This window comes from Ovis canadensis, chromosome 26 (genome assembly GCF_042477335.2).
Source record: "Ovis canadensis isolate MfBH-ARS-UI-01 breed Bighorn chromosome 26, ARS-UI_OviCan_v2, whole genome shotgun sequence".
NCBI classification, from domain to species: Eukaryota; Metazoa; Chordata; class Mammalia; order Artiodactyla; family Bovidae; genus Ovis; species Ovis canadensis.
Genome location: NC_091270.1, coordinates 60,181,825 through 60,326,003, shown reverse-complemented (window position 1 = coordinate 60,326,003; position 144,179 = coordinate 60,181,825). Strand labels below are relative to the sequence as shown.

The 144,179-nt window shown below is 42.6% G+C and overlaps 1 long non-coding RNA gene across 1 annotated transcript; it reads left to right on the top strand.

Moving 5' to 3' along the window:
• The first annotated feature begins 54,926 nt into the window (after window positions 1-54,926).
• LOC138430819 (uncharacterized) lies at window positions 54,927-130,894 on the top strand. Its single transcript, XR_011253390.1, has 5 exons — window positions 54,927-55,150; window positions 56,996-57,706; window positions 64,744-64,831; window positions 120,448-120,595; window positions 128,683-130,894. It is a non-coding gene; the product is annotated as an uncharacterized lncRNA (long non-coding RNA).
• Window positions 130,895-144,179: the final 13,285 nt, after the last annotated feature.

Sequence of the window (144,179 nt, the reverse complement as noted above, 5' to 3'; positions counted from 1 at the left end):
TCAATATATTGACTTAATAATCATGAGTTTCTGGAGAAATATTTTAAACATGCATTGTAGTGAATTTATTGAAGAACTGAGATTATCAAGATTATCAATATCAACATCGATTTTTAAGGAACTGATAAACGATAATGACTTGAATTTGGCTGTTACTCTACTAACTACTTTCTTGTTTAATTTTTGAATTTCTTGCTTAATATCCAAAGAAACCCCTCAAAATCTATGTCTAATACCTTGGATAAACCTAGGCCAAGAAAATTTAAGCAGTTTGTCATGGATCACGAGAAAGAGGATTGGTCCAATGCCATTTCCCGTGACTTCAAAGTGTTCATAGGCTTTTTTGGGCATACTTTTAGAATAGAAAGATCACTTTAACAATAATACTATTTTTTCACTTCTGTATTTTAAAAAATGTGTACTAAGTATCTCTTGCTCAAGGTATAGCAAGAAATAGTAAGAAAAGCAGGAAAAAAGTCAAGTTCTTTTGCTTCAAGCCAGTAAATCCACTTCTTGTACTTAATAATTACCTTTATTAAAGTGACAGTTCTATTCAAATTACAACAAAAACTACAGACAAGAAAATGCCCAAATGTAGTAATAAAGGAATAGTTTAAAACCAGAGTGGAATATTTTTCAACAATTAAAATTGAGTGTTACAAAAACTAATAAGCTCAAAATGCTGACTCTATAACAGAGAGTAAGAAAAGCCTCTGCATATAAACACTGTAATGCCTTAAAAAAAAAAAAGCTGAATAGGAAATAAGATTGAAAAAATATAAAATTTATGCCAGGTTGTTAAGATTATGAGTGTTTTTCTTTTATGTTTCAGTAATTTCTAAAAATTTGTTATAGTAACTTTATAATAGAAGGCACCTCTAAAAGAGATCTATTCTCAATCAAATCAGATCAGCATCTTTGTTCTAAATGGTGGTCATGTAATGATAGCATGATAAGTTTAAATTAATCATATAGATTTTCTTTCTCAGATAGATAACTGACTCAGCAAAGAGAACAGGCATGATTTAGCAAGGGTATTTATGAAAGAGCTATTTTGCTATATCATTGGCTGGATTCTTTTGCATGGTACAATATATTTTCTTTGATCACACATTTCAAACTGTATGCTTACTGATAAGTTCTTTTTTAAGAGAGAAAATTCTAGGAATTTTTATTATGACTTATGCAATTCCTGATTCACACAGTTTGCTGGTGCTTTATATTTTAACTAACTCGCTGTCACCAGCATATTGAAATTGTATTTCAGTGCACTGATTGAAAAGAAAGCTGTCCATTTCTGCACTTAGCCATGCAGCTGCGAATTTCATTGTCTCCTTCATGAGATTAAAGAAGTTTCCAATTAAGAAAATGATTTTAATCTATGAAGTCATGAGGCATTTCCTGAACTTTTCTTGGTTTCTACTAAACTGTGTGATAAAACAGATTGTAATGGGAAGCCACATCATGAAGAAAACAATTCTCACCTTGTCATAGGAATGGAAACGCAATCATGCAGAAGGCTCCTCACAGTGGTGGTGCCGAGGGAGTGCTGTGAATTCTCGGGGTTCAGAGGCAGGCCCCCAAGATAGGCCCCCCGGACATTAAGAGGGCAGGCGAAGGTGGACAGGAAGGGGTTTGTGAAAAAACAGGTGTGTGTGTGTATTCTCAGTCGCTTGGTCGTGTCCGACACTGTGACCCCGTGGGCTGTGGCCCACCAGGCTCCTCTGCCCGTGAGCATCTCCAGGCCAGAACACTGCAGTGGATTTTGCCATTTCCTCCTTGAGAGGATCTTCCCAACCTGGGGACAGAAGCTGCGTCTCCTTTGCTGTGGGTGGATTCGTAACCACTAAGCCAGAAGGAGGCTGCTCAAGCTCTGTCTTTGTCATACAGACATCACTTTTTAAAGTGTTTTACCATAGTTGTGGCAACCTGTGTTATCGATTCATCTCTAAAACAGCATCTGTAATAACATTTTTAAACTAGAAGTGCTTGTTTAAATTAAGCACTTAGACTATGAAAGAACATTTTATTATTCAAATCGGAGAAATAAATACTGCTTTTGGCTTTCTATCACACATCTATTTGTATATCTGTTACTCACCTTTTGTCTATATTTATCTTTCTGTATTATCTATCTACTAATTGCTATTTTCTCCTGAGTGTTCTGTTACTCTCTCATTTACATATTGAAAATAAATATTTTCCTTCTTTAAGTATCAAAGGAATTATAGCAATTTGTGATGGGAATTATGTATCTTTTCTTCAGCCTGTAAGTTAGTATTAATAATTTCTTAAAAAATTCATTTCAAAATTGCAGTCCATTCCCCTGAAAACCCCGTGGACAGAGGAGCCTGGTGGGCTATGGTCCATAGCGTCACAAAGAGTGGGACATGACTGGGCGACTAAAAGACAACAGCAGCAGTGAGACGCCCACATTCAGTCACCTGCTTACCTGCGAATGCTGAGAGTGCCTCAATCTTTTCCAATGGCTTTCTTTCATAATCCTTGAAATATCCATAAAAAAGATACCACCTTTAAAAACTAGGTTTTGGGGAAAAATAATCTTACTTTGCTATTCTAAGGTTTAACTATTAGCATAAATATTGCTACGAAGAAATTAATAAAGGCTGGCTGCTTTACAAACATATTGGGCAGATTTATCATTCTCTTCAAACATGATAGTTTATACCATCCCAGTGCTGATTTAAAATGCAATGGTTCAGATGTAGGCAAAGACAAAATTGAGTTATATCAAGGTGCTGTGTGTCACTGTGCTAGCCAGGGTATCTAATGTAATTTGTTTCTTACAGTGTTTATGAAATGCTCCATCTGGCACGACATGGCTCTAAGACAGAAGGTGCTGGCATATTAAAGATACAAGCATCTCACACTTGATATTTACCAATTTATTATTTCAGTAGGAAAAAGACAACCTTCAGAAAACTGTGAAGATAGTAACAAACTCAGACATTTGATTCAGATATAAATTTGAGGACTACTATATTCATAACATATCAAGATATTTTAATTGGATAGGATTTTGTTTTTAAGCTAAAAGCAAATAAATCCAAGAGATATTTTTTTCTTTCTATTCAGGAAAAGGGGACGTTTAACACTGCTTTGCTGATTTTCATTTTAAGAAAAAGAGGTTTTTAAAGCAAAAATTGTAATGTCACAACATGATATGTTAACAGAGCCCATTTTCAGTCAGAGTCTAAAACAGAAAAATACTCCATTATAGACCCAACTCTCTCATGAAACAAAAATCTAGGAACTACTAGGTGGTCACTGATTGTGTTCCATAGCTGTTCAGTCACTCAGTCGTGTCTGACTCTATGCGACCCCATGGACTGCAGCACACCAGGCCTCCCTGTCCATCACCAACTCCTGGAGCTTGCTCAAACTCATGTCCATTGAGTCAGTGATGCCATCCAACCATCTCATCCTTGGTCGTCCCCTTCTCCTCCTGCCCACAATCCCTCCCAGCATCACAGTCTTATCCAATGAGTCAACTCTTCTCATGAGGTGGCCAAAGTATTGGAGTTTCAGCTTCAGCATCATTCCTTCCAAAGAAATCCCAGGATTGATCTCCTTCAGAATGGACTGGTTGGATCTCCTTGCAGTCCAAGGGACTCTCAAGAGTCTTCTCCAACACCACAGTTCAAAAGCATCAATTCTTCGGTGCTCAGCCTTCTTCACAGTCCAACTCTCACATCCATACATGACCACAGGAAAACCCATAGCTTTCACAGTATGGACTTTTGTCACCAAAGTGATGTCCCTGCTTCTTAATACACTGTCTAGGTTTGTCATAGCTTTCCTTCCAGGGAGCAAACATCTTTTAAATTCATGCCCCTAATCACCACTTGCAGTGATTTGGGAGCCCAAGAAAATAAATCTGTCGCTGTTTCCACTGTTTTCCCATCTATTTGCCATGAAGTGATGGCACCGGATGCCATGGTCTTAGGTTTTTGAATGTTGGGTTTTAAGTCGGCTTTTTCACGCGCCTCTTTCACATTCATCAAAAGCCCCTGTAGTCCCTCTTCGCTTCCTGTCATTACAGTAGCATCATCTGCGCACCTGAGGTGATCAGTATTGCTCCTGACAACCTTGACTCCAGCTTGTGATTCATCCTGGACCTGGGATCTTCCCGTGTCCCCTGTATTGGCAGGTAGATTCTTAACCCCTGGGCCACCAGGAAAGTCCCTCTATTTCTTTTCCTCAGGGAACTCCCAGACACCTTGTCACTCTAATCTATAAAGCCACTTCTTTAAACTTTAAAATAGCATTAGAGCCGGGGTGGAGGGCTCAGGGCTTCTACTAAGATGATGGGAGAGATCTCCTGATGATGGGAGGCCACCATGGGGCACTCCTGGTGACAGGCACCAGAGCGAAGGGTCAGCAGAGGCCACTATCCAGAGGTAGGGGGAGGCAGGGTGTTCAGGGAAGAGAAGAGAGATCGCTGTGGCTGTGTGTGGGGATGAGCCTGACACTCCATGCCCAGCAGGACATAGGGCCAGCTGCTGTGCATATCCGCTCAGGGACCCTAAGTGCTCAGGGCTTTTTTTTTTTTTTTTTTGCCTCACTTTGTGGCATCCCAAGTGACTCAGTGGTAAAAGAATCTGCCTTCCAATGCAGGAGACACAGGAGATATGGGTTCAGTTCCTGGAACCAGAAGATTAATTCCCTGAAGTAGGAAATGGAAGCCCACTCCAGTATCCTTGCCTCAGAATCCCATGGACAGAGGAGTCCAGTGGGCTACAGTCCATAGGGTCGCAAAGAGTCAGACAGCCTGGGCACACAAGTACAAGCTGGTGACAATATAAGCCTTGTTGTACTCTCCTCCCAGTTTTGAGCCAGTCCATTGCTCCGTGTCCAGTTCTAACTGTTGCTTCTTGACCTGCATACAGGTTTCTCAGGAGACCAATAATATGGTCTGGTATTACCATCTCTTTAAGAATTTTCCACAGTTTGTTGTGACCCACAGAGTCAAAGGTGATGAAACTCCAGCTGAGCTACTGAAAATTGTAAAAAAGATGATGTTGTTAATGGGATACTCTCAATATGTCTGCAAATTCAGAAAACTCAGCAGTGGCCACAGAACTGGAAAAGGTCAGTTTTCATTCCAATTCCTAAGAAGGGCATGCCAAAAAATGTTCAAACTACCACACAATCGTCCTTAGTTCACATGCTAGCAAGATTATGCTCAAAATCCTTCAAGCCAGGCTTCAACAGTACATGAACCAAAACTTCCGGATGTACAAGCTGGGTTTCGAAGAAGCAGAGGAAACAGAAATCAAATTGCCAACACTCGTTAGATCACGAAGAAAGCAAGAGAGTTCCAGAAAAGCATCTGCTTCACTGAAGATGCTAAGGACTTTGACCGTGGGGATCACAACAGCGTGGATAGAGAACATCTCCCCACAGCGTTGTTCCTGAAGTATTCTGTTTTAAGTACTAGAGCTACTGGGCTGCTTCCTATGGCCTCTATTCTTAAATTCTGTAGAGCTCCCTTTACTCCTCAGTAGTTAATCTCTTGTTGTTGTTTAATCATCCTTTGCTTGTAACGTTTCCTGTTGACTTTACTGTGTGATTTCCATGTCTGGACACAAAGTCCGGACAAAGATCAAGTCCTTTTCTGTAGTGAGTGCCCTACCGTGTTTCCGGAGGTACCTGACCTATCTCCGCTTCTGTATTCATCCTTACTGAGCTCCCCTGCAACCAAAACCTGTCTAGAACCTGTTTGGATAGCATTTGTTTTCCTTTGAGTGACCAGGTTTTCACCTTTCACACTATGGCTCTGATAGTTTTCTCTGACCTTTCAGGGGAAGCAAATCTCTTCTGAAATGTCCTTTCAGAGGCAGAGCATCCAGCTTCCATCGAATATGCTTGTAAGTCAGCATCGTGTTCACTTTGAATAGGGAAAATAAATAGTAAGAGATAATTTTTAAAAGCCAATATATTTCAACAAGTGATAAATTTTGTGCCACAGAGAATAAATGACTTCAATAATCATAAATGAATGCTACTGGAATCACAATTTTTTTTTTTCCAAATTAGACTTTATTCTAGGAGATACATAAGCTACTCGTCAACCACTGATTTTGCCTTCGTGTGCCACTGTTTCTGTTCATTGAAAACTAAAGACTCCCTTTCTTTTACCTAAATGATTAATTGCACATACTAATCAACTTTCACTTTCTTCTTAGTTCATTGCAGCTGTGAAAAAGATTGTCAGAAACTAAATGAACCTTTTAGAATTGACTCATTTCTCCTTTTTTTGTAAATTTTACCCAGCAACTAAATAACATTTTTTAATTAAATAAAAGAAGAAAATCCACATTCTTAAGGCAGAAGAAAATGCAATCTAAATAAGTTGTTACCAGACTTCACCTGATGGAAGTCTCTTGCTTCCTCAAGGCCTTATCAAAGGGCATTAAAAGAGCAAATTCACATGTTTATTTTGCTATTATTGCTCCATACTTAACTTCTGTCCAACCTGCTTCACTTCTAACCTTGAACCATTCCAACAGCAGAAGACGTTTACTGACAAATGTAAACTTTTAAATACGATTCATGCTGCTTGGAAACAAAGAGAGAATGAGGTGATAAAGGTGTTATTCAGTTTTATGAATGTGTCTGATTTAGAAAGTTAAAGACAGCTTTAAAAAACTCACAGAACACTTGCTTATTGATGGATAATTATGAGCATTTCATTTGTCTTATACTTACAGCACATATATAATATTTGTGTTTATGCAAAGGCATACAGAAGCACGTACAAGGTATATGTGTATTTTTATTACGAATCAAAAATGTCAAAATTAAAAAGTCAAATCCATAGAACTCACTCGTGTCAAACACTGATATCAAAACTAAATTGAAATTTCAGACCATGGTATGTTTATAGTATAATTTGTGATGAACTGTTTAGTTTTTTCTTTGCTTGTTTATTTTGCTTTGCTTTAACCAAGACAGTGATGCCTCTCACTACAATTGATTTCATGGCAGTACAGTATGTAGAAAAGCCTGTGTGGAAATGACTAAAGAGTCTGAGCTGAAATCTCATGCCTGCCTGGTGACTTTAGACTAATAAATTCAGTCCTTTGGATCTTGGTATTTTGATCTATAAAGCAGATATAATAATATTCAACTCAAAACCACTGAATGGACTATATTAAATCATGCAAATGAAGCAAAAAATTTGAATCACAATAGGGATAACTTCCCTGCTCCTCTGTACAGCCCAAGCATTTAAGGAACCATAATCTGAAAAAATTTCCAAAGCAGGATGTAAAAGCCCAGACAAGGCAATTACAGTATGTTTGCATTTCAAGTCCATCTAAGCATAGCTTACCCAAGTGAGGTTTAACAGGCCCTACTCATCTTCAATAATTAGTAATAAATTCTTGACCTCCATGTATCTATATGAGCAGACATATTCAGAATGGATTGGTGAAATAGATGAAGCCATAGTTCACTTTGGGATTGCCTGTTTCCCTGAATATTACAATGTAATATATATGTAATATAATATGTTACAATATAATAAAGTAGAAAACTATATGGGAAGTGCATATATGGTGAATTCTTACACACTGAGCCCACTCATGTAACCGGCACAAAAACCAAGGAACAAATACTGTGTGAACCCCAGGAGGCTCCATTTGCTCCCTTCCGGTGGCTACCCCGACCCCCACCCCAAGGAGATCCACTATCCTGGGGTTTCCTGGCACAGATTAGTTTTGAGAATGTACTCAGTTTTCAAGCCACTTCTCAGTTAAATTATTCAAGATCTTTTTCAACAAGTATATATTCAGTAACACTTAATGACTCAGGAATTATCAGTTGGTAAAGAGTCTGCCTGCAATGCAGGGGATCTGGGTTCGATGCCTGGGTCAGAAAGATCCCCTGGAGAAGGAAATGGCAACCCACTCCAGTATTCTTGCCTGGAGAATCCCATGGACAGAGGAGCCTGGCGGGTTGCAGTCCACAGGGTCGCAAAGAGTCGGTCACAACTGAGTGGCTAATTTTTTCACTTTCTTTTTCATAAGGTGGTCAATGAAATAAAACTTATCCCCTGCCCTCCTGGAGCATATGATCTAGTAAAAGCCAGAAAATGATGAAATTTTAAAATCTAATCTATGAATACGCACTTGGTGAGCCAAAGCCCACATTTAGTCCCTAGGATAACTATGCTTAAGGAGTTCCCTAAACAAGCTGCTGGCCATGTTTCCCATAAAAGAGTTTACATTTAGGCATCATCTCTGCAAATTCTATTCAGGATTCCATAATGAACTTAAAAATCATCATAAATAAACAAGAAATAATCTTAGCAAAATCCTAGACATATGAAGAGAAGGAAGGAAAATTAAGGACCAGGTCACTTTTCCCTAACTCATGATATCCAGTTACGTTCTCTAGAGTACTGGGTCCATCAGAAATTGATAACCTTCTTCAATCAATATTTCAAAGTCATATAACTTCAAAAAGTAATGGGTTACCCAAAAGTGTTTTATTTTTGATAAAGTGTGATATTTCTCACAGCCTTAATATATTTTAACCATATTTCTAATTGTTCAAGGGCATGGGTATCCTTTCCAAACAATTTAAATCACAAAACAACTTTTCTTCCTGAATCATGTTACTAAATAATCTGCTAGGAGGATGATGACGTAGTAATGATGGTTAACGCAGGGTTGTGGTTGACATTTCATGTGTAAGTATTTCACATAGGGCAAGAAACTGACATCTCTGACATCCCTAACCCTAAGCCTAACCCTAACCCTAAACCCTAACCCTAACCCTAACCCTAAACCCTAACCCTAACCCTAATTATCTTATCCATAAGGAATTAATTATATATACCACATAGAATGGCTATCAAAATCAAAAGAAATACCATATATAATATGTTTTATAAATTCCTTGAGAGAAAATATGTGTGTGTTTGTGTGTGTGTAAAAACAGAAAATAGATCATTATGAAAATATAGCCTCCATTATCTGCAGGGAAATATGGATCAGTCCAGAAATTGACAAATCTGCGTATACAGCATAATGCAAAAAGCACAGAACCAAACTGTAGGTGCCCTTCCCCTATTTTCTTTAGCCTTCATTCGAACTCCTCCCCCTCCCTTGGTGCTCTTATCCCCACCCAAAGATATGTCCTCCATGACCCTGCCCCCCCCCCCACTAGACAGCTACCAAAGATGCTCTGATCTTCTGTTCTTATCTGGAAACTAAGGTGCAATAAAATATTTACTGACTGGTTTCGAAGAACGGTTCTTATTCTTAGAGAGGAAAAAAAAAAAGCATGAAGATAGAAAGAATCTTAAGGATCCGGCATAATGAACCTGGTAAGTTTCACAGGATGTCATTTGGCGATTGAAAGACCTTTTTATATTCCCCATAGACTTACTGGTTAGGACTGTAAGCTCAGGTTTTCCATGTATGTCATTCTTGTTTACTATTTAGACACAGCCCTTGGCATAGTCTCTGTTTGTCTCCAAGGCAAACCATTCAATATCACAGTTATCCAAGTCTACACCCAACCAGTAACGCTGAAGAAGCTGAAGTTGAACAGTTTTATGAAGACCTACAAGACCTTTTAGAACTAACACCCAAAAAAGATGTCATTTTCATTATAGGGGACTGGAATGCAAAAGTAGGAAGTCAAGAAACACCTGGAGTAACAGGCAAATTTAGCCTTGGAAAGCAGAATTAAGCAGGGCAAAGACAAATAGAGTTTTGCCAAGAAACTTCACTGGTCATAGCAAACACCCTCTTCCAACAACACAAGAGAAGACTACACATGGACATCACCAGATGGTCAACACCGAAATCAGATTGAATATATTCTTTGCAGCCAAAGATGGAGAAGCTCTATACAGTCAACAAAAACAAGACCAGGAGCTGACTGTGGCTCAGATCATGAACTCCTTATTGCCAAATTCAGACGTAAATTGAAGAAAGTAGGGAAAACTGCTAGACCATTCAGGTATGACCTAAATCAAATCCCTTATGATTATACGGTGGAAGTGAGAAATAGATTTAAGGGCCTAGATCTGATAGACAGAGTGCCTGATGAACTATGGAATGAGGTTTGTGACATTGTACAGGAGACAGGGATCAAGACCATCCCCATGGAAAAGAAATGCAAAAAAGCAAAATGGCTGTCTGGGGAGGCCTTACAAATAGCTGTGAAAAGAAGAGAGGTGAAAAGCAAAGGAGAAAAGGAAAGATATAAGCATCTGAATGCAGAGTTCCAAAGAATAGCAAGAAGAGATAAGAAAGCCTTCTTCAGAGATCAATGCAAAGAAATAGAGGAAAACAACAGAATGGGAAAGACTAGAGATCTCTTCAAGAAAATTAGAGATACCAAGGGAACATTTCATGCAAAGATGGGCTCAATAAAGGGGAGAAATGGTATGGACCTAACAGAAGCAGAAGATATTAAGAAGAGATAGCAAGAATACATGGAAGAACTGTACAAAAATGATTTTCATGACCCAGATAATCATGATGATGTGATCACTAATCTAGAGCCAGACATCTTGGAATGTGAAGTCAAACGGTCCTTAGAAAGCATCACTACGAACAAAGCTAGTGGAGGTGATGGAATTCCAGTTGAGCTGTTTCAAATCCTGAAAGATGATGCTGTGAAAGTGCTGCACTCAATATGCCAGCAAATTTGGAAAACTCAGCAGTGGCCACAGGACTGGAAAAGGTCAGTTTTCATTCAAATTCCTAAGAAAGGCAATGCAAAGAATGCTCAAACTACAGCACAATGGCACTCATCTCACATGCTAGTAAAGTAATGCTCAAAATTCTCCAAGCCAGGCTTCAGCAATATGTGAACCATGAACTCCCTGATATTCAAACTGGTTTTAGAAAAGGCAGAGGAACCAGAGATCAAATTGCCAACATCCACTGGATCATGGAAAAAGCAAGAGAGTTCCAGAAAAACATCTATTTCTGCTTTATTGACTATGCCAAAGCCTTTGACAGTGTGGATCACAATGAACTGTGGAAAATTCTGAAAGAGATGGGAATACCAGACCACCTAACCTACCTCTTGAGAAATCTGTATGCAGGTCAGGAAGCAACAGTTAGACCTGGACAGGGAACAACAGACTGGTTCCAAATAGGAAAAGGAGTACATCAAGGCTGTATATTGTCACCCTGCTTATTTAACTTCTATGCAGATTACATCATGAGAAACGCTGGACTGGGAGAAGCACAAGCTGGAATCAAGATTGCCGGGAGAAATATCAATAACCTCAGATATGCAGATGACATCACCCTTATGGCAGAAAGTGAAGAGGAGCTAAAAAGACTCTTGATGAAAGTAAAAGAGGAGGGCAAAAAAGTTGGCTTAAAGCTCAACATTCAGAAAATGAAGATCATGGCATCTGGTCCCATCACTTCATGGGAAATAGATGGGGAAACAGTGGAAACAGTGTCAGACTTTATTTTTTTGGGCTCCAGAATCATTGCAGATGGTGACTGCAGCCATGAAATTAAAAGATGCTTACTCCTTGGAAGAAAAGTTATGACCAACCTAGATAGCATATTCAAAAGCAGAGACATTACTTTGCCGACTAAGGTCCGCCTAGTCAAGGCTATGGTTTTTCCTGTGGTCATGTATGGTTGTGAGAGTTGGACTGTGAAGAAGGCTGAGCGCAGAAGAATTGATGTGTTTGAACTGTGGTGTTGGAGAAGACTCTTGAGAGTCCCTTGGACTGCAAGGAGATCCAACCAGTCCATTCTAAAGGAGATCAGCCTTGGGATTTCTTTGGAAGGAATGATGTTAAAGCTGAAACTTCACTACTTTGGCCACCTCATGTGAAGGGTTGACTCTTTGGAAAAGACTCTGATGCTTGGAGGGACTGAGGGCAGGAGAAGAAGGGGACGACCAAGGATGAGATGGCTGGATGGCATCACGGACTCGATGGACGTGAGTCTGAGTGAACACTGGGAAATGGTGATGGATAGGGAGGCCTGGCATGCTGTGATTCATGGGGTCACAAAGAGTCGGACACGACTGAGTGACTGAACTGAACTGAACTTGGCATAGTCTAAGAATCTAAGTCAAAGCAGAATCCCACTTTGTCCCAACCTCCCACCTTTTCCTAGTAGACACATTCACCTCCTGTAACATCTTGCTCTTAATTCCTCACCCACCTTCAAATCCAAGGGCTCTCAGTAGAGTGAGGACATTCAATTTCAGCCATGCATCGCTGACAGATGGACACCACCTAGTCTAAACATCAACTTTTGTTCTCTTTTGCACAGCTCTTTTTTTTTTAATGTGAACTCATAAAACATCTAATTTTTATGAGAAACAATGTTTACTCCAAAATGACAGGGTATCCTTAAACGGGCTCAAATTATACCAGTCTTGTGGACATTTTGATTTTTAAATTACATGATATAATAGAATATAATGTATAGACATTCCCTTTTTTGTTGTTTAATAGACTCCTATTATGAGTCCATGATAATATCCAATGTTAAAATGCTACTTACTGGAAATGGCAGATAATCACAAGGAAAGTAGTGAGTGTTGGCAAAAGTTCTGAATATGAAATAATATTCTTTGCTATTTATAAAGCACCTTTTCCATAAAAATTCAAATTGCTTTAATTCAATTTGTACCAACACAATCATTAATGCATAGTAATGTAATGTATGTATTCATACACCAATTAACACCAATACAAAACTATTACATAGTTTAACATATATATATATATATATATATATATATATATATATATATATATATATATATAATGTGTTAGAATTAAACTAAAGAAAGGAGACCACTTCAGTGTCCTAAAAGGGTGAACAGGATCCATGCTATTAGAACTCAGGTATTTAAACTGACCTTCATTCTTTTCTAGGTTGAAGGGGCCTCATTTCATCCAGTGACAGTTAAACTTTAACTCTATTATAGCATCTAAAGACGGCATGTTCATCCAACAGTGTTATTCTTTTATGTCACGCATAATTATAGCAAAACACAATCTTGCTTTCCAGTGTAATTTTTCCTAGAGCTTTCAGACTAGACAGACAATAAAACACTGTTATAAAAATACCATGGGTTCCTTTTTTCAGAAAACAAATGTGATGAAACAAGGAGTGGTAGCCTCTTTTGATGGTAAAAATAGGTGAGTGGAGTTTGCTATTTCAGAGGAAGCCATATGGAACGCTTCTCATGATGTGGAATCCCAGCAAGGCTGAAAATGGAAGGATATTTGGAGGCTTTCATTCTACTACGTTGGGACCTATTTAGTACAAATGTTGTTAGTGGGGTGCTGGGACATGTTTGACAACAGGCTCTTGGAGGAAAGGAGTTGTAGCATTTCTCAGCTTCTTTGTTGCAGATGTCTGATTTCCTGCTGCCCAGAAGAAATCACAGCACAAGAAATTGAAGAGAGACAGCAATGCAGCGTGAACCAATGACTGTATGCCTGAGACCCAGACAGCATTGCTAAGCAGCGTATTCCAACATAAGCAAAGCGGAAGTTGCGTCTGACTCTGCAGCTCCATGAACTGCTTCCCACCAGGCTCCTCTGTCTATGGAAGTCTCCAGGCAATAATACTAGAGTGGGTTGACATTTCCTTCTCTGGGGGATCTTCCCGACCCAGGGATTGAAGCTGGGTCTCCTGCATTGCAGGCAATTGTTTACCATCTGAGCCACTAGGAAAACCTATACTCCTATATAAAATAAAAATTAGAAAAAAATAAGATCTACCACTTTAGGAAGCTGAAGTGAGCTGTAAGCCTCTGAAGTTCTAGGTCTGACTCTCAAGATGATTCAAAAAGTCCTTCTCATCTAAAGCTCAGTTCAGTTTAGTCGCTCAGTCATGTCCAGAGGCTTCCATGTCCACAGCCAACTCCTGGAGCTTGCTCAAACTCATGTCCATTGTGTCGGTGACACTATCCAACCATCTCATCCTCTGTCATCCCCTTCTCCTCCTACCTTCAATCTTTCCCAGCATCAGGGTCTTTTCTCATGAGTCAGCTCTCCGCATCAGGTGGCCAAAGTATTGGAGTTTCAGCTTCAGCATCAGTCCTTCCAATGAATATTCAGGACTGATTTCCTTTACAATGGACTGGTTGGATCTCCTTGCAGTCCAAGGGACACTCAAGAGTCTTCTCTAACACCACAGTTCAAAGCCATCAATTCTTCAGCGCTCAGCTTTCTTAATAGTCCAATTCTCGCATCCATATATGAGTACTGGAAAAACCATAGCCTTGACTAGATGGACCTTTGTTGGCAAAGCAGTCTCTGCTTTTTAACATGCTCTCTAGGTTGGTCATAGCTTTTCTTCCAAGGAGAAAGCATCTTTTCATTCCATGCTGCAGTCACCATCTATAGTGATTTTGGAGTCCCCAGAAATAAAGTCTCTCACTGTTTCCATCGAATCCTCCTAGGTCACTGGAAAAATTACCTACCATCTCCAGATTTTACTTTACTGTAAAGAAAAAACACCAAATATATAAGAAGTTCAAAGTATGACTGTATAAATACAAAAAAATATATGATGTTAGCCACACAGTTTGTAAAAAGCTGTGAATATGTTATTCTTTCTCCCCCTTAAACTAATAGTTGTCTGTCACCACTTGCTGTGTTCCTGCCGCGTTTCTTTTACCATTTGTGGTGGCCATCAGAATGCACCCCATAGGCTGTCAACTGCAAGGATGGCCGTTAACTAGCAAGAGCGCCCTGGAACCATTCCACTTGTGCAGAGGACACACCTCCCAGGAAGGCGCCCAGCCAATGGCAGGATGGCAGGGATGCTAAGACATGCCCATTCCTGCAGACTTCCCAGTGGCGTTGCTCAACCTTTCTTAGATGGCTTGGCAGTCTGGAGCACTTGCGCGCCATGCTTGTCTCCTCTCTTCTGCATTCCAATTCAGACCTGCATTGAGGCCTCCTGACTCTCCTTTTCCCATTTTCTCTCTCAGGTATTTCCCCTAACAAAATCTCTGTATGCTTACCTGAGTGTTGATCAATCAGTCATGTTTGACTTTGCAACCCCATGGATTGTAGCCCGTCAGGCTCCTCTGTCCATGGAATTCTCCAAGCATGGACACTGAAGTGGGTAGCCAGTCCCTTCTCCAGGGGATCTTCTTGACTGAAGGATTGAACCTGGATCTCCTGCAGGGGTATACATGCTTAATCCCATCTTACCGTCTTGCTCTTTGTGGGACCTGAACTAACATCTCATTCAAGGAGGATGTTGTGGAGCAGAAATGACTGCTCATCCATATCGCTTGGTACAGTGGAGTCTTTCTGCAGTTGCCATGGGACCCTTCTCAGGATTACCTGCGACTGCCTGACCAAGCCGCCCAGCTCCTATGCCATCCTGGAAGAAGGCTGAGCGTGGAGGACCCGGATTGGCTCCCAGACACGGTTCTCAACCATGAGCGAGGAGAAACGGTGGGGAAATATTCTTTTCTTGTGCCTGCATGAGACCCTGTATTATGAGTTCACGTAGAAGATTCCCAGTTTCTCCGTGGAGCGGGCTGTCAGTCTACCGGTCCTGTCTTCACTCTCACATGACGGCTTCCTGGGATCATCTCCTAAATAGACTCCTTGTACCCAAATCTGTGTTTATGAGTCTGCCTTTGGGGAGACTCACAAGAAGGGACGTCATCAAAATTGAGTGAGTTCCATTTTAAATTGTCTCACTTATTCAAGAATTAGTGAATTCTAAGTCTCTTGAGGTCAGGGAAGTAAAGCCAGTGAGTGACTCTGGCCAGGTGAAGATGGATGGAGTGCAGAGCTCGGGCTCGAGGCAAGAAGGTGGTGGCTCCTTACTCCCTTCCCGTTTGCTCTGCAGAAATGTGGCTCCAGAAAGCCTGATGCTCTGATTTTTACAGAGAGGCGATGAAACCATCAAATATATGTGGGTAAAATTTTAAAACTTTTAAATAGCTTTGTTGGAGAAGGAAATGCATCTATCTGCTATACGAAGAAGTGGACCTGGAGCATGTGATTAGAGATTCAAGGCAAGGATCCTCTTGAACTTAAACATGTAGAAATGCAAAGCTAAACACCACTCCTTTGATGCCATCCACTTGCAGCAACAAGCTCTTGATCTGTTCCTGTTCTACTTTTTTTAAAACACTCTTGAGAGAATTCTTGGGCTCGTGGCCTATCAAATCCAATAAGAAAACGGGTGAGTCAACACGGCATCAAGCGCCTTGCACAGTCTGTGTTTCTGGACACATCAACAGACAAGAAGAGTTTTGTTCATCTCTCTGAGGCATAAAGCTTCTGATGTTTTAAGAACAGAGGCAAGTTGAGGGAATACTCCTTCTTAAAGACACTGTTGCTAACTTAAAGAGAAACCCTTGAAGACTAAATACTCTTATGATGACTTGAAAGGCATCACACTTTACCTTGCTTTCAAGTGGTATTTGCTGTGTCTGTCTCCTCTCTCTGCATTTTCCCCCATGGGTCCTCTCTATTGGTACATTATGACCCTTCTATTGTTGCTTCACATCTTTGATACTGCAAGTGGCCCTCCTGCTCTTTCCTGTACCCAGTATTCCCTATTCTTTGCTTAACTCCTGGTCATCCTTTACAAGACGCAGTTTGAATATGACAGTGAGTTTTTTCTTCCCTAAATAGCTAGGCAGAGTTAAGAGTGCTAGGTATTCAGAGACACTTCTCTAAACCTCTTTAATAATCCTCCTGTTGGGTAATTATTATTTGTCTCATTGTCTATACCTCTATACAAGAATCTGGTGAGGGGCCAGCTCGCAGATACATTTTTTTTCCAGTGTGTAGCACAGAGCACTTGGTGACACATGGCTCGTGAAAGGTGCAGTCCCTGTCTCACCCTGCATCCCTCTGCCCGCCTGCCTCACCCATCCTCTCCTGCTCTCAAGCCAGCAGGACTTGCAATGAACAACTAAAACTAGCGTCCCAAGGCCTATTATCATACCTCAAAGATCCTCGAGTTTCTTCCTCTCTCTGTTTCTCTTCATGCCCTGAATGGGAGCTCAGGGAGGAGGAAGACGGGAAAGCAAAGAGGACACAGCAGGGTCACAAAGGCAAACCTGGCAATTCTAAGGGTTTTACTCACATAACTGGAGGACGAGGCCTTGTACCTCATTTCAGCCTCACAAAAGCTCTCAGAGATGAGGCGAGTAGACATCATGGTCCCAGTGTCGAGAGTGCCAATCAAAGCGGATGCTGAGAGGAGCGACTGAATGACCTTGTATGATCTAGTCATCCCCCCCACTCTCACAGAGCCATCCACACCCCCCCCCCCCACTCTCACAGAGCCCTGCTGGTGTGTGCCTCCAATTTAAAGGCCAGGGGACCACTATTTGCTCAAGTCCCCTCTGAATGACAGCCTCCCTGTCTCCTCCAGGTTTCCTTTCCTCCTTGCTGTTGTTTCTATTAGTCTGCTTCGCTAGAAATCAAACCCAGCGACAACTCAGCCAGAACCAATGAGTAATCCACTAAGTAATGTTACAGCATCTTTTGTAAAGGAATTCGAGTCCAACTTGACATCCATCTATCAAGCCTGTTTAGCGCTAATAAAATCAGGTCTCCCACAGTCCAGCTGGATGGACTGGCTGACCCTGCAGCTCAAATGATTCGTGGTAATCTGTGGTTCCTCATGATAATTTGAAGTCCTGTGGGAGGAAAAAGCTAAATAACTCCCTTCAAGTGATGGAGCTTGTCCGAAAACAGGCCTTCTATCCCTGTCTTTCTGTGTGCTCCTCTAGGAAAGTATCTAAAGCCCATTTTGGAAGATGTTGTGTAATTGCAAAATGGCAAAGTGGATCAGATAGAGGGAAGCTAAGAAGAAACTACAGATGCCTTCAGTTCCACGTCTCCCCATGATACTGCAAATGAAAGTATCTGTCTTTGTCTAAAAGCAGAGTTTAGGGCAAGAAATACAGCATCTTCTTGCCTTGCTGGTCTGGATGAGGAAAAATAAAATTATCCATGCGTGTGTGCTAAGTCACTTCAGTCATGTCCAACTCCTTGTGACGCCCAAGGACTGTAGCCCACCAGGCTCCTCTATCCATGGGATTCTTCAAGCAAGGATATTGGAGTGGGTTGCCATGCCCTTCTCCAGGGGATCTTTCCAACCCAGGGATCGAACCCACATCTCTTATGTCTAACCTGCATTGGCAGATGGGTTCTTTACCACTAGCACCACCTGGGAAGCCCAAAGCTATCCATAGGTAAGGGTGTTTTCTTCAGAGAAGATGGAACAAACACAGTTTTTCCTATTTCTCCCACTACTGCTGCTGCTGCTGCTGCTGCTAAGTCGTTTTAGTCGTGTCCGACTCTGTGCAACCCCAGAGATGGCTGCCCACCAGGCTCCCCCATCCCTGGGATTCTCCAGATAAGGACACTGGAGTGGGTTGCCACTTCCTTATCCAATGCATGAAAGTGGAAAGTGAAAGTGAAGTTGCTCAGTCGTATCTGACTCTTAGCGACCCCATGGACTGCAGCCCACCAGGCTCCTCCGTCCATGGGATTTTCCAGGCAAGAGCACTGGAGTGGGGCGCCATTGCCTTCTCCTTCTCCCACTACACATAAGCAAAATTCGGGGGCATTATATATCTGATAAACATGCACAGCTCTGATAGATGGAGAGAAGAAGGTAGCCTGGCTGGAGTGTTGAGACCCAGGGAAGACTGCGTGCGTGTAAGTGCACGGCAGCGTCACGCGCCGCAGCTTCAGAAAGCACTCTTCATGTCTCTGCTGTTTAGGCAAAGCTCCGTGAACCTCATTTCTCTGTGTGCTCAGTTGGTTTAAAATGAGGTGACCAATGTTAGGATATTCTGCTCCATATTTCACTCCTTTTTTTTCATTTAGTTACATATGAAATGAAAATGAAACACCAGGGAATGATCCAGTACTGACTTCTCTGGGTTTTCTCGTTGTCTAATATATCCCAAACTTGGAACTGAAGAAGCTGACAATCCAGAAATGCCAATAGATAAAAATAGCCCCAACAAAAGTCAGCACTCTATTTAAAGGACCAGAAAAGGGTCAATCTGAGAAGACAGAAAACCTTAGATAATACCTCTCTACTCAGCAAAACACCACAGAGAACAGCTGTGACCTCACTCCATCCACCCAGCAAAGTGTGGGTAGCCTAGGTGTGCTCCTTTGCCAGCCTGGTTTCAGAGAGGCCAAAGAGAGCCTGGGACTGCACCCCCAGGCGATGACTTCCCACGGTGGGGTCAATGAAGCCCGCCTCCCAGTCCCAGGTCGGGGGGTGTTACAGGGGCCGTAATGCACCACTGGCCAGTGATAATCAGACCCGTCTCCATGATGTCACTTCATGGGAAATAGGCAAAAAATGGAAACAGTGGCGAATTTTATTTTCTGCGGACAGTGACTGCAGTCATGAAATTAAAAAAACATTTGCTCCTTGGAAGGAAAGCTGTGATGAAACCTAGACAGCTTATTAAAAAGCAGAGACATTACTTTGACAACAAAGGTCCATCTAGTTGGACTATAAAGAAAGCTGAGAGCCAAACAATTGATGCTTTTGAACTGTGGTGTTAGAGAAGATTCTTGAGAGTCTTTTGGACTGCAAGGAGATCCACCTAGTCCATCCTAAAGGAAAAAAACCCTGAATATTCACTGGAAGTTCTGACGCTGGAGCTGAAACTCCAGCCATGTTCTCCTAGGGAAGAATAACAAGACGTTTCTGCCTTTTCTGATTGGAGAGGTGTTAGTGGCGGTGTTGTGGGGAAGGACATTCACTCAGTAATGAGGAAAACCTTGACCTACTTTAGTGCCAGTGGAGGCAGAATTGAGAATCTGACCTTCAGCTTCCACCTGGCAGTGAGGGAGGGGCCCACTCTTCACCACCACCCCATCTCACACAGGTGTCAGAAGAGACAGGTTAGAGCAGAAGCTTCATATCTGAAGTACCCAGGTTTTATTAAAGTAAAACTCAAGCATGATGCTAAGAGTTCAGAATCTCAAACTGATAGGTTAAAAAAAAATAGACACTAACCTCAAGATAATAGATGATCAAAGAAATTGAAGGAAATAAAAAATGGAGAGGCATACCAAATTTAGGAATTAGAAAATGACACAATGAATTCCTACAAAGAGTATAAGTTTACAACAATTCCTATCAAAATCTCAGCAACAATTTTTCACATTGATAAGCTTATTCTAGAATGCCTATGTAAAACAAAGGAACTAGAATATTTAATTTTATTTTTTTTAAAAAAGGATAAAATGGGAGGAATCTATTTTCCTGGTTTCAATATGGCAATCAAGACTGTGGAAGCAAATGGCCAAAAAGTGGTCTTTCAGAGGCCACAAAAATAAAAGATGAACCTTGGTCTAAGTCTCATATCTTATACAAAAAAATTAACCAAAATGAATAGAGTGCACAGGGTGAAACAGAAAACTACTGGACATTAGTGGGAAAACTAAATATTCACCTGAACTTTGAGTCTTGAGTTACAGCCTTTTGTGTGTGTGCATGTGTGTGTATGTGTGCATGCGTGCATATGTGTGTGTCTATGTGTGTATCTATGCATGTGTGTGTGCATGTATTTATGTGCATGTGTGTGTGCATGTGTGTGTGCATGTGTGCGTGTGTGTGTGTACTCAGTTGCATCCAACTCTTTTTGATCCCATGGACTTGGTCCCGCTAGGCTCCTCTGTCCATGCAGTTTTCCAGGCAAGAACCCTGGCCTGGGATCCCATCTTCCCGACCCAGAGATTGAACCTGTCTCTTGAGTCGCTCTTTCATTGGCAGGTGAATTTTTCACCACTGCTCCACCTGGGAAAACCATAGGATTTGATGCACATAGCCAAATACAATAATTATATAAATGATAATTCAGGTAGCAAATGTATGAAACACATAATCTAGAATAATTAAGTTACACAATGTTACACAACCTTGATTTAACATTTATTTAGAGTTTGGGAATAGGTGGTTTGGGCAATTCAGAATTGTCTTTTGGATTCTCCATAACAATAGACTGAAAAAGGTAACTGAATTCATTGACTTCTGCTTCATTGACTATGATAAATCCTTTGACTGTGTGGATCACAACAAACTGTGGAAAATTATTTAAGAGATGGGAATACCAGACCACCTGACCTGCCTCCTGAGAAACCTGTATGCAGGTCAAGAAACAACAGTTAGAACCATACATGGAACATTGGACTAGTTCAAAACTGGGAAAGAAGTGTGTCAAGGCTGTATACTGTCACCCTGCTAATTTAACTTAAATGCAGAGTACATCATGAGAAACGCTGGACTGGAAAAAACACAAGCTGGAATCAAGTTTTCTGGGAGAAATATCAGTCACCTCAGATATGCAGATGACACCATCCTTATGGCAGAAAGTGAAGAACTAAAGAGCCTCTTGATGAAAGCAAAAGAGAAGAGTGAAAAAGCTATCTTAAAACTCAACATTCAGAAAATTAGATCATGGCATCCAGTCCCATCACTTCATGGCAAATAGATGAGGAAAACATGGAAACAGTGTCAGATTTTATTTCCTTGGCTCCAAAATCACTGCTGGTGGTGACCACAGCCATGAACTTAAAAGACGCTTGCTCCTTGGAAGGAAAGCTGTGACCAAACCTAGACAACATTTTAAAAAGCAGAGACATCATTTTGGTGACAAAGTTCTGTATAGTGAAAGCTATGATTTTTCCGGTAGTCATGTATGGATGTGAGTTGGACTATAAAGAAAGCTGAGTACCCAAGAATTGATACTTTTGAACTGTGGTGTTGTAGACTCTTGAGAGTCCCTTGAACTGCAGGGAGATCAAACTGGTCAATACTAAAGGAAATCAATTCATAATATTCATTGGAAAGACTGATGCTGAAGCTGAAATTCCAATACTTTGGCCACCTGATGCGAAGAACTGACTCATCGGAAAAACCCTGATTCTGGAAAAGATTGAAGGCAGGAGAAGGTGACAGAAGAGGAGGTGGCTGGATGGCATCACCGACTAAAGGGACATAAGTTTGAGCAAACTCTGAGAGATAATGAGCACAGGGAAGCCTGGCGTGCTGCAGTTCGTGGGGTCACAAGAATCAGGCACAATTTAATGACTGGAGGACAACATAGCAATAGACACAGTGGTTTGGCCACCAGGGTGGTGTCTGCTCCTGTTCAGGCACGGTAACTGATGGACCGGCATTGTGTCTATTATTTTTTTAAAATGTCAGTGATCAGTAAATTAAAAGCAAGATGAAATAAATTATTTCTAAGTCTGAAGGAGGAGACTTTAATTAGAACTTGAGTGTTCATATGAATGAATTATCTTTGATGTGCCAAAATGTGTTTAATTACTGTTAGGGATATCTCGCTTTAAAAAAGAGTGAAAAATACATCACATATTTCCCTATTGCATTCTGTCCACTTTTCTCTCCATCTCCAGGGACAAATTATTTTTCTTTTAACCTTTCTTTACCTCATGTAAACTTTTAACAAGAAGACAAAGGAGTAAAGAAAAAATATTTGAAATGTTATCCTTCTCATTTTATAACTTAGGGAAGAGGCATTGGTAGAAATATAATATGAGTCACAAATATACACCAGATGTGTAATTTTATATTTTCTAGTAGATGTATTACAAAAGGAAATCTGTTACATTAATAATAAGTTTGATCTAGTATATTCAAGTTATCATTTCAACATGTATTCAACATAGAAACATTAGTGAGATATTTTGCATATTTTCCCACACTATCTTCAAAATCTGGTGTATATTTACACTTACACTGCCTTCAGTTCATACTGACCACATTCAAGGGCTCAGTAGCTACAGCTTAGTGGCTCTTAGATTGAACAGTGATGCTTAGAGAATTAAGAAAAAAATGTTTTCTTTACTCAAAAAAAATTCGTGTACTGATTATAGCCACAATATTTCCTTCATGAGCCTGCAGTCTTCATATATTTATGTCGCTATATTAATCTATAAAGTAGGCTTTCCAGTCATGATACACAGTTGCATATACACAGTTAGCTTATTTCTCCTTCAGGTCCTTAGTTCCTTATGTGAACTTAAAATTGCCTGTAACTGTGTGGAAAATCAAGAACTAACTGTAACATTAGGCAATGGTTCTCTGGTAGTGATATAAGAGATCACATTCATCAAGAGGGAAACCTATACTCGTAAGTTATTTTTTCCCTGAAAGACAAGAAAATAGGCAAGGTCTGTAACTGAAATAAGAAATCAGGAATTATCATTCTATTCTAAAACAGAAATAAGCTGTTTTAACTACTTATCAGTAAGAATTTCAGGGCAATAGAATCATGTGTTGAAAACGTGACCATTTTGTCTGTTCAAATGATAAATAGAACCAATGGCCTGTGCTCAATAGCTCTGTCCTGCCCGGCACTTTGCGACCCTGTGGACTGTAGCCCACCAGGCTCCTCTGTCCATGAGCTCTCCCAGGCAAGAACACTGGAGAGGGTTGCCATTTCCTACTCCAGGGGATCTTCCCAAGGCAAGGATCAAACCCAAGGGTCCTGCATCTCCTGCACTGGTAGGTGGGTTCTTTCCCACGGAGCCATCAATGGCCAAATAGAACACCATATTAAAGTATGAAAGTTGCTCTTTCTTTGTTTTTTTTTTCTTTATTTTTATTTTTGACATTGCTTTTATTTCCATTATCTCCTAATGCATTGCAGTGATAGAGACAGAAGCAAGTACTTCCTCCTACTGCACGGCCAGTACCCTCTTCTGAGCCTCCTCACATCCTGCTTGGATGATGAAAGTTGCCCTGAGAACCCACCGCTCCTTCCGTCTGTGCCCCATACAGCTTATTGCAACACAGAAGTCAGAAGGAATAGGTATAATTTGGTAACTACTCTAGGAAAAAACACCAATGCTTTCATTTCCCTCAAGCACAAGAACGTCCACCGAGCTCTGCAGGCTCTTCCCTGTGAGCTCCCAGACCTCAGGTCCTGCTGTTCTTCCTGATGCTTACCTCACCCCGAACTCCCTGGCCTCACTGATCTTTGAACAAACCTGTAAACTCCTCTCGTGGGTTCTTCACACTAGTATTCTCTTTGCCCAGAAAGGAAAGTATCACGTGGTTTGGCACCTGATTTCTTTTTCACCTACCTGAATTCTTGAGGCCTACCCTAACCGTTAAGGTTTTAATTTGCACCCAACTCTCTCCCCTCAGCTTTCTAATTCCCCTTTTCTTCTCCCTTCCTCTCTCAACACTCATTATCTCCTAATAATTACATCTTTTATAATCTTCTTATTGATCATGTCCTTTTTATTTTCTGCTATAGGACATTAGAATGTACATTCCACCAGGGTAGAGATCTTTATTTTTTCTTAGTATTGCCTCTGAGTTAACAAATGAGTTTGATGTTTATGCTTCCCAGGTGGCACTAGTGATAAAGAATCCACCCACCAATGCAGGTGGAAGTAAGAGATGTGGGTTCAATCCTGGATTGGGAAGATCCTGTGGAGGAGGGCAAGGCAACCCTCCTTTTTCTTTAAGCATCCTTGGATTTTGGTTTCTCAGCACTAACTGTATCATCAAGTCAGGGATCTTGCTAGCAGTAGGCCATGTGTATTTGAAGCCAGAGGTTTTCAGCGAGGCATGAGCTTTCAGCAGCACTGGCTAGAGAGGAAAACCGGCTTGCTGCACTATGTACATATTTGGAGGACACTGCGTTCCTTATAATACTTTCAGCCTTTTAGAGAAATAACAGATCTGAATAAACAAACTTAAAACCAGTGTGTGAAGTCTCCCCCAGGACTTCTATTTCAAGCTCGTTGTTTTAGATTTCCCATTTTTACTTAAAATTGGAAAACTTCACATACACTACAGCTTGGCTGGGAGCATATGACTACATATACTCAACTGCCGTATTTTATATGTCAGCAACCACCCACTGCGTGTTGAATAAATAATTAGCCAGAAGAGATTAAGAGGATGAGAGGTTGCTGAAAACCTCAAGATGCTTTCAAAATTAAATATGTATAATGTTTAATTTGTTACTAAATATGTCACTTTTAAAATACTCTGGAAAGTAAACATTCTTAAATCAACTATAATACTACCCAAGAAGTTTTAATTTTCTCCACAATTAAGTCCTGCATGTAAAAACTGTATTTAGACAAAACTAATATGGTAAAATCAATGATCTGATTAAAGTAAGTAAACATTTTCAAAATCTTACTTCTAAAATTAAAACAAAATGATCAGCGAAAAAAATAGCAGTGCTTCCTTGTTTATTTAACTTATGTGCAGAGTACATCATGAGAAATGCTGGGCTGGATGAAACACAAGCTGGAATCAAGATTGCTGGGAGAAATATCAATAACCTCAGATATGCAGATGACACCACCCTATGGCAGAAAATGAAAAAGAACTAAAGAGCTTCTTGATGAAAGTGATAGAGGAGAGTGAAAAAGTTGGCTTAAAGTTAAACATTCAGAAAACAAAGATTATGGCATCTGGTCCCATCACTTCATGGCAAATAGATGGGGAAACAGTGGAAACAATGTCAGACTTCATTTTGCTGGGCTCCAAAATCACTGCAGATGGTGACTGCAGCCATGAAATTAAAAGACCCTTGCTCCTTGGAAGGAAAGTTATGACCAACCTAGACAGCGTATTAAAACCAGAGGCTTTACCTTGCCAACAAAGGTCCATCTAGTCAGGGCTATGGTTTTTCCAGCAGTCATGTATGGATGTGAGAGTTGGACTATAAGGAAATCTGAGAGCTGAAGAATTGATGCTTTTGAACTGTGGTGTTGGAGATGACTCTTGAGAGTCCCTTGGACTGCAAGGAGATCCAACCAGTCCATCCTAAAGGAGATCAGTCCTGAGTGTTCATTGGAAGGACTGATGTTGAAGCTGATACTCCAACACTCTGGCCAGCTGATGTGAAGAGCTGACTCATTTGAAAAGACCCTGATGCTGGGAGCGATTGGGGGCAGGAGGAGAAGGGGATGACAGAGGATGAGATGGCTGGAAGGCATCACCAACTCAATGGACATGAATTTGTGTAAACTCTGGGAGTTGGTGATGGACAGGGAGGCCTGGCGTGCTGCAGTCCATGGGGTCGCAGAGTCGGACATGACTGAGTGACTGAACTGAACTGAACTGGCTTGAATATTTAGATCATTACTTTTTTCCCAGTTCACATTCTGTGTGGATTCAAAGTTGAAGTAATAGAATAATAGACAGGAACTTTGATGCTTTCTGAGTTGAGGCATTCAATATGGTCAGTCGGGTGACCAGAGTGGCTCTCAGGAAATGAAGATAAGACAGCATCAGTATTTTGCTGATCAATTTATTTGCCATCACATGACATTATCCATTCTGTGCTTCAAATTTACACATTCCAGATTAAGTAAGTCTAAGCCCGGTGCAAAGATGAGAGGCCATATCAGTGGCTTCTGTGTCCCGTCTGTGACCGGGTCGTGATCCTTGGTTCAGAGACTAGATGGTAAACATGAAGAAGTGAACCATGCAAATAGCCACCTAAACGGTATAACTAAAGAGCAGTTACTGCAAAACAGATCAACTACAGATAGGAAAAGTAGTTACTAGAGTATAAATTACTAGAAGAGATGAAGATAATCCACTTTTGTTGTGCTATCTCATCATTTATTTGCTTTTGCCTAAGTTAGTCATTGGGATTTCCCTGGTGGCACAAATAGTGAAGACTCTGCCCACAATGCGGGAGACATGAGTTCAATCCTTGGGTCAGGAAGACCCTTGGAGAAAAGAATGGCAAGCCACTCCAGTATTCTTGCCTGGAGAATCCCATGGACAGAAGTGCCTGGTGGGCTGCAGTCCACAGGATTGGATTGAGTCAGACACGACTGAGCGACTAACACTTTCACTTTCAAGTTAGTTATTAAGTCATTGGAGCTTGTCACTGAAAGAAAATGTCATCACACGAAAAAGAAATGTTTAAACTTTCACACATTCTAGATGTCATAACAGAAGCCTACACTCAGGCCATAAAACCTCCAGCTAAATTCCCTGACCATTTCCTTAAACTTTTCTGTAATTAAACCTTGTTCAATGGCAATTGAATTTTGTTTTGCTTTGTTTTCACAGAAAATTATACTAAAGAAATCCACAAACTAAAGATACCTCAATATTTTTTCTTTCTTTGTTTAATAACATCATGGGAAATTAATAATAACCAGAATCACATATATTTAACCCCAGTGTATTATTTTTCATTTTTTCTTTAAAAGAAATTGAAAAAATCAGTTTATGTACCTGAAATTATCATTGACCTTTATCTTTAGTTTTCTATTAAAAAGGTGTTTTATAATAAATGTGATTATTGTGATGAAGTAAATCAAAGCTGTGGTTTTTCCTGTGGTCACGTGTGGATGTGAGAGCTGGACTGTGAAGAAGGCTGAGCGCAGAAGAATTGATGCTTTTGAACTGTGGTGTTGGAGAAGACTCTTGAGAGTCCCTTGGACTGCAAGGAGATCCAACCAGTCCATTCTAAAGGAGATCAGCCCTGGGATTTCTTTGGAGGGAATGATGCTAAAGCTGAAACTCCAGTACTTTGGCCACCTCATGCGAAGAGTTGACTCATTGGAAAAGACCCTGATGCTGGGAGGGATTGGAGGCAGGAGAAGAAGGGGACGACCGAGGATGAGATGGCTGGATGGCATCACGGACTCGATGGACGTGAGTCTGAGTGAACTCCGGGAGTTGGTGATGGACAGGGAGGCCTGGCGGGCTGTGATTCCTGGGGTCGCAAAGAGTCAGACACGACTGAAAGACTGGACTGAACTGAACTGAAAGGAGCAGAATTTTATATTTCACAAATTTCATGGAAAGTATGATATAATATAATGCTGTCTTTCACAGAGACTTCCAAGAAGAACTTGGAGGAAGAGTTTATAGCTTTACGACTTTAAGTGTCCTGCAATCTATTATATCTTTGTTTTAGATAAGAAACTCTAACCACAATCTAATTGCAATTAAATATTCAGTGGCTGCTTATGAATTTTATGGATTATTCAAGTTCTTTGCTTCTCCTGTCATTAATTCCAAGCTTGTTAGATCCTCTTTCTTGCAATAGTGGGGACCTAATGAAGGGCCAGAGGTCAAAGTAGCCTTGGATGCATTTTGGGATGGGAGTGAGCTACAGCTGCTAGCCAGGAGGAAATCTGAAGTGATTTGAAGGCAAGGTCAGTCATAAATGAAGGTGTTTAGCTATTTACATAAAGGAGATTAAAGGAAACCTGCCCCCAAATCATTCCAGTGACCCAATGTTTTCCTTTGCTATTGCCATCTTGACAAACCATCACAAACACTGTGACTCAAACAAAGCAAGCTTGTTATCATATAGTTCTTTAAGTCAGAAGTCTGGTACAGGTCTTCTCGAACTAAAATCAAGATGTAAGTGATCGCAAGTGGCCTCAGCCTGCAGCTTGAAGCGGGGCTTGGGTTCCTGGGCAGAGATTGTCAGATCACAGTGGTGAGAACACTAAATACAGGCACTAGACCAGTGGTCAGTGACAAGGGCTCTGGCCCTTCATCTCTGCAGAAAAAGAATTCCCACCAAGGAGGAAAGTAGAGAAACAAGTAAGGTATATATGAGGAAGAAAAGAATTTAAAAGCATACAGTACTTGTGGACAGACACTCGGCGGCATTGGAAAGCCAAGCCCGCGTGGTGTTTTGAATCACTGTTGAGGGGCGTTCCTTCCAGGTTTCCTTCCACCAATTACGTGGCCCGCCTGGTTCTGAGTCCAGATTCGGTTCATCTCAGCCTCCTCGTGGACGTGCGCCAGCATCTCCAGCCGAGCTGGACTCTGCCACGGAGGCCAAAGGGAAGCAGCCTGACCTACTGCGGGGTGACGCCCGCTCCCCTTGTTGACCAGCAAGGAGCCTTTTGGCACATGCGTAGTCTGAGAGGCTTCCGTAACGTCAAGAATGAGAAACGTGGTGTCTTGTCTGGCAAGCCCAACCCTCCTCGCTCCTCCTGCTTTTAAGGAATGTTTGCTATCATCCAGTATCTTCCCTGATGGGGGCAAGTCTGCCTCCTTGCCTTTTCCCGTTACTGACTCCACTCACTTCCCTTGGCTCTTGGCCTCCTCCCTGCATCTTCATGCAATGAAGCATCTCTTTGGTCTTCATCGTAATTTACACCTTGTTTTGACCACAACCAGGAGAGGTTCTTCACCTTTAAAAATCCAAATAATCTGGAATAATCTTTCCTTCTAAAGATATACACCGATTTTTTTTTTTTTTTTTGCTATGTAAAATAACATATTCATGCATTTCAGGGGATTCAGTTCAGTTCAGTTCAGTCGCTCAGTCGTGTCTGACTCTTTGAGACCCCACGAATCACAGCATGCTGGGCCTCCCTGTCCACCACCAACTCCCGGAGTGCACTCAGACTCGCGTCCATCGATAGGGCACCAGTGTCTTTGGGTCCAGATGTGTAGTCGTGTCTGACTCTCAGACCCTAGGAATGGTAGCCCACCAGGCTCCTCTGTCCGTGGGATTCTCCAGGCAAGAATACTGGAGTGGGCTGCCATTTCATCCTCCAGGGGGTCTTGCCAACCCGGACTGAACCTGCATCTCCTATGTCTCCTGCATTGGCAGGTGGGTTCTTTACCACTAGCACCACCTGGGAAGAGTCTTTATTCTGCCTACCACACTCAGTGAATATCAAACTTTCATACTGCTCCTCTTGTAGGTGAAGCAGTAATTAGTGCTACCAAACACCTAAGTAACCCGCGAGTAATAAAGTAGTAGGAAGGAGCAAATCTGACTCCACAATGGATGTTTCTTTTACTTAAACCTTTATATTTTGTTACTTTTACTACAAGCTAATCATTAAGGGATGCTGCCTATAGCTTAAAGTATACATGAGGGCCCATTTCCTGGGACCCTGTCTCCCTCGCTGAGCTTTAAGCTAAAGGACCTGTGTTTAGCTCACAGGAAGCATCCTGCCCCGGCCTGCCTATGAATAGCTGCAGGAGAGGAAAAATTAGCACATCCCCTCCAGAGTCTGGCTGGAACCAGGAAACCTTTGCAGCAATTTGGGAAGATGCCCTAGAGTAAGAAATAGCAACCCACTCCAGTATTCTTGCCTGGAAAATCCCATGGACAGAGGAGACTGTGGGCCACAGTCCATGCGGTCCCAAAGAATCAGACTCAATTGAGCACACATACAATACACACACACACACACACACACACACACACCCCACACACACATACCCATACACACACCCACACACACCCACACACACACCCACACACACACACCCACACCCACACACACACACACACCCACACACACCCACACACACACCCACACACACACACACACCCACACACACACACACACACACACACACACACACACCACACACACACACACACACATCACCTTTTCTACTTTGCTGTTTGTTCTGTAAAAGAAGCTGCACCCAAATGCAAGCGAAGTGTTCTTGGGGCCACTAGGTCATGAACTCCTCCGCCTGCTGGCTTTCTGAATAAAGTCACTAATCTTTGCCCTGTTGCAGTGAAAAAGGAAAAAGGAGGAAGGAGTTTGTCTTTCTTTTTCCTGAGAACAAAGAAGATAAAGAGAACAGTGAGCAGGCCCCATCACTCCTAGTTTCCACTTGAACTCTTCCTAACCTGTAGTCTATACTTGTTTGCTTTCTGTCCCCTAATTCCAATGTAGCCTGAGCTACATTCTGCACCAACTCTACACTAACCACATCCTGTATCTGGTCTCACCTTTACAACAGTTCACCCCTTGTAGTTTGCTTTCTTTTTGTATTTCAGAAAGAAGGCCACCATGCAGTAAACCGGAGACAAAGGGACCTAATAACAAGGCCACCCGCTGCCGACTATGACAGCTGGGAAACCACGCCAGAGGGAGAACGTCAGACCTTCGTCACTTTGAGCCTCATCATCCGCCACCCTAAGCCCGGGAGACAAACCTCTCAGACCCCCTGCAGGGAGGGGCACAGTTCTTGAGGCTCTAGCCAGCTGCGTTTCCTCCCTGCTGACTGAGGACTTCCAAACTTTGTCTCTTATATTTTTGTTCTGCTTCAGTGGGCAGAGAAAGACGAGTTTGGCGATATCACCCCAACACCTTGTCTCTTGATTTATTGGCCTATTCTTCAGCTGCAGTGAGCAGTGTGAGCTCGGACGAGGTAATCATACCTCCCTGATACTGAGTGCTTGCAGTCTGCCAGACGGTATCAGGTAATTCTTACAATGGCCCATGAAGCAGGCATTATTTTTATCACCATTTTACAGGTGAGGAGAGGGAGGATAAGTCACACCCTTTGACCAAGCTCAGTAACAAAGGCCATGTCCCACACCAGGGTCTTCTGGCTCCAGAGTCCATGCCCCGATTTTGGAAATTTGCCTGTCACCACATCACACTCATGAAAGGCCTGTGTTAAGGACTGTTTTCCCTAACTGAAAGAAATCTGAAGAGGATTTTCACTATTGCAAAAAGAGGGAAGAAGCAGAAGTAGCATCTGGAGTCGGTTTTGCTGCAGCTGTTGGAGAGGCATCGCCTCCAGCCACTGTCGCAGCAGCGAGGACCACGCTGCCTCCTAGCTCCTTCCCCAAGGGTCACACTCAGTGCTCAGCGCAAAGCCGCTGTGCTCTGCACTGTCCATGAGCGTCTGCGCTTTATCTCTATTTGTCTCGTGCATTTGTTAGCAAGATGCATCGGAAGGTAGCTGTTTCTTTGCTTTATGCCATTTCAGCTTATGAAAAACGTCAACTGAGAACCAGTCACCACCTGAAAGTTGAGAGTTATGCTTACTCGGTGGGACTTTTTAGGACTTCAAGTCCAGGAGGTGGCATCCCGAGTAGCCCTGACAGAACTGCCTTGAGGAGGCTGGGGGAGGAGGCTGGTCATATAGGAGTCTGCAACAAAGCAGGCAGATGCTCTGAACATCAAAGATTGTTACAGGTATCTTAGGTTAAGGAATTTAACTCCCGTCTATGTTTGGAAAGATGCAAGCATCTGGGCTCACTGAAATCATCCCTTCCGGATGCATCTCTGCTATCTGGGGCCAGATCCTGCTCCTTGATTACTCACATTCTTCACTCCGTGTTCACAGGGAGTGGTGCTGTGGCTGTCTCCTGTGCTATCTCGCATCCTGCCTCCAACCCACCCAGCTCTTCAGCACTCACTGCTGACCAGGAAGTGACTGACGGCTGCTGGACAGACATCACTGCTCTTCCTGGGCTCAGAAATTTACTTTTGGAAGACAGAAATCCCTGATGGCTGTGGCATCCTTTTTTTACCAATATGGCAGGAAATCTTCCATTTCACAGGCTTCCCAGGTAGCTCAGATGGTAAAGAATCTGCCTGTAATGCAGGAGACACTGGTTCAATTCCTGGGTTGGGAAGTTCCCCTGGAGAAGAGATAGGCTACCCACTTCACTATTCTTGGGCTTCTCTGGTGCCTCAGAGGGTAAAGAACCTCCCTACCAGTGCAGGAGACCTGGGTTCAATCCCTGGGTTGGGAAGATCTCCTGGAGGAGGGCATGGCAGCCCACTCGAGTATTCTTGCCTGGAGAATCCCCATGGACAGAGGAGCCTGGTGGGCTGCAGCCCATAGGGTCACAAGGAGTTGGACATGATTAAGAGACTGAGCACAATTCCATTGCACAAAGGCTTTCTTGGAATGCTCTGCATTGAGATAGACAGGAAAACTGGTAATTTATCCTCATCAATTTACACCTTGACTCTAAGACTTTAGCTAAATGAAGGCCATGAAGGAGATGGAAGGATCAGACTAAAGCAGTGGTTCTAACACTTCAGTGTGTCAGAGCTCCTGGGAAGGGCTTGATAAAATGCAGGACAGGCTCCACTCCTAGTTTCTGATTCAGCAGGTGGGGTGGGGCCTCAGAATCTGCATCCCCCAACTTCCCAGGTAATGACAATGCTTTTGAACTCTACTTCAAGAACCACTGGCCTGGAAAATGCAAAGCATGAGTCAGCTTGAGAATCTGCTCCAGCTGTTTTTAGAAGAAAGTGAACTTGAAGAAAATCACCTTGAAAAAAAGTTACTGAGTCTTGCAGACTAGAAGGGGTTGGAGAGAGAAACAAACGAGCCAGCTCCACCCCATTAAGCAGAACAACTTGACCAGGCCCATTTGTTCAGGTAGTGACAAGGATCAGACTGAAACCCAGGTCTGGAGAGGCACCAAACACCGTCAAGAACAAACATCACTCCCTTTTAGCCTTTCCAGCCTTCGATCCTGTAAGTGGGCTCAACCACCTGCACTGTCTCTACTCTCATGCCAGTAGATAAACGGAAGGCTGGCACCCTAGGTCTGCTTGACCAATTGGTTTGAAAACATTCTGGAACACTTGAAGCATAAATAAAGAGCAAAATCTGGTTTTATTCTCATCATTTTAATGTAAGCTGTGCATAAAACACACGCTATTTGAACATCGAGACGATTTTGCTAATTTTTTTTTTCCTGAAAGAAGACCATTTCTCATGTTTCCAGCTGCGGTTCCCTGGCAAGGCCTGTGCTAGCAGCGCAGCTCTGCTGGGCATCTGGCCGGCACTAATATGGCCCCGAGAGAGACAGAAGGACCTGCTCTCATCATCCTTTCAGAAAGAATTTCAGCTCTCTGGAGCTTGGCGGGGAGTCACGTCTTGGCTTCATCATTTTCGAGCACTGGCATTCCTTTTGAAAGCCTATTTATTGAGGTTTCTGAAATGCCTTCTCTGACACCAAGTACGGTCATCATCTGACCATAAGATAATCAGAAGAACCTGGAAATGTTTGGAGTGAAATAGATGGCGCGCCTTAGGACTGGGGCGGAAGGGGAGCGTGAGATGAGCCAGATGTGAGAGCGTATGCACGGCATTTCTAGATGTCAGCGGTGTTGAAATATGTAGCTGAAAGCAAATGTAGATCAGCAAAGCCTGGAATAGAAATCACACTCTATTTCCTGCATGATTCATTTAAGGAGACTATTTATTGCATACTTGGTTTCAAGATCACATGCCCATTTTCTGCTATAATTGTTCTTACATAAATATATTTTGCTGGCCCTAAAATTAGCCTGACATCGTATCCAAAGAGACGGGGGAAGAGAGTTCATCTCCTGAGTACACAATGTCAAGTTTTAAATGTGCAAGATTATTGCAGCGATTGATGTCTCTAACATGAGGTCACTGAGGATGCTATTTGGTCCTCAATGGTTGATCTGAGTCAGAGATTAAGTGAAACACAAATCCCCAAGCCAAAGCTTCACTGGGAAGATAAATGTGCTAAGGATGTCTTTCAACCACAAGGAGAGTTAAGCACACCATCTTTGGCTCGACCACTGGAAGTCTGACGTTTTGGTTCTCCTACTGAAATATCACTGTGAATTCTCTGAGCTTTGTATGTGGTGGTATGTGTGGGCTATACCCAGAGTTCAGCTGTATTTCTATGGCCTTGAGAAAGAATTTGAGCCAATTCATAGCTCCTTGACTTGAAGGCAAATCCACCCAGAGAGAGTAACCAGGAATTGTTCCATCAGATGCAGAAAACATCTGTGTTTTCTAGAATAGCGTTTAAAATATTGCGCATCTCCAGCATGTCTATCAGGCCCTCGCTAAAGAATCAAATCACCTCTTCTCGGCAACATTCGAACGTGCTCTTCGCCGGCTTGGCTCCTTCTGCCTTGTTACCTTCGTAGCCAGGTATGTTCTCTCCTTCCGTCCGGGAACAGTTTCAGCAGCCTACTCAGGCCATTTTCACTGGATGGCTGTCCAAACACTGTGTCCCATGTTCTGACTCTCCCCTGCTTTAAGGTAACTGCTCTCCCGGCTCATGTTTCTACAGCTTACTTTTGCAACAACAGCATATTCACCTGGCTTCTGGTGCTCTTTAGTTTCACAAACAAGCAGTAGGAATAACAAGCATCAATTTTGCATTCCACTTGCACGCTTCTCTCTGAGGATCCGTAGCACTTTAAAACTCCATTCTGAGCTGGGAAAATCCATATGATGGGCAAGACCTAGAGATGAGAATTACCCAGGTAAAAACAAATCGAAAATGAAATTCAGTGTCATTAGGTATGGTTTCTAGAGAGAAATGCACAGTGTACTAAAGAAAATAACACTAACACTATAGTGCTTCACTGAGGTCACAGAAATCACATTCTCTGTAAAACTGCTAAGACATCCCGAGGTTGGCAGAAAGGTATTATCATTATTATCTTATTGTTATGGATTTTTGCATTTTCCTATTTCAAACCATTTAACATAGTCTGAATAATCATTTAAGTTTCAGGTGTATAAGTTAACATTTATATAGAACTTTGAAATTTCCAAACATTTTTTGGGTGTCCTGTCAAGTGTGTTCTTCAGAACGATGCAGTGACTTAGCACTGAGATGGAGGCCCTGATGTCTGAGGAGGACTGTGGCCAGTAAGGGCCAGCCAGCCATGAAGCCAGTGGCCTTCCCACTGCACCGCCAGGTCCACATTCTGCCTCCAGAGCATCTTATTACAAATACCTGGGGAGTTTTGAAAAAACGTACCAATGCCCAGGCCCTAACTCAGGAGCTTCCCTGGTGCTTGAGTGATAAAGAGTCTGCCTGCCAAGGCAGGAGATGCAGGAGATGTGAGAGCTTGATCCCTGGGTCAGGAAGACCCCCTGGAGAAGGAAATGGCAGCCCACTCCAAGATTCTTGCCTGGAGAATCCCATGGACAGAGACGCCTGGCAGGCTACAGTCCCATGAGGTCAGACATAGCATCTAAACACGAACAGCACAAGGCCCTAACTCAGAATTGCTAAGTGTAGGGTCTAAGCATCAGTAATTTTTAGAAATTCTTTGGGAGATTCTGAGGTACAGGCAAGGATGGGATCCACAGAACCAATGTGAATAGATTCTTTTATCATGGCTAATACTGAAGCATAAATTATTTAATCAATTCAGCATCTTGTAACATAGGCAGGCACACTAAAAGCAAAATAGCTGGCCTGCTATTTTTCATCTCTTATTCTCTTTCATTAAGGCTTTTTTAAGATGTGTCTTTAGCAGTGAAATGTCATCCCTTTTCACCTTTTCATACTGTTCATGGGGTTCTCAAGACAAGAATACTGAAGTGGTCTGCCATTCCCTTCTCCAGGTGATGCTTCGGAACTGTGGTGTTGGAGAAGACTCTTGTGAGTCCCTGGACTGCAAGGAGATCCAGCCAGTCCATCCTAAAGGAGATCAGCCCTGGGTGTTCATTGGAAAGACTGATGCTAAAACTGAAACTCCAATACTTTGGCCACCTGATGCGAAGAACCAACTCATTGGAAAATACCCTGATGCTGGGAAAGATTGAGGGCAGAAGAAGGGGATGACAGAGGATGAGATGGTTGCATGGCATCAGTGACGCGATGGACATGAACTTGGGTAAACGTCTGGAGGCCTAGCGTGCTGCAGTCCATGGGGTCGAAAAGAGTCGGACATGACTGAGGGACTGAGCTGACTAACTTAGCAGTGAATATATGAAACTATGGGGATATTTAATATGATTGGCTAATTGATCCCTTGAAACAGCAGGAACAGCATACACAGCAAACAGAGAAAGTCCTAAGCAGTGGACCCTGTCGAGTACCCAGTGTCACCAGCCCCACGCATACCACCGCTTCTTCTCACGGAACCAATCATTGGCGAGAGGTTTTGGTATATACCCAGGAGCGACGTAAGATCACCAGTGGCAATATGGCCCCTGACCAAATCCAACCAGTTACTTTTGCTCCAAGGTCCATTACTGCTGCCGCTAAGTCACTTCAGTCGTGTCTGACTCTGTGTGACCCCATAGACGGAAGCCCACCAGGCTGCCCCGTCCCTGGGATTCTCCAGGCAAGAGTACTGGAGTGGGTGCCATCGCCTTCTTCAAGGTCCATTACTGCTGAGTTGTAAATTTCCATTCAAAGTAGTTGTGACTTGCATTTTATTGTTCTTTCTAAATGAAAATGCCCCAGTGCAATGGAAAGAGCAGTTTGCAAATATCAAGTCTCTGCACTTCCTTTGCCCTCACACCTCTCACCAGAGAAAGAAAACCCAGGCTTCCTTCTCTTCTTCTCTTCCCTATGAGACTGAGTCCAGAGGCTTACCTCCTAAAAGAAAACAGAAGATGGAATGAACTGACCTGCTTAGCATGATGCTAGATTAGAAAGCAAGACTTGGGAAAAGAGGGAACTCATTAAATTCTGCAATCCCTTCCTTGACTGATGTAAATCCATACTTGGTAGGTGGAGTAAGAAACAGCTTTTCGTAAACATGACCCAGGCAGAAAGATAAAGTGTGAGGCAGGCCACTCTGGTGTCTGGCTCTAAGAAAGGAGAGACAGCAGACAAAACTGCTAACAGCAGGAAGGCCTCAGATGGTGTTCCATATCCGTGCGCTGCTAGCTTGTGATGGAGTGATGAGCACTTCAAGTACTCTGGCCCTTGTTGGGGCTTTAGAAGGAGCACTCTGTGTATCTATTAACTGCTCATTCAGCGACATTTGTTGTGTGCCTACTGTGTGCTGATGCCTGTTCTAACTGGTGGAGATAAGCAAGCAAAACAACTAAACAAGCAAGACAAACAGAAGCATCCTTCCCTGTGCTTTTTGGCCCTCTGTGTATTTTCTATGGAGAAATGTCTATGTAGATCTTCCCCTTTTTTGAATGGATAAAGGTGTGGTACGTATGTACAGAGGAATGTGACTCAGCCACAGAAAAGGATGAAACAATGCCATTTGCAACGATGTGGATGGGCCTAGAAACTCTCACAGTCAGTCAGGCGGGGAAAGACAAATATCGTATGGTATCACCCATGCACGCGTGCATGTTCAGGCGCTTCGGTCATGTCTGACTCTTTGTGACCCTGTGGTCTACAGTCCTCCAGGTTCGTCTGTCCATGAGATTCTCCAGGCAGGAGTACTGGAGTGGGTTGCTGTGCTGGGCAACCAGGGGATCTTCCTGACCCAGAGACCAAGCACACCTCTCTAGCATCTCCTGCATTTGCGGGCTGATTCTTTACCAATGAACCACCTGGAAAGCCCAATATCACTCATATATGAAATTAAAAAAAAATGATATAAATGAAGTTATTTGCAAAATAGAAACAGACTCACTGATTTTAAAAACAGAGCTATAGTTACGAGAGGGGAAGGGTTAACTAGGAGCTTGCGATTAGCGCGCACACCCTACTGTTTGTGGAGCGGATGACCAGCAAGGACCGCCTGTATCGCACAGGGAACCCTCCTCAGCGTTCTGTGATAACCTAAATGGAAACAGAATCTGAAAAAGAATTAACATGTGTGTCTGTGTAACTGAATGAAGGAATCACTCTGCTGCACACCTGAAAGTAACACCATGTTGTAAATCAACTACACTCCAATACGATTAAAAAAACAAACGCCAGGAACCCCTGTAACAGGGAGGCCCGCGGGGCTCAGGGAGGCAGGCCTACCTTGTTCATTTCCGCTCAGTCCACAGCCAGCACTGGTGACAGGAGAGAGGACCTCTGCTAGAGGGTTGACTTAAACCTGAAAGAAAGGTATCTATTGAACCATCTAGACAGAGACAGAATTATCCAGAGTCTAAACATGAACTTGGTGTGAGGTTACTGAAGCAAAACCAATAGAAAAATGAAATTGATCCTCCTCTTCCAAGGTATTCCAGGGCATATCACATCAACTAGTTCCAAGGGGGGAGAGAAACAAAGCTACGTGTCTTAGCACATGTATTAGTAACTTTGCAGCTCTGATCTAGTAGAGAACAGGGGATGGAATGGGACGGCAGAATGCCAGGGCACAGAGAGAGCCTGAGACAGAGAGTGTGGTCCTGGACCATCCTCGACGCTGGCGCACCGAGGGGCCCCAGGGAGACGCAGCCACCAAGAAACAGACGGCTCGGGGGTGTGAAGAACTGACGTGTGCTGCTGTTTGTGCAGATACACTTCTCAAACCCTTTAAACTAAGAACTGGAACTGTGCCCTGGTTACAAAGCTCAAATTCCTACAACAGAGAGTAGTGTAGGTGAGCAGTTTTGGTCACTGAAGTTAGATAATGTCATGCTTAAATGAATTCGTATAAATGTATGTATACTCTATGTCATTGGAATAGCCATTATGGGCTGCCATAGATTTCAAAACCGCTCTCCTGATTCTGTGGAACCCACCTGTGAAATCTGGAACCAAATACTTAGGTCCTCTGCCCAAACATCAGGAACCACAGCTCACATTCCACCTCTGTCAGACACTCAGTCAGTGTTCAACGTCGTCTTCTTTACTTTTTATGCACTACATGGCTGTCATATTTCTGTAGTGTCCCTAAAGGCACCATTCACAGGTCTATGATCAAGGGGTTGTATAGGGCTTCATCTAAAGATCTAAGACCTTTGGCAGGATACACATTCTTCTAAGAAGCTCCCGGGATAGCAAGAAGACTGCACGTAGAGTGGATGACCGACAAGTGATCGCCATTTGCTAGAGGGTTTTTAGACTCTCCATTTCTCCATTTTGTGTCGATCACGTATCTGCAGTGTTTGGCATGTTTCCTAAATATAGACAGACTCCACGAGATCCTCCGTGGCATCTAAGCGTGGCTGCTTAATTGTCTGCTTGTATGTTCAGGAAAGAGCATGAAATACGAGGCAATCGGTACACTGAATGCAATTCCGTGGTAATGATGATGCAAGTAAAGCAGTTCTCCGAGGAAAGATCAGCTTTCCCTGGTTCATTAATTGGTTAAAGACCTTAAACCAGCATAAAATGCCTTTAGCTGGTAATTAGCATGCAAATAAGCACTGGCCCACAGGCCCAGGACTTAAAAGAAATGAGGCTGGGTTTAAAAAGAATGCTGGAGGCAAGCATATCTTAATAAAAATAAATAATTTCCAAAGCACTGGTACTTTTGCTTTATGGTATTTTCTTTTTTAACCCTGTGAACCCCACCCTGAGATTTGACTATTATTAAGATTCACCACTGAGGTCACTGAAATAAATTCTTTAAGAAATAACTGTCAGAAGACAGCAGATTGCTTCTGGGGAAGACCTGTGGGTTTTCCATTAGGAAGCTTATGAAACATTTCTATCTGGTACATAAAGCTGGGTTTTATATACCACAGTAAATTTTGCAAAGGCTGGAAAGTCACTGTAGAGATTAATAGATTTGGAACCCCCCAAATCAGCTCTACGTCTCAAAGCTAGCAATCACCTTTGTGTTTTTCACGATAGGCTAGGCTAAGAGACTCTGAGAAATGAATCCCAGAATTTCAGGGCCTGAGCATCAGCAGAGCTGATCTCTCACTGTGGCTCCATTTCCAAGGCAGACAAGCAGGGGCCACTCCTCACCCACAGGACCCTGCTGTGGGAGGCTCTGCCCGCTTGTAACTGCACCACCTGGAGCCTCTGCCACTGGCTCCTGAGTGCTTTGCCCTGGAAGTGAGGCTCTTATTTCTGCTTTTAGCCTCTCGGCCAGCACAGGCCCTCTGGCCCCATCTAACTGGAGAGGGGCTGAGAAATATAGCAGGGCACTCAGTGAACATTCCAGTCTGATTGTACCCAAACCTTCGTGTCCTTCTCTGCTGCAACAAATCAGGTCAAGCGCAGGGCTGCCAACATGCTATTCAGAACTGAGAGTCAGAAGAAAACACGGACACGGTCTCAAGAACTAACATGCCTGTGTGGGTGGGATGCGGTGCTCTGACCACTTCGTGTGGTGTTCAAGATGGAGTCCTCTTTGGAAGACACCAAAGTGCTCCTGCTGTTATTTTCCAAATTGTTTATCTGCATTACTATTTCTCAACACTTTCTTTCTTTATCTCACCCCTAAGGGAGTTTTTTTTTTTTTTTGACATTTAATTTTTCCAAATGGCTCCCCAATGAAATATTACTACTACAGATATACTAGGTATCTATTCATGCACCAGATGTATATCTGAGCTTTACACATAAAAATAGCTTTTTTGTTCTACAAAAACCAAGGATTTTTGTTACCTCCTTGGAAATGATATCACCTTTAGTTCAGTTCAGTTGCTCAGTTGTGTCTGACTCTTTGCGACCCCATGAATCTCAGCACACCAGGCCTCCATGTCCATCACCAACCCTCGGAGTTCGCTCAACTCATGTCCATCGAGTCAGTGATGCCATCCAACCATCTCATCCTCTGTCATCCCCTTCTCCTCCTGCCCCCAATCCCTCCCAGGGTCAGGGTCTTTTCAATGAGTCAACTCTTCACATGAGGTGGCCAAAGTATTGGAGTTTCAGCTTCAGCATCAGTCCTTCCAGTGAACACCCAGGACTGATCTCCTTTAGGATGGACTGGTTGGATCTCCTTGCAGTCCAAGGGACTCTCAAGAGTCTTCTCCAACAGGACAGTTCAAAAGCATCAATTCTTTGGCGCTCAGCTTTCTTCACAGTCCAACTCTCACATCCATACATGACCACAGGAAAAACCCTTAACCCTTAAGAATTGTGCCTGCTTAGTTGCTAAGTAGGATCCGACTCTTTTGTGACCCCATGAACTGTAGCCCCTCAGGCTCCTCTGTCCATGGATTTCCCAGGCAAGAATACTGGAGTGGGTTTTCCTTTCCTTCTCCAGGGATCTTTCTGACCCAGGGATCGAACCCTCATCCCCCGTCTCCTGCATTGGCAGGAAGTTTCGTTACCACTGAGCCACTTGGGAAGCCTACCCTTGAGAATGTATGATCTAAATTTAGCAAAAGTGTTTCCAATTGTCTCTGTAAATAAGGCACTAGAAAGGAATTCAAATTGAAGACTTTCGCAGTTTGGCAGGAAGCATTAGCAGTGTTCCTTTGGGCAGATGCTAAAGATCATAAAATGCCAGGGGGTCCCATGCACAAGCTAGAATTGGAAATTTCTCTGGATAAAGGGCAAAAGCAGCATGCACGGATCAGTTCACCTGGAAAGTTTCCTTCTGTCCCCTCCCCTTTTTCCTTTTCCTCAATATGCAAGGGAATGGGAAGAAATTGATCCAAACAGCTTAAAAGTTGTTGTAATTTGGGGTTCTATGAAAACCGGTCAGAAGTGGATATTCAAGGGTGATATTCAGTATCACCTATGATGTGTGATATCCCACGAGGAAAACAATGAACCCTAGAGCTTGCCAAGGAGGATCCAGAGCATGACAGAGTTGGAAGCTGGGAGGGGGCTCTGTTCAGCTGATGGAAATACACCAGATTTCCAATTCTGTTATCTGACACAGTCTTCCAGAATTGGCAAGAAAATTTGAGCTGTTTTGCACGAATATTACAAAGAAAAAAAAAAGAAAGCAACTCATCTTGTCATTAATATTTTGTAAGATATACCACATCAATTTCCACAGACTTTATACTATTTTATCCGTGACCAGTATGCTGACCTTGGTACTTGCCCTGGCATCCCTCTCTCCTGCCAGTCTCCTGTCTTTTCCACGTCAGCCCACTCCTCAGAGAGGATGCCGAGGGCGTGGAGCCGGGGCTCCATGTGGTCTTAATTTCACTTCATCAGAACTGTGGAAAAGTTGGAGAAGCAACAGTCGGAGGGGCAGGAAATGGGGGCATCAGACAGGAAGCACGGCTATCTTTAAAAAACTGCACAGAATTAATAAGGCGCTAGCTTGTTTCTAAGATCTATGATCAAGTGATTGCTCCAGATACCATTTACAAAATTGATACTTTGTTGGGAGACAAACCAACTTTGTGATATAATTAAATAGAAACTAAATTGGAGAAAATACATAATCATTTTCTTATTAATATGTTAACTTTGTAAAGAGTACTTGCATTGTAGTATTGTAGAATATTGTAGGCATTGAGCAAGATAACTAAAGCAAGTTAATTAGACTTCAAGTGAATTGCCACTATGTTAATTCATATTTTAAAAGAACAGTAATTAAAATCCAACATGTTATAGCAGCATTTTATTATATCTAATACTAACATTTCCTTATAAGTGATTTTAAAACTGTAGCTTAATGGATTAGTAAAAGTGCAGTAGGGTAACTGGGCATTTATTGTTAATAGAGTCTAGATTATAAAGCGAATTTTTATTGTTTTTAAAGTCATTCACTGCAATTTTAATAATATAATACATTCCATTGGGAGTCTGTTTGTAGCCACTTGATACTGCAAATAACTTTCTATATACATATTAAAATAAATATTGGTTTGATATCATTTCTCCAGTCTCACTTTATCTATTTAAGAAAGTATAATTATCATGGTCTTTGGGCCTGACTGCCGAGCGCAGTGGGTGGTGCGACACGTGTCGTCCTGGGGTTTTCCTCATCAAACCACCATACCCGCTTGCCTAACAGCTCCCACATTTGAACCAGGGTAAGGTCCAAGCGGTGATTCCACTTCCTTCATGAAAAAAATAACTGGAGGAAGGAGACGAGTTAAAGCGAGTGAAGTCAGGCCAGGTTCTTCCTCCCGCAGATAAACTGCGCTCCTGATCGCTTGCCGTTTAGAGGAGAGGAGCATCACTGCCCTGTTGATGCGGGGTCCCAGCGGGGCTCCAGCGGGCGACAAGGCCAGCGTGTGCCTGCAGAAACCAGGAGAAATCCTGTCCCTGCTCTAGGGACACGTGGCTCTAATCAAGCCACCCCGAGGCGGCCGCTACCCTGCTGCGGGCCGCTGCGGAGTCCCTGAGCGCTGGTGGTCTCTCCTTTCCCTTCCGAGCTTGAGATGAGCGAGGAGACGAGGCCCCTCTGAGCCCGTCACCGCCGCCCCGAGGACTGTCTTCCGCTCCCATGCTCCCAGCGAGGAAACAAGTGCAGCTGTGACCGCAGCGCCTCACAGTTCCGCACCTTCCAGGGAATGGCTGCACCTCCCTGCTGCTTGCTGGATGCCCAGATCGGCCCTCCAGCTGCTGGAGCCCCAGTTCTCCGCGCCCTCCGGGCACCGCCGTGAGTGGACACCCGCCTCGCTTGGTCAGGTTCACTCCCTGGACAGCCTGCAGCCAGCAAGGAATCAAAGGTGGAGAGGACCCGCCATCCAACCTGAAGAGGGGAAGGGACCGAGGCCCACCGCTTCCTTCCCATGCTGCCATTGAGACCGCAGGGCAGTCCCAGCCTCATTTTGTCCAGTCCTGCATTTCCTGATTTCCTTCCGCGGTGGAACCCCCAGCACGTTCTCTGGTAAATTGTCCACCCCAGGACTTGCTTCCCAAGGAAATCGCTTTCATCCACCCTGTGCTGCTTCGGGATCTCGGGTTCACTATGATCTGTGGAGATCACAGAGGCAATGACACAGCCAGGGTGCTTGTGTTTCCATTTTGAAAACACATTTGGTGAATGGCTTAAATAAATGAAAACAGCAGTTGAATTTAGGTTAACAAAAGGGATTGAGTTTATAGGATTTAAAAGAGCACTGATCTTGAAGGGCATTAGATGAAGTGAGGGACTCTTACAGTGAAAGATAATTAGATTCAGATCTTGAATACATTAGAAATCAGAGACACACATTTAGGTGGTGGTCTCAAAAGAGAAGGAACATTTTCCTTTGCAATCCTCAGTGTTTAAAATTAGATAAAGATCCCAGAGTAAAGCATGCTTTGCCTTTAAGCTTGTCATTGGATGACTCTTTGAGAAAAGACATCGTGTTTTCTACAGGGAAAGAGGTTTGAGTAAATGAGGGAATTTCTCTTGTAGATGTTACTAGAGAGGAACATTCAAGCTCATTACCATTTATACATAATGAAGTCATTCACTGAGCCTTTTAAATGCCCCTCCACTGAATGCATCCCAGGATAACAAGCATGGAACCAGGAAGAAAGCAATTGTTTTTGTGTTGTTTGTTTGTTTTTTATATTAATGACACTTTTGGAGATATCTCATTGAAACTTTCCAAATATTTGAAAAAGGAAGATCTAATAGATTTTTATAACAGACTTTGTTGTAGAATTCAGATAGTTTCCAGACAGTTCTGCACCAATGAGCTCTCTTTGAGCCCTCCACTCTCCCCAGAGATATCTGGGGTGATATCATCTTCTGATATCAGTGCTTTTTAAACTATAGATATCAGCTCAGTTCAGTTCTGTTGCTCAGTCATGTCCGACTCTGCAACCCCACAGACAGCAGCACACCAGGCCTCCCTGTCCATCATCAACTTCTGGAGCTTGATCAAACTCATATTCATTGAGTTGGTGATACCATCCAACCATCTCATCCTCTGTCATCCCCTTCCCCTCCCGCCTTCAATCTTTCCGGCATCAAGGACTTTTCAAATGAATCAGTTCTTCAAATCAGGTAGCCAAAGTTTTGCAGTTTCAGCTTTAGCATCAGTCCTTCCAATGAATATTCAGGACTGATTTATTTTAGGATGGACTGGTTGGAACTCCTTGCTGTCCAAGGGACTCTCAAGAGTCTTCTATAATATAGCTCAAAAGTATGAATTCTTTGGTGCTCAGCTTTCTTTATGATCCAACTCTCACAACCATACATGACTACTAGAAAAATCATAGCTTTGTTATAAAAGTTTAATATTTCTTCCGAGTATTTTTAGTCTGATGCTTAGAAAGATTGAAGGCTGGAGTAGAAGAGGATGACAGAGGATGAGATGGTTGGATGGCATCACTGACTCGATGGACACGAGTTTGAGAAAGCCGCAGGAGTTGGTGATGGACAAGGAGGCCTGTCGTGCTGCAGTCCATGGGGTCACAAAGAGTCAGACACGACTGAGTGACTGAACTGAACTGAACTGAACTGATTTTTAGTTTGAGATTCAGAATGTTTCTGTGTTTAAACTTTTCTTCACCATATCTTTCTGGTGTCTTTAAATCACAGCATTTCCTTCCTGCCAAATAGCATTTATTGAGATTTAGAAATTGGAGATTAGCTAAAAAGTTGTAGGTAAATTAGAAGTCTCTTTAATAAACAGCATTAAGAAGAGTTACTGTCCTTTCTGTTCATGGAGGAGAAGTCTGCCACCAGGATGCAAACTCATTTGATTATTCACTTATTTTACTCCAACAACAGTATTAATTATGACTTCAAACCTCAAATGGCTGGGGAGCTTTGAAATAAAGGGTACCTGGCTACAGAACCTAGTCTCCCTCCCCTCTATTTTCCTTCTTTCCTGCTTGCTTCTTTGTATGTTTTTATCAACACTGATAGATATTCCTAACACAAAATGCAAAACTGGGCGCCCTCATTTATTCAGCAAACATTTCTGAACATCTGTTCTGTGCCCTAATATGTGTTAGAAAGGTGGGATACATTTTTAGCCAAGCAGGCTTATGCCTTCCCTAAAGGAACTTAATAGAAAGGAGAAAAAACTTTCTTCTACCTCTATGCCTGAGCCTAAGAATTAAACTGACCTCAGACATTAACAAGAGAAAAGCATGCACATTTTATTTAATGGTTTTTACACGGACAAGAGAGTCTTAAAAAGGAAAATGAAGACCTGAAGAAGCTGTAAGGCCCCAAATCTCATACACTTTCAAAACAAAGAATGATAAATTGTGGGACTGGGATAAGACAATTTAACTTGGTCCAGGGGTAGCAAACAGTGGGCGCGGGACAAGGAAATACATGCAGGAAACTGATGGAAACTAAAGGTCATTTTAGTAGTTTTCTACATACAAAGCATTGGCTCCCATCAGGTGACAGAATGTTTTTCTCAGTCCAAAGAGGTTTCTTTTCTCAAGGAACTTTTACGACTGGCTTTGAGGTAGAAAAGGGAAGCTCGGAGAGACCTTCCTGCATCTGCTGTTTCTCAAGAGCCTTCTGGTCTAAATAATCAACATGCCAAAGAAGCGTATTTGGGGTGGCCCATCCTCAACTCCTCATTCACATAAAATGATGCCTGCCTTCAGAGAGTTCATCCCAGATTAGGAGACATGCCTCAGCTGTATCAAATGCATCAGTTGCTACATGAAGATGAGCTTGAGAACATCTCAGTTACACTTTCAGGATTCAGGAAACTATCAACAAGAGAAAGAAATCCAGGCAAGGAAAGAGCTTGTTCAGGGATCTGGAGGCTTAACGGTGAGATTCTGGAGTAGCAGGGTTAGGAGGCACCTAATTGTATGCTTGCAAAGGGGAGACACAGGAAAAGAAGCAGACGTGTTAGCAAAAGTCTAGATCAGCTCACCAGTTTGCACTTCTTACTGAGAAGGCTGGGATGGAAACTATGTCAGAGAGAGCAGACTGACCACCGAAGATTTGGGATCCCCTGCTGTGAGGCAGACTCACTGCTAAAAAGTGGCTTCCCTACCAGCTACATTTTATAGTCTCTGTGAATCTAGACGGTGCTTGCTGCTGTTGTTTAGTCATTCAGTCGTGTCCAATTCTTTGTGACCCCGTGGACTTTGCAGCCTGCCAGGCTCCTCTGCCAAGGGACTCTCCAGGCAAGAACACTGGAGTGGGCTGCCATTTCCTTCCTCAGGGCATCTTCCTGGCCCAGGGATCAAACCTTTGCCTTCTGCATTGGCAGGCAGATATTTTACCACTGAGCCACCAGGGAGGCCCACGTAGTGACTAGTGTTTACTAAGTGTGTCTCTCTCAGGTGGAGGGAAGATAAAATAAGGATTAGTTTTCTCCACTGCCTCTCATCTCTTGGTTGAATAATGATATGCAGGGCACCCTTGGAAGCTCCATGAAGAAGAAGGAACGGTCACCAGCAAACTAGGTTTTGAATGACTAGATGAATCTCAGCCCTGCTCTCTAATCAAGAACACCCATGCTGGACAGATCCATGAGTGAAAAGTCAGTGTTTACTCTAACATGCAATGGACATTGTCAGTTTTGTCACTGCAGCTTGTTTTACCCTAATTAATGTAAAAATCCATTAGAGGATTTTTTTTTCATATAGGTATGATATGATCAGTGCATATTTTTGAAAAGAGAAGATGCATTGTGTGGGCACAAAGGTCACATGCTGGGAAATTGCGATAAGCTACTGGAAGGTGCGAGTTGTATCAGAACTGTCATCGCTAAAGAAGATGACAGGCTTGGGCAACATTTGGATGAATCATCCTATAAGAATTGCTCCTAGCTTTAGTAAATGATGTCTAGTTGTTCCCAAGTTTAAAATACAAGTGGAAAGTTATTAAAAACATAATCCAAAAATATCCCATTAACAATGAAATTTGTGGCACAGTAAACATGCATATTAGATTTGAAGAACCCAAATATGAGGACTGGAGGCAACTGTAAATATCACCCAACAATTCAAATACTGCAGCATTTGAAATGAAGGATTCTATTTTTAATGGGAAATCTGTATCTAATCATAAAAAGGAATACTTTTGGTTAGCTCTCCTTCATAGAAAGTGGCTCTTTCTCCACATGGATGTTAGCCAACTCATAAAGATAAGACTGCTATGATATGTTTCAAGGAGGAGAGCCCAGAGACTTGCAAACCGCACAAGGTGTAGCTTGAAGGGAGGTGTTCCCTCTGCCCGGGCACAGGACGCCAGGTCATGAACCTTACAGAGCGAACATTACAGACTCGAGTCTGGAAGGAGAGGAGATGGCAAGGCAACAAGAGACATTGTTGGACGAATGATGGTGGTGATTGAGGCTCTGAGTAAAGAAGGGATTGGCTCTTGCAATGCAGATAAATCAGAAGCCCGTTTGAAGCAAGGGAACAGTGTGCCTCTTGGAATCTGTTGAGTTCTTGCCTTTTTGATTTCCATATAAGCTAATGCTCTCTTCAGGAAGTATCTTCCTATCCTAAGATACAAATATATATATATATATGTTAACTGCTAAAATATGAAAAGAGGCTTATACTCACACCTAGCTGCCTTGAACTGGTTTTGAATTAAAACAACAAAAAAGACATCAATCATATTTCTCAATCAGTATTTAGCATATCATTACCAACCTTGGCAGGGATAAATGACACATTTTTAGGTGATGCTAATGAAGACACTTTCAGATTGACAAAACTAGAAGTTTCTATTTGTAAAATAATCCCTGAATGAGACACTGGATCTCTGAGGGGGAGGTTTGCATCACTAGTGTTTTGCTCCTTTAAAGGATTCATACAAAAATTGATTAACCTATTTTTTCAAACCACACTTTAATATAATAATGTCTTTTTTTTTAAATTTCATGATGGTTATTAGTTGTTTGTTTTTACCTTTTGGGTCAAGGGGAATTTTTGTCCTTTGTTATTCCACTGTTGGCAGTGAAGCCAGTGATAGAAAATATAGTGTAGCATTCAGAGAATTGTTTCAGAATTTGAGTTTTCAAATTCCTTTATATAATTGCATTAATATTTTTACTTATTCTAAAAATAATTCTTGTTTTTCTTATTATAAATTTATTATGTGTTCCATCTAGAAAATTTAAATATGAGAAAAGTATCAAACATTAAAATATTTTAAAATTTAATTGTCTTCTTTTTTGTTCTTTTTCTACTGCTCTGCACAGCTAAGTTTGTGCTTTTCCCTGCGATGCTCTATTATGTGGCGCCATGTCAAAAGGATTCTGTGACAGCAAAATGTTAGTGGCTATGTGATGATCCATCCCATCGATGCATCGTATACTTTTTAATGATTCCTTTTTCTGAACATGTAAAATGTCCTCAAAATTGTGCTATTACAAAACACACACACACAGAAGAGGAAAGACTTCACTTGAATAATCCTTCTCATAAGATATATCTATTATTTCTAAGTGACCTATGCTTCCCAGGTTGCTCAGCTGTAAGACTCTGCATGCCAATGCAGGAGACACTGGCTCGATCTCTGGGTTGGGAAGAAACCCTGCAGAAGGAAATAGTGACTCGCTCCAGTGCTCTTGCCTGGGAAATCCCATAGGTAGAGGAGCCTGGCAGGCTACAGTCCATGGTATGGTGAAGAATTGGACAAGACTGAGAGACTAAACAGCAACAGACAGATAGATAAATAGGTCTGTGTGTGTGTTATCTTCTTACCAAAGACTCCTGGAAATGAAATTTCTACACCAGTGTGCACAGACCCTTTGGAAGGCTCCAGCTACGTGCACCTAGACTGGCTCCAGGTTCCCTGAAGCACTTCACACTCTGTCAGTGACCATTGTTATCTTGGCTATGCCAGTTTTCCTGTTGCTACCCTGTGTCAAGTTGAGAGGCAAAAATATGGGGTCTTATTATATGCATCATATTATTTTCCCTTCTCTGTCTATAAAGGGGAATGACTTTTTGCTCATTTGTTAATTTGGATTTAAAATTCTTCCTTTCATGGATTGCCTTTCTAAAACTTTGCATAGCATTGTTCTTAAGATACTGATTTAAAGTAATATGTTTTTAGAAAGAAATATTCTAACACCTTTTCTTGTTAATCTTCATGACTTTTGTCTATATAACTTTTAATTATTCTGTCAGTTCAGTTCAGTTCAGTCACTCAGTCATGTCGACTCTTTGCGACCCCATGAATCGCAGCACGCCAGGCCTCCCTGTCCATCACCAACTCCCAGAGTTCACTCAGACTCATATCCATTGAGTCAGTGATGCCATCCAGCCATCTCATCCTGGGTCATCCCCTTCTTCTCCTGCCCCAACTTCTTCCCAGCATCAGAGTCTTTCCCAATGAGTCAACTCTTCGCATGAGGTGGCCAAAGTACTGGAGCTTCAGCTTTAGCATCATTCCTTCCAAAGAACACACAGGACTGATCTCCTTCAGAATGGACTCACTGGATCTCCTTGCAGTCCAAGGGACTCTCAGGAGTCTTCTCCAAAACCACAGTTCAAAAGCATCAATTCTTTGGTGCTCAGCCTTCTTCACAGTCCAACTCTCACATCCATACATGACCACAGGAAAAACCATAGCCTTGACTAGACGGATCTTAGTCGGCAAAGTAATGTCTCTGCTTTTGAATATGCTATCTAGGTTGCTCATAACTTTTCTTCCAAGGAGTAAGCGTCCTTTAATTTCATGGCTGCAGTCACCATCTGCAGTGATTTTGGAGCCCCCCAAAATAAAGTCTGACCCTGTTTCCACTGTTTCCCCATCTATTTCCCATGAAGTGATGGGACCAGATGCCATGGTCTTCATTTTCTGAATGTTGAGCTTTAAGCCAACTTTTTCACTCTCCTCTTTCACTTTCATCAAGAGGTTTGTTTTTTTTTTTTTTCATCAAGAGGTTTTTTAGTTCCTCTTCACTTTCTGCCATAAGGGTGGTGTCATCTGCATATCTGAGGTTATTGATATTTCTCCCGGCAATCTTGATTCCAGCTTGTGTTTCTTCCAGTCCAGTGTTTCTCATGATGTACTCTGCATATAAGTTAAATAAGCAGAGTGTAGACATATATAAATTCTTGAACTTAAAAGCTTGCTTCCAATTCTTGAACCTATACTTTGCTAAAAATTTTTTAGCTATGATGTAATCATTTAAAAGCTTACCTCCAATTATTCTGGATTTTAGAAATTACTTTTCATAATTAATTCTGTAATTTCTGAATTTATTTTGATGTATTTTAGTTGATCAACATTTAAGTTGTGTTCTACTTTCAAAAGTTGGTGAGGGAAAGTTTATAAAATAATTTTTAGTCTATAAACTGATTATATATGATTTAATAAATTAAATAAACACTTTTTGTTTTACTGCTTTCTCAATAAGACACTGACAGTCTTAAGCATTAGACCATATTTTCTTTATTGAAATATGATTGATTTAATATTTTATTAGTTTCAGGAATACAACATAGTGGTTCAATGCTATGGTTTTTCCAGTAGTCACGTACAGATATGAGTTAGATCATAAAGAAGCCTGAGTGCTGAAGAATTGATGCTTTCAAATCGTGCTGCTGGAGAAGACTCTTGAGAGGCCCTTGGGCTGCAAGGACGTCCAACCAGTCCATCCTAAAGGAGATCAACCCTGAATGTTCACTGGAAGGACTGATGCTGAAGTTGAAGCTCCAACACTTTGGCCACCTGATACAAAGAGCAAACTCACTGGAAAATACGCTGATGCTGAGTAAGATTGAAGGCAAAGGATAAATGGACATCAGAAGATGAGATGGTTGGATGGCATCACCAACTCAATGGACATGAATGTGAGCAAACTCCAGGAGACTGTAAAGGAGAGGGGAGCCTGGTGTGCTGCAGTTCATGGGGTCACAAAGAATCAGACGTGACTTAGTGACTGAGCAACAGCAACACTCCATTTAAAGTTATTATAAAATTGTTATTGTTTGCTCACTCAGCCATGAAGTTATAAAATACTGGCTGTGTTCTATTGCCTGTAAAGCATTGCCTGTATTCTCCATGCTGTACTATTGTCTATGTAGCTTATTTATTTCACAGGTCTTCCTTGTTTGCTCAGAGGGTAAAGTGTCTGCCTGCAATCCAGGAGACCTGGGCTTGATTCCTGGGTTGGGAAGATCCCCTGAAGGAGGAAATGGCAACCCACTCCAATATTCTTGCCTGGGAAACCCCATGGACAGAGGAGCCTGGTGGCTACAATCCATGGGATCACAAAAGAGTCAGACACAGCTTAGCAACTAACCAGCAGTGTGTATTTCTTAGTCCCATGCCAGCCTCTTACCCTCCCTGCTTTCTTCTCCCCACTGACAACCACAAGTTTCTTCTCAGTATCTGTGAGCTTATATCTGTTTTGCCATGTATATTTGCTTCTATTTTTTATGTTCCACATATAAGTGATAACACGGAGTATTTATCTTTCTCTATCTGACTTATTTCACTAAGCATAACAACCACCCTGAATGCACCAATCTCATCTGACCTGGCAAGCTAAGCAGAGTTGGGCCTGCTTAGGTCTTGGATGGGGGACCCGCTTTGATAATGTAGATGTTAAAACCTACATACATAAGTATGTAAATATAACTACACAGATACACAAACATCTATCTACTGGTCAAAATTTACAGGAAAAGGAATATTCCAGCCTTTATTGGAATATCTCTATCCCTTCACTGTGTTGATGTTCACCTAGCATATATAACTTAATATCTTACATATTACACAGTCTCTGAGCCAGTTCAGAACTACTTGTGTTAGTTCACAGATCTGTATATTTCGTGTTATACCAATAAATCACTCATTGAATTGTTGGACTTTTATAATAGATGTATTAATATTTTATATATATCTGATCATGAACGTGTCTTATTTCCCTTTTTCAAAACAGTTTTCCAAAAGTTTCTGAATAGCTTAAAATTATTTTGTCCAATTTCAAATAGATTTCTATTGATATTTTTTATGAGGTTTCAATCAATATACGATGTATTTTTAAACATAAATAATGCCTTTTCAAAACTCAATCTTAACATCCAGGAAAACCTTTGTTTATTAATTTAAATTTACATAGTCCTTAGAAAGTGTTATAGCTTTGCCATTTCTCATGAGAATTGATTATTTATGCACTTTACCTATTCCTATTGTTTTATTAAAGAAAACTTCACTATATTATACATTCAAACTGGCCTTACAAATATTTAGGAACTCTCTTGCTTTTTTGTTTAGTTGCTTTGTTGAATCTTGTCATTAAATTATTGTGATTAATCTATTACAGTGACTCCTCTAGATACTTTTCAAAAAATGAATATAACGACATCAATCCTATTGTTTCATTCTTTCCAATAGGTTTCAGTTAGTCAATTCAGTCGCTCAGCTGTGTCCAACTCTGCAACCCATGGACTGCAACATGCCAGGCTTCCCTGTCCATCACCAATTCCTGAGGTTTACTCAAACTCATGTCCATCGAGTCAGTGACGCCGTCCAACCGTCTCATCCTCTGTTGTCCCCTTCTCCTCCCACCTTCAATCTTTCCCAGCATCAGGATCTTTTAACCAGTGAGTCAGTTCTTTGCATCAAGTGGCCAAAGTATTGGAGTTTCAGCTTCAACATCAGTCCTTCCACTGAATATTCAGAAGTGATTTCCTTTAGGATGCACTGGTTTATTTCTTGTTATACATTCTTTTTCTTTTCTCTTCCTTTTGCCTTTGACTAGAACCTCCAGAAAATTGTTTAACAGTAATGGCAGCTATTGTCACACATTTTGTTATTTAGAAATTAGATGGTGTACCACTACAGCTGCATGTTTCCAAGTATTATCCTTTGAACGTTAGCTCTCCAGATGCACTGGGAGAAAAGAATTTCTTTCTTTTCCCTTTAAGTCTGTAAAGCTTCTTGTAAAAATGTTTAAGAAATTGTTTTAAGAAAACAACCCAGCACTGGAGTTGAGGAGCGTGCACACACGCTCAGGGCAGCTTGAAGAAGTCCAGCAGGAAAGACTGTCCTCTCCACTGGCAGCAGCAAGCTGCCCTCTCGTGTGCAGCCGCTGAGAAGCCACCACCACTTCAAACTCACGCTCCTCCAAAGACCTTTTGTTGAGACCATCTCTTTCCAACTTCCTCCTTTCCTCTGTAGAAGAACAACTGTTATCACTTGTTCCCATAATTTGCCTATGGTTCACCATGCTTGCTTGTCCCCAGTGAAATTCCTCTGCTATTCCCAAACTCATGTATCTTCTTAAATAAAACTGTTCTTTGCTCTGTTTAAACCTGGCTTGATCATTAAAGACTTATAGTGCATTTTTTGCAGCTAAATATCTGAGAAATCCTGCAATTAAAAAAGTTTTTATTTTGTTTTGCTCCATTTTCAAACAGATTAGAGAATTTTTCATGGCATTTTAGTGAAAAACCATTAGAACTGATGTTTCATTGAACAGAATCAGTCATTGAAACTCGGGTGGGAGAAATGCTCTGCCCTGGGTGCAAGCTGTAAGGGATGCCCAGTAGTGGGTTGTGGGATCATAAGGTAGCTTGGCTTTTAATTTTTTTTAAGTTGTCCATAGTGGCTATAAAAGAAAGAGCGAGAAAGAGAAGGTGAGGGAGGGAGGAAGGGAGGAAAGAAGAAAGAAACTTGAGGAAACAGCCAAGCGCATTCCTCTGGGCCCTTAATGCTTTTATGTGCATTCTTATAAGAGCGAGGCGGAGAGAGAAACAGGAAGGAAAACGGAAGTGACCACAAAGGCCGAAACGGAAGTGATGCAGCCAGGAAGCAGTGAATGCCTGCGGCAGGAGGCCCGGCGGGGCAAGGACTGGACTGCCTCTTAGAGCTTTCGGAGGGAGCTTGGCCCTGCCAACACCGTGATTCTGGCGTCCAGAACCGTGAAAGCAAAGATTTCTGTTGTCGGAAGCCAACCAATTTGCTGTCGTTGGTTGCAGGAGCCAGAGAAAACTAACTTAAGCACCGCGGTCAGATTCCCAGGTAAGCGGCTCTGAAAGGCCTACTTTTCATTTAAATAAATACACCCACATTTGTTCCAGGTCTGGAGTACCAGATCTTTTTCTTATACTCATGGGTTTTTTTTTTCGCTTAGCAATTCTTTTGTATATATTGCTGGTAGCACACAAATGAACTTTACTGGATTTTACTTTTTCACTGATTGTCTTACATGTATTGATTTTCCTTTAGTCATCAGCCTATAGGGCCCTTTGAACAGAGCACACTTTGATAAAAGTGTTAAGAAAAACTTGCGTAAACTAGTATATTCTTTGGCATCAGAGCAACTACTGAGTAAATAAGTGGTCTGGCTTGCTGAATTGGACACACTTCTAATTCAAACTGCAAATTGACTGCAAATATTTTTTAACAACTAATATTTACAAAAAGAACACACATTATATACAAATATTATACATTAGAGTAAATGCTGATCTTGAAACATGATTATAACTATGAGAAAAACTCTTTTATCAGCCAAGTTATAAATCATTTCTGCATGAAGTTGTCAAAATCACCTGCAAATATCATTTTTGAGTCTAGTACTTTCTTTGCAAGCTAAATACAAAAAAAAAAAAAAAGCCATCAGTGATAACTTGGCTTTGGGTATACCTAGATGTGTGACGTCTATTTTTGCTGTAGTCCAGATGTTGCCACCTGTTTACTATGTCTTAAGAGATCTAACTGTTTAAGAATTAATGGTCACTAAATACAAGAGGGATTTCCCAGAAAAGAAGATAGTTTCTGGGCCTTAGATTGAGCCATATTAGTAGGAAAAAGACCAAGGGCAGGGGTGGGATCGGAGTGGAGAGTTAATCAACTCAAAAGAACAATGCCCTCAAAAATAAACTGAAATGATTAGGGCAGACAGAGTAATGTCTGATAGATATTTTGGTGACCTAGTGAGTCCAGGACAGGCTGAATAGGTAGAAAACCAAGGTTCTCAGAAGATAATGCTCGTACACTTCTTTCCTTGAAAGCTAGATAGCAAGTGTCTGTGCCACTAGATCAAACTGACTCCATACCTGCTCATCCGACCTGCTGCTCGACCAGCTGCGAGTGTGTGTCCTTGTCCTAAAGCTGAGGCTCCTGTGTTGCCTGTGCCGGTGTGAAATAAAAGAATACATATCCTTTTTCTTTCTCTTTATTATATATGCATATCTGTGTGTGTGGTGTGTAAAATCTGACCCCAGTTCCTGGAACAAAGCTCCTAGAGCTGAGGAACTCCCTAAGTGTTAAGAGCACAGGGAACGTTGTTTGTTCTAATATTTGGTCTTTGGCCCTGATTTCTGACAGAGCATCTACACCCCTTGAAGTCAGTCCCCTGGGTACTAGGAGTGCCTGTGGCTCTAATGAGGTGGCACTAGTTGGGCTCCAGGATGGGATCTGGTCACTAGAGAGGCCAAGCCGTGATGAGAAGCTTTGATTTTCAGCCCTAGGCCCCGTTCCCCAGAGAGAAGACAGGGCCTGGAAATTGACTTCATGGTCAGTCATGCCTCCATAAAAGTCCCTGAAGTCTACAATTTCTGGATTAGTGTGCAGACCTAGTGTCGGAAGTATTGTGAGTGTGTGTGTAGAGAAAGAACCAGAGCGAGTGTGCGCTTTCCTGCAGCCTGTCGAGCAGCAGATGTGTCTCTGTGCGCATGATAGAGTACATTTATGCACGTTTGCATTTGTAGCTTCTGTAAATAAACATCAGTCTATATCAAGGATGCCAAGAATTTATTGACACATTAGTAATGAAAAGTGTTAATTTTTTTGAAAGTTATATATCAGTTTATGGATTAAAAGTTCTCATACACCATTATTGTGTTCTTTCCAACAAACCAGGAAAACAAATTTATTCCCGAGTTGTTCCATATCTCAACTGTGATCACTTCTCCTAACGTCATGAAACTAGTAAATGCCAGTGTCATGGCTCAGAGCCAGGGAGACCCAGGGCTCTTATTAATCCTCATGCTTTGCTCAGGAAGAAACTCCAGGAACATGAAGGACAAGGGAGACAAGTATCCTTCAGGAGTTTTCCAGTGCGTGGGAGATAGCAGCATTGGGGCAAAACTTCTTGGAGTTTCCACATTCTTGAAACCCATCTGGTATTTCCAGCTGGTTCCTGAAAGGTGCACGAACATGACACAAGGGATATCCTGTGAAGAGGAAAGCACACGGCTGAAAGAGCCACTGAAAGCCCCAGGAGTTCCAGAGGCCTACCCGGATCAGCACTCTTTCTGTCCTCACCCCAAATGCCACACTCTCAGAGATAGGAAACCTCTACTGTTTATCCATCATATCATTTCACTGTTCCCCTCATACCCAACTGAAGCCAAATTGGACCTTTAGACCCCGAGACTGAATTAATTCCTGGGACAGAATTTTGATAAAGAAGAAAAGTTTTATTATTTTGCCAGGCAAAGGGGGACACAGAGGGCTAGTGCCCTCCAAACTTTATGTCGCACCCTGGAGAGGGCGGTGGGATGCCTTACAGTGTTCAGGGAGCAGGGTGTGATCAGCTCGTGGACATTCTCCTGATGATTTGGTGGTGAGGTAAGTAGGACTTAGAATCATCAACCTCCTGGTTCTAAGGAGTCTGGGCTCTACATGCTTGTGGGCAGCAAACAGTTCACTTCTCCCACTTGGTGGGGGTTTTGATATCTTCACTACGCCTCAAAGATACTGTATGTGTATCCCTTGAGGGGAAGCCAGGGCCCTGCCCCAGGCCTATGCTGCTGTTCCTTGATTACCGCTCCTTGTCTCCACATCCCCTCCCGTCCTGACTACCAGCTGTTTGAACTTGCTTAGAACTCAGGTGTCCCTTGTGGCTCAGCTGGTATCCACCTGAAATGCAGGAGACCTGGGTTCAGTCCCTGGGTTGGGAAGATCCCCTGGAGAAGGGAAAGCCTCCCCACTCCAGTGTTCTTGCCTGGAGAGCTGGACACGACGGAGTGACTCTCACCTTCACTTAATCATTCATAGAACACTTTTGTTTACATTATCACATTACACTTTCTATATAATGCTTTGAATTGGGTGTTAATTCTATCTCCATTTTAAATCTTAGGTTCAGTTCAGTCACTCAGTCGTGTCCGACTCTTTGCAACCCCATGAATCGCAGTACTCCAGGCCTCCCTGTCCATCACCAACTCCCGGAGTTCACTCAAACTCACGTCCATCGAGTCAGTGATGCCATCCAGCCATCTCATCCTCTGTCTTCCCCTTCTCCTCCTGCCCCCAACCCCTCCCAGCATCAGAGTCTTTTCCAATGAGTCAACTCTTCGCATGAGGTGGCCCAAGTACTGGAGTTTCAGCTTTAGCATCATTCCTTCCAAAGAACACACAGGACTGATCTTCAGAATGGACTGGTTGGATCTCCTTGCCGTCCAAGGGACTCTCAAGAGTCTTCTCCAACACCACAGTTCAAAAGCATCAATTCTACAGCGCTCAGCTTTCTTCACAGTCCAACTCTCACATCCATACATGACCACTAGAAAAATCATAGCCTTGACTAGATGGACCTTTGTTGGCAAAGTAATGTGTCTGCTTTTCAATATGCTATCTAGGTTGTTCATAACTTTTCTTCCAAGTAGTAAGCGTCCTTTAATTTCATGGCTGCAGTCACCATCTGTAGTGATTTTGGAGCCCAAAAAATAAAGTCTGCCACTGTTTCCACTGTTTCCCCATCTATTTCCCATGAAGTGATGGGACCAGATGCCATGATCTTTGTTTTGTTAATGTTGAACTTTAAGCCAACTTTTTCACTCTCCACTTTCACTTTCATCAAGAGGCTTTTTAGTTCCTCTTCACTTTCTGCCATAAAAGTGGTGTCATCTGCATATCCTAGGTTAGCAACAGTACATTATTCAGAATTGTATTTACAATATAGTATATGCAGTTCTAAAATACAGGTCCTTTGGCTATCTTTTTCTTTCTGACCCAAAAAGATTCTATATTTAACTTATATACAAATTTTCCTTACTGAATGGAGGAGAAATAAGAGGCAAAATGTATAATGAATAGGGAAGGTAGACAAATACACCTTCTTTAGTGAATAATGTTCAACCTGAGCTTTCTGTAAAATCCATTCCCATTTTGCACAGTATCTACTCTCTGGATCTGAAAATCAGCTCTGAAATACCTGACTTAAAAAAATAACAGTGAGCTAGCAATGTATTGGAAAATAAGCAGTGTCATTCTGCAGACTGAGAGGGAAAGAGACTGCCAAAGACCCTGAGGCTTGGACCACAGACTCGTCCCTTTTTATCCATGGTTTCACTTTCTCTGGTTTCTATTACCTGAGTTCATCCAAGGTCCAGAAATACTAAATGGAAAGTTCCAGAAATAATACATTTTAAACTGCATGCTGTTCTGATTAGTGTGATGAAACCTCCTGCCATTCTGCTCTGTCTCACCTGAGTTCTCCAACCATTGACGTCATCCACTCCTGACATCCAGCCATCAACTTTGTCATGGTTCAGTCATCCAGGATCACCCAAAGCAAGTGAACCCCCTTCTGACAAATCATCAGAAGGTCAGTAATAGCCTAATATAGTGATCAAAATGCCTCCATCATTCATTTCACTCCATCTCTCCAAGTCAGCACATCAGCATCAGAAGAAGGTGGGGAAAACAGCACAATAGGATATTTTGAGAAAAAGAGACCACATTCACATAGCGTTTATTACAGCGTATGTTATCCTTGTTCTGTTTCATTCTTACCTCTTGTTGTTAATCTCTGACTGTGCCTGATTATAAATTAAACTGTCTCATAGGTGTATTTATAGGAAAAAACCCAGTAGGGAGCCATTTGCCCCATTTTCTTTCATCACTACCTTGCTGAATCACTGACTCCAGTTGTTCAATATCTTAAAAATATAACTTAATTTTTGAGTACTTAATATTAAAAAGACACATGCTGACTATATATTCATTTCCTCAAAAAATAACAAATGCATAGCTATAACATGTCAGTCAATAAATCTGTTGTTTAGGAGACTGAGGTAAAAGAAATGTTAATGTTATTTGCTTTCAGGGAGCTTACATACTACCAATGTATATACCAAATATATGTATGCTACCATGCGTATACCAAATATATGCCTGAAAACATGCATATATTTGTAATATAGAATGGAGTTACAATAACTGAGTTATGGGAGAATATCTTTGGTAGCAACCAAGTGAGAAATAATTATCTCCAACTGTAATTGTTGAAGGAGACTTCACATAACAATCAAATTGATCTTAAATTTTAACTTGAAGCTTGTCGGATAAAGAAAGAGGGTGTGGAATCAGGCATTTCAGGCAGGTGGGTAAAAACAGATATGTGGGGAAAATGGTGTGATTGAGAATGGAGCATTCAATGAGCTGTGAATTTCCTAATATTGGCTGAGTTGAGCCAGAGGCAGAGTTCCCCAAAGAGAAAAATGACTAGCCAACAGAACAAAGTCGAGTTTATTGCTTACCTCAGGAACAGGTATTCTTCCCCAGTAGTAGTGATGGACAGAGTGAAGAGCAAATTTGGGTTATTTATTGAAAGTTTAAAATCAAGTTTAAGGTCTTTAAATATGAGGGTTGTAATGACGTATATTTTTGGATTTGTACACAGCATCAAGGCAAGTATTTTGAAGCAAGAGTTTAAGAAAGTCTTAGAGTACACACTATCATTTGATCCTTTCACCTGAAGAGTTGATGGATCTTTCGGGAACTGCCTGTAATGAAATACAGTTATCTGCAACTTTTAAAGTCATGTTAATATAGGCAGTAAGCTGTGTGGATATGGATGGTTCTGATTCTTGGTTAGGATGAAATAGTCAATAAAAGTAAATTTCATCAGATGTTAAAGGGTCTTAGATGTAATTCAGATACCTCATATGTTCTCTCTTTGTCCTTCTTAAATTAATGATGCTCTGTAATTCTTGCTGTTGCTCAGCTACTCAGGATATTAAAATTATGAGTGTGCAAAGCCTTGAATTACTCAACTAGACATGTCCCACAATTTATACCACATATAAAAAAATGGACTAAGTATGTCATTATTTCAGGTGTGGACGATGCCTAGTCTTTCTTCCTGAAAATCTCCTTGTTGCTTGAACATGATTATTATCTGAAGATCATGACTCTTAGTCCCTTTTCCTCTTCTGTGGGACTTGACATACAAACAGACTTCCCGGTTCTGAAGGACTTTGTTTAATGATATTAGCAAATGAGTACTAGCACATAAGATAATTTATCATCAATGCTTTCCAAAGAAGGAGTCATCAAAGGGAAGAAAATTGAACTATAAACTTATACATGTTCATCTCCAAGAGCAAGGTAAACTTTTGACATCCAAAAACCATCCAAAGCCACCCGGAACGTGTTTTCTTTACTCCTTAGAGATCACAGCTTAACAATCAATCTACTGCTGGCAAGACTGAATGCTTCTGGTGAAACTGTTTACCTCAGATTTGGGTTTGAACCCATGCACCAGGACATGAACCCAGCCAAAACCCAGTTTGGAACTTGAACCCAAGAGGCTAGGACTAGAAACCAGCCAAAGCCATGCTTGGGACTTGAATGCATGGTCTTTTAACTAGAATCACTCACCCAATGCCTGGACTTACTGAGGCTCAGGAGAACAATGGAGAAATAACTGCAGAAAGAATGAAGGAATGGATCCAAAGCAAAAACAACACCCAGTTGTGGATGTGACTGGTGATGGAAGTAAAATTTGATGCTATAAAGAACAATATTGCATAGGAACCTGGAATGTCAGGTCCACGAATCAAGGTAAATTGGAAGTGGTCAAACAGAAGATGGCAAGAGTGAACATCCACATTTGAGGAACCAGGGAATTAAAATGGACTAGAATGAGTGAATTTAATTCAGATGATCATTATATCTACTACTGTGGGCAAGAATCCCTTAGAAGAAATGAAGTAGCCATCATAGTCAACAAAAGAGTCCGAAATGCAGTACTTGGATGCAGTCTCTAAAACGAAAGAAAAATGTCTGTTCATTTCCAAGGCAAACCATTCAATATCATGGTAATCCAAGTCTATGCCCTGACCAGTAATGCTGAAAAAGCTGAAGTTGAACAGTTCTATGAAGTCCTACAAGACCTTCTAGAACTAACACCTGCCTAAGTTGCCCTTTTCATTGCAGGGGACTGGGATGTAAAAGTAGGAGGTCAAGAGATACCTGGAGTAACAGGCAAGTTTGGCCTTGGAGTACAAAATGAAGCAGCACAAAGGCTAGAGTTTTACCAAGAGAACACACTGGTCGTAGCAAACACCCTCTTCCAACAACAGGAAAGAAGACTTTGTACATGGACATCACCAGATGGTCAGTACCAAAATCAGATTGATTATATTCTTTGCACCCAAAGATGGAGAAGCTCTATACAGCCAGTAAAAAAAGACCAGGAGCTGACTGTGGCTCAGATCATGAACACCTAATTGCAAAATTCAAATTGAAATTGAAGAAAGTAGGGAAAACCACTAGACCATTTAGGTATGACCTAAATCAAGTCCCTAACGTTTATACAGTGGAAGTGAGAAATAGATTTAAGGGACTAGATCTGATAGACAAAATGCCTGATGAACTATGGATGGAGGTTCATGACACTGTACAGGAGACAGGGATCAAGACCATCCAAAAGAAAAAGAAATGCGAAAAGCAAAATGGCTGTCTGAGGAGGCCTTACAAATAGCTGTGGAAAGAAGAGAGGTGAAAAGCAAAGGAGAAAAGGAAAGGTACACCCATTTGGAGGCAGAGTTCCAAAGAATAGCAAGGAGAGATAAGAAAGCCTTCCTCAGCGATCAGTGCAAAGAAATAGAGGAAAACAACAGAATGTTAAAGCCTAGAGATCTCTTCAAGAAAATTAGAGATACCAAGGGAATGTTTCATGCAAAGATGGGCTCGATTAAGGACAGAAATGGTATGGACCTAAGAGAGGCAGAAGATATTAAGAAGAGGTGACAAGAATACACAGAAGAACTGTACAAAAAAGATCTTCATGACCCAGATAATCACAATGGTGTGACCACTCACCTAGAGCCAGACATCCTGGAATGTGAAGTCATGTGGGCCTTAGGAACCATCACTACAAACAAAGCTAGTGGACGTGATGGAATTCTAGCTGAGCTATTTCAAATCCTAAAAGGTGATGCTGTGAAAGTGCTACACTCAGTATGCCAGCAAACTTGGAAAATTCAGCAGTGGTCACGGGACTAGAAAAAGTCAGTTTTCATTCCAGTCCCAAAGAAAGTCAATACTAAGGAATGTTCAAAGTACTACACAATTGCACTCATCTCACACACTAGCAAAGTAATTCTCAAAATTCTCCAAGCAAGGTTACAACAGTACGTGAACCCTGAACTTCCAGATATTCAAGCTGGGTTTAGAAAAGGCAGAGGAACCAGAGATCAGATTGCCAACATCCACTTGATCATCAAAAACTCGAGAGTTCCAGAAAAACATCGACTGTGCTTTATTGACTATGTCAACACCTTTGACTGTGTGGATCACAACAAACTGGAAAATACTTCTAGAGATGGGAATACCAGACCACCTGACCTGTCTCCTGAAAAATCTGTATGCAGGTTAAGAAGCAACACTTAGAACTGGACATGGGGAAACAGACTGCTTCCAATTCAGGAAAGGAGTACGTCAAGGCTGTATATTTTCACCCTGCTTATTTAATTTACATGCAGAGTACATCATGTGAAATACTGGGCTGGATGAAGCACAAGCTGGAATCAAGATTACCAGGAGAAATATCAATAACCTGAGATATGCAAATGATACCACCATATGGCAGAAAGCAATGATGAACTAAAGAGCCTCTTGATGAAAGTGAAAGAGGAGAGTGAAAATGCTGGCTGAAAGCTCAACAGTCAGAAAACTAAGATCATGGCATCCGGTCCCAACACTTCATGGCAAATAGGTGGGGAAACAATGGAAACAGTGAGAGACTTTATTTTTTGGGGCTCCAAAATCACTGCAGATGGTGACTGCAGCCATGAAATTGAGACACTTCTCCTTGGAAGAAAAGCTATGACCAACCTAGACAGCATATTAAAAAGCAGAGACATCACATTGGTGACAAAGGTCCATATAGTCAAAACTATGGTTTTTCCAGTAGTCATGTATGGATGTGAGAATTGGCCTATAAAAAAGCTGAGCACTGAAGAATTGATGCTTTTGAACTGTGGTGTTGGAGAAGACTCTTGAGAGTCCCTTGGACTGAAAGGAGATCCAACCAGTCCATCCTAAAGGAGATCAGTCCTGAATATTCATTTGAAGGACTGATGCTGAAGCTGAAACTCCAATACTTTGTCCACCTGATGCGAAGAACTGACTCATTTGAAAAGACCCTGATGCGGGGAAAGATTGAAGGCAAGAGGAAAAGGGAACGACAAGGGATGAGATGGTTGGATGGATCACCAACTGGATGGACATGAGTTTGAATAAGCCCCAGGAGTTGCTGATGGACAGAGAAGCCTGGTGTGCTGCCACCCTTGGGGTCTCAAAGAGTTGGACACTACTGATCAACTGAATTGACTGACTGAGGTTCATGTTTTTTTTTTTGTGTCTCATTGCAGAAAGAATTCACTGAGAGACTAAGTGGTTGGCAAGAAGTAGATTTTATTCAGCGAGAAACACTCCGCAGAGTGTGGGCCATCACCAAGGGTGAGTGTGGCCTGGAAATATAATGTGGTTATCTTCTATGGGCTGAGTAATTCCCCTGGCTAATGAGTAGGAGGATTATTCCAGCAATTTTGGGACGGGGCAGAGATTTCCAGGTGTTGGGCTACCTCCCACTTTTTGGCCTTTCGCAGCTTGGGGACTGTCGTGGCACCTCTGGTTGTGTCATTTAGCTTGTCGATGTGCTGGTGTATTACAGGGAGCTTGTACTGAGGATCAAGGTCTACTGTCGTGGCACCTCTGGTTGTGCCATTTAGCTTGCCGATGTGCTGATGTATTACAAGGAGCTTATACTGAGGATCAAGGTCTAGTCAAGTTGACTTCTCTGCCATCTTGGACTCATTCGATTCTAATCAGTTGTGTTGTGCCTTCAGGCTATGTCTTTCTTTCAAAGTTGTGCCCCGCCCCCTTCCCTCCTGTTTCACTGGTACCAAGCATAGTTATGTAAAAATAACCTACACAGTTTCTCTGGAATAGCACTGTGTCTTGTCTTATAACCCCTGCCATTTTCTATTTCCCTTGGAACGATTTGAATTGTTGGTTGAAGCAGTGCCTCCTGAATTGCAGTTCTTAAGATCCCTGATAAACTCTTCTTATTTGTAGCTTTCTGCATTTCTTGGTAGACACATCCATCTTCACCACTAGCTTGGACAGCAATGTAAAATAGTTGCTGCTTATCCTTGAGGCTTAAGTATTTTCTATGCAAAACGAACAATGTAATATCAATATCACAAAGTTTTGGTGATTAAATATACAGTATTTTACATGGCAATTTTTGGATGAAAAATAGATAAATTTATATAATGATTACAATGAAATTTTATATTCTGATACAGTGCTTTAAAACTCACAAGCTCATCTCTGGATTCAGTTTTCAGGCAAGTCACATTTTCTTTATCGTTTCTCAATCTGATGCATCTGCCTGCATAAATCATATATAAAGTTGATAAAAGCAAAGAGCACAGCCTTAGGAAAATCCAACAGGTCGGCAGCTATTTATAATTTGACAATTTATGAGAAAAAAATCTCCATTACATAAATAATTCCCTCGCATTTCTTTTGCTTATACACCATTATTTCTACAAGTTTGTCACAAAGAAAATGCGGATTGATTTGTCTTCTTGGGGGGCGGGGGGGGGGGCGGGCACAATGGGTAAATGTGAGCACAATAATTTGCCTCAGTCTTTTTTGCTGAGAAGGTGATACTAGTCTTTTATTTTATAAAGATATACCTGAATTCAGCCAAAGGCTAATAATCCACAGGGAGATAGAAAACTCTAGGAGTAATTTAGCCTTGAGCTGTTTCTGTGTTTGCCAGTGATCAATTGGCTGGTTCCACTGGAGTCACTGTCTTTGAATGGAAATATGAACTGTCTTTGGATGTTATTCAGGCCTTTATCCTCTCTCATCAGCATAAGAGAAAGAGCAGTTGAATGGCTCCAGGGCATGCTTTCCAGCTGTGTACAGACAGAGTCCTCCAGGTACTGAGGGTCAAGAAACCCGTGTTCTAATCACAGTCCCCACTAGACATTCTTGTGCCAGTCACTGACAGAATATTCTGAAACTCATTTGCAAGTTAAGGAGCCTATGTCTATTATAAGGGGCTTCCCTGGTGGCTCAGAGGTTAAAGCATCTGCCTGCAATGCGGGAGACCTGGGTTCGATCCCTGGGTCCGGAAGATTCCCTGGAGAAGGAAATGGCAACCCACTCCAGTATTCTTGCCTGGAGAATGGGGCCTGGTGGGCTACAGTCCATGGGTCACAAAGAGTCGGACACAGAGTGACTTTTGGTGCTGTTGGTGGTGTCTATTATAAAATCATGTATAAATGATTCTAAAATCATTATAACTTGCAAATAATAAAATCAAAATCATTTCTAAAATAAGGTGATGAGCTATGTGCTTGAATGTGTTTTATCAACATGGCTAACATTATAGGAGTTTTTGCTGAAAAAAAAATGGCAACCCACTCCAGTACTCCCGCCTGGAAAATCCCATGGATGGAGGAGCCTGGTAGGCTGCAGTCCATGGGGTTGCTAAGAGTCGGGCACGACTGAGCGACTTCACTTTCACTTTTCACTTTCATGCATTGGAGAAGGAAATGGCAACCCACTCCAGTGTTCTTGCCTGGAGAATCCCAGGGACAGAGGAGCCTAGTGGGCTGCCATCTATGGGGTCGCACAGAGTCAGACACGACTGAAGCGACTTAGCAGCAGCAGCTGAAAAAAAGAACGAGTCAAACACCAAAAAACTAAAGCTAATCCCAAAAACCAGACATCTCAAGTTAAAGATCTTAATATTTTCTATGTATGGGAAAATGCAAGAGTCTGAGACATTGAAATGATTCCTTTGATAAGCATCTTAATTATCTAGAACCAGTATCCTATTTTTCTCCATCCTGAATCCCCCTCAGGGCAGTGTCAGGGGCAGGTGGCAGTTACAGTGGCTCATGTCTTGATGGCAGGCAACATTTTTATTTGCTAAAATGGCAGGCAAAGTTTTTTTTTTTTTTTTTGGTCCACATCAGAATACCTTTCCTGTGTGGTTTCAGAATCGAGTTGGCCAAGAAAGCAACTCATTTAAGATTGGAAGGTAGAAATGAAGATAGGCCATTACTCTCTGAAGGAACTTGGCAATCAGATCCTGGGACCACAGACCAGAAGTGTCCCATGAACAACAGTTGTCTTTCTTCTCCTCACAATCTGAGTAAGTCTTGTCACCGTAATTGCTGGTCCTGTCAGCCAGCACTGACCCATTGCCCACCAGGCACAAGCCCAGAGAGACCCCAGCGTCCTCAGAAGAGGCAGTTACCACAGTCCTCCAACTACTTCTTCCTTCACGGCCCAGTGGGATGTCCAGATACTTTCCTTCTTGAATTTTCCTGCAAACTCTGACTTGTCCATGTGTTCCAGCATTTCAGACTGAAATCAAGCAAGACATTGTGGGGCTCCTAGATATGGAATTCACTCTCTGTCCTACATTTCTTGTTTCTGAGGAAACAGGCTGCAGCCTTCATGACCTTCCCTGAGTTACAAAGGGCAAGTTCGAACAGTTGCTGATCAAGGAAGGAAGACGGTGCAAAGACAAAGGAAGAGCATCCAAAAAACAATAGTGCAGCCTTGAGGCAGGCTCCCCGTTCTCCCTAAGGGATGCAGACGGCAAGACCTCCGGGCTGTATTGTTGTTGTTGTTCAGCTGCTAAGACCTGTACAATATTTTGTGACCCCATGAACTGCAGAACTCCAGGTTTCTCTGTCCTCTTGTATCTCCCAGAGTCTGTTCAAATTCATGTCAATTGAGTTGCTGATGCCACCTGACCATCTCATCCTCTGTCACCATTTCTCCTCCTGCCCTTCAATCTTCCCCAGCATCAAGGTCTTTTCCAGTGAGTTGGCTCTTCACATCAGGCGACCAAAGTATTGGAGCTTCAACTTTAGCATCAGTCCTTTCAATGAAGGCAGGGTTGGATTCCTTTAGGATTGACTGGCTTGACAACCTTGCAGTCCATGGGACTCTCAACATACTTTCCAGCACCACAGTACATCAGCATCAATTCTTCAACACTCAGCTTTCTTTATGGTCCAAATCTCTGGTCTGTACACTACTGCTGGAAAAATCCCAGCTTTGACTATATGGGCCTTTTTCAGCAGAATGATGTTTCCGCTTTTTAATACACTATCTAGGCTTGGCATAACCTTCCTTCCAAGGAGCAAGCATTTTTTTTTTTTTTTAATTTATTGTGCAGGCACTGTCCACACTGATTTTGGACCCCAAGAAAATAAAATCTGTCCTTGCTTCCAATTTTTTCCCTTCTATTTGCCATGAAGTGATGGGACCCAATGCCATGATCTTAGATTTTTGAATGTTGAGTTTCAAACTAGCTTTTTCACGTTCCTCTTTCACTCTCATTAAGAAGCTCTTTAGTTCCTCTTTGCCTTCTGTATTAGGGGGTAGGATCTGCATATGTAAGGTTGTTGAAATTTCTCCTGACAATCTTGATTTCAGCTTGTGATTCACCCATTCCTGCATTTCAAATGATCTACTATGTATATAAGTTAAATAAGCAGGGGAACAATATGCAGCCTTGTCATATGCCTTTCCCAATTTTGAACCAGTCAATTATCTGGTTCTGTTTCTTCCTGACCTGCACGCAGGTTTCTCAGGAGGCAGGTAAGGTGGTCTGATACTCATCACTTTAAGAATTTTCCACAGTTTGTTGTGATCTACACAGTCAAAGGCTTTACCATAGTCTATGAAACAGAAACAGATTTTTTTGGAACTCCCTTGCTTTGTCCATGATCCAAAGAACGTTGGCAATTTGATCTCTGTTTCCTTTGCCTCTTTGAAACCTAGCTTGTACATCTGGGAGTTGTTAGTTCAAGTACTGAAGCTAACTTGAAGGATGTTGAGCATTACCTTGCTAGCATAAGAAATGAGCACAATTGTACTTTAGTTTGAACAATCTTTGGCATTGATTTTCTTTGAGATAGGAATGAAAACTGACCTTTTCCAGTCCTGTGGCCATTGCTGAGTTTTCCAAATTTGCTGGTATATTGAGTGTAGCACTTTCACAGCATCATCTTTTATGATTTGAAATAGCTCAGCTGGAATACCATCACATCCACTAGCTTTATTTGTAGTAATACTTCCTAATGCCCACTTGATTTCACATTCCAGGATTTCTGGCTCTAGGTGTGTGACCACACCGTTAAAAAGTTTTTGTATAGTTCTTCTGTATGTACTTGCCACCTCTTCTTAATTTCTCCTGCCTCTGTTAGATCCTCACCATTTCTGTCCTTTATCCTGTCTATTCTTGCATGAAATGTTCCCTTCATGTCTCCAGTTCTCTTGAAGATTCCTCTTGTCTTTCCCATTCTATTCTTTTCCTCTACCTCTTTGCATTGTTCATTTTAAAAAGGCCTCCTTACTTCTCGTTGCTATTCTCTGGAACCCTGCATTCATTGGGGTATATTTTTCTATTTCTCCCTTGACTTGCATGTATATTCTTTCCTTGGCTATTTGTAAAACCTCCTGAGACAACCACTTTGCTTTATTGAATTTCTTTCTCTTTGAGATGGTTTTGGTCACTGATTCCCGTACAATGTTACAAACAGGGGTCCGTAGTTCTTCAGGCACTCTATCTATCCGGTCTAATCCCTTGAATCTATTTGTCAGCTCCACTGTATAATCATAAGGGATTTGATTTAGGTCATACCTGAATGACCTAGTGGTTTTCCCTACTTTCTTCAATTTAAGGCTGAATTCTGCAATAAGGAGCTCATGATCTGAGCCACAGTCAGCTCCAGGTCTTGTTTCTGCTGACTGGATGGAACAGACAGATTGCGATCATTCTGCCATTTGTGAGGCCCCACCCAAGCACTGCAGTTAGGACTCTTGCTAACTGTGAAGGCGGGTCCGTCTCTTATAAAGGTGGGTCCGTCTCTTATAAAGGCGGGTCCGTCTCTTATGAAGGCTGGTCCGTTTCTTATCTCGTTCACAGTAGTAGATACAATGGCTACCTGAATTAAGTTCACCTACTCCGATCCATTTTAGTTCACTGATTTCTAAGATGCTGACGTTCAGTCTTGCCATCTCCTGCTTGATCATGTGCATGTTACCTTGATTTGTGGACCTAACATTCTAGGTTCCTATGAAGTAATGTTCTTTACAGAATTGGACTTAATTTCACCACCAGACATATCCACAACTGAGCATCATTTCTGCTTTGGCCCAGACACTTCATTCTTTCTGGAGCTATCTGTTATTCGCACCATGCTCTAACCAACTGAGCTAACCTGCCAGCTGGCTTACTGGAGCTATTTGCAGCTGCCTTCTGCTCTTCCCCAGTAGCATATTGGGCCTTCTGACCTGGGAGGCTCTTCTTCCAGTACCATATCTTTCTGTCTTTCTATACTGTTCATGGGATTCTCGAGGTAAGAATATTGGAGTGGTTTGCCATTTCCTCCTTCAGTGGACCATGTTTCGTCAGAACTGTCCACTATGACCTGCCCATTTTGCGTGGCCCTGCACAGAATGGCTCATAACTTCATTGAGTTATGCAGTTCCTTTCATCAAGGCAAGGCTGTGATCCATGGAGGGGATCTTAACAGACATCAAACCCACAACAAATGGGGGGGGGGGGCGGTTAGTACTTGAGGAACCATTCCTCATCCCAGAGTTTAAGTCATGGTTTGATGACCTCAAGAATCAGAGGAGCTCCCCAGGATCATATGAGGCCAGATTACAGCACACACCCTGATCCTTAGCAGGAAGCCTGCTCTTGCACATTGCTATAAAACGCCTCACCAAATCCTCCCAAGCTGGGACACCCAGTGTCTGAGGGCATGAACTGCTGTGTCCCTCTTTGCCTTGAAAAGCAATAAAGCTGTTCTTTGCTACTCCACCCGAAACTCTGTCTGAGATTCAGTTTGGCACTGGTGCACAAAGGCCACATCCTTGGCATTAAGACTGAAATGTTCACTCTTTTCTGAATTTCCACTTCCTCCTTGTAGACCTTCCTTTCTTCATCCGCTCCCGTATTTGTGTAAGATCTGATTCCTGTTATGTGTACCATGTTCCCATAGTACTTATAAGTGGCTCCATTCTTCTGACAGAAACTGGGTGGTATAGACCGAACTTCATAAAATCCCTTTTAATTAAGACATGAAATGGTTCTATAATTTCTTTCATAGATTCAACCATTAACCTAAGAGTGATGATTAAAGTTTTCATTTAACCCTCTCAACAAGTCTATGAAGTAGGTATTATTAATAGGCTCAGTTTGCAGATGAAAGAACACATTTTAAGAATATTATCTAACTCAATTCACACAGCTTGTTGTGATCATAATTCAAATCTCATGTATCTCACTGCAGAATGTGAGTCCTCAGGGTGCACAGACATCTACGGACCCACAGTTGTGAATCAGATGATCTGTGAACACTTGGAAAGTGTATTTGCATCAAACAGCTTTCTAGGTAGAAACAGGCTGTTTTCAAAATGTTTATAAAGAATCCTGTAACCACAAGCATTAAAGTTAATGCTTGAAAATCTACTGGCCATGTGTAACTGTTTAAATCTAAATTAAGTTTAAATTAAAGATTTAAAATTCAGTTTCTTAATTACGCTGATCGCATTTCAGGTAATCAGTAAACACATGTGGCTACCATATTGGACAGTACAGATAAAACTTCCTGTGATGATGAAAATATTTTCCACTAGACAGTGCTACTTCAGAGGATAGTCAACATTTTAAAGAATTGCAAAAGGAGAATTACTCTCTACATATTAAGGGAGCCAACCTTTTTTTTTTTTTTTTCCACCATTCCCCTACTCTCCCTCAACTATCCCCAGAACACAAAACCTCCACTCAAGTAAAGCATTAAATTTAGAACATTAAATTCACCGAACAGCTTAGGAGAAGCGCCATATTTTCCTTTATAAAGGTCAGTGGCTTTTGTACAGCATGATTGCATACAGAGTTGAAAAACAGATCCAATTCACCTACAGAGCCACATAAATATTTTAGGATGGTGTTTTATAAACTGTAAACTTTATTATAGGCTCTGGTTGCAGAGCAGGTGAAGTCTATATATCATCAAGCCCCACCACTCACGTCACTGCTTTAGTAGCCTGCCTCTGCACTCGCGTCGTATACTACCCCAGCAGACTGGATTAACAGCTCTCTTGGGCTCTCCTACCTTCCAGGAGAAATACTGATTGAACCAGAAGCAAATTCCTCCTCCTTTGACTTATGTGCATAAGAGAAAAACCTAGGATTTACCAACAGCACAATAGACTACAAACAGAAAACCAATTGCCCTCTTCTGGGAAAGCGCTAAAGAGTCTATCATCCTTTCAGGCCAGGTAGGTTTTGAATGGCGAACATAGACCTTTACAGCTGCAGCACACTTCTCTGCATTTTAAGGAGAAACACAATAGCATCCCCAATTAGGAACTAATTAGAAAAATAAATAGTGGATCTAGAGTTTGGCAGCTATCCCTCATAACCTGAAAGTGGGCAAGACACTTCAGAGTCTCCTGTGTAAAGAACGGCTGGTGTGGTACCAACATCAGTTCTGACAAAAGGGAAAGTATAGTCAATTGCCTTCTTAGGAGCTGACTCCCTCAAAAAACAATGTAAGTGTAATTTGGGGGTCTGATGTTTTCTAGTAAGCTATTTTTTACAGCCAGGGTCTAAAAGTACTTAGATGCTTGTGAAATTTATGAAAAGTTTTATATTTTAAACTTTAATTAAAATATAAACTTATTGTATATATTTTTAGGAGTACCTTTCTCTTTAGAAATATCTTACCAGTTATAAAGATACACTTTCTTTGCAGAACTGATTTGCAGTTGAAAGATGGTGGTGGTGATTTAGTCGCTAAATCACATCTGACTCCTTGCAACCCCATGGACTGTAGCCCACCAGGCTCCTCTGTCCATGGGATTTTCCAGGCAAGAATACTGGAATGGGTTGCCATTTCCTTCTCCAGGGGAGCTCCTGACCCAGGGGTTGAATTTGAGCAATCTGCATGGGCAGGAGGATTCTTTACCCCTGAGCCACCTGGGAATTCCAGTTGAGGGATGCTTTCAAAGAATTAGATTTTCTCTGTTCAAGTTAAGTGTTTCTCAAGTTGTGTTGGGAGGATCCTTTAGGACATACATTTAAAGATTCTTAAGAATTTCTGTCTTTAAAAAGGTTTCTTCTGTACTTAGGTCTGAGAAAATTTGCTTAGCTGGGAATTCATTAAGATGTGTTCTGATATAAAGTCTATTTTCTGAAAGAAAATTAATTTAACCTTTATTTTATATTAGAGTCTAGTTGATTTACAATGTCGTGTTAGTTTCCCGTGTACAGCAGAGTGATTGCTATATCTATATATTTATCTATATACACACACATTCTTTTTTCCGATTCTTTTCCCATATAAGTTATTGCAAGATTTTGAATAGTTCCCTGTGCTGTACAGTAGGTCCTTGTTGGTTATCTATTTTATATATAGTAATGTGGAGAAAGGGATGTCAGAGGATACGATAGTTAGAGAGCATCACTGACTCAGTGGACATGAATCTGAGCAAACTCTGGGAGACAGTGGAGGACAGTGGAGCCTGGTGTGCTGCAGTCCATGAGATCGCAAAGAGCTAGACACTACTTAGTAACTGAACAACGGCAACAACAACAGCTGTGCACATGTCAGTCCCAAACTCCTAATTTATCTGCCCCCGATCTCATTTGGAGTGACCTGGAATGTACTATTTGTTGGCCTCAATAACTCTACACTGCAAATTAGGACAGTAAAACCTTTGTCACTAGTCAAAGGATGTATAAAGTCTTACGGAATCATGGCATAAGGCAAGTCAGGACTCAGCCTATAGCGAGGAGGGAATGAGCTGCTTCCTGGAAGCAGTCGAGCACTGTGCCTGCGACAGCAGACCTTCGGATAAACGGTGGCTCCCCGTTGACCCTCCCCCTTTGGCAGCCTGTAATTCACCTGACACATCTCCAGGGTGGTTCCCTCTCCCAGTCCACAGAAGTGAGGGCCTTCTGTCAAGCCACTTGCCTGTGTTTACGTCCACATGTTAAGGGCTAGATATAGTTCGATCTTAATATAAGGGTTCAAGACTTCATTCTTGCCTCACAGATTATTTGGAAGAGCAGTGTGCTGTTCAATCCCTGGTCAAGGAACTAAGATCTCACGTGCAATGCAGCCAAATGAATAAATAAATAATATAGTCCAAGCTTTCTTCTGTATCATTTCCTTTCTGTTTAAGAATTCCCTTTCGTTATTCATTAGGGGTGAGATTGCTAACAATGTGTCTTCTTAGTTTTACATTATCTGAGGATATCCTTATTTTCCTTCATTCCTGAGATATATTTTCACCAAATGCAGAACTCACAGGTGACGGTGCTTTTCTTTCAGTACTTTAGAAATATGTTAGCCTACTTCTTTGTGGCCTCCATGGCTTCAGATAAGAATTGATATTCCTCTACAAGTGACGGGTTGTTATTTTTCTCTAGCTGCTTTCAAAACTTTTATTATAAATTTTAATAACCTTAATTACAGTGCAAGTTGGCTTGTATTTCTTTGGATTATCATGTTTGAGGTTCACTCATTTTCCTAAATCTGTCAGTTTATATACCTTATGCCAAATTTAGACTTACTGCCATTATTTCTTGGGAAACACTATGATACACCCTCTCTCCTTCTGAGATATCCAAACATGAGAAAAATGAATGCTTTTGTTGCTTCAAGATCCTCGAGGTCCTACTCATTTATATTTCCAGTTGCTCTGTTGTTCAGATTGGATAAATTCTATCACCTGTGCTCAAGTTCACTGATTCTATCTTCTATCACCTTTATCTAACATATTTTTATTATGGTTATTGATTACCTATGTCAGTCCTATAAATTCTATTTGGTTCTTTTTTTATAACTTCTATTTATGAGATTTTTTCTGTTTTTCATTCATTTCGAAAGAATCAGTAATTTATTGTTGAAGCAATTTATAATGTCCTTAAAATCCTTGTCAGATAATTCTAACCCTGGTGTGCTTAGGCACTTAGTCGCTCAGTTGGGTCAGACTCTGTGACTCCATGGACTATAGCCCGCCAGCCTCTTCTCTCCATGGGATTTCCCAGACAAGAACCCTGGAGTGGGTTGCCATTTCCTTCTCCAACTCTAACCCAAATTCACATTAATGTTAGCATCTGTTGATTGCATTTTTCTTGTTCATATAGTGATTTTCCTGGTTCTGGATATGTGAGTTTTGAATGTATCCTGGTCATTTTTGGATATTGCATCACGAGACTTCGGCACCTATTTAGTCTTCTTTTTTAGTAGGTGGCCATCTTACTGATGTGTAGTGCAGGTGCCAGAGGAATGAGAATGTCTATCTCTCTACTGGGTCCCGCCAGCATCACTCCAGCAAAAGTGGAGCAGTTGCTCTCACAGTCTCTCTGAAGAATGGTGGCGTGCGACTTCACCTCTCTCATCAGCCCCCGGACAGCTTCCTAGTGAAAGCAGGGCACCTCAGATTACCTCACTCTGCCTCACTGATGCCTTATTGATGTTGGATAGTGTTATGTCTCAACTCCCCATCCGGCCCCAGAGACACCAGAAGAAGGGAGCAGAAGGGCTGGCTAGGCCTTGTTAATACTGCTTCCTTAAGAATCCTTGCTCCTGAGTGAGTGTGGGGATTCAGCCACCCACTGGACCTTGCTGACACAGCATGCATGCTAACTCACTTCAATGGTGTCTGACTCTGTGCAGCCCTATGGACTATAACCCTATGCAATCCCATGGCAGGTCCATGGGATTCTCCTCTGTCCATGGGATTCTCCAGGTGAGAACACTGGGTTGCCATGCCCTGCTCCGGAGGGTCTCCCCAACCCAGGGATAGAAATGCTGTCTCTTATGTCTCCTGCATTGGAAGCCAGGTTCTCTACCATTAGCACCGCCTGGGAAGCAGAGATAGTGGAGTGATGACTAGTCCTGAATTTCCTCACCATGTTTTGGTGCCAGATGGGAATGGATGCTGGTGACTGGTGAAACCTGCTGGTGACTAGCCCCGCCTTATCCCACCTGGTTAGGTCTGCTGACTCAGGGTGAAGGCTCAGTCAGCTGCGTGACTCTACTGATACTGTCCTGATGCGAGAACCAGAACACAGCCTTTTCGAGCCAGACAGGAAGTGAAAGATCTGAGCATTGTCAGCGGTGCCCGGGTGGGGAACCAGTCAGCACCTCCTGGTTCTGTCCGACAGGAACTGGACGTCTCTGCCCCCCAGGCCTGCAGGGTGGGCAGGGGGGAACCAGAGCCTGCCACCGGCTTCCACACTTCCATGCAGAGGTTGGGGAGTGAAAGCCAAACCTCAGCTGGGTCTGCTGAGACTTCAGGGGCCATAGTGGCGGTGAGCTTTTTTCAATTCATATTTTGGATAGAGTAGGGTGAGACATTGGTTTTAAAAATAAAGAACAGACTTTCCATGGAGATTTTTTCATCTGTACCACTTTTGAGATAAAGGCTTCTGCAGAACGTTGCTCAAAATGTTTGTGAGGAAGGGAAACCTCAGACCTCAACATCATGTTGGTCTTCAGGTCCCACCACCCCTAGTCCATCTACTGACTTCTTTCCAACTTTCAGAGTCTTCTTAGGCTTGCTTGCTGAATTATGCCCCCTAATTTTAGATATAAGAAGGATGACCTTAGAAAAATAAGGCTAGTCCATTTTAACAGGACTCTAGAGCAGGCAATGTCTGTTTGTTCCTCTTGTTATTATTTTTATTTATTTGGTTGTACCACGCAGCTTGTGGGATCTTAATTCCTCTGCTAGAGATGGTACTCATATTCTTTTGCAAAGTTGGTCAGCTTTCATACAAAGTAACCTCAGTTCAGTTCAGTTCAGTCGCTCAGTCATGTCCGACTCTATGTGACCCCATGAATCGCAGCACGCCAGGCCTCCCTGTCCATCACCAACTCCCGGAGTTCACTCAGATTCACATCCATCCAGTCCGTGATGCCATCCAGCCATCTCATCCTCTGCCATCCCCTTCTTCTCCCGCCCCCAATCCCTCCCAGCATCAGAGTCTTTTCCAATGAGTTAACTCTTCGCATGAGGTGGCCAAAGTACAGGAGTTTCAGCTACAGCATCATTCCTTCCAAAGAAATCCCAGGACTGATCTCCTTCAGAATGGACTGGTTGGATCTCCTTGCAGTCCAAGGGACTCTCAAGAGTCTTCTCCAACACCACAGTTCAAAAGCATCAATTCGTCAGTGCTCAGCCTTCTTCACAGTCCAACTCTCACATCCATACATGACCACAGGAAAAACCATAGCCTTGACTGGACGGACCTTAGTCGGCAAAGTAATGTCTCTGCTTTTCCTTATGCTATCTAGGTTGGTCATAACTTTTCTTCCAAGGACTAAGCCTCTTTTAATTTCATGGCTGCAATCACCATCTGCAGTGATTTTGGAGCCCAAACAAATAAAGTCTGACAATGTTTCCACTGTTTCCCCATCTATTTCCCACGAAGTGATGGGACCAGATGCCATGATCTTCATTTTCTGAATGTTGAGCTTTAAGCCAACTTTTTCGCCCTCCTGTTTTTCATCAAGAGGCTTTTTAGTTCCTCTTCACTTTCTGCCATAAGAGTGGTGTCATCTGCATATCTGAGGTTATTGATATTTCTCCCAGCAATCTTGATTTCCAGCTTGTGCTTCTTCCATCCCAGCGTTTCTCATGATGTACTCTGCATAGAAGTTAAATAAGCAGGGTGACAATATACAGCCTTGACGCACTCCTTTTCCTATTTGGAACCAGTCTGTTTCTCCATGTCCAGTTCTAAATGTTGCTTCCTGACCTGCATATAGGTTTCTCAAGAGGCAGGTCAGGTGGTCTGGTATTCCCATCTCTTTCAGAATTTTCCGCATTTTATTGTGATCCACACAGTCAAGGGCTTTGGCATAGTCAATAAAGCAGAAATAGATATTTTTCTGGAACTCTCTTGCTTTTTTCATGATCCAGCGGATGTTGGCAATTTGATCTCTGGTTCCTCTGTCTTTCCTAAAACCAGCTTGAACATTAAGAATTTCACGGTTCACGTATTGCTGAAGCCTGGCTTGGAGAATTTTGAGCATTACTTTACAAGTGTGTGAGATGAGTGCAATTGTGCAGTAATTTGAGCATTCTTTGGCGTTGCCTTTCTTTGGGACTGGAATGAAAACGGACCTTTTCCAGTCCTGTGGCCACTGCTGAGTTTTCCAAATTTGCTGGCATATTGAGTGCAGCACTTTCACAGCATCATGTTTCAGGATTTGAAATAGCTCAACTGGAATTCCATCACCTCCACTAACTTTGTTCATAGTGATGCTTTCTAAGGCCCACTTGACTTCACATTCTAGGATCTGGCTCTAGGTGAGTGATCACACCATCGTGATTATCTTGTTCGTGAAGATCTTTTTTGTACAGTTCTTCTGTGTATTCTTGCCACCTCTTCTTGATATCTTCTGCTTCTGTTAGAACCTAGAGTAGCTCAAAGTAACCTAGTGTAGCTCAAATATTGCACAAATGTGCCAAGTCTCAAGAAGGGTAACCAGCAGAAATTGATACTTCTTCCAATATCTTCATTAGAGGGAGTTCTCTATTTAGCTGCCCAGTTCCCCAAATTTCCATCCTTTTCAAGCAGAGCTCTCCTTTATCTAGCTAGGTGCTTTGACATCAGGACAGAACCAGGAGAGCTTGATCCATAGTGTGGCGACTGTGGGGCACTCACAGTGGATGGCTGTAGGGGTCAAGAGGTGGCTCGCGCTTCATTTGTCACGCGTGTCTGCTTTCATTTTCAGAAGCTCTCCCGCTTTCCTTCTGGCGTTTCTTGTGAAGAGCGGAGTCAGCGAGCTCCCTTAGTGAATATTAAAAAAGCTGTGCAGGCACACTTGAGCAGGGAGACATGCAGCAAAAGGCAGGTAATGACAAGAAGAGGTAGACCTGGCAGGGGAGGAGAGTCCAGATTGTGAGCGAGGAGCCCCTGCCTGTGACACTCGGGCGTCTGTCTAGCAGCGGAAGGAAGCTATTCTTTGTTTCTCAGTCTTTTCCCAGATGCTGTAAAAACAAACAAAATGATATGGTGGTTGTCTTTTCTTTCTAAAGAGGGATTTCTTCTCTGACTGTGAGAGACTGTGTTTACAAAACTCAAGAAAGAACAAGAAGGATTTCCCTGGTAGTCCAGTGGCCAAGACTCCACACTGCCAATGCAGGAGGCGCAGGTTGGGTCCTTGGTCAGGGAACTGGATCCCACGTGTGTGCATGCAAAGTCACTTCACTCTTTGTGAAGCTATGGACTCTTCCAGGCTTCTGTCCATGGGATTCTCCAGGCGAGAATACTAGAATGGGTTGCCATACCCTCCTCCAGGGGATCTTGCCAACTCAGAGATCAAACCTGTGTCTCCTGCATTGGGAGGTGCGTTCTTTACCACTATGCCCCAACATTCTGGGGAAGCCCTAACGTGCTGCTACTAAGACTCGTCACAGTCAAATAAATAAATAAGCAAATAATAAACCGAGAGAGAGGGAAAGAAGAAGATATCCATCCCAGGATAAACTGGAGCTCCTAAGCTCTCTTCCTGCCTCTTTCCACTTCAGGGGCCCCACTTACTCATCTAAGGTCGGATGTTTTTTACCATCCACTTATGTCCCTTAAAGCGTTAAAACCAAATGCATAAGCCTCTAGACTCCAACCAGAAAACCAGTGAGCTGTCTGGAGTTAAAGAAGTGGTCCTTTAATGAGGGCATTTCTTGTTGAGGTAGGTGAGAGAAGTGAAAGAGGAGTTATTTGAGTGTGTGTGGGATTTTCCCATGGCCTCTTAAGTCCTCACATGTTAGCATGATATCCACTCCACTGGTGCATCATTCAAATTTTTTTTCCTAAAAAAGAGTTGAGAGACTCTTAAGCTCTAGTTGCATAAACCCTGGAGAGAGTGTCCTCTTCGGTGATCTGTATACATGATAAATTCCAGGTATTTATCCAGTATTTAAAGACCTGCCCCAATAAGTTCGATCTTTTTGTTCAAATTGATATCCTATACTGGCTTAGTTTATAAAAATATGATATAGTACATGTGATCATGCAGCTTATCATCAGGACTCTGAATCCTACCTACCTTGCAAGGCTCAGACCTGGATATATGCCTTCTTGACATTCTCCCTGGCCACTTCAACCTTCAGGTACCTGACAAGTACCTCATTCCCTACAAGTCTCTCATCTATGCATGCTTTGGCACATAGTATATACTTTCTCAGGCTTCCCAGGTGGCAGTACTGGTAAAGAATTCACCTGCCAATACAGGCAATTAAGACACTCAGATTCGATCCCTGGGTCAGGAAGATTTCCTGGATGAGGGCATGGCAACCCACTCCAACATTCTTGCCTGGAGAATCCTGTGGACAGAGGAGCCTGATAGGCTATAGTCCATGGGGCTGCAAGGAGTTGGACATAACTGAAGAGACTTAGCATGCAAGCATATGCTTTCTCAAATTTTAGTTTTTAAGAATGTACTATCAGTTCAGTCGCTCAGTCGTGTCTGACTCTTTGTGACCCCATGAATCGCAGCACGCCAGGCCTTCCTGTCCATCACCATCTCCCGGAGTTCACTCAGACTCACGTCCATTGAGTCCATGATGCCATCCAGCCATCTCATCCTGGGTCGTCCCCTTCTCCTCCTGCCCCCAATTCCTCCCAGCATCAGAGTCTTTTCCAATGAGTCAACCCTTCGCATTAGGTGGCCAAAGTACTGGAGCTTCAGCTTCAGCATCATTCCTTCCAAAGAAATCCCAGGGTTAATCTCCTTCAGAATGGACTGGTTGGATCTCCTTGCAGTCCAAAGGACTCTCAAGAGTGTTCTCCAACACCACAGTTCAAAAACATCAATTCTTCGGCCCTCAGCCTTCTTTACAGTCCAACTCTCACATCCATACATGACCACAGGAAAAACCATAGCCTTGACTAGACGGACCTTAGTCAGCAAAGTAATGTCTCTGCTTTTGAATATACTATCTAGGTTGGTCATAACTTTTCTTCCAAGGAATAAGCATCTTTTAATTTCATGGCTGCAGTCACCATCTGAAGTGATTTTGGAGCCCCAGAAAATAAAGTCTGACACTCTTTCCACTGTTTCCCCATCTATTTCCCACGAAGTGATGGGACTGGATGCCATGATCTTCATTTTCTGAATGTTGAGCTTTAAGCCAACTTTTTCGCTCTCCTCTTTCACTTTCATCAAGAGACTTTTTAGCTCCTCTTCATTCTCTGCCATAAGGCGGTGTCATCTGCATATCTGAGGTTATTGATATTTCTCCTTGCAATCTTGATTTCCAGCTTGTGCTTCTTCCAGCCCAGTGTTTCTCATAATGTACTCTGCATATAAGTTAAATAAGCAGCGGGCAATATACAGCCTTGACGCACTCGTTTTCCTATTTGGAACCAGTCTATTGTTCCATGTCCAGTTCTAACTGTTGCTTCCTGACTTGCATACAGATTTCTCAAGAGGCAGGTCAAGTGGTCTGGTATTCCCATCTCTTTCAGAGTTTTCCACAGTTTATTGTGATCCACACAGTCAAAGGCTTTGGCATAGTCAATGAAGCAGAAATAGATGTTTTTCTGGAACTCTCTTGCTTTTTCCATGATCCAGCAGATGTTGGCAATTTGATCTCTGGTTCCTCTGCCTTTTCTAGAACCAGCTTGAACATCAGGAAGTTCACAGTTCACGTATTGCTGAAGCCTGGCTTGGAGAATTTTGAGCATTACTTTACTAGCGTGTGAGATGAGTGCAATTGTGTGATGAGTGCAAATGTATTATATGCCTCATCTAAGGTTTGTGCCCCTGGAAAACAGAAGATACACCTTATATGAACTTTGTTCTGACCATGTATTTATTGATGTGCTGGTCCAGTATGTCTCTGCTTGGACTGATTACATTCAGTCCAACTTTACAAAGGTATGGTATGCATCCAGTTAAAGAATGGAACTTCAGAGATGGACAAAAGAATATTCCTGCCCTGATAAATATAACTTACTAGTCCAGAAAGAAACAAGAGCTATATTTCCAGCAACCAAAACACTACCAACAAAGCACACTTGATTGTGAGGCCACTGGGCTCAGAGACCGTGCTTACCCATGTTTGTGACTTCAGTGTTGGGTACCAGACATAGACCTCCAGTGGCCTGAATGACGTTTCTAAGGAAATGGTCATCTCCTGCTTACCAGAGTCCACAGAGAACCGCTGGTCTCCTTCACAGGAACCCTGCTCCTCCTGTTGGCAAATAAACTTTAGAAGCCACTTTTGCTCTCACATTATCAGACAGACACCTTGATATTAGGCCTGAAACCTGTGCCCACATCTCACCATCTCTCTTGCCACAGTGGGAGACAGCAACTGTCTCTCTGTAATACTTGCAACGAACTCTGGGCTATTTCCTGCTTCCACAGTCACTTCATTTTTGTTCTGTTTTGTTCCACACAAAGCTTATTTCTAACCTCAGGGGTTTTGACTTTGCTATTTTCCTTGCCTGGATTTCTCTTCTTGAATAAGAATTTTGTCTTTTTTTGTTTGTTTGTTCCAAACCACTAAATCCCTAACATATAGATTTGCTGGTGCAAAACAAAAAAATCAATATTTATTAAAGGAGTGGGCAGATTTTGGCGGTTGTTGTGAACCATATACAGACATGAATGGATGACTCAAGCCCCTGATGTTTGTCTAGCTGAAAGCTAACATACTCTCTGACCTCACAAAGATTATGGCTTTAATACATGTGATTATATGAGCTATCTGTATAAAGAAATGAGTAATCCAGCATTAGATGGGTGATTGAAATAATACGTCCTCGGTAAGCTCTGGAAACCAATGGCAGGAAACAAGGATAGTTAAGCAATGGTTTTCTTCTTCAATACTGCCTTTATATGGATAGAAGCTTACTCTTAGCCAGATGGGATTTCCTTTAGCCCTTTAGGGCTGGAAAAGTTCCCAAGTGAGCAACTATCAATTTCATGATTTATCTTTACTGACTAAACCCATCAGTAATTTTCTGGAACTTGTATCAGGTTGAAAAGAGGACTGGATGTACTCCTCTGACTGCATATCTCATTCTCATTTAAGCCTTTCCTGGATCCAAGACTTTTATTTTCATCTGAAAATTGGGGATATAGTAGTAACTACTGAAGGAGTGGTTGTGTGGGTTTAAAGAAGTAATGTACACAAATGAATTAAGACCTGGTCTGATATATACTAAGTCCTCACTTTAGCTGTGGAATGCTTTATGAATATAAAAGGAGAAGGAATCAAGTCCTTGAAAATCCAACGTCTTCTCATTGGCATAGAGTGTAGATGACTCTGTTACGAAGTTTTTACCATTTTAACCAGGCATATACAAAGTACTTGAAAATTTTTGTGAAACACTATGTTCAGGGTCAGAAAAAAATCAGAAATTTTTTTATTGAAACAATAATTCACATATTTAAATTGTCCAGATTGTAGCTAACTTTGGGAAGGGTATCTGAACATTTCTTGGAGTAACTGAAGTAATGAGAACTTTTTGTGCAAAAAGACATAATTCAAAACCTAAAATTCATTCTAGCTAAGTTTAAATTTTATTTATAATCCACTTTAAAGAGTAAATTCAAGGCACATCCTGGGGTGTCTCCATCAAACATTAGAAAAAGGATTTTTGTGTCTGGTTTTCATCCTGACTGTGCCATGTCGATCAGTTTTCCAGGCCCATGATAAGCACCAGTAACCAGTAACCAGGCTCATGATAAGCACCCAATAAATATTGTTTGAATAAGTGTGTTCAGGAAAGATCTATGTCAGCTCCATGTTCCCTTAGAGACATGTGTGGACAGTGGGCAAGACCTTAGTCCCCTGTGACGAAGGCCATGGTGCCTTCCCTGATCACGTCGGTGGTCTTCTTCACCTTCTTTCTGAAGCCCCCGCTTCCAAACAACCTGCCCGTTTCCAAGAGCTGGACTTCAGGCTGCTCAGCTTGAAGCTGCTGTTTTCAAGCCTCCATTGCAGGCTTCTCACCGAAGAAAGACGCGTTTCATCTGCTCCCTGAGCCCATGGCGACGTCCTCCCCGCGCTCTCGCTGAGGCGGCTCTGCCTTCCGTCCGCCGCGGCCGCCGCCAGCCACACACAGAGCTCAGCTGCCACGAGAGCGGCTGCGAGAGCAGCTGGCGCGGGTCCGAGCGCCCCGCAGTGACCCCGGGCCCGGGGCAGGACCTCTGCCGGCCGCGCGGCGCTCCAGCGCCTCGACCTGAGCCGACAGCGCCATCAGCAGGAAGCGCGCCACACTGTCCAGCGGAAGTGACGTTTCCACTTCTTCCTCTTGACTTTCTGGAATTCCGTAGACGACCTCCGACTCAGTTCTCGAAGTATGTTTTGAGGGGGGGCCTCTTCAGTTCAGTTCAGTTCAGTTCAGTTCAGTTCAGTCACTCAGTCGTGTCCGACTCTTCACGACTCCATGAATCGCAGCACGCCAGGCCTCCCTGTCCATCACCAGCACCCGGAGTTCACTCAGACTCACGTCCATCGAGTCGGTGATGCCATCCAGCCATCTCATCCTCGGTCGTCCTCTTCTCCTGCCCCCAATTCCTCCCAGCATCAGGGTCTTTTGCAATGAGTCAGCTCTTTGCATGAGGTGGCCAAAGTACTGGAGTTTCAGCTTTAGCATCATTCCTTCCAAAGAAATCCCAGGACTGATCTCCTTTAGGGTGGACTGGTTGGATCCCCTTGCAGTCCAAGGGACTCTCAAGAGTCTTCTCCAACACCACAGCTCAAAAGCATCGATTCTTCCGCGCTCAGCCTTCTTCACAGTCCAACTCTCACATCCATACATGACCACAGGAAAAACCATAGCCTTGACTAGATGGACGTTAGTCAGCGAAGTAATGTCTCTGCTTTTGAATATGCTATCTAGGTTGGTCATAACTTTTCTTCCAAGGAGTAAGCGTCTTTTAATTTCATGGCTGCAGTCACCATCTGCAGTGATTTTGGAGCCCTCCACCCCAAAAAAGTCTGACACTGTTTCCACTGTTTCCCCATTTATTTCCCATGAAGTGATGGGACCAGATGCCATGATCTTCGTTTTCTGAATGTTGAGCTTTAAGCCAACTTTTTCACTCTCTTCTTTCACTTTCATCAAGAGGCTTTTTAGTTCCTCTTCACTTTCTGCCATAAGGGTGGTGTCATCTGCATATCTGAGGTTATTGATATTTCTCCTGGCAATCTTGATTCCAGCTTGTGTTTCTTCCAGTCCAGCGTTTCTCATGATGTACTCTGCATAGAAGTTAAATAATCAGGGTGACAATGTACAGACTTGACGCACTCCTTTTCCTATTTGGCCTCTTAAAGCCAGCAATAAAAACTGACTGCCTGACCAGAAACCTTAGGCAGAAGGATTAACAGCTTCTCCTTTGGTTTCTGCCCAACATAATGTAAAACTGGGACTTGTCAGAAGAGCGAAAGCAGACATGCTTTTGACTCTGAAACAGGTCTCACACTCCAAATGCATGTACCAACATTCAAACTGGGGATTGATAGCAGTCTACCATTGGGTTGGCAAAAACCAACCAATTTTCTTGAAGAGATCTCTAGGCTTTAACATTCTATTGTTTTCCTCTATTTCTTTGCACTGATCACTGAGGAAGGCTTTCTTATCTCTCCTTGCTTTTCTTTGGAACTCTGCCTTCAAATGGGTGTTTGTTTGGGTTTTTCTATAAAATGGCATGGAAAAGTCCAAACGAAATTTTTGACCAGCCCAGTACTCTGCCAGAGCTTTCATTAAACATTTGTGGGGAAATGAATCTAAATGTCTGTGTTTGCCTCTTCTTGCTTGTTCGGGTTACCGAGTGACACTTTTAGCCACTAAACTGTGATAAGGGTGATAAGATATCCGGTGGAACTTTCCTACCTCGGTCTAGGGCTCTGGAAGTCTGTAGTCTCCACATAGTGTGTGTTAAGTGAGGAGACACATTCCTGAGTGGAAGGTGAACAGCAGGGGTGCAGTCTCCTTGTGTAAACACCTCCTGGTGTGGGTGAACCAGTCCCTGCTCTGTTTCCAGTGCTCTCTGCAAGTTACCACATCTGAGCTCAAGCACAGTCTCACAAGATCTCTCCCCATTTCTGTCTCTCTCTCTTTTTTTTCCCCCTACCAGCTCCTCCCTCTGGCCTCGGGCCTAGAGCCTGCTTTGGTGTCTCCTGCATCAACACAGATAACTGCATGCATGCCATTCAGTTGTGTCTGACTCTTTGTGACCCTAAGGACAGTAGCCTGCCAGGCTGCTCTGTCCATGGGATTCTCCAGACAAGAACACTGGAGTGGGTTGCCATGCCCTCCTCCAGGGGATCTTCCAAGCCCAGGGACTGAACTGGAAGCTCTTGCATCTCTTGCATTGGCAGGCAGGTTCTCTACCTTTAGCACCACCTGGTAAGCCCAATACAGATATTTTTCTCTTATTAAACCTTGACTCCCAACCTTAAGAAACACAACCAGTACATTCAGCACTGCTAAAACCATGCCCTTGAAGTGCATTCAAGTTCGTTATGTCATCTTTTCTGTGGCTTTTTTGGTTCCTGGCCCCTCTGTCTGCTCTGCCCCAAGCTCTGAGAAACAGTTCCCAATAGTCTGCATGGCTTAGGACACAGTGTGTGTGCTCAGTTGCCTCCAACTTTTTGCAGCCCCATGGATTAGAGCTGCCAGCTTCCTCTGCCCACGGGATTTCCTGGGCAAAAATACTGGAGTGGGGTGCCACTGGACGGGGGTGCCATTTCCTACTCCAAGGCTTCTTCCTGGCCCAAGGGTGGAACTCCTCTGGGCTCTCCTGCACTGGCAGGCAGATGCTTTACCTCTAGCACAATTTGGGAAGCCCCTGGACCCAGTATCAAATAGAGTAAAGCTGGGAATTCGGTTCCATTGCTAAGAATCCAGGTTCCTGGCATGAGTGGCCCCAGAAGTGATGATAATAGTTCTGAGTAATCCTAAAGTAATTGAATTTTCCTGACTTCAGGGAAGGAGGAAGATTTTGTTTCCTTTGTTTGGCCAATGTGAGTCATATACACAAAACCAAGCTCTTTAAACAAAGGGAATGCGGTCAAAGAAAGCCCCCGGCATTTCATCCTGTGTCTTGGCCTCTGCTTGGTTCAGGAGGGAGTGTCAATGAGGACAGGCTGCTGTCTCCTTGGGGCTCGGTGGAACCCCACATTAGAGCAGAGAAACACCTCTCCTCCCAGCTCTGTGACAGGTTCCCATCGTGGAAAAGGTAGAATTTCATGTTAGAGTTGGTTTGTGTTTTTTTGTTTTGTTTTGTTTTGTTTTGTTTGTGGGGTTCTGGTCACTGAGTCCATCTGGTTGGAATAAAATCAGAGAAACAGAGAAAGAATGAGAAAAGAAGTGTGTGTGTGTGTGTGTGTGTGTGTGTGTGTGTTGTTTGTTTTATTTCCTTTCAGTCAAGTGAAGAATTTTTAGCCCATTTGATTCCCGTGGTTTCTAAACTGTCTTGAATGAAAACCAACCTTCCAGCTAAGTCTTATGGGTGCAATATCGATCAAATAAGAGGTTGTGAAAGAGTTGGTTGGAGGCTGAGTGAAAGGAAGATGACGCACTTCCCACAGATTCCTTCTCCAGAGGATAGGGGGTGTGAGAGCCGGAGCAGCAGCAGGGCGGGGCGGTAGGAGGACTTGGCGCCTGCGGGGTGTGGACTTCACAGCCGCCCACCAGCATGCCAGGGTGTGCGCGTGGAGGGTTTCTGATCAGGTCATTGCAAAACCCCGCAAAACTTGTCTCAGAGAAAGAAATAGAAGTATCTACTTCGCAAAGGCTTGTTGTCAGCATGCTCTGTTTTTATTTTTACTTTTTAATGTCTTTCTCTTTCCCATTCTCATTCTCTTTCCTCCTTCTTTCCTTCCTTTCTTTGTCTTCCTTCCTTCTTTTCAGTAGAGATGTCTCCTAAAGTTTTATTCCTGATCCAACAAAAGCGTCTTCTGCATCACGACAGGACACAAAACAATAGCTGAAGAAAGAGCGGATGAAACCTACTAGCACATTGCCTTGAAGGAAGTCACACTCCCCTGCCGCCCGTTGCTTCCATACTCAGGCCTGCAAATCCTGACGCATTTATTCCAGGCTGAGCCTTCTGAGAGGGGCATGTTAGTGGACAGGAGAAACCACCGGGCCAGATCTCGGAAGTTTTCTGTGGTGCTGCTAATGAAGAAAGGCCAAACGCAAGCTCCGAAGCTTCATGCAAAATAGATCCGTCAGCTATTTTCCTTTGGACAGATAAGAAGTCTAATTTGTCTTTCTATCGAAGCAAATGGTGATCTGTGGTTCTGAATACGTTTGACTTTTAGCAACTGGTAAGCTTTATACTCATATACTCAGAGAAGATTTAATAATTTGGTTGAGAGATAATGTTTAAAAAAAAATCATCATCACTGCAAAGAAATGGTTTGGTTGTTTAAATAGAAATACATAGATTCTCTGTTTGGAAAATATAGGGTTTAGAATGGAAAACTGATTCTGGTTCTACTTGTTTCTGCTCTCATTCTCTCTTTGCTGAATTTGGTCTCTATTGTAAATGGCTGACTTTGGGAAATTTACATGAGTCTCGATGTCTCACTGTCCTCATTTGTCAAAGGAGCTGATAATGTACCTGGTTGTTAAAGGTGTTAAGTGAGGCAGATGTGTGGTAAGCTCTTGTTGCACCAGCCTGGTGATTTACGGGTTTAAATAAATCCAGAAAATATTACCTTTCCAAATAACAGACACTATTCCGCCTGCCTCATAGAGATCAGCGCATGTGGTCATTCTGACAGCCCTGTGTATGCTTGGTGCAGTCACTGAGTCGTGTCCAGCTCTCTGCGACCCTGTGGACTGCAGCACACCAAGCCTCCCTGTCCGTCACCAACTCCCGGTGTCCACCCAAACTCATATCCATCGAGTCGGTAATGCCATCCCACCATCTCATCCTCTGTCGTCCCCTTCTCCTCCTGCCTTCAATCTTTCCCAGCATCAGGGTCTTTTCCAATGAGTCAGTTCTTTGCATCAGGTGGCCAAAGTATTGGAGTTTCGGCTTCAGCACCAGTCCTTCCAATGAATATTTAGGACTGATCTCCTTTAGGATGGACTGGTTGGATCTCCTTTCAGTCCAGGGACTCTCAAGTGTCTTTTCCAACACCACAGTTCGAAAGCATCATCTATTTTTCAGGTGAAGAAAAAGAGACAAACACAGAGGCCAGGTCAACTGCATAAGCTCACTCACTTAGCAAATGTCAGTGCCAGGGTTCACACCTAGGTAGACTGATCCCACGTGCACTGAAGGCATCCTGTCTCTTGGTCAGGAAGCGCTCTGCTACTTTACTTGTCTCTTCTCTTGCCCTCATTTTTTTTTTTTTTAATTTACATTACTACTAGCCTGAGCTTTCTTAAAAGTAACATAACCTCACTGGTCATATGCTTTAAATCCTTCAGACACTCTCCATTGCTTGAATATAGTTGACAAGATTCCTCACTATTTCTCCCATGTCTAACCATCCTCTCCCATTTGCCAAAGCTCTGGCCTTGTATTTTATAATCCTGTGCAAACATAGGCCTCGATGCTTTCCCCAATATTCAGCATGAAATGTATTTGGACAACATCTATACTCTATCTGGAATATGTTTCACCTACCCTGCTTCTCATCTTTCTTACCACTGAAATTTGATTTAGTATTCAAAACTTAGGTCAATTTTTGCCTTTTTCAGGAAACTTTGTCTTCTCAAAATATTAATTATCACATTCCTTGTACTCTTTGTGGCAGACTGCATTTTCCAAAGATGACTGTAACAGTATCCAACACCATATGTAGTTTTATGTTTAGACATTGGCGTTGGTAGTCCCCCACCAAGGGGCAGGATCTAATTCTCCATGTCCTTGAACCTGGACAGGCCCCGTGACAGCTCTGACCGCTAGCCCCAGACAGAAGTGATGCATAATTCCTATGGACACAACCCTAAGTGGCCTGGAAATTCAACTTCCTCCCTCTTCTTCTGGCAGGATCAAACCCCCAGGCAAACTCCAGGCTATGCTAATGGACAGAAGTATAGCCAAGAGGGGCACGAGGTGCCAGGTATTGAGTGAAAACTCCAGGCACTGCTTTGACATATAGCCTCGTTGAGTCATCAGACAACTCCAACTGCACCCATTATCTGACTGTAATCAAATTTTGGACTCCAAGCAAGAACTACCCGCTGAGCCCAGTCAATCCACAAAACTGTGAGAGAAACAACGGTGAACTGTTTAAAGCCACTCAGTTTTGAGGTGGTCTGTTATGTTGCAATAAGTAACTGAATACAGTTTATCTTATTTCAAAGGCTCTCTATTTTTGCATGCTAAGCTCCATTCACTGCATTTATCTCTTTCTATGATTGTACCCTTTGCTAGACTATGAGCATCTGGAAGACGGGGGTCCTGCTTTATAGGTGTCTGCTTGAATTACAGACTTTCAATAGGCATTTGTTGAATTTAAGTCCATGTACAGTGTGAATTTGTTTGTTTATATTTATCAAATTGGGTGAGAAGAAAAAAAGAAAACTTTATCAAAAGATTTAAGCTGCCCCATAGGCCATCGTGTTTTGAGTGTCCTGTTCCCTCCCGCCGCTCCTGTAACCGTACCAAAGGGAATGGGACGATGAGAAGACAGGATCTGACTTACGTATCAAGACAGATTCAAAGCAGGGCAAATTCTTCAGGGAGCAAAGATTGCTGTCAGTGCTGAAAAAGATACGGAAAGCCACACTTGAGTCTGCTGTTATCAGTCGCCTCCAGGGAGGGGATGGAAATCAGGTGCAGGAGGGACACAGGAAGGAGTGGCAGGCTTGCCTTGTCCTGGGTCTACTTCCTTCATATTTCAGTTAGTGTGTGTGTGTGTGTGTGTGTGTGTGTGTGTGTGTGTTAAGCATATTTTACTAATATAGTTACATAAAGATTTAAAAATAAAGAAAACCTGGAGATAAGAATAATCAAGGAGCGACCGCCAACCCCGTGTTAATATAGGTGTTGGATCTGATGATGAGTTTCAGTTACACATTTGGGCTTCAGTGTCAAGTGGATCTGAATTGGAATCCTAACTCCCCCTTGGAGGACTTGGGCCAGGCCCTTCTCCCCAAGCTTCACTTTACTCATCTAAACAACAGGCAAAGAAAAAACTCCTAAACTGATATATAAATCAAGAGGCAGTGCCTGCACAGGACTTAGCACAGCACCTGGTATGTACTGAGTGTTGTCATTGGCATGAAGTAAGCATCTACTGGGTACATACCGAACAGTGAAAACTAACCAGGGTAGGAGCTCCCACAAACCAGCCCTCAGTGCTTGGGAACTGGGTGGTAACCAGCCCTCAGTGCTGGGGAACTGGGCACTAACGAGCCCTCAGTGCTGGGGACTGGGTGCTAACCAGCCCTCAGTGCTGGGAAACTGGGTGCTAACCAGCCCTCAGTGCTGGGGAACTGGTGGTAACGAGCCCTCAGTGCTGGGGGACTGGGTGGTAACCAGCCCTCAGTGCTGGGGGACTGGGTGGTAACAAGCCCTCAGTGCTGGGGGACTGGGTGCTAATGAGCCCTCAGTGCTGGGGGACTGGGTGCTAACCAGCCCTCAGTGCTGGGGGACTGGGTGCTAACCAGCCCTCAGTGCTGGGGGACTGGGTGCTAACCAGCCCTCAGTGCTGGAGGACTGGGTGGTAACCAGCCCTCAGTGCTGGGGGACTGGGTGGTAACCAGCCCTCAGTGCTGGAAGACGGGGTGCTAACCAGCCCTCTGTGCTGGGGGACTGAGTGCTAACCAGCCCACAGTGTGGGGGGTACTGGATGTCACCCTGGGTTCTGCTTTCCCACTGGAGGTGACACTGTGATTCAAACTGGTACTTGAACCCAAGGGCTGGGACTCAAATTCAGCCAAAACTCAGACTGGGACTTGAACCCATGGTCCTTTAACTGAGATTCCACCTAATCTTGGGACATAATGACACTGAGATTCTTGATGTTTCATTGCAGAAAGAATCCAGTGAGAGACAAAGTGATAGGTGAGACATGGATTTGCTTAGAGAGCAGCACACTCCACAGAATGCGGGCCTTCTTAGAGGGCTGGAATAGCCCCAGGGTATGCCTTGTCTGTTTTTCTAGGGTAGGTGATTTCACAGGCTAAGGATTGGGGAAAATATTCCAGCTATTTTGGGGAGGGGGTGAGGATTTCCAGGAATTGGGTCAACACCCACCTTTGACCTTCAAGGCTGACCTCGGGACTGTCATGGAGGTGCCACGGGGCTCGCTGCTGTGCTGAACCCGGCAAACTCTGAGACTCGGGGTCTATTGGATGTCAGCTGTCTGCCATCTTGGATCTCTTTGGTTCTAATCAGTTCATGTCATGTCCTCAGGCGATGTTATTCTTTTAAAGGTTCCCTGCCCACTTCCCTTCTGCTTCATAGGAACTGGAGGCTCTGGGAACCCTCCAAGCATGATGCTGGGGCAGCCTGGGGGAGAGGCAGCCAGTCAGCACTAGCCATTTCTCTTACTGTCTCATGGCCTGTCTTGGCTGTGTGGTGTAGGGGGTGGTGCAGCCTCACTCCCTCCTCTGATCCAGAGTATCATCTTATCCATGAACTGTTGTGAGCTGTTGTTCTTGTAAAAGGGATGCTGATAGTGAAACCTCAGTTGCCACGTGGATGACATCACTCTCTGCCTTTAATACTTGCTGAACAGTGCCCCAGGTTAATCCAGTTCTGTTCCCACTGGTCCCTGATGAAGAGCCAGCGCTGCGCTCCAACGTTCACCCACCAATTTCTATCACTTCTGCCTGTCCCTTACATTCCTTAGGAGCAGGTCTCTACATAACTTTGACTCTGACCAATCCCTCCCCAGGTGTGATTGCCCTGGGAAGATCGGTCTCCCTGCGACTGGCCCAAACGCTGACCCAGCCTTCACATCTTGGCTTGTGATGTGATTTGAACCAGCACACCTGATGCCTCTCTTCAGAAGTTCTCAGCTTGCCTGTGGTTTGTACTCAGTTTGGTGATCATCTCCTCACTGTATCCTATCTTTTCTCCTTTAACTCCTCAGGTATTCTAGGGTTCACAGCCTGCAGTGATTGATGGTAAACCTACTAGTTTTCACTGAATAATATAGAATTTTGTATACAGAGAGAGTACAGGCTAAATTTAATTAATTTGTGTGTAAATCTTGGCTTTCCAACTGCCAGGTTGCTATTTGCATCGTTTGCTACTTTTAAAAAACATTGCACCAAGAGTTGTGCTAAATGCATAAAAGGTATTCAACTTGCTTGGACTGCTTAAAACAAAACAATGGCTGTATCTGTTATGTTTCCAGACAAGGCCTAGTGTATCAGATTATTTGAGGACAAATGTGGAGTTGAGGATACATGCAAGTTGTTGGGGAAAGAAATTCACAAACAAAGTATACTTATAGACAGCCAATCTGCTCTTTCCATTACTGTTTTCAGAATGGATAGGTAACATGCATTCATAAAATCAGTGTCCCAGATTTAGGAATTTTAGTGGTTCCCCTGCTTAAAGTTTTATTCAAAGAACTCTAAATACAAACAAGCCCAACTCTCTGCCAATGAGATGCCCACATGTGGTTCACTTATTGTTTGAGATGTTGAGTCATATGTGTTTGGCACAAGATGGAATTTCATATGTCAAAGCATATGCCTGCCACTGAAGCCAAATGCAGATAACATATGCTTGGAAATGAAATATTTGTGAGTCTTTTTGCTTATCAAAAATTAATGAACACAACTGTGTGCTTGTACTATTTTGGGGCTATAAACAGATGAGTAGGGTTAATTGTAGAAACCGTTTCTGCAAAGCAGTCAAGTGTAGCTGTTTTAAGCTGTGATGCTTTCTGTCTACACTCCACTCTGAAGCACACCCACTCACCCCTGTGACACTATCACACACAGCAACACATATTTACTAGGGGTGGGGGTGAGTGCTGGAAGCCCTATTAATAGATCCTTTAGCTCAGAATTTCTTTTTTCCACAGTACAGGAGGTTAATCATTTTAAGTTCACTTCTGGAAATAACTCATATTTCCACCAAATAAAGCCTGTGTGTAAATTTGAAACAGAAGCCATGAAAATGCACTCTATGTATATTTAGGCAAAGTTTCCATTTTTATAAAGTACCTTCACTCGCATAGCCTTGTATAGCTTTAGAGCACTCAGGTGGCAGGTATTTTCATCTTTATTTTATGGGTGAAGAAATTGATGTTCCACTGGGTAATGTCACTTTAGTAGCTGGTTTTGATGGAGCCAGGCCTTGAACCCCTTATCCGCTACCTCCACCTCCAGGGCAGTTTCTGCTGTGTGCAGCTGTTCAGCCTCCTTTGAGAGTGATGGTGTGTTAGAAACTGATATGAAGATTAGACATTTGGCTGTGGGGGAGAGCTGAGATGGTTGCATCAGACTTGATGGCAATTAGACTAGCCAGTTGTGGATTCAGGAGAATGCCTGCTGTCAGGAGAGTTGGCTACCCCATCAGAACATTCAGTGCTGTCTCTGGTCCTGGGCAAACCAGCAATATAAGCAAACACCTTCTAAAAGGGAATAATGTTTCCTTTCTGAAACATAAGTGCTCAGTCTAAGTGCACAGCACTCTTCTCATCTGATATGCAGTGTGGCTTCTCCCTGAACTTCCACATTAGTCATTATTCAAATCCTGGCAACTCTGTTTCCATAATGTTCTGTATACCCCACTCTCTATCCCACCTACAGAGCCCTAATTCAGACACCCATCCCCATTTCCCAGGAATCCTGGTGAAGTCCTCCGATTGATTGTGCTTTCTTTCTCTTCTTTCTCAATTCTGCCTTGAACACAGCCTACAAATCCCATTTGTTCACAAGAGTCTTCTGAGCATAGAGTATCATATACTATTTAAATATGAGCACAGGAATAATCATCATTTTTCTGACTTACCTCTGTGTCTTTTGATGCAAGATTGTATCCTGTACAAATTACATTTTTTTGGTCCTAACTCTTTAAGCCAGGTGCCATGTAAGCTGCCATACAGAAAGAGGGCTTATGATGCTATTGGCTGTTTCAACATTAGTCTAACAGAGCACCGTCTAAGCCGCATGGGCAATTTTAAATGTTCTGATAACTACCTTCAGCAAAATTTAAAAGAAATAGATTAAATTAATTTTAACAGTACTTTAATTGACCCTATTATATTTCTATGTCAACATATAATCCACAGAAAAATAGTAATGAGATATTTCCTTTGTTATTACTAAACATCTAAAATCCAGTGTTTCTTTTTTTTCACGCTTACAACACGTATCAACTTAGACTACAATTCAAGTGACCAGTAGCCACACACAGCTATGGCCATCGCATCTGATAACTCAAGGCTAGGACTCTGTTCTACCTGCTTTCTCTTAGCTTTTTCTTGGCCAGATTTACAGGAAATAGCTATCCTTGTTTTCGGGAACGAGTCATCATTGTCGCCACCTGCAACAGCAGTCTTACCCCTTCAGAAGTAGCTCTCAGTCAACTAAGGTCCGACCAGAAACACAAGCACCATGCTGAGCGCTTCAAACCGACGGATCTCAGTACAAGCTGATCATCGCAAAAGTGGGGATTAGCATAGCCTCAAATCTGCTCGAAGTATTACTTTAAAAGGGGGACTAGAACGGCACTAAGGCGAAGTTAGGGAATTATTCAAGAGACAGGTGATGGAGAGGCTGTGGGTGTCAGAAGAGGTAAGGGAGCAAGAACAGGAGGCGCGTTAGCATAGGACACAACTCCAGAAACTTCACCCATCCCGAGAGGAGCGTGATGAGCAGGAAGCAGTTCAGGGGCCCACCGGCAGCTGACTCCGGCAGCTGTGAACGCTGCTGCGGGTGGAATCACTGTCTGGGAGGGACTTCCCCGCTGGCCCAGCGGTGAAGACTGTGCTTCCACTGCAGGGGCTGAGAGATCGATCCTTGGTGGGGAACTAAGATGCCTGCTGCTGCTGCTAAGTCACTTCAGTCGTGTCCGACTCTGTACAATCCCATAGACGGCAGCCTACCAGGCTCCCCCGTCCCTGGGATTCTTCAGGCAAGGACACTGGAGTGGGTTGCCATTTCCTTCTCCAATGCAAGAAAGTGAAAAGTGAAAGTGAAGTCGCTCAGTCGAGTCCGACTCTTCGCGACCCCATGGAGTGCAGCCCACCAGGCTCCCCCGTCCATGGGATTCTTCAGGCAAGGACACTGGAGTGGGTTGCCATTTCCTTCTCCAATGCAAGAAAGTGAAAAGTGAAAGTGAAGTCGCTCAGTCGAGTCCGACTCTTCGCGACCCTATGAACTGCAGCCCACCAGGCTCCCCCGTCCATGGGATTTTCAAAGCAAGAGTACTGGAGTGGGGCGCCATTGCCTTTGCCTGGAGCAGTCAAAAAAAAAAAAAAAAGCCACTGCCTGGGAATCTTCGGCATTGGGAGAGCCCCCACGCCTCTCAGACAGGAGTGTTGCTACTGGTGGAGACAGGAGGAGAGACGGAAGAACAATAGCTTCTCCCTTCTCACACCTTCGAGTTTCCAGCGAGCCTCTCTCCTTGCTCAAATCAAGGTGGAAGCCAGTTTGGGGAGGTAGCTTCGCATGCTCCCCTTCCCTGCCGCGCACAGCTGAGCACAGCACAGGAAAGAGCTGAGTGCAAACAGGTGAAGGGCAAGCTGAACCTTCCAGCGACATTCGATGCAGAAACGCTCTCTCCATCTTTGACCACTCATGCTCTATCTCCTCACTAGGCTATTCTTCCTCTTAAATGTTACTAAGCACTAATATTACTCAAAGCCCTTGCTCAGTCCCTTCCCCCTTCAAGGTCCACGATCATTCTTGCAGATGATTTCATACTCTCCCTGGATCTCCCTGTCATCAATTATTATTTTTATAACAATGATTCTCAAATATCACTTTCTCTGTCTTCCCTAAACTTTAGAACCAAACCAAACAAACTGCCCAGTGGAGAACCTTAGGTGGATATATCGCACGCACATGAAATTCAGAATTCTGCACACAGCAGCCATCCTACTCCCCCCCGCCCATAACTCTCTTCATCCCAGACTCTTATTCCATCTTGACCAATGAGTGGCACCATAATCCAGCAAGAAACTCACCAGAGCTCCCTTTTATCCCAGAATTCAGGCAGCAAGTCATGTCCACTCTGCATACTAAGAAACTCAAAACTGCCTCTTTTCGGAAACTGCAGATGTTTTCCTGCTGCAAGTTTTCATCATCTCATGTTTGGGTTCTTGCCGCAGGCTCTGAGCTTGTCTCCTCATTGGGTTCATTATCTTTTCTGTGCTGCAGTTGGAGTAATCGCCTTAACAGGCAAATCCAATCACATCATTTTTCTTCCTACAGCCCCTGCTGGACCCTGGATGATTTTCTCTGCTTACATTTACAGGCCTATTTCTTAACATTCCCTTCCTCTTTTGGAGGTCATCATTTCTATAAAACTAAATTAATTCCACTTCCTGTTTCCTCTTTGTTCTTGACCTTGGTTCTTGCTGTTTGTTTTGAGGGGCACAATCCTTGTTTGCTTCACTGCTCACTCTGCTCTTTACCTGAATATTCCTACTCATACTACGGATCTCAGAAATGCTCCTTCATCCAAGACAACGTCCTTGACTTCTGGTACCCATACATTTCAATCTATCATCAATAAGAGAAGGTTTCTCTAGCTTAATGCTCCCATCATCCCACTGGAAAATGTGAGCTCTTGTCAATTTTCTTCCTCAACACAGTATTTGGCACATAATAGGTGTTCAATAAGTGTTTTTGAATAAATAAATGGATAAATGATTGAATGGAGATGAGGCTGGATGACACATGGGTGACTTCTGTAACATCCTTTAATGTTTTTGTTCCTTTCACTCCGACACATTGCTTCAACACGGATTGCTTAGTATATTTTAGTCCACTCTATATTCTTGGATAAAACACAGGGATTGTATAAAAAAAAAAAAAAAGTATGTTCAATTCATGTTATTTTCAGCATTCCTCTTATGAGTAATCACGTAGAGAATATAAAAGGCCAATAGGGGATTCATAACTTTCTGCATAATTGGGTCTCCCGATGTGGGGTTCATGGCTTCATTAATATTGCAGATAATTAAAAGGAGATTTCATTCAGTTTTGCAGTTCTCTTAGCACACGGAACCTGGCAGCCCACCACTGTCGGTGAATAAAATAATAAGTTAATGCATAATGAATGAAAAATGCATGTTCTAAGAAATAATACTCAGTGTAAATTTCATTCAGTAATCATGTTTTAAAGGAAAGAGGATCAATTTCAACCTGATAAAGCAGGTCATTGGGTTTGGAAGTTATTGCAATTGCTCCCTGAAAGTGCAAGAGCTCTAGGTTTATGCAATTGCCCTGAAAAACCAACAACTCTTTGCAAATGTTGATGACTTCATCAAATTCTTGCTTTTCACAGCTTGAGTGCTTAAACCAAGCAATTAAATCAACCAGGAAAATATAATCTCTGTAAAAGTTCTCTTTCTAATATCTTTTTCTATTTTTTCCAACTTGATGTAAAAAGTTAAGACACAGACATTTCTTAAGATGCCTTTCTTCCTATGAAAGCATAAATGTGAAATTCAGAAGGGACCTTGAAAATTCTCTGGTTCAATCTACCCTCCAACATCATGGCTTTATATTATGGATAAGTAAATTGGTGCCCAGAAAAGCCAGTACCTTTCCCAGAGCAACAACAGTCCTTGTGACTTCACAGGGACTCCCACTTCCGTTTCCATGAATAAAATAAGAGCAACAACTGCCCTACACTGATAACTTACTCTGTATTTGGAAGTCACTGAGCATGCTAGCATTTGGGTATCCTTTCAACAATTATTCAAACAAAGACAGAATTTAACCTAAATTTCGGCCAAGATGTCTTGGGATACAGCAGGCAGATGATAAGCATTGCACTCAGCTGTTAGATTGAAGTGAAAAGGGTAAACTAAAAACAGTGTGAAAAACAAACCGCTAGGGTTACTTTGACACCTTCTCCTTAGAACCCCGAGTTACAGTGACACGTTTCAAGACAGTTCTATTCAGCCTTTTCACTGAGCCTCTGCTGGGGGTGGGGATGGGGGAACAGAGTTCATGGGAACCTTGAGATCAGGCACTTGCTTTGGAAGAAGATTTGAAACAATGTGAAAAAGGTAACATAGGATAGTAAATTTGCCGATGGGTGTAAATGTAAGGCAATATCTGACAAAGTGGTCATGTGCACCAGCTATTTTTATTTCTATCCGATTTTTCTGTAAGGATTAGCATGTGGTAGGGCTTCCCAGGCAGCACTAGTGGCAAAGAACCCAGCTGACAATGCAGGAGGTGTGAGAGACGGAGGTCCAGTCCCTGGGTCGGGAAGATCCCTTGGAGAAGGAAATAGCAATCCCCTTCGGTGTTCTTGCCTGGGAAATCCCATGGACAGAGGAGCCCGGCAGGCTACAATCCATGGGGCTGCATTACTGAGCAAGTAACACGAACTAACACTAATAGTTAAAAGGATGTGTGTTGTTCACTTGATAGAGATTTTATCTTCTAGGAAAAACAGGCCAGTAGGTAACATTTGGCCATGTAGATTGAATAATTACACACACTTTTATTTGTTCACACAAGACTTCTCAGGGAATTTCTGAGTGTTCAAAATAAACAAATTTCCCCTCATCAATATAAAACAAAGTAAATAGCTTGGCTTAGCATCACAACGAATGCAAACCACACAGGCCTGAAACTGGAAACTTTGCTCATGCATGATTGCCTCCTCGGGCCCGTGGAATCTCAGAGAAACATTTGCTAACACAGATTCAAAAGCAGAGGTGTGGAGAACAGAAGATGATCCTCTGCCCTGCTCCCTGAATGACCCTCACCCATGGGTTTGTAATGATTTTGACTGACTATGAGGTTTAGAAATGACAATGGTCAGTTTGATGCTACCCAATTCAAGAAATCTGATTCTGTTCCTTATTATCTATGATAATACTGAAGACAGGAATCCTGCCCTCAAATAGCTTCTTAACTTCCTTGATAATTTACAATGCATTTAAAATAGTTGTAAAACAACAGGGAATAGTGTTAAGTGGTGAAGACAGAAAGTACAAAAAGACAAGAGGTGAAAAAAATAATAAAGAAAGGGCCAGAGTCATTAGAATGGCTATTTTAAAACAGAATAGAGGGCCTTCCCTGGTGGTCCAGTGGCTAAGATTCCGTGCTTACAGTGCAGGGGCACAGGCTTAAATTTTGGTTGGGGAACTAAGATCCCACATGCCCTGCGGCACAGTCAAAAACAAATCTTAAATAGTTTGAAACAAAAAGAATAAGGCTGGGATTTTGAAGGGTCAATGAACTTTGAATAAGTAGAGAGAGAACCAGTGAGGAAAGAGAGTTTTGCTAAATAAATGTGCCTACCAGGTTAAAGAAGGGGTTTCCCTGGTAGCTCAGCTAGAGATCCCGGATTGGTTTCTGGGTCAGGAAGATCCCCTGGAGAAGGGATAGGCTGCCCACTGCAGTATTCTTGGGCATCCATGGTGGCTCAGACTGTAAAGAATCTGCCTACAATGTGGGAGATTTGGGTTCAGTCCCTGGGTTGGGAAGATCCCCCATATGAGGGCATGGCAACCCACTCCAGTACTGTTGCCTGGAGACTCCCATGGACGGAGGAGCCTGGTGGGCTGCTGTCCATGAAGTTGCATAGAGTCAGACACGACTGAGTGACTGAGGCCAGCACAGCACACAGGTTAAGAAGAGTGCTCTGCAGAGAATGTTCCTTTGTTAGTAAGTTGTGGAAACAGAGTTGGGTAGTTTGTGTGAGCCTGACCTCAGGGAGGCAAAAATAAGTTCTTAAGTAGCTGAGTGCTTGAAAACTATTATTTTGGAAAGAGCAAGTCTAGAATTTCTTTGAAATTGTTTTTAGGCTACTAAACATATTTTTCTCCTGGGTTCTCTCAGTACCTTCTTGAGGTTGAAATGTGTAGAAAGTTCTCCAAAGTTATGCTGAAAAATCAACCCAATTCTGATCTTTTTGGACTTATTCTGCTGTCCTTTCTTGACCTTTTTCAACACCTATTTTTATTGTGGGGGTGGTTTCTTCTCAGGAAGGCTGTAGCCCATGGAGATTAAATTTGGCTCAATCCTGCCCCTTTACTGAAAATTCACTGTTTCTGTTCCAAGCCCAATTCTTGAGGCTACCTCAAGCATAAGCAGGATGAGAAGTCACACTTGAATTAGAGCCAGATGAAAATATCCAGAATAACCAGTTACTCTGTTATTGAAGCATCGTTTCCAGAGGACTTGGTCTGGATGCAAACATGTTCCTTCATTCAGGAGACATTTCTCGAACGCTTCTCTGAGCCTTGCACTATGCCAGAAGGGCTAAGTCACCCACCCACTGGCAACTAACAATACCGAACACCTAGCTTTTATCCCTGACCACATCCCTCATAGTGGTGCACAGTTGAGCATCAGGTTCAGAGAATAGGACTTGAGGTCTGTAGGTGAGATTTACAAGTGGTTGATCAAGGTCTCCTGCCAAGACATAATTAGCCAATTAGAGGAGAGGTGGATACACCCTTACAACACGGAATCCTGGGTATATAGGGCAGTAGAGAAGGGACACACAAGGAAAGTTATTCCTTGTTGCATGTTTGACCTCACGCTGAGACTCCATTCTGCACCACAAGGGGAGGGTATATTCTTTCTTACATCTGGTTAGGTCCAGCTGCAGAGACTGCACACACACATCCATCCTGAACATCCCAGAGGACGGTCTCTGCCAGTAGAACCTGTAAATGCTACATTTTTAGTGATTGAAAGGTCCTAAAGCTACATGCAGCTGGCAGGATGTTGGGAGTTTCCGTGCACAGTCAGGACAGCCCACTCTCACTTGGGAGGACAGAATCATGCAAAGGGGAGGATCTTGCAAAAAGGAAAGGAAAAATTTCCCTTCCTTCTGGATTTTCATTGCCAAAAAAGGGGAATATCAACATCATCTCAGATGGCTGACAAAGGGTGAAATGTCCCAGGCAGGGAGCTGTACGGCTCAAGGAGAATTAATTTTGTAGTTTGCTGCCAATCTTTTCCTTGCTCAGAGGTCCCCCACAGAAATGCTTCAGTCTTAGTCACATACTGGATGAATGAAGTGAGCAAATAGCCTGCTGGGGGGAGCCGGGATTGTGGTCATCTGCTTTGGAAGGTAGTCAAGGACTAATTAGGCACGGGTCTCTCCCTGTCCAGTCTGACAATCCAGGAGGTTGCTGGCAGCAGGAGGAGACAGCAGAGGCCCTTGGGTAGCGGTTTTCAAGGCCGTGAGCCCCAGGTTAGGCATCTGGTATTATTTGTCCGATCGATTGCTCCTTGTCGCTCCTACATCAGTGCTGCTAAAATCTGGCTGATGATCAGAGTCACAGGGGGAACATTTTTCTTAAACTGTGTGTGTTGTCAACCTCCACTGTAGAGTCTGTGAATAAGAATTTCTCATACTGGTTATCAATAGCCTATAGTTTCAGAAACATTGCCCAAGTATTTCTAATGATCATTCAAGTTTCGCCTCCACAATCTAAGATGGGATGATAGGACTTTAACTAGAGAGGTTGCCCATTCAAGGGCAAAGCCATGGGAAAGGAAATGTTTTTCTGTTGCTGCACGCATACCAGAGGATGCTGGATTTAATGGGAAAGTTAGTCTTCCATTACTTTCTTCAGAGTGCCAGTAATCCAGCCACACATCACCACTGGTGGTTGCCTTGGTTACAACAAATACTTCTGCGAAATCGCTAGATGTAGATGGATGGTCTTCCGTTTGCCAGCAAACTGTACCACAGCTTGGCAGAGCTCCATCCTAGACCACAGTTATAGGGAACATCTTCCACCAGAAACACTGCAATTGGCAGGCTGGTGTATATACAGATGGAAACGTCAGTTGGTTAATATTTAACACATTTTTTTGCGGTTTTATTAAGACATAATTACCAAACATTATCATATAGCCTAAGGTATACCACTTAAAGGTTTGATTTACTTATACTGTAAAATGATGACCACAGTAGCTGGGCTTCCCTGGCGGCTCAGATGGTAAAGAACCTGCCTGCAGTGCAGGAAACCCGGGTTCAGTCTCTGGGTCGAAAGATGCCCTGGAGCAGGGCATGCATGGCAACCCACTCTGGTATTCTCGCCTGGAGAATCCCATGGACAGGGGAGCCGGGTGGGCTACCGTCAAAGGAGTCACAAAGAGTCAGGCACATTGAGTGACTAACACTTTCACTTTTATCATCTCATATAGACAAAATATTAAGCTTTTTCTTATATATCATACAGCACTGTTAACTATACTCAGTGTTGTACATTATATCCCTAGTACTTATTTATCTCATAACTGAAAGTCTGTACCTTTTAAATAATTGTCTTCAAATTCGTCTTCTCCCAAACCTTACCTGCAATCTGATCTCTTTTTCTATTAATGTGAAAGGGAGTTTTTGTTTGCTTCTGGTTTAGAATTCACATACAGGTGAATAATGATACTAAATTTTTACCTATCAATAATTATTTTCACATAAATAGATAAAATTTTCTAATCAAAAGGCACAGGTGGCTGAAGGGATAAAAACGTAACAATCAATGATATGCTGCTACCAGAGACTCACTTTGGTTTTAAAAGCACACATCGAGGGATGGAATGGAAAAGGGTATTTCTTACTTTCTTAGACTTTTGGCAATTTAATTACGATGTGTCTCAGTGCAGGCTTATTGTGGTTCAATCTATGTGCTGTCTTCTGAGCTGCATGGGCTGAATGTCCACGTCTCTCCCAGGTTTGGAAGTTTTCAGCCATCCTTACTTTCAATATGCTCTGTCTTTCTCTCCCTTTGGAACTCCCAGAAGGCAGGTATTTCTTCTCACTGCAAGCTTTCCTCACTTAGCCTTTGCTCTTCTGACCTCGTAATCCCCACTGTCCTGTCGCCCACGTCCCCCGTTTCTTCGTCACAGTGAAGTGTGCTTTGAAAATTTCTGTTGAATTCTTCAATTCAGTTACTGTGCTTTTCAACTCTAGAATTTCTCTTTGGGTCATTTTAATGGTTTTCCTTTCTTTCTTGAACTTCTCATTTCTTGTCCATGCATTATATTCCCAACGTCATCTAGCGGCCCGCATCTGTATTCTTGCAGTTTTCTGAACTTCCTTAAGATTATTCTGAAGTCTTTGCCTGACAGTGCATAGATTTTTTTTCCTTTAGAGTCAGTCATTGGCCCTTTGCTAGCTTTCTTCAGTGGCGTCACAGTGATCTGACTGTTGTGGCCCTGACTCCTTGTGTTGGTTGCTAAAGTTCAGTTCAGTCTGGCTTTCCGGGCAAGCGGGGGCTCCCATTCCGGTCTCTTTGGGGTGAGGCAACTGTCTGACCTGAGGCCTGGGATGGCCAATGTGTGCTGGCTGAGGCAGCCGACCAGGACTGCTGGCTTGGCTCCCTGGACGAGTGACGCTGTAGGATGGGCCCCCTTCCTGGTCAGTGTTCCGTGTGGCTGGGGCTGTGTACTCTACTGGGGAGTAGACTGGGCCATGAATTAGTTTCCCTGCCTTGGCGGGGTGGAAGAATGGGATCGGGGGCCTATATGGCTTGCGTTTGAGCTGCTGAGTCAGGCAAGAGTGTGCACTGAACTCCCTGGTCAGGCAAAGTCGCTGGTTCTGCTCTGCAAGCGGGGAAGCAGCGGGCGGAGCTCTCCTCCCAAGTGTCACTTTAAGCAGGGTGGTAGACGGGCTCATCCCTTCTCACAGGCGACACATATCCTGGTCGAGCAGGCTGAAGGCTGCAATCAGCAACGAGCAGAGAACAGCTTAGGGTCCCTGTGTGTGTGTGCAGCAGTGGAAGCAGCTATAAGCCAGTAAAAGTCTCAGGTGTTGTCGTAACTCGGGCTGACTCGGGCCCCATGTTCAGCCAATCAGGACCGCTGGCTTCGCTCTTCCGACCACCAGCTCTGCCTGCATGCCTCTTTGCTTTAGTGTTGCTGTTAAACATAGCTTTCAGTGTATTGTTTTTTGTTCATTTGTTTTTCCCATCCTTTCTGGTCAGATGAAGCTTGGAGACACTTTGCAATGGTTTGAGCTGTCTTAGTTCCCTTGCCTTGGCTGGATGGGGAAGGGACACACCAGGTTTCTGCCAGTTTCTCCCAAACAAGTGTCTGGCTGGAGGAGTTGCAGATACCCTCAGTCTGAGCTATAAATCAACACCCTTTCTGGGACATAGCAAGGAAACCCTTTATACCCAGTCCTGGATCTACTCTGGAGGTGACAAGCTCTACCCGGCCACCTCTCAGCTTGAATATTGCTGGTTATACAGCTTCCAGAAACTCTTACCAGTCCTTTGGGTCCCATGGGATCCCCACAGTCAGAATGCAGAACGTTTCAGCTCATGTGCCTGGGAAGGATAGGGAAAGGCCGATTGTCCTCAAGCAGACTTTCTCTTTGGAAGAGGCTGGGAGCTACCTTAAGCCTTGGCTATGGACTATTCCTCCTGAGTGTAGTGGGGGGACCACCCACGCCTGGCAGTGCCTTTGCGTTCTGGGTGCTCAGCTTCACCTGCCAGCGTCTCAGCTTGAATGTGGCTGGACTACAGAGCTTGCTGGTGCCCTGGCCGGCGGCTTTGGCCATGTGGTGGGTAGATCTCTCTCCACAGCAGGTGGGGCTATGGCGTGGGCAAGCCAGGCTCTCGGGCCAGCAGAACTATTTGAGGACCACCGCCAGGCAGCTCTGCGCCTCCGTGGGTTCCGTGGGCAGGATGTGCCACCCACGTGGTTGTCTCGATGGCAACGTCGCTGGTGGCCGCTGTACCTGAACACTGCAGGAAGTAGTCCAGCTGGCCGGATCTCTGCGCTGCTTGGTATCTGACACACGGCCCTTCCGCCGTGCGCACCACGGCGGGATTCCGGTAGCTGAGCCCACGATCGCCCTGCCATTACACTGAGCAAGACCAGGGCAGGCCTTGCCCGAAGTGACTCAGGATCCTGGGGCGCCTGCGGTCTCCCCGGGGCTGCGTTTTCCCGCTGGAGAAGTGAGGGCCTCACGGGGGAGTCTCCGGGAGGAGGCGCATCCCGGGGCCCACAGTCTTGTCAGGCGCCCTCGCTTCCCTCCCTCTGAAGGCGGTGGGCACGTGTCCGTGGGGCAGGGGTGGCCTCCCGCTCTGCTTTGTGTCCCGGCATCTCTTGGGGGCTCAGGGTGGCTGTGAGACCTTCTTGCGAAGGGGGGAGATCGCCGGCAACCTGTGGGGCTGTCCTGGGGCCGTCATCTCCCTGAGAACATTTATGTCTGTCCTTTGGGTAAAGCAGATTATCATCCATGATGTCCACAGGCTTCATCCAAACAGGCCTCACGAGCAAACCCTGAGGGTCCCCCAAAGAAAGGAGTTCTTCCTCCAGACTGTAACCTAAAAATCCTGCCTGATTTTCTAGTTTTCAGACTCAAAACTACAATATTGTGTGGAAGGAAAAATAATTTCCCCTGTACCATTCCAGATTCTTGGCTAAAAGACCCCTGTAATAAAAGACAGATAAGCAAGAGAAAAACAAACAGAGGTTTAGTAACATGCATTCCTCTCTGAAAAACTCTTTAAAATGGCCCAAGGCACCACCTTAAATACTATCTTCAGCTAAAGACAAAAGTGCTGAGCAGGGGGTAGCCGGTTATGGGAGATGCTCAGTAAAGCGTAGCAGATGAGGGTCTGGTCATCACACAGACTTAACAGAGCAGCTTCTCTATTGATACAAATTCCAGGGATTTGGTCATTCTCCATTCCTGACCGACCAAATGACCATTCCTGATAGAGGGAGACACCCTTAAAAAGATAGATTTCTATTATATATATATATATATATATATATATATATATATATATAAATGTCTCTAACAGACGAGCAAGTTCTCAATTTTCATGGCTTTTTCTATGTTATAGTTTCTTTAAAATAACCAGCTCAAAATAAGCACTATGACCCAAAGGCATTTTCTAAGGCGGTATATTCAGCTCCTTTTCAGTTCTCACCTTTGAAACTTTCAATAAAGTGTTTCACAATCCGGAACCAAACAGCTAGATGCTCCGTGCCTCACTGAGCCAGTCTCCCAGCCCTGAAAGTCAGCCATTCCAGTTAGGCAGTCGTGTCTCATTTCAGGAGGACTTGCAGGTGAGCTTTTCAACTTAGGCCTGTCTGGTGTGAGCACTGAGGAATTTCCTAAGAGGCCTTTCCATGGAAATACAAGTCAGAGAAAGGTTAGCTGTCAGGAAAGGCTATATACCTAATCTGAGTCTTGGGAACTGCTGGTCCAGAAGATTCCCAGATGCCGGCATCAGAGCATCCTTTAATGCTTCTGATGGCGTTATCATGCACTCAGGCAAACTTTCTAAGTGGCTCCATAGCGGCGGCATGAGGATTTTCTGAAAATGAGCTAACATCTCTGAAATTTATGTTGAGTCATTCTCCTTCAATTTTCAAGGCTTCAGGGAAAAGGACAGTTTTTGTTCTTAGTGACTCCAAGTCCAAAAAGTGGGAGAAACTAGGGAGTGCTAGTTTGAAGATCCGTAGCATGGTTAAGGACACGGGAACTCAGGATCCAGGCCAGTTTACCGGCAGAGGACAAAACTCCAGAGATGGGAACAGCACGTGAATCTAACACCGGTCAGGGAGCAAACACACTGCTTTCCTCTCTCTCTAAAATCACCCACATTTCTGCCAAACGTAATCATGGTAAGACTAACTTGTCTGCAAATTATGTCTAGTTTCAATAAACTTGACCTGGTTATTTACATAAGTGCAGCAAGAATAACTATTGACCATATGTGCTGAGTGGCTTCAGTCATGCTGTGTCTGACTTTTTGCGACCCCATGCACTGTAGCCCGCCAGCCTCCTCTGTCCATGGAATTCTCCAGGCAAGAGTAACTGGAGTGGGTTGCATTTCCTTCTCCAGGGGATCTTCCCAACCTGGGGATAGAACACGCATTGCAGGTGGGTTCTTTACCACTAAAGTACCATCTAGTAAGTCCATATAGAATATATCAATCATATAGACTCTTTTAAATGAGCCTTGCAGAAACTTTGAATAAGGAATCTCAGGCTGAACATTTAAAAGTGCTAAAGGCTAGGAAGCCAAGACGAGGCAAGGCTCGCCATCTGATTTTGCCTATAATATTTAAAGATTTGGGTAAATTCCTCTCTTATTTAGTTTCACAAAACATCTCAGAATTCCTGGGCTGCCAGGAAGTGAGCTTTTTAGTCAACTGGTAAAGCTAAAATGAACCCTGTGAGCAAGATATCAGGACGTTTTCCCAAGAGGCTTTATTGGCTCTGTACAACCTGAGTCCCTCAAAGCTGCCTGGTTTTATCTAAGTCTATCATTCTCAAATACCACATTCCAGTCAAAGCCTCGGAAATATAACCAACATTTCCAACTGTGTCCTGTTACAAGAGGGCAAATTCTTATTGGATTTATATAAATAACTTATGTAAATAGTCACTAGAAGTCTTCAAATTCTGGAGGGATCAGGCAGGGATAAAAATTAAATGTTTTATCTTAGTTCATAAAGATAAAATTTACGAGATTGCTGTAAGTTATAGCTTAAGAGAAAGTTTTCTTAAATCTGGAAAAACACAATGTTAAAGAACCAGCAATAGTTTCAATTAAAACTCATGTGCATGATAGTCGCCCTTATCAGTTTATCAATCCCAAGAATTAATCCCATTAAATTAATTCTTGTTGATTTTTATCTTTTGTTGCCAGTTTGATGAATCCAGTTTTTTCATAAAAGTCTTATAAATTTCTTACACAGCTCAATTTTACGATTTAAAGATTTTCAGAAACTGTATCTAGAGTACTTGTTCGAGTCCTTTCTATGAATCTCTCTGAAGATGAAATACTTTCACAAAAGCATCTGAATTTAAAGAAAAAAAAACAACCATATCTATGACTGACAAAAATACTTAAAAATGCCCATGGTTAAAATCTGGTTAGAGTTTATTACAGTGCAGTTGACAAAAAAATTTGCTTATGCCTATGACACACACTTCAAGATAAGTAGAATTATGACTGATAACTTTTTACCAGGACATATATGAATTTTATGTATTCCATCTAACAATTTTTGGAATACATAATATATACCAATAAAAATACAACTTAAAGAAGGCTTAGTATTACTTCTTTGACAATGATTTCTGTATAATTTAATACAGCAAATAAGCCTAATTAGTTAATATACCTGTATTCTTTTTTAATAAGAAGAGAGAACAAATCTTTTGAGATGTTTTAGGGACCCTGTGGAAAATCCCCAAATTAATTCAATGTCAACCAGAATTCATTTAAAATTTGATTTTGCAGGTTTATCAAAAATACTAACAGTTTTAGGCATTGACTAAAAAGGATCACACATCATTCAAAAATAATATTTAATGATAGTAAGTTTTCAAAGGGAAACACAAAAGATTAATAGTTCTGAGCAAAATTTAGCTGTTAATATTAAGACTCAGTTTTCTTGAATAGTCAAGTCTGATAAAGTGCAGGAAATTATTTTGATAAAACAGAAATATTTTGCTTTCTATACAGATTACTTCAAAGCTAAATATAAAGTTTTTATAATTCCTTTTCAAGAGTGGAGCAATAGTCCAACAAACCTCTGTCATTTCAGCAGGTATAAAAATTAAGCTCTGGTTTTGCGTAAGTGCAGTGTTGGCCAGCGTGGTCACATGGGAGAGATTCTCTCCCTCTCTCTTTCTCCCCAGCCCCCAACACACTGACTTCCTTTATCACCCCTTTCCCACTCAGAAACAGCTTCTTTTACTGTAGGACAAAATTACTTCCATTTCACTTAACAAAAACACATTTCCATATCTCATAGGTTTTCCTGCTCTAAAACGTATTCTACTTTCTTTGTATTCAGAGCTGTTTCACTTATTGTTTCTAGCAGTTTGAATTATACATATTAATTAGAATTACTAACCTATAGGCAAAATAGATAAAGGGAATTAAGAGGTACAAACTTCCAGGTATAAAATAAATAATTACAGGTATGTAATGTACAGCCTTGTCTTATTCCTTTCCCAAATTTGAAGCAGTCAGTTGTTCCATGTAAGGTTCTAACTCTGCTTCTTGACCCACAGACAGGTTTCTCTGGAGGCAGGTAAAGTGGTCTGGTATTCCCATCTCTTTAAAATCAGTTTCTTGTGATCCACTCTGCAGTGACCACGGGACTGGAAAAAGTCAGTTTTCATTCCAATCCCAAAGAAGAGCAATGCGAAAAAAATATTCAAACCACTGCATAATTGTGCTCATTTCTCATGCTAGTAAGGCAATACTCAAAATCCATCAAGTTGAGTTTCAGTGGCACTAGAGCAAAGAACTTTCAGATGTAAAAGCTGGATTTAGAAAAGGCAGAGGAATCAGAGGTCAAATTGTCAACATCCGCTGAATCATAGGAAAAAAACAAGAGAATTCCAGAAAAACATCTATTTCTGCTTTGTTGACTATGCTAAAGCCTTGAACTTTAATACAAAACTCACTAGTTTATGTTATACATAACAGATTCAAATTGTGTTTCTGGCCTTTTACCCTTACAGATGGCCAAAGTTTTTTCTTAATGATTGTTAAAGAGACACTAGGTTTTTCATTAGCCCAGTTCCCCAAAAGCTCTTTTGTTTTTCTCATGAAAATCATTTCCTTGAAGTTTACATTTGAAAGAAGTGGCTCTTAGATCCCAAAGAAGATGGCATAGAAAAATCTATATAACAAAGGCACAAAAATAGTATCCAAACTTTCTCCCAGGAGTTTTCAGGGTACATTTGCAAATAATCAGATGCCTAGAATAATTGCTATTTAAGTGCTTCCTTCCCTTTCTTAAGTGTGAGATCATTCTGTCTCCAATGTCCTGAAACTTGTCGGAGCATTGAGAGGAAGAGTCCAGGGTTTGGGGTTGGCAAAAGGAGAGTCCGGCTTTACTTCTCCAGCCACATTTCTGATTTTGTAAAGATCTGTAAGGAAATATAGTTGCCTTTAATTCCTCTAGTAATTGGCTTGCAGCCTTAATGATGTCATGGGGCTGACTTGCCCATCCAACTACGTTATCTTCAGTTTGCTTCTTTATATCAGGGTGCCGGGGTCCAGCCCCGGTGGATCCAGGGAATTCAAAGGGTGGACGGCGTTGGCGTGGAAAGACTTGTTTATTTATTAATATAAGATTAGATTAAGAAACTATAGTGTAGTAAGAAGATTAAGTGGAGGAAGAGGGCTGAATAGCTTGGTTTACACGGAAGGCCAATAAAATTCCAAACAAGGAATTTGCACCATCTACGTTGGGCCACCGGCGCCCTCTTGAATATCTAAGGGTGCCTCGCCTTAAGCTCCCTTTCGCACGGGTCTTAACAGCCAGGGCAAGTAAGTAGACCTGGCGAGCCTCCGCACCCCAGGTGGAGATTCAGCCTGAAATTAAAGTAAAGAGCAGAGAGAGGGAAAGGGAGAGAAGAAGAGAGAGAGAAAGACACGGGGGGAGCCAGAGTCCCAAGAAACCAGGCCGAGAGACTAGTTCGAGAAACTGGTCCGAGAAGCTGGCCCCCTCCTTTATTGTTCAGAAGGCCTTTTATACTTTTGATAAAACACGGAGATCAATGGGTAACACAAGATTATGTATCGTTCGCAACCCAAATTCTTTCCGTATATCATTTTGTATACAAAAGGTCTCAGGTGATTTACATTATCTTCTGGCCAAGAGGCTTGTTAACGCTTTTTGGCTCTCCTCCTTAATGAATGTTAATTTTGTTTCCCCTGAAGTGTTTTTCTTTAATCTGCATCTCCTTAAAGCATTAAAGTTACATCTCTATAGAACAAAGGTGCAGTGGGTTATAACAAAGAAGGTACTTAACTCAAAGATCTAATGTTGCTAATACAAGGTCTACTACTTGTTTTTCTATATACCAACTATATCTACAAATAAAGGATATGAAAATTTGGCAGCAAGTATTGACTCAACAAATGAAACTTTTAATCAGTCCTATTCTAAAGATTTTGACTCCTCGGAAGCTCCTACATTCCTAGGATGTTTTAAGCTTCCTGTGCCTCCTACGGTCAGGAGGCCTCAAACAATCACATGCGCAGCTGTACGAGTCCTGCAGGCAGGCTAGAAAGCCATCAGAGGGTTTTTTTGGATTGAAACACTCTTTCAAATGCAGAAGACTAAAGCCCTGAATTGACTTTTTCCAGAAAATGTCAGAAGAGTGGAAAAGCAGAGCACAAAAGCCGGCAGATTTTTGTTGGGGTGCATGCTTAGGAATTTCCAGAGGGGTCCCTGAAGTCTGAGCACGCCTTGCATATGTCAGCTTCCTTCCTCATGACCTTGTCATGGGCGGGATTCCTCACGCTGGCTCCCGGCATCAGGGAGAAGCCTTTCAACTGAAGTGGAAATCAAAAGCTTCCTGTTCTAGAGCTTTAGGGTTTAATGAGGTATGGCTTTATAGTGTCTGTGTAAAGCATTCAACAGAGGCCTTTAAATGCTCTCCTCCTTTTGACTGTGCAATTCAAACTCAGGTCAATCCAACTTTGGGGGAAAGGTCTCTACTATTTCTTCAGTCAGACCTGACCCTTGGTTCTAAGGTGACCCATTCTCTGATCATTTGCAGGAGGGCCTGGAGGAAATTACAGTCATTTTTTTCCTTTGAGGGAAAATTCCAGGGTCTGTTTGGCTTGTTAGAGGGCAGTCATGGGCGGGAAGAACATTCCTTAGAAGCAAGCAGGATCTCTGTACGTGGGGTCTGTGTCAACTGTGAGTGGCCATTGATCTAGCTCCCCTCTGCGGGTAGAGACCACAGTGGAGGCAAGAAACGCTTTCCAGTTTCATCCTGTTAGGAAAATCCCTAAGGCCAGCTGCCATGCTCCTTTGAGTCTCCTTTTCTATTTAATCTTTCCATTGGTACCAATAAGGCAATTGTTCAGGATGAGCATTCTGTATTGTTTTTTAATATAGAAGTATTTTCAATTCAAAAGAGCCATCATCTGGCCATTGATGAGTAGGATCTTATATTAATTGAAGTAGTGACTCAAACCACAAAGCCTTTTTATGGCTATAACCGTGGCTATAGGAGATATCCCCAAAGATGCTGCCCACACTAGATCCAGAACGTTCACTCACGAACTTAGCCTGTAAGGGCAAAAACCTTCTCTGACATGGGCAGTGTGAGTGGCGTCATGGAAACAGCGCCCTCAGTTTCCCATGAAGACATGAGAAAACAGTGATTCCGGTTTCCCACCGGAACACGAGGCACCTCCCATTACGGTAACACTGATCTGAGGCACCAGGTGGGTACTTCTGGAATGGGACTTTCACAGCACTGACAAGACGACAAAGACCGCCTATGGACCAAAACCCCTTATAACAAACTCTCCTGAGAGCTGGCATTCTGGGACAAAGAAAACACTACCTCCCAGATCCACAGCCGGCGTGGCTGCCTGCCAGATGCACGCCAACAGCAGGCATCTTCTGACTGGCAGCAACCAGAAAATATCGTCAGGGTCATGAAGCCAAGCTCTCAAGCCAAGAATAAGAGGAGAGGAAAATACAGCCGGCTTGTGGGTCTCATCCTTACGATGAACAACACAAAAGCCAAGGGGAAAAAGTAAAGACCAGCTTTGGAAGGAAAAAGGATCAGTGGAAAACCAGAGCAGTGCTGCCGCTGATATTTTCTCATTCCAACCTGCATTTGGAAAGGAAAAGGCAAGGTTCAATTCTTACCTTCCTCTCCCAACTGAGCACTGCAGCGTGAGAGCCAGGAGCACTGCCTGGTAAAAAGGTTTCCCTTTGCCAGCGTCCATGTTTCCCAGGATGCGGTCTGCAGGGAATATGTCGTCTTAGCAAGTCACGTCATGGGCCGCCAAGTTGTAGAGGAGGAATAATAATTTTCCTTCTACCGTTCTAGTTTCTATTGTTACAGAGAACCCTTGTAATAACCGGCAGATACAGTTATAGGAGGGAAACAAGCAAAGGTTTAATAACACGTGTATATTTTTTACACATGGGAGACAGCTAGTAAACCCAGTAACTCTCCCAAATGCTCCAGGCCACCACGTTAAACACCGTCTTCAGCTAAAGAGAGGGGTGCCAGTGTGAGAGTTCATCAGGCAAAGTGCAGTGCGTAAGGATATGGCTGCTTGGGAGGTTTAATTCCGTGCCTCCTCTATTGATAAGTTCCTAGAGATCTGTCATCCTTCTCTTCCTGGTTTAGAGAGGGAGATGTCCTTAAAGACGATTTCCCTTATAAGTGTTCTTGTCCCTTACAAAAGTGTCACTTCTGCCTGGTTTTCAGAGCCTTTCCTGAGCTGGCTTCTTAAAAACAACCAGCTCAAAATAATTACTGTACCAGCGAAGCATATTTTGGGTGATATTTTCTGCACCCTTTCAATATCAACTATTGCCAAAATTTCCAACCTGCCTAATGTACTGAGAATTTCAGATTTACCCACAAGAGCCAAATCCTTAAAACCTACCCCACTTTCTCTCTCTCCACATCTAGATTCTGTTTTTCTGGAGAAGTCTCATTACTTAATACAGATGGAATTTCAAATATTAAAAAAAAAATCAGGCCATAGAAGCAATTTAATCATTGAAAAAGATACAGTGTAAGGAACAGGAACATAAAGAAAAAGGGGAATGACTGTTCATAAAAATGATATATAAATTTTAAACATACATAGACATACATTTGACTCCTTAAAAGTTTAAAGCATCTGTAATTCCTTTAATCTTCCCAACAAACAAATAAAAATGCAAAATCACATTGAAACATAATTACTGTAAAAATGAAAACAAAAGACAGTATTTTGTAAGTGTAATATTTGCAATATTTATAAGAAAAGCTTTAGGCTCTTAAACATCGGAAGTTAAGAGCCTGAATAGATAAGTGTTAAAGAGTAAGTACTAACAGCGTTGTATTAAAAAATGGAAAATCTAATGATAAAGGGAACAAATCAAAACAATTTGACATTTTTATGTGTTAAAGATAAAGATAACAATGATAATATTGTTCATATTAATATGTATGTGATAAAGGAATTATGGTAGCAATTGAAAATTGGAATGGCATTTTTCTTATAGTGATATATCTTTTTATCTTGAGCAATTTGACAATATATAGCAAGTGTTACAAAATTATTTATAACTGCTATTCCCATAGTAAACATGCTGGACTCTCTTCTAAGCAAATAATGCAAAAGTATAGAAAACTATCAATACACAAAAACTTGATTTTAGTGTAACAGTGGAAAAAAAAGCTTAATTATGGGGGAATAATTAATTAACTAATTAAGTATGTTACCAACATCTATTGAGATATAATATAGAAGTTAAAATTATGAATATGAAGACACATAAGTCAAGAATATCAAATTTTTAGATTAGCAATAATAAAGCGGTAAACTTTAACATACGGCCTTATTGCCATTTATAAAAAGCATACTCATGTGATGAAATACTAGGGAAAATCATTTTAAACCAATTACCCTTATTGGTGAGAAGACATTCAGATGAGTTTGGATATCTTTGCTTTTATCACTATGTTTAAAATTTTTTTTTAATAATTTCATTCTTTCCGTCGACACTCTTAAACCTTTTTTAATAATCTCATTCTCTCCACGTCACTCTTACACCTTTCAGTTTTCTCTTTTTCTTTTATTTTTTCTTGGCCGTGCAGCACGTGGAATCTTCCCAGACCAGAAATTGAGACTGTGGCCCCTGCACTGGGAGTGTGGAGTCTTAACCACTCGACACCAGGGAAGTCTTGTTTTAAATTTTCTGTACAGGGATTGCACATATGTTATTTTTCTTTTCAAAATCATAATTCAGACATAAACATAAGCAAGTTTATTTCAACATATCTTTCTTCAACAGTTTGTTAATGTCCAGCTGTTTTAATTGAGTGCTGTATTTGTGGAAATTATATAAAAATGATTATCTTGTTTTCAATGAAAAATACTTCTATAGCTTATGTCTACTTTTTAGTACACAGGTCCATAATCAAGCTACTTAAAAAGGAACGCCAGAAAACTCAAAAATTGTAGCTATAGATAAAGTATAAATGAAAAGTTGGTAGAGTGTTTCAAACAATTAAATCATGCATTCAAAAAGTTAATGAAAAATATATGATCAACTCTATAGATAGCAAAGGTAATTTCCTTCCTGTATACAACCTTGAATTTATTCCAATCTATTTTGGGAAAGTTTGCAATGTACGTATATACTAATCAACCTCACTTGAGGTGATGGTGTTCCCTTTGTGGGCAACATTCCTAGGCAATTAATGCAAAAGAGATAAAGTCTGGACCAAGGTCAGGAATATGTGAATCTCCATAGTGCAACCAACGTGTAAGCAGCTGAGGAATTAATTATACCTGAATTGAAGAAGAAGACCAAGGTCAATCACTGTTTCAGTTATTTAACCTCAGAGAATTATCTCTCTCTGATAATTCTGGAAACTCATTAAAAGACCTACTGGATTAGTCTCTCCTCTAACACTTAGGCTGCAAATAATGGACTAACAGGCAGAAGCTGTGAACTGGAGACCTTCATTAAAGGCTTGTTTCTATGGTGGGAGTGAAGAGAGCTGGTTTTGAAACTGCTTGGTCTTGCTAAACACACAGAGGTAAAGTGTTTTTCCCTCTCCTAAGTTGGGAACTAGCAGATAATGTTCTGGGAAGTTTTCAATGTCTCTAACAGGAGGGGATGCTAGGATCAAAATACACCTTTCCTTCGTGAAATTGATGGGCTTACAAAGAAATGAACTCTATAGTACTTCTTATTACAGGTACTATATTACAGTAAAACAATATAATTTTATGCATATATATATATATATATATATACACACACACACACATGCATGCTGAGTCATTTCAGTCCTGTCCAAGTCTTTGTGACCCCATGGACTGTAGCCCACCAGGCTCCTCTGTCTGTGGGATTCTCCAGGCAAGAATACTAGAGTGGTTTGCCATGCCCTCCTCCAGGGGATCTCCCCGATTCAGGGATTGAACTCGTGTCTCTAATGTATCCTGCATTGGCAGGTGGGTTCTTTACTACTAGCACCATCTGAGAAGCCTTACAGATATACCTATTTGGTTAAATAAAGGTTCCTTAATAATCACTGTTCAAAGGATTATTCAAGGTAGTGTCAATGATCCATGAACTCTAGGATTAAACTAACTACTTTATACAGAAATAAAACTAAAGTCCACAAAACTCTTTAATTTTTCCAGACAAAATACAAAGTACCTGAATGATGTAGAACCAGAGCCAGTTCTGGATGCAGCCCTCTCAACCTCTGACCTTGCACACCGACCCTGCTCCCCACAGCCCTCTCAACCTCTGACCTTGCTCACCGACCCTGCTCCCCACAGCCCTCTCAGCCTCTGAGCTTGCACACCGACCCTGCTCCCCACCCCATCTCTTGCCACATTATTAAGAAACCTCCTGGTTATAAGAGAGTGATGGATGGAACAGAAACCAAGCGCACCACCATTAGACACCTTTGCGTGCTTTTCACAATACATGGTTGCACGTGTGCTACAGAGTCTGAGTGGCTCGGGCAGAGACATGTCTACCTCTGGTTCCCTTGGCAACGACCACTGGAGCAGAGTGGAACAGTGTAGACGAGGATCCTGGGCACCAGAGAGTCGTTCCTAATACAGGACTCTAACAGTGACATGCGTGCCCAGAACTGCTGACCGCTGTCTTGCAAGACAAGAAATATGTGGCTAGGGAGGAAGTATAACAAGGAAGGCCTATGAAGTGAGAAGGGGCACTTTCCACAGGCGGCGATTATGGGGACATGAAAGGAAGACATTAGTGAGCAGCAATCAAAGCTAACGCTGCAAATTTGTGTTTAAGGGCAGTGATCGGGAAAGTAGGAAGGCACTAGATTGTGAAAATCACTTAATGCCGTGGCCATGATTCACATCTGTCCACCGAATCTTACACAATGGAAACTGATCGTTCTGAAGGAGGGAAAATCAGAGAGAAAACTTAGGTTGGAAGAACAATTCTCTTGTCTTCCCGTTGACTAGCCTGATCCAGGAAAATGCTGGCTCTAACGTTGTTTGGAGTGGGTCAAACTCCCTTAGGGCCCTTGTCCTTCTCTGTCTTCCCTGAGTGTGAGAGGCTGCATGATAATTCTGACAGATTGGCTGTGATCACAAATGTCACACAGAACAGAACCCCTCCAAGGGGCAGGGAGAGGGAGACGGATGGATCAGGATCTACTAGCAGGTGGTTAGTAGTTTCAAACCATTACATACAGGACGAACAGCCAACAAGGCGCTCCTCTACAGCACAGGGTACAGTGTCCACATTTCTGGGATAAACTTTAAAGGCAAAGAACATGCAAAAGTTAGGTGTGTGTGTGTGTAGCTGAGTCCCTTTGCCATATAGCAGAAATTAACACAACATTGTAAATCAACTATACTTCAGTAAAAAATAAATAAAATATTTAAAAGCTAATAGACTACCTTACCAGCTCTCTCTCCCTTTGTCTTTGTGATCCTGGAGGGCTTGTGTTGAGATGGTAGAAGCGGCAGGATAGAAATTGTTTGAATTTCTGAATCACCATTTGGAAAAATACTGCACTGAAGAGGTCACTATAACACTTTGAATGAGTGATAAAAATACACGCAATATGTTGCGTCTCTGAAATTGAGGGGGTTATTGAAGTGAAGTGTTAGTAACTCAGTTGTGTCCAACTTTTTGTGACCCCATGGCCTGTAGACCACCAGGCTTCTGTGCACATGGGATGCTCCAGGCAAGAATACTGGAGTGGGTGACCATTCCCTTCTCCATGGAATCTTCCCATCCCAGGGATCGAACCCAGGTCTCCTGCATCGCAGGTGGATTCTTTACCAACTGAGCCACCAGGGGGGCCCAATTAACCAGTTCAGTGGTTTTCAGCTCAAGCATGCATTGACATCACCATGCTTGTTAAAACATGGCTTGCTGGCTCCCATCCCTAGCGTTCTGATTCAGAGTATCTCCAGCAGAGCTGGAAACACTGCATTTCCGATTGCTCTCAAGAGCTGCTGATCCTGCATTTGGGGGAACCCACTTTGAGAATCATCAGTCGAGATAAACTAGGAAAATCAGACATCTCCTGCAAAATGAGTCTCATTTCTGAATTAGAGTGATAGCAGTGAAAACGTTTTAAAAGGACAAGTATAAGGAAGTTAAAAAAAAAAAAAAGAAATTAGATAGCTTATCCAAATTGTCTAGTGTTGGGGGTTAACTGCAGAAAACCAAAGTCTCTTGATGACAGGTATTTCGAGCCCAGGTGACATTGGATGCTATCTCTTTTTGACTTAGTGACTGCTCAGTGTTGTTTTTTTTCTTTCCAGTTTTAGAAACTCATTTTCCTGTCTCCAGTCTTCTCCTGTGACTTCAAACTCTGTAGACGCTGATATGAGATTAATTCTTGCTCTAAACTATGGTGTCAACAGCACCACTGACTTATTCTCTCCTGAAGATTTCCTTGCTGATTTTTTTTAACTTTTAAAATTTCATATTGGAGTATAGTTAAGAACATTGTGTTATTTTCAGTGTATGGAAAGTAATTCAGTTATCCATACACCTCTATCTATTCTTTTTCAAATTTCTTTCCCAATTGGGTTTTTCCATAATACTGAGCCGAGCTCCCTGTGCCCTGCAGTAGGCCCTGGGTGGTAATCCATCCTAAATACAGCAGCGTGTACATGTCCGTCCTAAACTCCCTCTCCACCCCTTCCGCTACCCTTCCCCCCCAGGAACCATAAATTCATTGTCTAGGTCTGAGAGTCTGTTTACTGTTTAGATTCCCCACAATATTTCTCTTTCTCTGTTTGACTTACTTCACTCAGCTTGACAATCTTGGTCCGTCCATGCGGCTGCACGTGGCATTATTTCATTCTTATTGTCAGGAAGGAACAACCAAATATATCTTGTTGGCCCTACTCTCCTAACTGAGTCTCTTACCTCTTTCACCTTTAATACCTGTACCTAGCAAGAGCAGTCACCTCCACAGAAGGTCTGAGAATCCTGGGGCTCCTACGCTTTCCACCAGAACTGGAGAGATGTCGGCTGCCAACACTTGAAGCAGGAAGAGCCAGAAGACTCTAGCTGCTGCCAAAGGGGCACCGATTTCCTCACATGTGAGTGTCCACCCCCCTGGTGTGGCTGCTCTTGACACCCGCCTTTGCACTGGCCTTCTATCACTGATTATAATCACAGCTCTCTGCTTTGCTGACCCCATGGGGCAGAGGGCTCCTGGTGGTGAACTGGGATGAGGGTAGATGGCCAATTCAGGAGAACGCACTCAAGACGCAGTCCTAAACTAGGATGAATGCCACTGGGTGCAGCCTGGAGTGTGCTTTCCTCATTGCATCCAGGTGGGGTAGCTGAGAAACAGCACCACCTGCTTTGGAGAGTGTCTCCTGGCCCCCTCTGACCAGGACCCTGGGTAAGATGACAATGCTCCAGCCAAGATATGGGCAGGCAGAGCTGAGCATCTGCAGAGCAGGGCCACCAGCCCTGCTTGGGCAGGGTGCTTGTGGTGCAGGCCAGCTGGAGTTCAGACAACAGACGGTTTTACTAGGTTAAGAGCTGCGTCTCCTGGGTGCCTGAAATGGGAAGCTAATTCATATCTTCATCTGTTGCTAAATGCAGCCTTCAGCCTACACACACAGGGAACCTAACCCAAGCACACGGGGAGCTGCTCGCCCATCCAGCAGCCCTGCTCATAGAAAGCCCATGCTCTCCTCATTTGCAGAGCACATGGGGATGTAAATCGGTGCAGCCACTGCAGAAAATGGTACAGAGATTCCTCAAAAAATTTTAAAATAGAACTGCCGTGAGATCCAGCAATTCCACTTCTGGGAACATACACAAAGGAAAGGAAGATACCGACTTGAAAAGATATCTGCCACCTAGTGCCCACAGCAGCAGCATTTTTATAACTAAGACAGGACAACCACAGACGTTTCTATTAATAGGTGAATGAATAAGGTAGCTGGGTAGACGTACACAATGGAATACTACTCCACCGTGAAAAACAAGTGAGGAAGCTGCACTATTCGTGTCAACATAGATGGATCTTACTACCGGCAATCTTGAGCACAAGTGAAGAAGAGCTAAAGAGCCTCTTGATGAAAGTGCAAGAGGAGAGTGAAAAAGTTGACTTAAAGCCCAACATTCGTAAAACTAAGATCGTGACATCCAGTCCCATCACTTCATGGCAAATAGATGAGGAAACAATGGAAACAGTGACAGGCTTCATTTTCTTGGCCTCCAAAATCACAGCAGATGATGACTGCTGCCATGAAATTAAAAGACGCTTACTCCTTGGAAGAAAAGTTATGACCAACTTAGACAGCATATTAAAAAGCAGAGACATTACTTTGCCAGCAAAGGTCTGACTAGTCAAGGCTATGATTTTTTCAGTAGTCATGTATAGATGTGAGAATTGGGCTATAAAGAAAGCTGAGTGCCAAAGAATTGATGCTTTTGAACTGTGGTGTTAAAGAAGACTCTTGAGATTCCCTTGGACTGCAAGGAGATCCAACCAGTCCATCCTAAAGGAAATCACTCCTGAATATTCATTGGAAGGACTGATCTGAAGCTGAAACTCTAATACTTTGGCCACCTGATGCAAAGAACTAACTCAGTGGAAAAGACCCTGATGCTGGGAAAGATTGAAGGCAGGACGAGAAGGGGACAACAGAGGATGAGATGGTTGGATGGCATCATGACTCGATGGAAATGAGTTTGAGTAGGCTTTGGGAGTTGGTGATGGACAAGGAGGCCTGGCATGCTGCAGCCCGTGAGGTCACAGAACGACTGAACTGACTGAACTGAAGATGGATCTTGAGGGCATGATGCTATGTGAAAAAAGTCAGACAGAGAAAGACAAGTACTTTATGATCTCACTTATGTGGACTCAAAAAAACAAATTTAAAGAGCACAAAGCTTAAAGAAAAAGAGGTCAGATCTATGGTGCTCAGAGATAGGAGGAAGGAGGTGGGAAGATTGGAAAAACCTGGTCAAAAGTTAGAAAGTCCTAGTTAGAAGATAAAAAGTACTAGAGATGTAACATACAATCTGGTGAGTACAGTCGGCATTGCTGTATGAGATTCTGGAAGTTACTAAGGGAGTAGAATCCGAGTGTTGTCCTCACAAGGAAAATGTGCTTTCTTCTCTTCGTTGTCTGTCTATGAGATTATGGGCGTCACTGAAATCCTTTGTGATCGCCAGCTGACAGTGCATCACACTGCACCACTTAAGCTCATACTGATACATGTCGACTTATCTCTCAATTAAACTGGGGGAAGGGGAAAGAAAATACAGTGTCAATCACATCTAAAATTACCTCCATAGCAGCATCTTGATGGATGTGGGACCAATTAGCTGTTCACCTAGTCTAGCCAAGATGACACATAAAATGAGCCATCAGTACTATGACATATTTTACCTTTAAGTGGGAGGTAAAGCTCAACACCTTTCAACATTAATAAGCATTTTACAACTGTTTAGATAAAAGCCATTTATTCTACAAAATTTAAAAACTTCTACAGTATGTCAATTTTTCAACATATTTAGTGATTTTAAAGCTATTTATACCCAGCCATTGTTCTATTACTCTGCCTATATCAAATAATTGTTTTTAATATGTGATAGAAAAGACAACTCAGAGAAGGCAATAGCACCCCACTCTGGTACTTTTGTCTGGAAAATTCCATGGATGGAGGAGCCTGGCTGGCTGCAGTCCATGGCAGGGAGAAGAGTCGGGCACGACTGAGCGACTTCCCTTTCACTTTTCACTTTCACGCATTGGAGAAGGAAATGGCACCCCACTCCAGTGTTCTTGCCTGGAGAATCCCAGGAATGGGGGAATCTGGTGGGCTTCTGTCTATGGGGTAGCACAGAGTCGGACAGGTCTGAAGTGACTTAGCAGCAGCAGCAGCAGAAAAGACAACTATGGCTGTATCACTTAAAATATATTGTGCTCAATCCTCCTAAGAACACATGGAAGAAACATTAGTAGTATAATACTACAAATGAGGAAATTGAATCTGAGAATTTTGTAGTAATTTGCATCTGTTAAAAATCACTTAGCAATTAGATGAGGGTCCTTATGAACCCAAGCCTGTTGAATTCCAAAACCCTTTTCTTTCCAGACTTTTAAAATTCATACTCTTTCAGAACTACCTTTGGGACTTTTCCCTATTTAATTTTGCAGAAATATGGTTGTTCCTTTTGTTGTTGTTGCTCAGTTGTTCAATTGTGTCTTACTTTTATGACCCCACGGACTGCAGCATGCCAGGCTTCCCTGACAGTCACTATCTCCCTGAGCTTGCTCAAACCCATGTCCATCGAGTCGGTGATGCCATCCAACCATCTCATTCCCTGTCGTCCCCTACTCCTCCTTCCTTCAGTCTTTCCCTGCATCAGGGTCTTTTCCAAGCAGTCAGTTATTCACATCAGGTGGCCAAAGTATCAGTGCTTCAGCTTCAGCATCAGTCCTTCCAGTGAATATTCAGGACCGATTTCCCTTAGGATTGACTGGTTTGCTCTCCTCACAGTCCAGGGGACTATCAAGAGTCTTCTCCAGCTCCACAGTTTGAAAGCATCAGCTCTTTGGCGCTCAGTCTTATTTGTGGTCCAACTCTCACATCCACAGAGGACTACCGGAAAAACCATAGCTTTGACCATACAGGCCTTGGTCAACAAAGTGATATCTCTGCTTTTAATATGCTGTTTATTTTTGTCACAGCTTTTCCTCAGTGAACTAAAATGAATGGGAGTGGGTGAATTTAATTCATCCATTTTGTCTGCTACTGCGGGCAAGAATCCCTGAGAATAAATGGAGTAATCCTCATAGTCAGTGAAAGAGTCTGAAATGCAGTTAGTATATTACTAATATGTTAAGTACTAGATGTACTTAGCAGTTAGGTACAATCTCAAAGACAGAATGATCTCAGTTCATTTCCAAGGCAAACCATTCAATATCACAGTAATTCAAGTCTGTGCCCCAACCACTGATGCCAAAGAAGCTAAAGTTGAACAGTTCAGTGAAAATCTACAAGACCTTCTAGAACTAACACCAAAAAAAAAAAAAAAAGAAAGCTCTTTTCATCATAGGGGGCTAGAATGCAAAAGTAGGAAGTAAGAGATACCTGAAGTAACAGGGAAGTTTGGCCTTGGAGTACAGAATGAAGCAGGGCAAAGGCTAACAGAGTTTTGGCCAAGAAGCACTGGTCAGAGCAAACACCCTCTTCCATAACACAAGAGATGACTGTACGCATAGACATCACCAGATGGTCAATGCCAAAATCAGAGTGATTATATTCTTTGCAGCAGAAGATGGAGAAGCTCTATACAGTCAGCAAACAAGACTGGGAGCCGACTCAGATCCTGAACTCCTTATTGCAAAACTCAGACTTAAACTGAAGAAAGTAGGGAAAACCACTGGGCCGTTCAGGTACAACCTAATTCAAATCGCTTATGGTTATATAGTGGAAGTTGCTCCTTACTTATACAATAAGATTTTCCCAAAATTATTTTCCATAAGAATAAAGCTTCTACTATATATTTCATTTGTAGCCATAAACGTCATATCAAAACTTAATACACGTAAAAAAGGGAATGAGAGAAAAATCCCCATAAGCTTCATTTCAGTTAAACTAGGAGCATAGATGATGTGTATGAAGGTTGAAAATGACAGCTGAGAAGATCGTCAGTTATACAGGAGCAGGTGAAGAGAGCAGGCCCAGCGGTGGTGAAAGGGCCAACAGCAATAGATCGTGGAAAGTGTCACAATTAATATTTCATTTTGGAGAAAGATTGCTTTGAAATACACATGGTTATTTTTCATTTGCCAAAGGGATTCAGTGAGTCCCACATAAAAGTCATAAATGCAGGAAACCACCTGCATCAGTGACGTCATCAGGATGGCTATTCTGGCGTGCTCTCTGCTGTGTCCCCACACTCAGGAAAGTCCAGCAAAAACCACTACATGGAAATCCACCTAACTTAACAGCTAGTAATTAATTGGCACAGCAGAAAGATGCCTCATGAAAATGCGGAAAAGACTAACAGAAAGTCCCCTACCTAGGAACCTTCAAGTTGCAGACTTTCAAAGCTGCTAGTGCATGTTCTCACGTCCAGTCACACAAGCCGGTTCACGCATCTGGATCCACTGTGCCGTGCACGCACTTTCTACAAGCGGTTGTGCTTTTGTGCACTTCACAGTACCGTGCAGAGCACAGCAGTGCAGCATCTTCATTTCAGACCAAGGATGTTCAGAAGGCGATGGTAAAGGCACCATATATTCCTGATTGCGTTAGTTGAGTGTCTGGGCTAACTTTGTTGAGCTTATGGACAAATTGGACTTAAGAATGAACACACTCTCAGAAGAGAACTCATTCGTATGTTGGGGACTTACTGTACCGTGTTAACATAAAGACTGTTAACCAGAAAAATACTAGAGTGGATCAAATAAAAACTAAATACCACAGAAAAATCTATAAAGATTAGTTTGGAAAAATCCAATTAATGCAGCAATTGGTAATTTTTAAAAAAGGGTTCTGATGTAGCATTGCACAGAATTCCTCAAAAATATCTTAAAAAGTAGTAATGCCTACACAAAATGCAGAAGACCCACCAGTGCAGTGCCACCATAGGCCACTGTTTAAAGCCACTGTGCTTTTGTAGAAAGATATCTACCTCACACCATAGAAAAGTGAACAGTCTCCCTATTATATGGAAAATTCCTAAAACTTTAGAAGAAAAAATCCAATAAAGCAATGGAGAAATAAAGCTGGCTAAAGATACATTAGACATTTAGTAGAAAAGGAAAAAAAATGCTGCTAAACATGTAAAAAGATGTTCAGTTTCCTCAAATTCATGGACAATAAGAGAAATGTAAACTAACCACATTAAATTTGGTAGACTCACCACAACTGCCCCTTCAGTGAATCATGCCTCCAGATGGTAGGTAGGTTCCCTGCACTGGGACTTTGGCCTGAGTCCTGGGAATCACCTCTCCATTAGGACATCAGAAAATGTGACGTGTGTTTGGGATCACCTCCTGGAAGGTTCCTGCCACCCTGTAAAATTGTTCAGTGTGGCTTTTTTGGAAATTATAGATGACATGGAGAGACACAATCCATTTTCCAAGGAGATCCAGCAGACCCAGTCCCAGGAAACCTCCTGCTGAATGTAGTTACAAGAGTAAGCCTAGTAAAAACCAGAGCTGCCCAGCCACCTCCCAGAGTGATGCACCACGCTGACGCATGGCTATTTCAGTTCAGTTCAGTTCAGTTCAGTCACTCAGTCATGTCCAACTCTTTGTGACCCCATGAATCACAGCACGCCAGGCCTCCCCGTCCATCACCATCTCCTGGAGTTCACTCAGACTCACGTCCATCGAGTCCATGATGCCATCCAGCCATCTCATCCTCAGTCATCCCCTTCTTCTCCTGCCCCTAATCCCTCCCAGCATCAGAGTCTTTTCCAATGAGTCAACTCTTCGCATGAGGTGGCCAAAGTACTGGAGTTTCAGCTTTAGCATCATTCCTTCCAAAGAAATCCCAGGACTGATCTTCAGAATGGACTGGTTGGATCTCCTTGCAGTCCAAGGGACTCTCAAGAGTCTTCTCCAACACCACAGTTCAAAAGCATCAATTCTTCGGGTGCTCAGCCTTCTTCACAGTCCAACTCTCACATCCATACATGACCACTGGAAAAATCATAGCCTTGACTAGATGGACCTTAGTCAGCAAAGTAACGTCTCTGCTTTTGAATATACTATCTAGGTTGGTCATGACTTTTCTTCCAAGGAGTAAGCGTCTTTTAATTTCATGGCTGCAGTCACCATCTGTAGTGATTTTGGAGCCCCCAAAAATAAAGTCTGACACTGTTTCTACTGTTTCCCCATCTATTTCCCATGAAGTGATGGGACCAGATGCCATAATCTTCGTTTTCTGAATGTTGAGCTTTAAGCCAACTTTTTCACTCTCCTCTTTCACTTTCATCAAGAGGCTTTTTAGCTCCTCTTCACTTTCTGCCATAAGGGTGGTGTCATCTGCATATCTGAGGTTATTGATATTTCTCCTGGCAATCAGTGCTTTTTGGGGGGCAGTGAAAATCTTAGTCACTCAATTATGTCCAACTCTTTGTGACCCCATGGACTGTAGCCCACCAGGTTCCTCTGTCCGTGGGATTCTCCAGGCAAAAGTACTGGAGTGGGTGGCCATTCTCCACTGGATCTTCCCAACCCAGGGACTGAACCCAGGTCTCCTGCATTGCAGGTGGATTCTTCACCGTCTGAGCCACCAGGGAAGCTTGGGGCCAGGGGTTGTCACATAGAAATAGATCATCCACATCCTGAAATGCCATTTTCATGTACAGAATTGAGAGAAATCCAAAAGTTTCACAATGCACTTTAGTATAAGCTATGGGGAAAAGCAAACTCTCATATACTGCTGGTGGGATAGAAAATTCATGCACTCCTTTGTAGATGGCAATTTGGCAATACCTACTGACATTTCAAAAGCTTATTCTCTTCAACTGAACAATCATATTTTTAGAGAATTATTCTACAGATGTATTTACACAGGTGCAAAATTATGTATGTAATGAACGTTCACATTGATTTATGCAGTACTTGATGTAACAGCAAAAGATAAAAATAACCCAAAGGTTTATGAATTGGAGTCTGGTTAAATACACAATGGAATTATGATCTGCAAATGAATAAAAAATCAGGAATCCTCCCCTGTATTTATATGGTAAGAACATAAAGACATCATTAAGTGATAAAAACATAGTGTAAAATGATGAAGATGGCCTGCCACATATTGTGTATAAAAAAAGAAAAAGAAAAATCTATGTTTGTATGATTGAATGGGCATTTTAAAAACTCCGGAAGATAAACAAGTATATCTGTGATGTTATGTGGCTTGGATACTTGGGATTTCAGCTGATAGACAATGGGGCATGTAAGAGACTTATCTGTATTATATTTTTATATCTGAGGGACTATATAAACATAAATATGCATTTTGTAAATTTAAAATAGCTCTCTGAAAAAAACTTAATGTTTGCATAATATGGTGAGACGTTCTATCTAATGAAATGAAGCCCGTGGTTATTACCAATTTGATGCTGCTGTAAACAATACTGCAGTAAATATTTTTGCAGGATTATCTCTATCAGTCTTTTTTTAATCCCTCTCATCTAGGACACCTGACTTTGGTAAGAATTCTCGCCCTTTGCCAGCTTCTGCCAGCTTTTCAGGATCTCATCGCAGCACACTGTTGACGCTTATAAGAGACCCCTGCACAGAACCTGTGCAAGAAGCATGTGAGGCTGTGAGTCAGCTCGCTGAATTAATTCTCCGATTAAGGATTCTGCCTCCATATCCTAAGGAGACTGGGATATATTCACTGTGCCAATATTCACTGTGATTGCTTTACATTTGAGTATTGCTTCCTCTCCATGGAGCCAGCATCTCATTTTTGGCAGGCCGCCCTGCTGCTGCTGGAACTACTTTGGCTCAAACTGGGAGAGAGCCAGGAGTGCCTTTAATTAACCTGGGGCAGCCCCCAGAATAATGACCAGTGGGTGCAGAAGTATAAATGGTCTAACTCCCTTAGTACCTGATTAGGATGAATTTCAAGGCATGATTTCCATCACTCTGCCATCCCCGGAGCTCCTCTGGACAGTGGAGGCGAAGGGCCCTCCCTGACCTTGCCTGCCATCCTTCACCTCCTGGTCACCCTTCCGACTCCTTTGTTGGTTCTCTTCTATCACACTCACTAATGAATCATTGTCACAAGGCCGCTTGTCTGAGGCTGTGCTTCGTGGGAATCCAAAGACATCATCTATTATTTCAATAGCATTCCACTGGCCCCCATTACACTGAAAACTGTGTAGCTGTGCAAACCACTGAGGCTAGGAAATAAAGGAGCAAAATTATCAAGTACAAAAATATATATATATATATACACATTATATTTTTCACCAAGTTTCTGGCACACAGAACTGATCAAAGCCAAGCAGACTAGGTTGTTGAATGCACTTTGCTCTTTAAGAAAGTACCACCCCGACCTTCAGAGCCCGCTGTTGTTTGACATATGAAGCAACCTGAGGACTGCTGTGGCTGCAAGAAGAAAACTCTCCCCAGTGCCCATTTCAGAGGTGGTCATGGAGTACAACGTGGAAGGAAAAAACTCCCAAGAGCAAACACCCCAAACTGTTGAAGAGAATGGTCTCCAAACAAACTAGCAACTACTAAATGTGCCGTGGACCAGGAACTCACCTGCGGGCCAGGACCAAGGATGGCCAGAGCCCTTGCCCAGAAGATATAACTGTTCTGAAGAGCAACTGCCGCTGTTCCCCATTCCACACCTCCCGCAAGGACATGTTTTTATTACAGATGTTCTCTGCTTGCTTCATTCTCCATCATTCTAAATTGGGCATAGTAGGGATTAAGACTGAAGCAAACGCCTTATATTCTAGCTTTTAGGGAGTGGAGCAATGAAAGGACACACTAAGAACAGAAAACACCTCACAAACCCAAAGATCTTAAACCTCAGATCAAAGGGAACAACTCAGTGGGACTCTGACTCCTTTGGGTAGGAGCTAGTGATTGCATTCCCGAAGAAGCTTGCAAAAGCTGGTTCTAGTTCTCCATCCATAGTTCTCCTTCTTCCATCCTCGCACTCTCTACCTTTAGTGACAGAGCCTCTCCCCTTAAATGGGGTGTGGGTGTAGCATGGTCTCCCACCTAAAGACATTCCCAGGCCCCTGCTCAGACAAGTCGAGCCGTGGAGGTTCTGACCAAGAGTTCAGTTCAGTTCAGCTCAGTTGCTCAGTCGTGTCCGACTCTTTGCGACCCCATGAATCGCAGCACACCAGGCCTCCCTGTCCATCACCAACTCCCGGAGTTCACCCAGACTCACGTCCATCGAGTCCGTGATGCCATCCAGTCATCTCATCCTCTGTCGTCCCCTTCTCCTCCTGCCCCCAATCCCTCCCACCATCAGAGTCTTTTCCAGTGAGTCAACTCTTCGCATGAGGTGGCCAAAGTACTGGAGTTTCAGCTAGAGCATCATTCCTTCCAAAGAAATCCCAGGGCTGATCTCCTTCAGAATGGACTGGTTGGATCTCCTTGCAGTCCAAGGGACTCTCAAGAGTCTTCTCCAACACCACAGTTCAAAAGCATCAATTCTTCGGTGCTCAGCCTTCTTCACAGCCCAACTCTCACATCCATACATGACCACAGAAAAAACCATAGCCTTGACTAGACGGACCTTAGTCGGCAAAGTAATGTCTCTGCTTTTGAATATGCTGTCTAGGTTGGTCATAACTTTTCTTCCAAGAGGATATAAATAGAAATCGTGAGTTTGACTTTCAGTTGATGCCTTAAATAAAAAGGCTATGTCTTCCTTTGTCCTTTTCTCTTCTTTTTACAGCTAGAATATCCTTGTGATACTGAGAGCTGAGGAGCATGACCATATCAGACCTGGATGACTTATGTGACAAGAGAGAGAAACGAATCTATCATTTTAAACCACTTTTATCTGGTCTCTTAATTTGGCTGCTTAGCTAGTATCCTAAGGAATAAGAATAGATTTGCATGCACTCCTGAGTTTGCATTTACACTAACACACGACTCACCTTCTTGCCTTTAACTAAGGAGATATCAGTTGCAAATAGAATTTAGTTCTCTAGGTTTCCCAGACCCAATACTAACAGGTGTCTGCTTCCTCCCAGCTTCTTTGAACCTAGAAACATAAAAAAGGTGTGCATCAATTACTTTAGGCTACCAGGGATAGATGTCCAACTTATCATAATAAACTACTACCAAAATAAGTTTCGTAATGATGAACTAATGTTCTAAGAGCTTTCTTTATATTTTCTTTTTCAATCCCAATATCTTATAAAGTATATGCTATTATTATTCCTGTTTTACAGATGAGGACACTGAAGCAGAGAGGTAAGTCACAGCTGGGATTAGAACCCAAGCAATCTATCTCTGTTTTGCAAAGGAATTCATCTGTGTGGGGGATGGTGAATTAGGGGATTGGGATGGACTTAAGCACACTACTCTGTTTAAAATGACAACCAGCAAGGCCCTAGTGCACAGCACACAGAGTGCTGCTCAAGCCTCTGTGATGACCTATACGGGAGAAGAATCTGAGAGAGTGAGCACACGTGTACGTGTAACTGAATTACTCTGCTGCACACACGAAGCCGACACATGTTCATTGGTGAGTAAAAGGAGTGGCTATGTTTCTATTTGTGGTTGTGTTAGGGCCATTTTGCTTGGCTTCTGCTCCAAAGAGGTGATGAACAGCGTCAGAAGACCTCAATAAAAGAATAGTTTTCAGTTTCATTCTTCCATTCCTCAGAAAGTAAGTCACCCCTCTAAGATGATTTCTCTCTTAGCGTTCAGCTCTCCAGCCTCCTGGAAGGGTTGACTCCGGTTAAGTGGCATTACAGACCATTTCCAATGCAGAGGGCCAGCTTAACCTACTCAGGAGAAAGTAAAAACATGTGTTAAATTGAATCAGCCAGTGGGCCTTAAAGTGATGATCTGGTTTAGAATCAAAGAGATCTTCAGCACAGGAGACAAAGAATCATGAAAGAACTTAAGCAAAATAAATGGAATTTGCTTTAGCCTGGGAGAAGAAACATGATTATTATTCCAAGAGCTGAAAAAAATCCCAAGTAAAGTTGGGAATAAGAGTACACGTTAAATCAAATGTCTTTCAATGCAGAAACGCACTGAAATGTCAAATGTACATTAATTATCTAGGATCCACTTTGATGAAGTCCTCTTGTTAATTCATTTGTCAGACAGCAAAAGTTAGCAGCCCCAGAAGGAAGCCATCAAATGTGCAATAGATGGGGAGATTTGGCAGGCAGGCAGGGAAAGTTTAGCCAAGCCAACGCTAAACCACTTAAGGAAATGTAAAACTTAAGAATGTCCAGAGTAAGTCCCGGAACTCAAGACCTGGCAGATTTAGGCCCCAAGGACAAAAGTATATTTTTCTCTTACATTTGCATGAATATGACTCTTTGGAAACTGACCTAATTTAAAGCAGGTTTGTATGCTTGACAGTTTTCTCTTCCTCACACAAAACATTCCATTTAGTGATAGGAAATGCTCTCTGTGGTTCTGGCTTGCAGGATGCATCACAAAGAATCCTACAAATGCTTTTTCCCTTTTCATTAAGCCCATTATTTTAGCGACGAAGACCCTTATCTAAACCAAATGCACCTCCCAACAAGGACTTACTTTCCCAAGTTGCTTGAGAACATTGATAGAGACTTGCAAACGTCAGGGGATAAAATTTAGACGATTTGGGGTCAGGTTTGGTTACATGACACCAGACGGCTTACTTCCTCTTCCCTGGTCCTTGGAGAAACAGAGCTGCATCCAGCTATGATGCGGACCTGCAGAATGGTCACGGCGCAGCCTCCCACTTCACAGGAGACCAGGATGGCTGTGTTCTGAAGGCTCTGCTTTGACTGTTTGTAGTTCAGATAAATGACTCTTAGGAAGATGTCCTGAATACACCTTGTCCCACGTATGCCAGTTGTTTAGATTGGGACTTGAGGAGAAACTTGTTGTTTCTGCAGCTAAGTGAGCAGGCTGACCCAGAAAGTAGCATATGCTCTCTGGACTACCCAAGTAGCTCAAAAGTGAGTGAGGATGACTAACTGTAACTAGGAAATGAATGTCTGCAATTTAATAATTCAGTGTCCCAAAAAGAGGAGGACTTTAAAAAAGATCTCCTTACCTTTAAAGGGGAAATTAAGATATTGATTGTGTGTTCATCTCCACAGTGACTCTTTTTCAAAGCATTAAAACTCTTAACCCGGTCTTCCACATTTGTTTAAACTTTCTTTGGAGGGGAAGAAATAAATGAAATTCTCTATTCACAGACAACCTGGTCACCTATTTAGTTAATCCAGTGAAATCTCTAAAGAGCTACTAGAACTGACAAATGACTTAACAAGATTGCAAGATACAAGATGAACATCCAACAATCAGCTGCATTTCTATGTACTAGCAACAAGCAAGGAGTAACTGAAATTATAAAAACACTGTCATTTTTGGTCATTATTTCTTTTTTTTGTTTTATCTCCATTTTTTCCAAATGATCCTTTTTTCCTACCATACAATTCATTCTGTTTCTACTCAGTAGCCTTCAATAGGAAGTATCTCAAACTTTAATGAACTTTTTAAAACAAATATTCTGGAAAGTCCTTAGACCAGTGCTGTCCAGTACAGTGTTCTGAGGTGAGGAGACACTGCTTCTGGGCTGCCCAGGACAGTGACCGCTAGTCACATGTTGCTGTTAAATGAGCACTTGGTTGACTCGTGTGAGTGAGAACCTAAATTTATATTTAAATTAAATTTGAATTAACTTAAACTTAAATAACCACATGTAGCTAATGAGTGGCTACAATCTTGGACACTGTAGCATTCAGTTCAGTTCAGTTCAGTTGCTTGGTCATGTCTGACGCTGCAACCGTAGGAATCACAGCACACCAGGCCTCCATGTCCATCACCAACTCCCGGAGTTCACTCAAACTCATGTCCATCGAGTCGGTGATACCATCTAGCCATCTCATCCTCTGTCGTCCCCTTCTCCTCCTGCCCCCAATCCCTCCCAGCATCAGAGTCTTTTCCAATGAGTCAACTCTTCACATGAAGTGGCCAAAGTACTGGAGTTTCAGCTTTAGCATCATTCCTTCCAATGAATACTCAGGACTAATTTCCTTTAGAATGGACTGGTTGGACCTCCTTGCAGTCCAAGGGACTCTCAAAAGTCTTCTCCAATACCACAGTTCAAAAGCATCAGTTCTTTGGCACTCAGTTTTCTTCACAGTCCAATTCTCACATCCATACATGACTATTGGAAAAACCATAGCCTTGACTAAATGGACCTTTGTTGGCAAAGTAATGTCTCTGCTTTTGAATATGCTACCTAGATTGGTCATAATTTTCCTTCCAAGGAGTAAGCGTCTTTTAATTTCATGGCTGCAATCACCATCTGCAGTGATTTTGAAGCCCAAAAAAATAAAGTCTAACACTGTTTCCCCATCTATTTCCCATGAAGTGATGGGACCAGATGCCATGATCTTTGTTTTCTGAATGTTGAGCTTTAAGCCAACTTTTTCACTCTCCTCTTTCACTTTCATCAAGAGGCATTTTAGTTGCTCTTCACTTTCTGCCGTAAGGCTTGTGTCATCAGCATATCTGAGGCTATTGATATTTCTCCCAGCAATCTTGATTCCAGCTTGTGCTTCTTCCAGCCCAGCGTTTCTCATGATGTACTCTGCATAGAAGTTAAATAAGCAGGGTGACAATATATAGCCTTGACGTACTCCTTTTCCTATTTGGAACCAGTCTGTTGTTCAATGTCCAGTTCTAACTGTTGCTTCCTGACCTGCATATAGGTTTCTCAAGAGGCAGGTTAGGTGATCTGGTATTCCCATCTCTCTCAGAATTGTCCACAGTTTATTGTGATCCACACAGTCAAAGGCTTTGGCATAGTCAATAAAGCAGAAATAGATGCTTTTCTGGAACTCTTGCTTTTTCCATGATCCAGCGGATGTTGGTAATTTGATCTCTGCATCATAGCCTGGAAGACCAGAAAACTTACCAGCAGAAATTTAGCAAGTGTGAGTGATTATTGATTTCATATGTCAATTGAAAGAAGCTGTCCAAAGTGTTGAAACTGATATTTCAACTGGAGGGGTATTCAAATGAGAAGGGTTCATGGAGCTTAAAAGTATAATTTTTTGATCTAGCCCAATCAGGGTGTTTGGCAGAAACTATCTGTATTGATCAAAGAGGGGGAATTTCTGTGAAAGCTGTAGGGAATGCTACAGAATGAAAGGAAAGGCTAAATAACCAGACGGGGGACAGCATCCAGCGACGGTCCAGAGAAATGAGCAGGAGGAGGAAATGGACAGTCTCTCCTAGAATGTCCCACTGGGAGGGGAATCCTCCAACCATATTCCTTCCTGGAGTTTCTTCCTCAAACTCAAACTCCAGGTGCTGGTGATCAGATTGGGCTGGTTTGAATCCTATAGCGTTCTTTTTTCAGGGAAAGTCAGGTACCTAGATTGAGAGTTGAATCGTTAACTGTCCTGAAAGAAAAATCCAGAAAAAAGCGGGTTCAAGTCCTTCATTGCTCAGTCCTGTCCGACTCTTTGTGACCCTGTGGACTGCAGCCCGCCAGGCTCCTCTGTCCATGGGTTCTCCAGGCAGGAATACTGGGATGCGTTACCATGCCCTCCTTAAGGGAAACTTCCAAGTCCAGGGATCGAACCCAGACCTTATGCATTGCAAGCGGATTCTTCACCAGCTGAGCCACCAGGGAAGCCCCCCAAAAAGGAAAGGGCAATCAATAATAGACATCAATTTTCATGAACTGGCAAGTGTAATATTTAATACACGCCACGTTCCGTGGTTTCAGATTTGCCCCACGACAGAGACTTCTCCATTCTCTCTGCCTTCATATTTAGTATGTGTGTGTGCCCAGTCATGTCTGAGTCTTTGTGACCCCGTGGACTGTAGCCTGCCAGGCTCCTCAGTCCATAAGATTTTCCAGGCAAGAATACTGGAGTGGATTGCCACTTCCTCTTCCATCTTTTTAGTATATTTTAATTCCAAATGTCAAAAAATATATATTGAGCATTTATCATGTTAGGTCATTTGATATACACAATTTAAGTCCTACAAAAAAGTTTGATGGAGGTATTAAATTTTTCCATTTTTCACAAGAAATTTTGCTCTCAACATTTTAAGTAACATGTGTAATTTTAGAAAGAAAGAAACATCTGGTCGATGCTTGAAGTTATTGCATCAGTTCAGTTCAGTCGCTCAGTCGTGTCCGACTCTGCGACCCCATGAACCGCAGCACGCCAGGCCTCCCTGTCCATCACCAACTCCTGAAGTTCATTCAGACTCATGTCCATCGAGTCAGTGATGCCATCCAACCATCTCATCCTCTGTTGTCCCCTTCTCCTCCTGCCCCCAATCCCTCCCAGCAGCAGAGTCTTTTCCAATGAGTCAGCTCTTCGCATGAGGTGGCCAAAGTACTGGAGTTTCAGCTTTAGCATCATTCCTTCCAATGAACACCCAGGGCTGATCTCCTTCAGAATGGACTGGTTGGCTCTCCTTGCAGTCCAAGGGACTCTCAAGAGTCTTCTCCAACACCACAGTTCAAACGCATCAATTCTTCGGTGCTCAGCCTTCTTCCCAGTCCAACTCTCACATCCATACATGACCACAGGAAAAACCATAGCCTTGACTAGACGGACCTTACTCGGCAAAGTAATGCACACAGGGCCTTTTTTTTTTTTTTTTTCTTGGTAAAAGGCAGCACCAAATAATTAAATATTGTTAGGCATGGATGAGATGGTCATCTTCTTTATTTTACAAATGAAGACCCTAACAGTCTAAAACTGCGTTTTCCAGTGGCTGTGAGCCACATGTGGCTAGGAACACTTGCAATGGAGTTGGTCTGTATGGAAATGTACTGGAAATATAAAATACTCTATTTTGCAGATTTACAATGAAAAAAATGTAAAATATCTCAATAATCTTGAAATTAACTTTATGTTTATATGATAATATCTTATATATGTGGTTAATTAAAATAGGTTTAAAGTTAACTTCACATGCTTGTGTGCATGCTAAGGCACTTCAGTCGTGTCTGACTCTTCGTGACCCTGTAGACTGCAGTCCACCAGGCTTCTCTGTCCATGGGGTTCTCCAGGCAAAAATACTGCAGCGGGTTGCCATGTCCTCCTCCAGGAGATCTTCCCAACCCAGGTGTTGAACTCAGGGTTGTTATGTCTCCTTCACTGGCTGGTGGGTTCTTTACCACTAACACCACCTGGGAAGCCCACAACTTCACATATTTCTTTAAAAAAATTTTTAATATTGCTACTAGAATATTCAGTAATACATATAAGGCCTGTATTTGCTGCTTGACTTTTGGTTGATTGGCCAGTACTCGTCTAGCTTAAATGGCTGGCCCAGGTGCTCACAGTCAGGCAGTGGCCGGGTTGGAGGCAAGCCTGGTTTCCTAGGATCTTCCCCCATCCTGCTGGACTCCAAGCGTGCTCCACCCGGCTTACTTACTACTTTTTTTTTTTTTTCTGTTGGCATTACAGGGAACATCTTTCTGTCACTTTTAAAAATATTGTACCTCACAATCATATAAATATTCTTAGGCCTCTATTATCATAATTAAGAAATCATAGTCCAACAAAAACACTGGACAAAAAGGTATTATGCCAAAACATTCTCTTTCCAAATCAAAGGAGACGGCATCCCTTTAAGGACACGTGACCCTAAACTATCTATAGACTGTTTTCTTGTCTGCTTTTTAGTTTATTTTATTGAAGCATAGTTGATTTTCAGTGTTGCATTAATTTCTCCAGTACAGCAAAATTATTGTTATACATATAATACATTCTTTTTCTCATATTCCTCTCCATCGTGGTTTGTCACAGGATATTGAGTATAATTCCCTGTGCTGCACAGCAGGACCTTGTTTATCCATTGGACATATAATAATTTGCATCTGCTAAACCCAGACTCCTGATCCATCCCTCCCACGTGCTCTCCCGGTCGGCAACCACCAGTCTCTTTGCTAGTGTAGCTTGTTGTAAATATCATCCCTGAGAACATGAGATGTTGCCCCTTTCTGCTCCCTGCCTTGGAGATAGCAGGAGTGTAGCTATATTATATCTGCTGCTGCTAAGTCGCTTCAATTGTGTCCGACTCTGTGTGACCCCTTAGATGACAGGCCACCAGGCTCCACCATCCCTGGGATTCTCCAGGCAAGAACACTGGAGTGGGTTTCCATTTCCTTCTCCAAAGCATGAAAATGAAAAGTGAAAGTGAGGTCACTCAGTCGTGTCCGACTCTTCACGACCCGATGGACTATAGCCTACCAGGTTTTTCCATCCATGGGATTTTCCAGGCAAGAGTGCTGGAGTGGGATGCCATTGCCTTCTCCATATTATATCTACTGATACTAATTTAAAAATCAACCTACTTGCTTTACCCCCTCTCTTCCTCTGCATTACTGTTTGAGAATCTGCAGAAGTAATTGCCTTTTCCTTCAAGAGGCCGGGGATGGAGTCCTACTTTGCCCGTGATGGGACTTCTTGGTGACCTCTTGTCATCTAAGAGCTGGGTGTCCTGCTTTTTGTAGAAGAAAGAGCAACAGCATGAGGTGACTAGGGACCAGATCGTTTGCTGGCATCACCAACTCAATGGACATGAGTTTGAGTAAGCTCTGGGAGATGGTGAAGGACAGGGAGGCCTGGTGGGCTGCAGTCCATGGGGTCGCAGAGTCAGAAACGACTGAGCGACTGAGTGACTGAACAACAGTGACTCTTCCAGCCTGGAATCAGGGATTCTCCATGCAGAGTGATGACAAAACAGTCAGCTGAGATGCCAGCGTTTAAATTCATTAACTAGAGATTGGTGAGAGGTGAGAGCCTTTCTGACATTTTACGTGCCACTCCTCAACCCAGTTCTGCTTTCATAGGACTGAGGGAACTAACCTACACATTTGTCATTACTTAGAGAGGAATTTGAAGTTTATTTATGTATTAAAACTTGAGAACACCATGAACAGTATGAAAAGGAAAAATGATAGGATACCAAAAGAGGACCTCCCCAGGTCAGTAGGTGCCCAATATGCTACTGGAGATCAGTGGAGAAATAACTCCAGAAAGAATGAAGGGATGGAGCCAAAGCAAAAACAATACCGAGCTGTGGATGTGACTGGTGAAAGAAGCAAGATCGGATGCTGTAAAGAGCAATATTGCATAGGAACCTGGAATGTCAGGTCCATAAATCAAGGCAAATTGGAAGTGGTCAAACAAGAGATGGCAAGGGTGAACGTCGACATTCTGGGAATCAGCGAACTAAAATGGACTGGAATGGGTGAATTTAACTCAGATGACCATTACATCTACTACTGCAGGCAGGAATCCCTCAGAAGAAATGGAGTAGCCATCATAGTCAACAAAAGTGTCCGAAATGCAGTACTTGGATGCAGTCTCAAAAACGACAGAATGATCTCTGTTCGTTTCCAAGGCAAACCATTCAATATCACAGTAATACAAGTCTATGCCCCAACCAGTAACACTGAAGAAGCTGAAGTTGAACGGTTCTATGAAGACCTACAAGACCTTTTAGAACTAACACCCAAAAATATGTCCTTTTCATTACAGGGGACTGGAACGCAAAAGTAGGAAATTAAGAAGCACCTGGAGTAACAGGCAAATTTGGCCTTGGAGTACAGAATGAAGCAGGGTGAAAACTAACAAGAGTTTTGCCAAGAGAACGCACTGGTCATAGTAAACTCCCCCTTCCAACAACACAAGAGAAGACTCTACACATGGACATCACCAGATGGTCAGCACCGAAATTAGATTGATTACATTCTTTGCAGCCAAAGATGGAGAAGCTCTATACAATCAGCAAAAACAAGACCAGGAGCTGACTGTGGCTCAGATCATGAACTTCTTATTACCAAATTCAGACTCAAATTGAAGAAAGTAGGGAAAACCGCTAGACCGTTCAGGTATGGCCTAAATCAAATCCCTTATGATTATACAGTGGAAGTGAGAAATAGATTTAAGGGCCTAGATCTGATAGATAGAGTGCCTGATGAACTATGGAATGAGGTTCATGACATTGTACAGGAGACAGGGATCAAGACCATCCCCATGGAAAAGAAATGCAAAAAAGCAAAATGGCTGTCTGGGGAGGCCTTACAAATAGCTGTGAAAAGAAGAGAAGTGAAAAGCCAAGGAGAAAAGGAAAGATACAAGCATCTGAATGCAGAGTTCCAAAGAATAGCAAGAAGAGATAAGAAAACCTTCCTCAGCGATCAATGCAAAGAAATAGAGGAAAACAACAGAATGGGAAAGACTAGAGATCTCTTCAAGAAAATTAGAGACACCATGGAACATTTCATGCAAAGATGGGCTCAATAAAGGGCAGAAATGGTCTGGACCTAACAGAAGCAGAAGATATTAAGAAGAGGTGGCAAGAATACATGGAAGAGCTGTACAAAAAAGATCTTCAGGACCAAGATAATCATGATGATGTGATCACTAATCTAGAGCCAGACATCTTGGAATGTGAAGTCAAGTGGGCCCTAGAAAGCGTCACTACGAACAAAGCTAGTGGAGGTGATGGAATTCCAGTTGAGCTGCTTCAAATCCTGAAAGATGATGCTGTGAAAGTGCTGCACTGAATATGCCAGCAAATTTGGAAAACTCAGCAGTGGCCACAGGACTGGAAAAGGTCAGTTTTCATTCAAATTCCTAAGAAAGGCAATGCCAAAGAGTGGTCAAACTACCGCACAATTGCACTCATCTCACAGGCTAGTAAAGTAATGCTCAAAATTTTCCAAGCCAGGCTTCAGCAATACGTGAACCGTGAACTCCCTGATGTTCAAGCTGGTTTTAGAAAAGGCAGAGGAACCAGAGATCAAATTGCCAACATCTGCTGGATCATGGAAAAAGCAAGAGAGTTCCAGATAAACATCTATTTCTGCGTTGTTGACTATGCCAAAGCCTTTGACTGTGTGGATCACAATAAACTGTGGAAAATTCTGAGAGAGATGGGAATACCAGACCGCCTAACCTGCCCCTTGAGAAATCTGTATGCAGGTCAGGAAGCAACAGTTAGAACTGGACATTGAACAACAGACTGGTTCCAAATAGGAAAAGGAGTATGTCAAGGCTGTATATTGTCACCCTGCTTATTTAACTTCTATGCAGAGTACATCATGAGAAATGCTGGACTGGAAGAAACACAAGCTGGAATCAAGATTGCTGGGAGAAATATCAATAACCTCAGATATGCAGATGAAACCACCCTTATGGCAGAGAATGAAGAGGAACTAAAATGCCTCTTGATGAAACTGAAAGAGGAGAGTGAAAAAGTTGGCTTAAAAGCTCAACATTCAGAAAATGAAGATCATGGCATCCAGTCCCATCACTTCATGGGAAATAGATGGGGAAACAGTGGAAACAGTGTCAGACTTTATTTTGGGGGGCTCCAAAATCACTGCAGATGGTGAGTGCAGCCATGAAATTAAAGGACGCTTACTCCTTGGAAGAAAAGTTATGACCAACCTAGATAGCATATCCAAAAGCAGAGACATTATTTTGCTGACTAAAGTCCATCTAGTCAAGGCTATGGTTTTTCCAGTGGTCATGTATGGATGTGAGAGTTGGGCTGTGAAGAAGACTGAGTGCCGAAGAATTGATGCTTTTGAACTGTGGTGTTGGAGAAGACTCTTGAGAGTCCCTTGGACTGCAAGGAGATCCAACCAGTCCATTCTAAAGGAGATCAACTCTGGGATTTCTTTGGAAGGAATGATGCTGAAGCTGAAGCTCCAGTACTTTGGCCACCTCATGCGAAGAGTTGACTCATTGGAAAAGACTCTGATGCTGGGAGGGATTGGGGGCAGGAGGAGAAGGGGACGACTGAGGATGAGATGGCTGGATGGCATCACGGACTCGATGGACGTAGTCTGAGTCATCTCCGGGAGTTGGTGATGGACAGGGAGGCCTGGCGTGCTGCGATTCATGGGGTCTCAGAGAGTCGGACATGACTGAGCGACTGAACTGAACTGAACTATCTCACAGATAATTTTTAAAATGTGCTATATACCTTTGGGTAAATATTTAACGGTATATACTTCTATTCTCAAGAATACATGAAAGCCTTCTGCGACTGTTGCTGCAGAAGATAAAATCTCTAGCCAGGAACGTCCAGTCCCTCTGTGAGAATCATTGTGGGGAGTCTCCAGGCAGAAGACAGATCTGTGTGAAGGGCGTTCATCCATAGTGTCAGCTTCCACGTGAACGCCCTCAGGCAGGTCCTGTCCATATTTAGATGCTCGTTTTGTGAATTTTTTGTTATTCTCTTGGTCACACCACATGTCGTGACAGATCTTAGTTATCCCCCTGGGGATCAATCCTGCACCCCTGAAGTGGAAGTGCAGAGTCTTAATCACTGGATTGCCAAGGCAGTCCCTGTGAGGTTATTTTTAATCTCTTTTTTTTTAGCTATAAACATACTGAACCTCAGAGAAAGCAAAGTATATTTCAAGGTTGTGAGACTACTTAACCCTAGAAAATTTAACCCTTGTTATCTGGCTGAAAGTTTTATCTAGTTTCTTTCTACTACTCAGAAAATGTTTCTTCAACTCCAGGTGTATATATATATATATATGTATATATATATATATATATATCAGTCGTGTCCAACTCTTTGTGATCCTGTGGACTGTAGCCCGCCAGGCTCCTCTGTCCATGGGATTCTCCAGGCAAGAATACTGGAGTGGGTTGCCATTTCCTTCTCCAGGGGATCTTCCCAAACCAGGGATTGAACCCGGGTCTCCTGCGTTGCAGGCAGACGCTTTATCCTCTGAGCCACCAGGGAAGCCCGTATTATATATACAGCACATCAATGCATTTAATAGACGCCTCCAGTAAATTCAATTTGTTGTTATCCTCACTCTTTAATCCTGAATAACTATGAAGAAAATAATATTATTATGCTGCCTCCTTGCTAAGAACAGCTTCCTTGTTCTGTAGCCATTATTTTTAACATTGATGGAAGTGGAAGGAAAAATGAGAGAGAGCGTGGCCCTTAATATGTTTATCCCATTTGGCTGTCACTTCCTCGGAAAAGAAACCTGTGCTTATAAAATACTATGATTATAAAGAAATGTCTCACAGTTACCCTTGACTGGTTGAAAAGTCCTCTTGCTGAGTCGGGCTGAGTCTTCGGCTCACAGAAAGTCAGCAGGAAGTGAGGAGAAGCTTGGGGACCATACACAGTGCAATCGCCCACTCCCTTTACAGGAGGAAGAGTGACCTCAGGGTTAAGCTTGCCTTGGGCTATGTTGAGACTTTTGATTGGGAGATGCGAAAGCTAAGTGACCTCACAGGAGACAACACTCAAACAAACAAATGCTCAATAGCAAGTGTGATGCTTCTTTCAGCAATGTAGTAGCAAAAAATATTTTAATATGGCCATCAAAACTGATATTGACAATCGAAGACCCTAGAGCACACTGATCAATGGGGCCGGTGCTTTGAATGAAAGAGTGTTTACTCCCAACTAAAGCAGGTTTTCGGAGAAGGCAATGTCACCCCACTCCAGTACTCTTGCCTGGAAAATCCCATGGATGGAGGAGCCTGGTGGGCTGCAGTCCATGGGGCCACTAGAAGTCGGACAGGACTGAGCGACTTCACTTCCACTTTTCACTGTCATGCATTGGAGAAGGAAATGGCAACCTACTCCAGTGTTCTTGCCTGGAGAATCCCAGGGATGGGGGAGCCTGGTGGGCTGCAGTCTATGGGGTCACACAGAGTCGGACACGACTGAAGTGACTTAGCAGCACCAGCCGCAGCAGCAGAGTAGGATCTACTGAGCAAGTAGAAGTATCGCTTTATTACTATATTTGAAAATATGTGGTCATTGCTCCTCTTGTTCTTGGCTCTGTTTGGATTTGATACTACAGATCTTTTTCAGGCTGTTTCACAGGTTATTTTTATCATTTAAAATATGAAAATTTACATTTAAAAACTAAGTAATTTCAAAGCATATAAGTTGGTATTTCTTAATTTGCTTTCTTTAAGCCATCAGTGCAGAAA